Raw genomic sequence first — 121,573 nt, 5'->3', positions numbered from 1 at the left:
CTAGTTCAAGTTGATGCAACCAGGATCTCTTAGTGCCATTTGCTGGAGCGGATTTGATCATTGGTTGGCTACTTTGGGCCCACATGTGGTTTATAACACTGCAAGCAAGCTCAAAAGGACAATGTGTTTATAAGTGAGGGCAATCCTCACCTCACAAGCCGGTTTTGTAGGGTTGTGTTAGGCCCAACCACAATTTCTAAGAACAACAAGATCATGTCCTTCCCTTATTGGATGAATCCAAAACGGTCAAAGTTCGTCCTCATCGATACCCTCATAGTCAAAAGGAACAAATTGAAAGGATGGTTTTCGACATGCTTAATCAAGGCATTATACAACCTACTATAAGCCCTTTCTCATCCCCTATCATTTTGGTTAAGAAGAAAGATGGAACTTAGCGTTTTTGTACCGATTGTAGGGCTATGAATGTGTTGACGGTAAAGGACAGCTTTCCCATTCCAACTGTGGATGAGTTGTTGGATGAATTGCATGGCGCTCAATATTTCTCTAAGCTTGATTTGCGTTCATGTTATCTTCAAATCCTTATGAAAGCTCAAGACCGTCACAAGACAGCTTTTCGTACCCATCATGGACACTACGAATGGCTTGTTATGCCATTCAGCCTTTCCAATGCGCCCACAAACATTTCAATGCTTGATGAATCGGGTATTTCACTCTGCTCTTTGAAAGTTCATGCTTGTTTTTTTTGATGATATATTGGTATATAGCCCTACGTGGACAAGTCATCTTGATCACTTGGAAACTGTTATACAAACATTACAAGAAGAAACTCTTTTTGCTAAACTCTCTAAATGCTCTTTTGGGATGTTGGAAGTTTAGTATCTTGGGCACACAGTTTCAGGTTGGGATGTATCTATGGATAAATATAAAATCAAAGCGGTCTTGGAGTGGCCTACTCCGTCAAATGTCAAACAATTGCGGGGTTTTCTTGGGCTCACGGGATACTACCGGCGTTTCATTAAATACTACGCTTCAATTGCCGCGCCACTCACCAATTTACTCAAGAAGGACAATTTCTCGTGGACTGCTGACCTGCACAAGCATTTAATCAATTAAAGCAATCAATCACGACTGTCCCAGTCCTTGCTTTACCCAATTTTCAGCTACCATTCCTCTTGGAAACCGATGCATCTGGTTTGGGTATCGGAGCGGTGTTAAGCCAAGCTGGCCATCCAATCGTTTTCTTCTCCCAAAAACTTTCAACTACAGCCCAACACAAATCTACTTATGTGAGGGAATTCATGCCCATTACTGCCGCCTTGGCCAAGTTTCGCCATTATTTACTTGGTCACAAGCTTATCATTCGCACCGCCCAACAAAGTTTGAAAGCTCTACTGGATCAGACCTTGCAGACCCCAGAACAGCAGGCGTGGCTTCATAAATTTATTGGATTTGATTTTTCAATTGAATACAGACCCGGAAAAGATAATAAGGATGCTGATGCTCTCTCTAGGCTGTGCTACATGGCATGGCCAGATACACAATCACAGACACAGTTTTTACTTGAGTTGCAACTGGAAATTTAACAACATCCCGACTTAGTTCTCCTTCTACAGCTATGTACTGATCCGCACAACCAGATTGCAAATTTCACAGCACGAAATGGCTTACTTTTCTGGAAAGGCCGCTTATTTATCCCCAAAGAGTCCCTTAATTGCCAAAGTTTTGACAGAATACCATTCATCTCCAATAGATGGTCACGCAGGCATAACAAGGACATTGGCCCGTATTTCTTCTCAGTTTCATTGACACAATATGAAGACTGATATTGTTCAATTTATCCTACATTGTGCTGTGTGTCAACATGCTAAAACATCACACCAACTTCCTGCAGGTTTGCTCCAGCCTTTGCCTATTCCCACTCAAGTTTGGGATGACATTGCTATGGATTTTATCACAGGTTTGCCTTTGCTTTTGGTTTCACTGTTATCATGGTTGTGGCAGACCGTCTTACGAAATATGGTCATTTTTTTGCTCTTAAATCTGACTATGATATCAAGTCAGTTGCGGACATGTTCATGAACAATGTGGTTAAACTAGATGGCATGCCAAAGTCTATTGATAGAGATAAAGTGTTTACAAGTAGATTTTGGCAACATCTATTTCACTTTTATGGGACTACTTTGGCTATGAGTACAGCTTACCATCCTCAAACCGATGGACAATCAGAAGCGCTTAATAAATGCTTGGAAATGTATCTGCGATGTTTCACCTTCCACAATCCTAAGAAGTGGTTTAAAGCTTTGTCGTGGGAGGAGTTTTGGTATAATAGATCCTATCAAATTAGTGCAGGCATGACACCATTCAAGGCTCTTTATGACCGAGACTCACCCACATAACGCGGTATGTGATCAATGCCATATGCCCACTTGATTTACAAGCTCAGTTACAGAAGCGGGATGAGTTGTTACACACCAGCTCAGACACAATCTGATGAGGGCTCAACAAGTCATGAAACATAATGCAGGCAAGAAGCGCCGACAAGTTTATTTTGCAATTGGTGACAATGTTCTTGTCAAATTACAGCTGTACCAGCAATCATCGGTGGCACTTCGAAAGCATCAGAAGTTGGGTCTTAAGTATTTTGGACCATTTCCTGTCATTGCTAAAATAGGGGTCGTAGCTTACAAGCTTCAACTTCCTTCCATTGCCAAAATTCATCCTGTTTTTCATGTATCACAACTGAAATTATTTAAGGGGTCGGTCACAACACCTTATCTACTGTTGTCATTCACTACTTCAGAGGTTGGTCCTGTTTTGCAACTTGAGGAGGTGCTCATTAACAGAACCATTCCGCAGAATTCTGTCTGTGTACCTCAAGTGTTGATTAAATGGGCAGAGTTAGATTCCACTGATGCAACTTGGGAAGACAAAGCTGATTTTGAGTTGAGTTATCCTAACTTCAACCTTGAGGACAAGGCTTTTGTTGAAGGGGAGGGTAATGTTACAATGACAATCAATATGAGGGTCCCACACTATGGTGATTCAGCCGCAAAGGATTCGGTTACGAATACGGGAAGCCAAGGAATAAGAACGAGTGAGAGAAAGAAAATAATAAACTCTAGGTTGAGCAATTATGTGACGTGAGAATATAAGAGAATTGGAGAAGAATTGGGAAAGTGTGGAATATGAAATGTGTTTCTTCTTCTAGTGGTTTCTTTTCTGTTCATCTTCCTACCTTCCTTAGTCATTCCCATCTATTCTCTGTTATTCCAGTTTGTTGAAATTGTAAGGCTATTTTCCTCCGAAGACTTGAGCACTGGGAGTTGATTTCATTACCATCAATAAAACACTAGCCTATTATAACTTTTCATTGCAGTACATTACAGGATGCTCCATTCAACTAACATTCCATCTCTCACAATATCACCACTACAATAAGTTCCTGTGTTTTCCTCTTTCTTCTTTCACTTTCTCCTTCCTGCAACAAGAACACCATCATCATCATCATCATCATCATCATCATCATCATCATATATTGTAACTGTAAGAGAACCATCGCATTTCTTTTTCAATCTTATCAACATTGTTAGTTGGTGTTTATGATTGTTGTCACTGTCAATGTATATTACCCTCTCCGTCTCACAATATTAGTCGTTTAAGGTTTGTGCACGATTATTAAGGAAATGATTAATTGTGTTGATTTCAATGGTAAAATTAGTCGCATTTACTAAAACACCCTTATTAATTGTAGTTGGTGGAGTAATTAAGTTGGATGAAATTCATTAAATAAGGGTATAATAGTGGAAAAAACTAATAAATGTTGCATTGGTATTGTAAAGTGACAATTATTTTGAGAAATAGAGAAAATGCTAAAGAGACAATAATTGTGAGACGGAGGGAGTATTATTGATTAATGGTTGCTGTTTTGTGGTTAGATGTCTATTTCATCTTGGTCTTATCATTTGAGTTTGTTTCTGAAATTTCCTAAACAAAGCTTCTGTTTTTTTTTTTTTTTTTAAACAGGATTTTATAGTTGAAAAATGGCTTTTAAGGGTTCTGATACATGGAATTTAGAAGTGAGGAATCCAGTTTCTTAAGATGAATCTGATTATGCTGATGATAATGTCCCTCTGTCAGAAAGGATAGTCCAGATGTTGAATTCCAGAAAATGGATTAGAAACCCTGATGTTCCTGTTAAGAATAGGTGTGTGTAATACTACAATGTCATCAAGTTAAAAGAGACTCAGCTCGAAGGTCGAGTGAAGGAGTTCAAATCAGGGGTTGAGAAATTTCGTTGCCAAATGAAGGAGCTTGAATATGAAAAGAAGCATTTCAATAGCCAGGTGAAGGAGTTTAATTCAAAAGAGGAGCAATTCAAAGGCTAAGTGAAGGACATTCAGTCAAAAGAAAACCAACTTGATGTCCGGGTGAAGGAGCTCAAATTAGAAAAGAAGCAATTTGAAGGAGTTCCTATCAAAAGAAAAGTTGCTTGAAGACCAAATGAAGGAGATTAAATCAATAAAGGATGAATTTGAAGACCGTGTAAAGGAACTTGAATCCAAAGAGGAGGATTTCAAAGCTCCAACGCAGGAGTTCAAGCGTTTTGTAATCAAAATGGAGGGTATCAATTCAGAATAGAATCAATTTGAAGGACGAGGGAAAGGTTCGAATTTTAATATCCTTAAAAACTATAAAGAGAGGTTTTTGACTCTTTCATTTTATATAATTATAGATATAAAGTGTATATTGTCACCTGGATTTAAACCTTCAATAAATAAATACTGAGGAAGCTTAAATATGTGCTAGCTAATTATGCAATTCCATCGTACACAGGTAATCAATTTATGGATTGGTTCCATCTTTCGATGAAGATGAAGTTGTAAAGCTTTTTGAACTTGTTTCTCAGCATAACATAGTTAGAGCTGTTTGTGGCCATGGGTTTTGCAGATAAAATATCTGGCAAGATATCTTAAACTTTCCTTGTTTTTCTTTAATATGGTGTTAAGGATAACCAAATTTATACACATGAAAATAATTAGTTGAAAATATTTTTCCATCTGTGTTTCTCCCATCAACGAGAAGTTAGGACAATTCTGGTTTAAATGTGATAAAGTCAAATACGTTTACACTATGAGGAAAAACTATGCATGATATATAATACAGGTATAATAAGATTAAGATATTAATTGTAGGTAGGAAATTGAACTGATATGTAGTTGGCTTCATACATTTGATGCAAAAGTTCCATTTTGTTTCCCAACAGTTCTCTTTCATGTGTTATGAAAAAACTGACATGTTGGTTAATGCTTAGAAAATAAAAGACTTCAAATTTATCTCTTTTTATATGTCTCTCTTTTATTTTTTAAATGGTTTAAGAACTTTTGAACTATTCAGTCCAATTCGCTAAGTTTTTTTGTTAACTAGAACTTATTTTATATATGTTCTGGTCAGTTTTGATGATTTGAAATTTTCTTGCACCTTGCAGATTTTGTAGATAATCTGAGCAAGAGAGAACAATATGTTGAAGCTGATACATTCAGTTGTGCATTTAACCCGAGCAACAACAATCAATTAGTTAATCTCTTGCGAAAACGTGTGCAGAAAGCAAAATTGATTTCTGAGACCACTTGCATGAAAACCAACTCCATCGAAATTAAATTTTATTTTTTCTCGTTAGATTTTCATTATATGAAACGTTACATCTTTGTACTCCTTCATGATAGTTATAAATACTTAGAACTTTAAATCAGGACAAGGTTAGAGATCAAGAAGTTGCTAGTCTCGAAGCTGTTATACAATGCCATTCCGATAACAACTTAGAATCTGAGGATCTACTTGAGCTAAAGAGACAAATGTGTAAATTATAGTGTTTTTATTGGAACCAGTGAGTGAGAAAACCTTTTAACATGTTCCCTTGTAAATGAATTAACAAGATTTTTTTTTCTGTTTCTTACTCCATGTGAAATGTTTAACTGGAAAAAATGGAAACTCATGATCAATTAATAGGGTCATCTCTATCTTTGGCTCATTATTCTTTCTTTCTATTTTATATAGTTCTTTAAATTTCTCAAAGTTATAAATTTGATATGTTGAATCGTTTTCACATACAAACCAGCTATTTGGAGTACATGCCATGCTTCACAATGTTTATGCAGGTTAGCTTCATACGCTTCATGCAAAATTTCTCCGAGAGTTCTTCGCTAATGCTTCATAGCTTCATTTTATGTCATGGTGTTATAAGAGTCTTTGCTGATGCTTAGAAAGTGGTGTTATAAGATGAATCATAGCTTCATTTGTTATAAGATTCTTAGCATCATATGCTTAGAAAATGATTATAAGTTATAATCGTGTTATAACATCCTTTGCTAATTCCTCATAGCTTCTTTTTTATAAAATATGTGGTTATAATGGTGTTATAAGTTCTCCTTTTGAATTTATTTTGGTATAATGGTGTTATTTATAAGATTCTGGTTCATGTTTCTGTCTTTTTCTCATGCGGTGATTTTATTTTTATTTTTTTAACTTTCAAGTGATATTTTGTTTGTTTCATATCTATATATCTACTGTTTTTTTCCCTGCCATTCTTAACTGCAGCCAGGATGAGATCGTTAACTTATGTTAACTTACAAAGATGATATGATTAAGATATTACTTGTTGGTTCAAAAAAAGAAAAAGATATAAACTATTAGTACGCAATTGAACTCATGTGTAAATTGGCTTAACGCTTGGAAAATGAAATAAACATGAAATTTATTCTATATGTAAACCAGATTATTCTCCAATTAATTTTAATTTTAAAAATTGATTAAATGATATCTATATTCTTTGAATTAAGTTATTTAAACTACTTCTCAAAATGCAAATCTATCAGATATTTTTAAATTGAGTTTAGTCGATGTTTATATGATGAAAAATGGGTGGGGTTGTTAAACTTTATAAATTTTTAGAAAACATTTCACTTAAAATAAATTTAAATTTTTAGTTAAAGGAGGGTGATGCTAATTCCAAATATTTTCATTCAGTTATTGCAAGCCGAAGACGTCGAAATGCAATTGTTTCTCTCATGGTGAACGGTAATTTGGTGGAAGGTGTGCAGCCTATCAGGGACGCAGTTCTTAATCATTTCAAAGATCATTTTGCGACTCAAAATGTTACTAGGCCGGGGGCAGAGAATTTGTCTTTCAAGAGTCTATCTTTTGCGGAAGGAGGTAGTTTAATTAAGCTGTTCTCTGAACATGAGGTTAAAGCTGCAGTTTGGGACTGTGACGGTTATAAAAGTCCCGGGCCGGATGGGGTCAATTTTGGTTTCATAAAGGATTTTTGGGATGTCATGAAAGGTGATGTGATGCGTTTTTTATCTGATTTTCATCGTAATGGTAAATTGACTCGCGGTATCAATTCTACTTTTATAGCTCTTATTCCTAAAATTGATAGTCCGCAGAGATTGACTGATTTCAGACCGATTGCTCTAGTGGGGTGTCTGTATAAAATCTTATCCAAGGTGTTAGCGAATCGGTTGCGTAAGGTTATTGGAGGATTGATATCAGAGACTCAGTCAACTTTTGTGAAGGATAGACAGATACTTGATGGTGTTTTAATTGCTAATGAGGTGGTAGATGAGGCACGTAAGTCAAAGAAGGAGTTGATGTTATTTAAGGTTGATTTTGAAAAAGCATATGACTCGGTTGACTGGGGGTACTTGGATGTGGTAATGAACAAAATGGCGTTCCCGGTGCTATGGAGGAAATGGATAAAAGAATGTGTGACAACTGCAACTGCTTCCATTCTGGTAAATGGCAGCCCTACTGATGAATTTCAGCTGAAAAGGGGGCTCAGACCAATCCTCTTTCTCCTTTTCTTTTTCTGCTTGCAGCTGAAGGTTTGAACATTATGATGAAGGCGGTGGTGGAGAATAATTTGTATACGGGTTATGAGGTTGGTGCTTCAAACTCGGTGATGGTGTCACACTTGCAGTTTGCCGATGATACGTTACTTTTGGGTTCTAAGAGTTGGGATAATGTTCGTGCATTAAGGGCGGTGTTGAATTTGTTTGCAGACATGTCAGGTTTGAAAGTGAATTTTCATAAGAGTTTACTGGTTGGTATTAATATTGGGAACTCGTGGTTGACTGAGGCGGCGTCTATATTAAATTGTAAAGTGGGTAAAATTCCGTTTATGTATCTTGGTCTCTCTATTGGTGGTGATCCTCGAAGGTTATTATTTTGGGAACCTATGCTGTCTACTATTAAGTCTAGACTGTCGAAGTGCAGAGTCGCTTTCTTTCTTTCGGGGGCCGTTTAACTCTACTCAAGTCTGTCCTGACCTTGCTTCCTGTCTACGCTCTTTCCTTCTTCAAAGCTCCGTCAGGTATAATCTCTTCCATTGAAACTTTATTTAAAAAAAAATTTTGGGGAGGGAGTGAGGATAACAGGAAAATTTCCTGGATTGCTTGGAGCTCTATTTGTTTAGGTAAGGAGTATGGAGGGCTAGGGGTCAGACAGTTGAGGGAGTTTAATATAGCTTTGTTAGGTAAATGGTGCTGGCGGATGTTGGTGGATAGAGGTGGGTTTTGGTATAGGGTGTTGGTGGCGAGATATGGTGAGGTGGCTGGGCGGTTGGAGGTTGGGGGCCGGAGTGCTTCTTCTTGGTGGAGGGAATTAGTGAAGATTAGGGATGGGGTGGATGGTGGTTGGTTTGGCGAGAGGGTGTCGAAGGTGTTAGGTGATGGAACCAACACGTTTTTTTGGTTTGATAAATGGTTAGGAGATGTTCCGTTGTGTAGAAGGTTTGGCCGTCTGTTTGATTTAGCAACAAATAAATTTAGTACCGTGGCTGACATGTGTGCTCGTGGTTGGGAGGTTGGGGGAGAGGCGTGGAGTTGGAGGAGAAGATTATGGATGTGGGAGGAAGAAATGCTAGAAGAGTGTAGGACATTACTTGATGTATTTATGTGCAGGCTACTTATATTGACAGGTGGCAGTGGGATCCAGACATCCATGATGGATATACTGTTCGAGGTGCTTATCACATTCTGACAAATCCAGTTTTGTCCACTTTGGACGAAACTAGTAATCTCATTTGGCATAAGCAGGTACCCTTAAAGGTTTCTATTGTTGCCTGGCGTTTGCTAAAGGACAGGCTCCCAACCAGAATCAACCTTGCTAGGCGCGGCATAGTGCAAGCGGAGGGGGCTGTTTGTGTTGCAGGGTGCGGAATTGAGGAATCAGCAGCTCATGTGTTCATTCACTGTAACGTGCTCGGTTCATTGTGGCAGCATATTAGGGCATGGATTGGAGTGGAGGGAGTCGATCCATCTAGCATCACAGACCATTGTATTCAATTTATTCACTATACAGGTCCCTCTAAAGCACGCCGTTCGTTTCTTCAATTGTTGTGGCTACTTGGTATTTGGATCATATGGAGTGAACGTAATAATAGAGTATTTAAAAATGTCGAAACTCCTATAGTCCAGCTTTTAGATAAAGTAAAATTCCACTCATTATGGTGGATGAAGGCTAATAATGCCAAGTTTGTTTATGGTTTGCAGAGATGGTGGTCGGACCCTTTAATCTGTTTGGGTATCGACTGACATGTAGTTCATGTATATACTTTGTATGACACTTTGTTGTTTGGGATGCTCTTTTCGGTACACCTTGTACTGAGATGTTCGCATTGCCGGTGTTAATACATTCCATTTTTATGTCTTCAAAAAAAAAAATTTAGAAAAAAAATTTACTTCATGATCTCATATTTCCACTTTACTATCTTGTAGACATCGAAACAGAGATGCTAGTCTTTGATTTCTTCTCACTTGTCTCTTTTCTTTCTTTTAAAACCGCACACGCTATAAAAGACATATGTTTGAAACAATTTTAATATACGTTGATTGCAAAAGTTAAAAACATTTTTAAGCAATAAATTTCCATAATTTTTAATCATAAGTATGCATACATTGCTCGATTTTAATAATTATTTATAATTAACAAGTAATTAAAATACCCATTAAATAAAAATATATTAATATTCAGATAATTTATTTTTACTAAATTTTCAGATCATTATATATTTTGGTGTTAATATTTCGATCATTATATTAGCTTTTTTAAGGAATATATGACCTCCATTTAATAATTAATATGTTATGTCGTCGTGAGCATAGCTCAGTTGGTTTGGACAATGCATAATATATGTAAGGTCCGGGGTTCAAACCCCGGTCACCACAATATGTTATTAGCTTTTTGAACTCACAAGTCTATGATACTTCTCTGGTTTTTGATTCCAAGTTTCAGCTAAAAGAAAAAACCCTTAATTTGGTTTTGTAAAGTTAGATTTCTACTTCTGAATTCTCATTTTACCATTCAGTGTCGTACCTCTATATCTTCCATCATCAACTCTATTATTATCATTCGCTGGTACTTGAACTCGTGAGATGCCCAAAAAGTTAATTAACTAAATGATTAATATTTATAAATTTGCAGTATCATATATATAAATAAAGACACTAATTAATTATATCTTTGAATCAATTTTGGCATAAATTAATTATTAATAAAAAATAAAATTCGCACGCACGCACGCACCCACGCATCCACTCACCTCTTTGCAAGGGACACTTGTTAAAGGGGCCATGCTATGTGAAGGCTCCTTACCCAATTGGAGTAATTCTTAGTGACCACATGGTCACAACCAACCAATAACTGACACTTCATCACATTTAAAGAGAGGAGAGAGAGGAAATGGAAAGTGTGAAAGAAGAAGAAAAACATAAGAGAGAGTGACCAAATCCAATTTCTTGGACCTGACCACCCAAGAATATCTCACCCAATTGAAGAGCAACCGGACCATTCAAATTAAAAAAATAAAAATAAAAACAAAGACATTTCAGAATATATTTTCAATTTCATTTGCATAATAATAGAACATAATAGAACCCTTACCTCCATTCAACCATAATACCAATGGTTTTGAATTTGGATCAATCACGGATTCAACAAAATTTTAGAAAAGTTTTCTTTGTTGGTTTTCATCCACAATGATGTAATTTGCACACCGATCAAAATCCACCCCTTTTGGCTGATCAGGTAAAGTCACCTTATCAGCCTATCAAGATTTGATTATTAACAGATAGAAATGAATTAGAACAAAAAGTATTACGAGGGAAAAATATGAGGAAAATGAATGAATGCAGAAAGAATGAAATTTCTTGAAAAGTTTGAACAGTTGGTAATGGTAGGTAATCACGGAACAACAAATGTTGAACAACTATTAAACCACATATTAGTGACAATAACTATAAAAAATTCTTTAATTATAAAACACTCATATTTTTATGAAAATCATAAAGAGTACATTTGTAGATATTCTTTAACAAGCATGTAAAAAAAGTACAATCATCAAATATAAATCTCTCCAAACTCTAGCTGCAACAACACATACCCTTGCCTGATACACAATACCCACCATTAGGTTTTCCCAATGTTATAATACAATATTGATTGCAAAATACCAATGAACCGCAACAACATCTTTCGTAGCGAAAGCAAAGTGAGAACTTTGGGAGTTCAACTAATCCTCATACAGTAAATGATAATCCATTAGAAATATTATATAATATCGAATATTTTAGAATATTATCTAAATTCGGTTTTAAATATCCGAGTTGATTCAGTTTTGATGATTTATTTTATTTATCTATGTTTACAGATTTCAAATGGGAGCTAAGAAAAAATCACTTAAATTATAGTACCAAAATTGTTACTAAAATTTAAATAGATCAAAGTAAATAAAAGAGATAATGAATTAAATTGATGGAAGGCCTTTCAATATCTCTAATTTAAATTGATTATTTTTGTTTATAACGTGAACTATATATGTGTGGGTGGGTGCGTGCGTGCGCGCGAATTTTAAGTGACAAGTGAATTGAATAAATCTAATTGATTGATGTATAAAAGTGAAGAAGTAAGTTTCGGTTCTTTTTACAAAATTATATTGAAACTAAGTTGTATATTTATCGCAAATCAATTCAATTTACCTATAGAGAAAGTGAACGAGATGTGGGTGTGGGGTTCTCCTTGGTGTTTTGAAAATTTAAATTTAGTTACAAGGATAATCTAGTCATTTTATTATGTTTAAAATGTGTTTTTGGGTGTAACTAGATAAAAAAAATAACTATAAAAATTCTTTAATTATAAAACACTCATATTTTTTGGTCTATAATAATTAGAAAACACTTATGTGTGCACTGACCACAATACCCTTCAACTTAATGTTTGGTTGGGTTTCAAGAATTAGTTGTGCCAATTGGGGAGCATAATGACCTGAAAACAAGTATGGTAACATTAATCAACAATGATTCAACATAACATCCCAAATAACAAAAATACTAATAGTTTAGTTAACAAAGATATACTACTTCCCAGCGTAACTTTCTCCAATAACATCCCAAATAACAAAAATACTAATAGTTTATTTAACAAAGATATACTACTTCCTAGTGTAACTTTCTCCAATGATAAAGAAATCATTGTTTTGGTACTTTGGAAATTTAGAAAACCAGCCTATAAGAAACATATGATTGTCCCTTGTTGTATTATATATAGAAAGGAATTATAATCATGAGATATAAAACGGTTGATTGAATAAAAATAAGTAAAAAAATAAAAATAATTTGTCATCTCATCATTCACAAGATAGTAATTAGATGTGTTGGCTGAATAGGAAAAGCCAACACCGGCATGAGAATCAAGATAGAGCATATTGGCCACTACAATAAGTAAAAATAGACAAATTTTAAGTATATGAAAAAAAAAGGTATAAAAAATGAAGAGAAACACAAGAATTCCTCATGAGTTACCTATATTCCAACTGTTAGGGTTCTCCATAAGACCTAGACCTATTGAAGTCGGTTTAAACGGACCATGCTCTGTGAAGGCCCCTTGCCTGATTGAAGAGCAACTAGGCCCATCAAATTAAATAATAAAAAAACATGTCAGAATATATTTTCACTTTCGTTTGCATGATAATAGGAACATAACAGAACACTTAATTCAACAAATTCAACCATAATATCAATGGTTTTGAATCGAGATCAGTCACAAAGTCAACAAAATAATAGAAAAGTTTTCTTTGTTGATTTTCATCTACAATGATGTAATTTGCATACTGCTCCAAAGTGCTTGTGTGACTCATAATAATAGTTTTGACCTTGAATCTATAAGAGAAGTGTATTGTGTGGATGTAATTTTAAGTTGGAGAATTAATTACTAATCCCTCTATCTCATATATTATTCGACTTTAAATATTTTCTTCACAATCTTTTTATTTTCCAACTCTGTTATTGGAACACATGATTTCCAAAGAGAGGGTAGCATTCTCAAAATTAGTTTATGTATATTTGTGTGTGAGTGCGTGCGTGCGTGCGCACGCGTGAATTTTATTTCATTTTTTATTAATGATTAGTATATGTCAAAATCGATTCATAGATATAATTAGTTAGTGTCTTTATATATATATGTGTGTGTGTGTGTGTGTGTGTGTGTGTGTGTGTGTGTGTGTGTGTGTGTGTGTGTGTGTATTCTGTAAAAAAAAATGTATATGTATGTATACGCTCTAAAAAAATGTATGTGTACATATACATACATACATACATACATACATACATACATACATACATACATACATACACATATATATATATATAGAGAGAGAGAGAGAGAGATAAATTCTAACTAATTATATAAGGATATGATTGAGATGATCAGAACAAAAACTAAGTTAAGTGGTTACCTGCGTTGTGATTGTCTCAACTCACTGCTACTGTCACAGATGGAATGGAATAATAATAATCACGAAATTAAGTTATGGGTTCTTCAAGAGGAAGAATAGAGAAGTGGTAGTGGTGAGTTGAGTTGAGTTGAGGTAGTCTGTGTCAGTGTGTCCTGGTTTATGAAGTTAAGTTTTGATTCATAGTGTGTGTCAGTCTGTGAAAGAGAAAGTTTATTCTCTAATTTTATCTTTTTGTTCAATAACAATTCAAGAAATGGAAAGTAAATGTTGTGGTTAATGAAATTATGAGCCTTAGAATGAACCAACTCTATTAGAGATAAAGAAGAGAATAAGTGCCGGTTTACACACATAGGTCGAATGAGTATAGTTCAAATGGCACAACATATATTGTGTTTATTCCTAAAGGAACGATCTATTGTTATATTATAATATTATTTTAAACATTATAAATTGATTTAACAATCTGTGCTAGTATTTAAATTACATCATAACTTGTTTTATTTTACAAGTTTTCATTTTTTTTAGTTCTGTATTTTCAAAAAATTAAACATGCAAACCAAGAAATATTTGAAAACTAAAGTATTGTTTTGAATGGAAAAACTAAAACAAAATAAATTAAAAATCTGATTCAACTTTCTCTACCTAAAGTCATTTTTTACTCACAACTTTAAATTTAATTTGGACCACACTTAATCATGCAGTCCTAAAGAAGTAAGCTTCCTTAAGATGCTAGTATAAAGAAAAACATTAAAGTAAACATGTGACTTCCTATCCCTACCATCCTATAAAACAAGAAACAACATAGGCATACATTTTTTCCCATGAGTGTGCAAATAAGGATACATGGAAAAGATGTGATGGCTAGGCATCATGAATCTGAGTCACTCCTCACTAACTATATTCGGTAAAGGTTAACTATATAACAACATAGGCATACATTTTTTTTCATGAGTGTGCAAATAAGAAAACATGGAAAAGATGTGATGGCTAGGCATCATGAATCCGAGTCACTCCTCACTAACTATATTCGGTATAGGTTAACAATATGTTGGTCATGTGCTGTTGTAACTTGTAAGTTTTGATTATGGGGGTGTTTTTTTTTTTATGATGTGGTTCTAGAGCATATGTATGGGTGGTTGTATTATGTGTAAGTAACAAGAGTTTTGTTTTTTTCCTTTTGTCAGAGTAAAAGACATATGCACAAAGTGCTGATATTGATTTCTAATAATTTTGTTTTAATATAATTTTGATTATTAAAAATATGGAAATGATTGTTTGAAATTCAATTAATTGTGAAATTTTGGCCATAAATCTCCATACGATCTGATAACAATTCTGTGTATTGTGCATTTCAACAAACGCTCCTTTGACTCAAATACTATATTTGATAAAAGGATTAACTTTTTTCGTATCAAAAGAATAACTTAGAAAATGAGGAAATAGTTGCTTAAAAGTTTTGGCACAAGTGAATGAAAAATGCTAACAAAGATTATTAGAATAAGTTATATTACTATTATTTTCATAGAGATGGTATCATTCTCAAAATTAGTTTATGTATATTTGTGTGTGGGTGTGTGCGCACGCGTGAATTTTATTTCATTTTTTATTAATGATTAGTATATGTCAAAATTGATTCATAGATATAATTAGTTAGTCTCTTTATATATATATATATATATATATATATATATATATGTATGTATGTATGTATGTATGTATGTATGTATGTATGTATGTATGTATGTATGTATGTATGTTCTGTAAAAAGAAAAGTATATGTATGTATACGCTATAGATAAATACTAACTAATTATATACGGATATGATTGAGATGATAATGATAATAGTGTAATGGTTACATTTTGGGTTGTCAATTATTATTATCATCATCATCATCATCATCATCATCATCATCATCATTTTGGAATTTATGGCTAGTATATTTTTTTTAGTATTTGTTAATTAGCGAATCCATGGATTTCATTGTTATTATAATGTAAAATTAGCGGTTTTATATCCCATAAATATAATTTGGATGGTAAAAAATTGGAGATACATGTTGCAACTTCAATTTAAAATTTACAGTTCTCAATTTGTCAATATTTTGTGAGTGAGTTTTGCTGTTAATTTAAAAATAAAAATAAAAATTCAAAATCAAATTAGTGACTATCTTTTTACTTTTAAACTCTTTCAACAAGTAATTTTGTTAAGTGGAATGTTGAGTGTTTAGTTCATTTCAGTCACTTCTTATAAAATTCAACTGTGTCATATAATATAGGACGAAGTGAGTATTATTAAAGAGAAACATTAAAGAAGTAAACATCTGACTTCCAATCCCTGACATCCACCTATATAATCATCTATTAATGCCACCTTATAAAAGAAGAAACAACATAGACATACATTTTCTTCTCATCAATGTGCAAATAAAGAAACATAGAAAATATGAGATGGCTAGGCATCAAGAATCATATGAGTCACTCACTCATGACAACAATTTTGAGCTATAGCTATACAATATGCTTGATCATGAAACTTTAATAAAGATTTTTTGAATTTCTAATACTGCTAGCTAAATTAAGTTCATTGATGACATATTTTTTTTTTAAAAAAAGAAGCTAAATTAAGTTCATTCACTTTTCACTTTCAAAATTTTGAGTATTGCATTTTGGGATTATGAGATGGTCCCAAATATGTGTTGTGATGTGTTCATGCTATAATCTCATATAAATTAAAATTATAGTTCAAATAGTGTGAGGTGCATATTTAGTTACAAGGACTAGTTTGAAATGCATAGAAGAAATCAATACATTCCATAAAATCATAAATGTTTTGTATAATTATATGTTGAACTGCACAGAAGAAATCAATACATTCCATAAAATCATAAAGGTTTTGTATAATTATATGTTGGACTGTCATGAGCTGTTGTAAGTTTTAATTATCGGCATTTTTGTATTTTGATGTGGCTCTAAATCATATGTATGGGTGGTTGTATTATGTGTAAGTGACACGAGTTTTTTCCCTTTCTTTTGACAGAGTAAGAGACATATGCACGGGGTAATGGTAGTGATGAATAATAGTAACATAACTTATTCTAATAATTTTGTTGTTTAATATAATTTTGCTTATTAAAAATATGGAAATGATTGTTTGAAATTCAATTAATTGTGAAATTTTGGGCATAAATCTCCATACTCTGATAACAATTCCGTGTATTGTGCATTTCAACCAACGCTCCTTTGACTCAAATACTATTTTTAATATAAGGATTAAAAAATTTCGGATCAAAAGAATAACTTAGAAAAGGATGAAATAGTTGCTTAAAAGTTTGAGTTTTACTTTACCCACCCTATGTCTTTCCTCGCGCGCCCTATTTTTTTTTTCCAAAATTACCCTCGGTACATTCCGGATTATATATATAATCCGAACACGTCCGGATATATTATATAATCCGGATTTCACCAGTACACAGAAACAAATTTGCATGTCATTTTTTTCAAACTTGGAGTAAAAATCTTTATTGGTGGCATCATTGTAAGTTCTCAGTGTATCGAAGGCCATAGAGATGGCACAACAGACTCTGGTTACGAACGAAGTCTTTATCGTATCTTCTCCCAAATCCAGAATAGGATTAACAAGCCTGCTTATGTTGTTTAGAATAATTTCAGAAATACGAAAAGGACCTACATCAATAAAAAAAAATACAGGAGATTAAATAAATATAAGATAATTCAATGTCATACTCTAAACATCAAAGACTAACAATCAACAGCTCAAAATTCACCAATCAAAATCACAAGCACACTAATTTAATTACAACTAATTTACCAAACTAATAAAAAAAAACTAATTAACACAACTTAATGATAGCATGCATATACCCATGTATTAAAATAGGGATACATGAGAAATCAAACAAATATTCAATAATTTTGTATATATTCTTATGTTGATGCCACTTCTATCATGTATTCTCTACAGGTATGTTAAAGTGATTACTATAGTGGAAGCATTGCTCTGCCAAGACAAACATGAAAATGATATAAGTGATTATTATATCAAAATACATGTTCTTTGCATGCATGCTTTTCAAGCTCGGACGATCTACCAGTCTTGGTAGTGTTTCCTTCAAAATCAAAGTTTAAAATTGATTTCACAAAATGCTTGAAATGATAGAATTATGAATACACCATGCTAGATTATTATTATTATTCATCGATTTCCTCTATATCCTAAACCTTAACTGGTTCTATATACCAAACCAAACTAAATTAATGGTGCCTAGAGGAGGCACTTTAAATATTGGGGATATGACTATCTTTTAGTTTCTTTGGTGTTCTGCCCATGGCTATTATCATTTTTCAATACAAAATTCACAGAAACTGGATGCCCTGCTGAATTTTTAGTTTCCTACAATCCTTGTGTATTTTAATGAATCTGAGGATACCTCTTCCTGAGCTTCAGTGTATTGTTCTTTTCTCCCAAAAAAAAAAAAAAAAAACTTCTTCGTAAGAATTTCCTCAATTTTCAGACAAATGAGTCATTATCAAAATAATAGTCAATGACCTAAGCATGTCCTGCTCCACACTTAACTTGTTCATCTTAATATACCAAATGAAGAAATCATAAAACAGCCACAGGGTCCAAGATACTTATCATATCTGGATATTGTAAATCCCCCTGTCATCTAACAAATATAGATATTCGAGGGTTCAAGATAGCAACTTTTTAAAAACCACCTAGCAAACTTATCAACTTACTAACTTTTGCTAGCTAACTAACTCTTAACTACTCTAATTAATCCTATATTCTATATCTAACATAATATCATAACAACACAAGCTAACAAATCAATATTGTTGTGTTTTATTTCAAAATAAAATGTATGCATAGGGCCTCTCAGTATAGCTTTTTTAACTTTTTGATGATAGAAATCAAGTATGATTTAAAATATAACCACCATCTACTAGACCAACCAAAAACTCCACTTTTTTTGGACTCTAGATTGCTTGGTCTATATGTATTCAAGCACAAACTGCAAAGCCACTGTCTTAAAATCAAATAGAGAAGTCGATATGGACATTTTTAATTATAAAATAAAAAGATAAAAAGGGAAGAATTCATGTTTTAATATGCTTAATTGTTCTTTAGTCCTTTGATGTTGTTGAATTGTGTGCTCGACATGACCCTACGTAACAGGAAAAGGCTTTAGCTATTGTTTTCTATGAAGCACAAATACTTCAGGTTGAGAATGTGTTGGTACGACACCAACACAAAACATGCAATTAAATTCAATTACATGCATTTTTTGGATTTATTATCAGTGTCAATTTGATTGTTATGAAGAAACACAAGGCTGGACCATTTCGCAGAAACAAGAACATCAAAGGCATAAAGGCAAACACTTGACAAAAGACACAACTCAAAGCTTAACAGCTTAACCTAAACGAATACATTTAACATAAGGAAGAGGTACCAAAGTTAAACCATGAGGAAAGAAGGTAAAAATGAGCCTCGATCAATCAAGAGTCAAGACAAAAGCAAAAATATCAAAACTTAACCATTAAGAAGTGGCTATAAGCATATACATATAACCGAAGGCTTTACCACTTAAAAAAAGCAAGTATGCTTAACCAGCACATAAGGAACAAGCTACCAAAGAGTGGAAGTTCAAATGGATTCATTGGTAGTTATTCGGAATTTGCAACATTGGAACAATGAGAGTGTTATGGGAAGAAATGTTATGAAAAAAAATCAAAGAGTTGATGGCATTAAACTAGGAGGTTAGGATCACGCATGTGCATCGAGGAGCTAACAGGTGTGCGGATGTTCTTGCTAACATGGGTAGTGAAGGTGATATGGGAATTACTTATTTAGAACATCCCTCACCAAGGATGTCCCACGTTTTATCTGATGATTGTAGGGGTGTGTCTCTCCCCTGTTTTGTTTTGCTGTAGCTGTTTTTTCTTTTCGGGCTTAGGCCCAGTATATAATACCAAAAAAAGAAAAGCTTAACTATCGAGCAAAATGTAAAACATGAGGCTTAACCATTTAAGGAAACAAATAATAATAATATGAAAACTTATCCCAAGATACACCAAGATAAAAACTAACCCTAGGAGATACACTAAGATACCCTAACATAATATATACTATAAGATTTTATTATTATATTTTAACAATATCAAATTGGATGATGATATGTCTTCATTCACACAATCTACTTTTAATTTTTTTTACAATTTGAAAAGTCTTCTGTAAGTAAATTATGCATATCTATAACTGTTAGATATTTTATCAAGTAAAATACTTATCTTTCTTTCAATATTAATGTTTTACAATATGGATATTTGCTAGCATCTAAAAAAAAGGGGTACCTGAACATCTTCAACTACAATTCGATTTACACCATGTTCCATAGGACACGTGTCCCTTTCTAAGGAAAAACCAACGCTCCTCAAAATCTCTGCATCGTTGACGAGGAATATTCACATTTAAAGATGAATCAATAGGTGGTCTGAGTGTTCCTTGTAAACCTATTGGATGAAGCATGTCTAGACCACCGTTGGGTACTGCTGGAAGTAAACTGAATGTATTGCAAGACGCATTTTGTGCATTTGATATATTTGGTAACCCCACGTACAGGATAAAGGGCTGGATGATTGGGTCCCTGCTAAACCATTTGTGAAGCAACATCAATTGAGCTGAACCTGGATTCACGTTGATTCCAAAAACCGGATTCCCTGCCTCTTCCCCCACCAGCGCCAGGATCTCCAGCAAATGATTGGTTTGGTCGTATTCTTTGATTCATACCAATAGGCATTTGAGGAACTGAAGTTATCCCAGGGCGCCTTCATTGTAAGGTCTCTAGTGTATCAAAGGCCATAGATTAATTGTCTCTGAACGGACGACACGACGATTCCTAAAAAATTTGAGACACTTTTTGAATGGCCTGTTAATTACAGGATCTGAAACATCTCTCTCCAACGGTTGAGAATGATCATCCTTCTTCCGATGCTTATGAGAAAACAGTCGTAGTCATCGCTCATTACCATTTCTTCAGGATCACCGACACAATCCAATCAGATGGCACATGAGTCTGCTAAAAAATAAATAAATACAAGTATAAGATAATTGGATGTCATACTCTAAACATAAAAGACTAACAATCAACAGCTCAAAATTCACCAATCAAAATCACTAAGCACATTAATTTAATTACAATTAATTTACCAAATTAATAAAAAAAAAACCTAATTAACACAACTTAATATCTCTCACTATTGTGAATCCTGAAAAAAAAGCTTCAGTTAGAAACTTTCATGTGTTGATTCGTAACTTCAGTTCAATTTTGTCATCTTTCACAAAATCATCAAACAACCACTACCGTGTGAATGAAAATGAAGGAAATCGCAAATTGATTTCAGAATATAGAAATGAACTGAAAACGAAAGTGAAAGCAATTTTAATTCATTGAATTTGAATTAGGATAAGAGAAAATTCGGAAAATCTATGAAAATTGGTTCGAACCTGAGGAGGAGGAGGAAGAATAAGGAGTGGAAAGCGGCGCTGAGAGTAGACGGCGGCTGACGTCGATTGAACGGAGAAGTAGAGAAATGGGTTGGAAGAAAGGAAAGAAACAACACATTCCTATACTTATACTTTTTAGTGGTAGTTTTGTAATAGTTAGAAAAGGAGTGGCACTTTGGTAAATTGAATAGAACAGCATAGGACAAAAAGTGAGGTTCTCCCTCTCTCTCTCTCTCTCTCTCTCTCTCTCTCTGATGAGAAACCAATGCAAATCAGTTCCTAAATTCCATGAGAAACCAATGCAAATCAGGTAACATTGATCAAGCTTTCAACTTTCTTTTTTCATGTTATGGCTAAAATGAACCCTTTCCTTTTGTTATAGACTTTACTTTGATACAAGGGTTTATTGTAAACATGAAGCATTACACAACTGCTATATCTTTAGTTAAACAAATGCATTCTTGTTTAGGTATAAAGCCTCGTACTTTTATTCTTAATGTTGTTATCAATTCACTTTGCCATTTAAACTTGGTTGCTTTTGGGTTTTCTGTGTTGGGGACTGTTTAAACTTGGTTTTTGACCGAAGTGACTTTTACCATTCTTATTAATGGGCTTTGTGTGAAAGTTGATTGGTGTTGGTTGATCATATCGAAAAGATGGGGTATTGGTCCGATGTTAAGACTTATGGGGTGTTGATTAATGGGTTGTGTAAGTTGGGGGAAACTTTTGAAGCTGTTGGGTGGTTAAGGAAAATGGAGGAAAGAAATTGGAACCCTAATGTGGTGGTTTATAGTACAATTATGCATGGTTTGGGCAAGGATGGATTGGTATCTGAAGCGTTAGGTTGGTGTTTGGAAATGGCTAGCAAGGGTATTTGGCCTGATCTTGTTACTTACACTTGTTTGATTCAAGGTCTTTGTAATTTCGGACGTTGCAAAGAGGGTGGTTTGCTGTTAGATGAGATGATGAAGATGGGAGTGATGCCGGATTTGCAAACACTTAACATTTTGGTGGAAATTTATGCTGGCAAAAAGTGTAATTGGTTTTATGATTTTGATAGGAGAAGTGCCAGATGTAATTACCTATAATTCTTTGATTGATAAATATTGTTTACAAAAGCAAATGAATGAGGCAACAAGAGTATTTGAACTAATGGTTAGTAGGGGCTGTTTACCAGACATTGTAGCTTATACTTCACTCATCCATGTATGGTGTAAGATTAAAAACATTAATAAGGCTATGCACCTCTTAGATGAAATGATTAATGTTGGTTTCACCCCTGATGTTGTCACATGCACCACTCTCATAGGTGGTTTTGTCAAGTTGGTACACCCTTGGCTGCAAAAGAACTGTTTTTAAATATGCACAAATACGGCCAAGTTCCCAATCTTCAAACCTGCGCCATTATATTGGATGGACTGTGTAAATGCCAACTTCTTTCTGAGGCATTATTGTTGTTTCACGCAATGGAGAAGAGTAATCTTGATCTTAATATTGTGATTTATAGTATATTATGATTAACGATTTTGCTAAACAAGGATTGTTGGATAAAGCTGAAGACTTACTGAGGAATATGGAAGAGAGTGGGTGCATGCCTGATAGCTGCACTTACAATGTCTTTGTCCAAGGATTGGTAGCAAAAAGAGAGATTGCAAGGTCAATAAAATACCTTACAATGATGAGAGACAAAGGTTTTTATGTAGATGCTACTTGTCCACTAACCAAGGAGACAACGAATTACGAGAATTTTTATTTCCAAAATAATGTACGTTTTTGAAGAGTTTCACTAGATGTGTTTATTTTGAAGAGTTTCAAAATATTGGTTAGGCTATCAATTCCTTCTCTAATTTTACTAGATGGGCTGGCTGATATTACTTACTAGTTAAGAAATAATAATGTATGAGAAAAAGAAAGACCACCACTTTTTAGAATTTAACATTGACCAATATCTTGAAGTTTTAGAGTAACTAACATGAAGCTAAACTAAGGCCCCGTTGTCATGTTTCAATAGCTGATCACAAAACTGTCACGATCTTGACTGCCATGGTTCTAAGAAGTGTCTATAGACACAGTGCTATCCCGTATAAGCACTGAATCAGTACTGCATTGCTATGTTTTGTTATTTTGTGAAATTAACATTGAATTCCCTATTGCTATGTTACATAATGCTGGTATTGATGATCCATTAAAGTATTTTTTGAAGATTATGAAATATACTGCATTCCTTGCAGATATAATGATATGATAACTGGAATCTTTAGATTTATATGTTTAGTAGTTCTTCGCAACGCAAAAATGTCAATCCCATTCACCATCGAACCAAGAACCCATCTCCGCTACGCAACCATCCGAATTTCCTGATAAATTAAATAACATTGGATACAACTCTTTCAGCAGACAGTTACCAAACCACTTATCCTTCCCAAACGATATATTCTTAGCATCTCCGAATTTGATAGATGTGTTTTTTGCAAACCATCCCAGTTCCTCATCAACGTATTCCCAATCATTAAAAAATCTCGCCACCGCAATGAAACGTTGGATCTAATAACCGGAGCATCTCTATTTAGAATTTTGAATTCAAAGAACCATACATGTGGACTAGTAATTTGAACCAAATAGCACTATGCTCGTGGAGAATTCACCATTTCCATTTTCAACATAGATGCTGGTCTTTTAATTACCTCTTTCCCCACATTGTTTTATAGGTTATTTACCTCTTGATCAGCTTAGCCCCCTAGTCTATTGTTGCATACAGACCAATTTTTACAATTTGTTTTTTTTTCCTCCTTCATATCCTTATTCTAAAGATACACAAATTCAGAAAATGAAGTTCAAATATATTTCTTTTGGATAGAAAATCAGTTTCAATAGCAAGAGTGCAGAAGAGATGTCCTTTTTGATAAAGGGACTAAATAAGCCACAGAAAAGGCAGGCAAGATTACTAAACTACTCTATAGAAGGAACTCCATTCAAAAAGCATTTATAGGACACCAACAAGTAACGTGGAAACAGGCAACTTATTTAAGGATGTAGATTTTTTCTCGTGTATGTTAGCATTCACTTTCAACTAAAATTCAGTGTAAATAGCACAACACCATAGTATTTTAACTTTCTTATTTGTGCCAAACTTTTGAATTTTGAAACTACTTGCAAGAAAGTAGCTAACAGGCAGTGAAAAATTAAAACGACTTTCTGTTTCCATACAATGGCCACAAATTTCACAGTTCTTTCCCTTCAGAAGTATCCTATGTTATTTGGTTATTTTTCAAGACATTTATTTTCAAATTTACAGAGGAAATATGATACTGAATCTTCATTTAAAATAAAGAGTTTTTTTATGTGAAAAAAAAAAGCTTTAGTACTGCGTAATATTTGTGTATTTACCCTGCATGGAGGATGTGTGTGTTTGAATGGAGGGTTTAGGAGGAGAAGGGAGGGGAGGGTTTAGATTTCATTTTTAAATTACGGACACTATAAAATATTTTTTGAAGAGTTAACATATTAATTAACATGATAAATGATCGTATAATACTTCAATCACACTTAATTTATTTTAGAGAAACATGTTATATAGTCCGTAATTTAAAAAAGAAAAACAAACCCTCCCCTCCCTTCCCCTCCTAAACCGTCAATCCAAACACACATTAGTGTTTTTACTTTTTAATGAAACAACCATTGCCCATCATTTTGTTTTAAGATTTTGAAGATGTTTGTTATATTCTATAAAAACCTAATTGCTTTCACTTTGTACTTTCCAGGTCATGACTAAGGGAGGCATTGCATTTGCAAGTCCTTAGAAACTTTTGGTGGGGGGCATAATGACCTCATCAGTGTGGCTTTTGGAAGTATGCCTTTTTTACAACATCATACTTAAGATGGTTGATGAACGAATGATTTTATATTCCTCCACTTGGATGAACTTTTTCTGTTACTATGCATGGTTGATATTACTTCATCTTTAATTTACTATTGTTTATCTGGTCAAAGAAAAGGAATACAGTTTCAATCCTTGTTGAGAGAATTTGTTTGCAATTTTTCCCTATAATTAGTGACTATATTTATTACTTACTATCTGACTCTATGATCTGATTTTAATAATGTTATGACCACATGCACTATACACGGAAATCCTTCAATCGAAGGTAAGAATATTGTGTTTCAATTTCAAGTGCTTTTTCAATTTTCATAGTTTGTAATGACTCCCAAAGCATAAAACTGTCAAAACAGTGTCAACGAAACGTTAAAGTCAAACTATATATCAAAGCATAAAACTTGGAAGTCAAGTCACATTATAGTTTTTAGCAGTTAACTATTGGAACTAGTAGCATTAGCATGACATCCATCATTATGGGAATGACTCAAGGGATGTTTATACAGTATTTTGCAGAGATAAATTGCATACTTCATTGCCATGATCAAATACAAACATTACTTTTCATGTTGTACAATCACATTAAATGTGGTCCAGAAATAGACAATTCATATATCTACCAAATCCTTTCTTTCTTGCTTTGCTTTTCCTGAAGAAGTGGACCCGAGGAACCCTTGCTGAAACCATATTGGTGAGGAAAAATTGGTTGCTGACATGTGAGCCCATTTGTCATTTGATTAATCTAGGAAAAGGAAACAACAAGAAATGAAATTTTTGTGGTAATGTGTACATTGTCCAATAGAAATGCGATATCATCTCAATTTTCAACCTCATAAACTATTTTACTCCAATAGTGTATTTCCATTAATAGCTTTCTACAAAATCATAATTTTAATTTGTGGGTACTTTTGAATTAGATTTCTTATGTCACAGATTGGGTGTTTGTTTCAGCTTAAAAAAATAGTTTTTGGGTTAAAAGATTCTAGAGGTTTTTTATAATAAATCTGAAACTATTTATGTTTGTTTACCATCATAAAAATAATTTTTTCTTTTATGATTTGAAGCTCTTACACTTGAGTTTTTTGTTTAAAAAAAATATATTTTAGTAAAGCTAAGAATAGCTTTCCATTTTGAGACTAAAAATGATTTTTTTTTTTTACAAAATATATTTTTTAAAAATCTGAAACAAACACTACAAAAATAAAAAAAAAATGATTTTTTAGTTAAAAAAATAGATTTATTTTAAAAACAATCCCAAACAAACGGACCCAATTAATTCCTTGACGCATGAGATAAATGAAATCCATTTATGAGAAACTTGAATTGAATCAATATTATCAAAATAGACCGCATGATATGTCTACTATCAGTTCATACACAACACTACATTTTGTTATTCTATAAATATTTTCTAATGCTTGCATTCACCTTTTGTATTCTTGCAGATATGTTATCATACACACCGAAACTGTATTTGTATTGTTTTAAGAAAATCATTGTAGCTCACATTTATATTTGAATGCGGAAGAGTTATAGAAACATGATGTGAGTGGCACCATGTATGCTGAGGAAAATCAGTGTAGGATGGATGTGAACGGTAAAGTGTCAAACGGAGCATGGGTGAACTATGACAAGTCATAGATCGACGATGTTAGAGTCGAATGTAGTTTCTTTGATAAACCACGTGCGGTCCACGGGTAACACGCTAGTATAAATACAATTATCACTTTGATTATGTATTGATCTTGTTTGAACTTTCCAAAATTTGGTATAAAAATCAGTGTGTAGAAAACCTAACTCAATGGTTGGATTTAGTATTCATTTAAGCACATAAGTTTTTCTTTGCTGCATGATCTTCTCATCATGTTTCTTTTAGTGCATGGTAACTATGGAGAATACCTAGCTAGTTAAAACCAAACTGAAAATAACTATAACTTCAAAGATTTGACTCTTTAGCGTCCTATAATTTCATAAGCTAATTGGAAGATTCACTCAATTATATACTCTATCAACAGAATAATTCGTTGATCAAACATTTCAAGATCAGGGCCATTAGTTACTCATGACCATAAGACATCTTTAGTGTGTTTACAATATGGAACCAAGCTTTCAAACATTAATAGCAATGACCAATTGACCATGACATTAGATTGAAAATAGTCTTATTTTCAATTCCTTATTATATCCGTTGTGAAATCAGAATCATCTATCTCAATAGGATTTAAACATCTCTTTTACAAATAATAAATAATTCAAGATTAATAAATCATAAATACAACATCAAAATAGTATACTGAATAGAAGCTATGCAGCAACATGTACTTTTTCCTTCACAATAACCACCACCAGAAAATCCCATAGTTACTATACAAAAGTGGTTACAGAACTCTGAACCACCAGCACATCTTTCATAACTAAAGCAACGTTTTCCTGATACAATCAATTCCACAGATGATGCATATCAACTAGCAAGTCAAAGGAAGTCTAACGAAACGCTTTATTATAAAAATAGAGTTCCTAAAACATAAATGGAAAAAAAATATACATATATCTTGACGTTTGTAAAGTTAGTTTTTAAACAGCAAAAAGTTTATTTTAGAGCTAATTAAATGAGTTTAGGAAAATAACAAAGTGAATACCTTGAACAAAGATTGAACAGAAGATGATGAGTGCCACCAAGAGTGTAAGAATCATCTTAGGTACCATAACCGAAGCCATTTTTCAAACACCGGCGAGCCTGATCACAAAGAAGAGCTGAAAACGATAAACATGCATGAATAAGTATAAATGTTGATCAAAATATGAATGAAAATTAGGACAAAAAAATGAATTGTTTGATTTTCTTACAGTTAAGGTAGATCTAGAATGGTTTGTGATGGATAAAATGGCAGTGGGTAGTGGTGATATTTGTATTGGTAGTGGCATCCATCCATGCATGCAGAAATAGCAATTTCACTTTACAAAGTGTTTTTCCTCAAACTGCAATTTGTATTGGTGGGTGAGTCATTGAATGGAATGATGTCAATTTACTTAAATGTTGGATTCTCTCTCACAAACACAATTTGGAATCTGTCTATTTACCCTCACACAAAGAGTAACCGGTGGCACATGTTGGACTCTCTCTATAACAATTTTTTATTATAAAGTGTCTCCCACATATAAGGTAATAACTTCAATCAATGTTACTTTGTTTTCTAATTGCAATCAAGGTTACATTGTTTTCGAATTTATTTTATTTTGTTGGGTAATGATATCCAGTGCCCTCCGAGGGCACTGGTTAAGGGGACAAGAAATTAAAAACAGGCCCACCCATTTCACATTGACATAAGAAAGAGATAAATTTAGTAATTACCAATTATAAAAACTTAAAAAACAAAACAAAAAAAGAGACATATCTACACGGCTGTTTTTGCACGCGCTAGTTAAATTGGCTTTTAACATTCTACCACTCCATAAAGTTTTCTCTTCCCACCTATTCTAAAACTCAGTATGCAGAGCTTCCATTATATTCTTCTATGCTGATTCACGTAAACTGGATTTAATGGATTGAATCTACATGAGTACCTCTGAAGCCCCGATACTCCAAAAATAGTGAAGTATCGTATCCGACACGTATCCGATACCGATACGCCCCGATACTTCCCGATACGCGTATCGGAAAAGTATCGGGCAATTAATATTTACTTTTTTGAAAAACAATGACCGATACGTGTCGGATACGTCCCGATACGCGTATCGGAGAAGTATCGGGCAGTTAATATTTATTTTTTGAAGGAAAAAAAATGACCGATATATGTCGGATACGACTAATTTGTACTCTGACACAGCTTACTTATACTCCGACACCTATACTTTTGTCTTACATATTTCCTTTAAAAAAAAAAAATAAGAAATAAAACTACAAGTCTGGCAGCGCTATCAAAATCATATTGTCTCTTCTAACCTAAAAAAATAGGGTTTCTCGTCACCACATAGCAATAGCTATTCTCTCTTCTAACCATTACCACTGATTGAATTCTACTCTGTTTCTCTTCTCTATAATGTTATGTTTCTTCTGCTGTTTATTTTCGATATAAATTAGTGTTAACTGTTAAGTAGTCAACATTAGACAAAGATGTTCTTTTTTTTTTTATAGTACTTATGATGTTCTCTTTGGATGGTACTAATGATGTTTAGCTATATTCTATCTAATTTGTGCGGAAAAAATATGTAATTGTCACTTGATTTGATCATTTTTATTAATGTGAATGTTTGTTTATTACCATTTTTAGTTATGTTTATACATTGTGCACTTATACTATTAATTTTAAATTTAATTTTTTAATAACGTATCGAGGCCGTATCGTATCGGAAATTTTGAAAATTTTCCCGTATCGCCGTATCAGTATCGTATCGTATCGGTATCGTGTCAGATATCGGGGCTTCATAGATGAGTACTCATTACCCATAAATCAAATATTTTTCAGGTACCGCATTAAAGTTTTTTTTTTAACGTTCTTATATCATGTATTTTTTTATGTTCTTATGGCTTGTATGTTTTTACGTTTTTATGTTCTTATGGCTTGTATATATATGCTGAACCTTCTTTTTTTATTGAAAACATATGTTGAATCTTCTTGTTTTTAAAAGTTCTTGCTTTTACGTTATTTTTTTCTTGTAGATGATAAAGAACATAATGGATGATGTTAGTGCTATAGAGACCAACAATAAAATAAGTTTTGATTTGAATGAAAGTCTAATAGAAGATATTGCTTTAGAAAATGGTTGTTCAGAAATAATGGTTGAGCATGATTTAGTGAAGGACTTGTTAGTGGTTGATAACATAGGAAGTTCTGAGAAAGAAAGCTTTGTTTCAAGTTTAAATATTGTAACAAATGAAGAAGGTGATAAAGATGGGTCTGGTAATGAGACAAATTGTGTTCCCTTTATTGGTCAAATTTTTCTTAGTGAAGAAGAAGCATTTGTCTTTTATAAGAGATATGCTTATCAACAAGGGTTCTCAATAAAAAAAGGTAGATTCACAAACAAGAATGGGTTATGAGCAGGCGTGATTTTTTTTGCCATCGTGAAGGTAGAGCCTCCTTGAAATTCATGGAACCATCAAAAGAGCAGAGAAATAGAGAATCGGCAAAGTGTGATTGCAAAGCTCATTTACGAATTAAATTACAAAAATCTCATGATATATTTCCAACTGAGTGGCGAGTTACAACGTTTGTTGTTGAACATAACCATGGTTTGCTAAACCAATCAGAGGTGCGTTTTTTACCGGCTTATCGAACTATCTCTGAAGATGATCGTGAGCGTATTTTTTTATTAAAAAAAGGTGGTCTTTCGGTTAGACAAATAATGCGTGTTATTGAACTAGAGAAAAATGTGAAGCATGGTAACCTTCCATTTATTGAAAGGGACATTCGCAATCTTTTTATGAAAGCTAACAAAAAATTTGAGAGAAGTGATGTTATGGATCTTCTGAAGTATTGCGAGGATGCAAAAGAAGCTTGCTCTAAATTTCAATATGCATATACACTTGATGAGGAAAGAAGGTTGGAGCATATTTTTTGGTCATCGGCTTCTTGTTTTGATTGGTACCAAAAATATGGCGATGTTGTTGTATTTGATACTACATACAAGGTCAATTCTTATGAAATGCCATTTGGAATTTTTGTGGGTATGAATAATCATGGAAAGACCGTACTTTTTGGATGTGCACTCTTACGGAACGAAACTGTGTCTGCATTTCGTTGGCTAATGAAGGTAACTATTTCTTACGTATTTTTTTATTTAATTTTATCATTTGATTATATGATCCTTTTTTATATACATATGCGTTTTTAATTAATAACAAAAATCTGAATGCTTTTAAATTTTCTGTAGACTTTTATAACTTTGATGAAGAAACCACCAAAGACTATATTAACCGATCAAGATCTATGGATGAAAAAAGCAATCTCAAAAGAGTTGTCATCAACAAAACACAGTTTCTGCATATGGCACATAACTTTCAAGTTTAGTTCTTGGTTTAATGCCATACTTCGAGACAAATATGCAAAATGGTGTTCTGATTTTTATGAGTTGTATAAGTTGGAAACCATCATCCTTAAGAAACTCTCCCCATGAAACTTTGTACATGTCCCATTTCTCATTTTCTTCCTCCAGCATTTTCAAGAATACACTAGAATACTATTTCTGTAGACAATTTTTTCGGTGTACATCTTCCCATGAAACAAAATTATTTTAATTTTAATTTTAAAAGTTAATCCGGTGTTACTATTTCTGTAGACAATTTTTTCGATGTTATTAAGAATTATTTTTCATTAATTTTAGGTTGATGTAGCAATTGATGATATTAAGCAAAAAGAAGAGCATGATATAATGTTAGAGAAGTGCAAAGGATCAAATGTGAAGTTGATGTCGCCTCTACAAGAGCAAGCTCATAGTGTTCTCACTCGTTTTTCTTTTCAAAAGTTTCAAGAGGAGTTTGAAAGGTCCGCTCAATATTCAATTGATCATGAAAATGGTAATGTGTTTGTGCTTCGGTATTATAAAGAGGTTAACGGCAGAAAACATGCAGTGTTTTGGGATGGTAAGGTAGCTACATGTAGTTGTAAGCTCTTTGAATTTTGGGGGATATTGTGTCGTCACATTCTTAGTATTTTTCTTCATAAAGATTGTCATGAAATCCCTTCTAACTACTTGCCATCACGGTGGTTGCTTCAAGCATCATTTGATGATAACGAAGTTGAGTCACAAGTTAATGTTGTCATTGATGAGCAAGTAATAGATTGTAACAATGAAGCTCATTCACAAAATGTTGTTCATTGTCCTCCAAAATCCAAACCTAAAGGTCATCCTAAACGACGGCGACTTAAAGGTGGAAAAGAGCTATCACATAACATGAACACTTGTGGATTATGCAAAGGTGAAGGACATAACATTGTCACATGTCCGCTAAAGGGAAAGAAGGCAAACAAGAAAAAGAAAATTTGTGAAGATGAAAATTTAAATCCAATTCTTCTTCCAAAAGTTTAGGTACACATTTATTATTCTTTAGATTTCTAATTTATGTATAATTATGTGTATTTGTTACTAATTAAAACTAATTTATTTGATTTGATTTTTTCTTCATTAAATAGGAATATGATGGTAATATAACATGAAGTGGTGTTTCTAAGAGTTTTGATGAGGAAGCTACTGACACAAGCATGGAGATTCTTTTTTTGGTTACAGACAAGCATGGAGATTCAATCCAATTTTGTTTTGAAAAAGATCTAGTTATACATTTGATTATTTTGTATTTGATCTATTAACTGGATATGTTTTATCTTTGTTATTGATAATTTATTTTGGACTTTATATTGTCTGAGTTGAATTTATTTTGAAAAAGAGTGAGACAATCAGGGGAGTGAGACAATCAGGCTTTCTACTGGGAAAAAAATTCATGGGAAGCAAAATTAACGTTTGTACTCACGTGTTAACAGGAAAAAAAAAATCACAGGAAAATAAGTGGGACCCAATTTAAAACAAAGAAAGAGAAAAAAACAATCGTAGGAAGAGAGGGACAAGCGCGTGGGTGAAAACAAAGAAAGAGAAACATGCAGTTTTCTTTAATAACTCTGACTAATTTTGCACTTCTATCAATATAAAATAGGTGGGCCTATTTTTAATTTCTTGTCCCCTTAACCAGTGCCTGGGGCACTGGATAACAGCACCCTTGTTGGCCAATTTTTTTGTTATTCCAGGACCATATCTACATGAGGATTTTGTACTATTTTCATGAGTCTCTCTCTAATTGCAATCAATGCACATAAGTTTTTCTTTGCTGCATCATCTTCTCATCATGTTTCTTTTACGGCATGGTAACTATGGAGAATACCTAGCTAGTTAAAACCAAACTAAAAATAACTATAACTTCAAAGATTTGACTCTTTAGCGTCCTATAATTTCATAAGCTAATCTCAAGATTCACTCAATTATATACTCTATCAACAGAATAATTCGTTGACCAATTTTTTTATCAATTGGTTCATTTCAAGTATTTTGATATTCATGTTTTATTTAAGGAATCTTGATATTGTTTGTTGGTAATTCATTTCAAGTTTGTTGGTTCACTTTGCTACATTTCTCGATAGTTTTATTTAGGGTTAAATAAGTTTTTCGTCACTATAAATATATCAAAATTTAATTTTAGTCCCTAAAAAATAAAATGAGATTTTTCCTCACAAAAAAATTTGTTTTATTTTTGGTCCCTAATGGACATATTTTTGAACATAATATGAATATATGAAGGCTGAACATAATAAACGATTTGAACATAAAAGTGTTATAATCTTGACATTCACATAAACAAAAAGTGGTCATTAAGGACCAAAAACAAAATAATTTTTTTTCCTGATGATGAAAACATTCAGTTTAATTTTTTAGGGACTAAAATCAAAATTCGTTATATTTATAGGGATGAAAAACTTATTTAACCCTTTTATTTATATATTATAAAAAACATATAGTTTAGAGGATTTATAATCAGTTTTATAGTATAAATTGTTCTTATAATCATACAATTTTTCACATAGGTAGTAAATGGAAGTTACTTGTGCTGACAATAGCAAGATGCAGAATGTCGAAAATAGTACTCCAATTAAGTTATGTGAATGACATACTTCAATTAAGTTACTTGGTAAAAACAATGACACTTATTGAGCATTGGAGAAGTGCCTCACTACACCAACACCATAGAGAGACGTTGATCTACCCTCCATTTTTTTTTTCTCTGTTCATTATTACTCAAAATTTGATTATTGTTTTCTTATATATTTTTATTGCTTAGTTGTTTTTTTTTTTTAATAAACCAAAAATTATATTATCAACCACATGTTCAAAACACATAAAGATAGAGATGATACGTAAAGAGTTCACATTCAAATTAATTCCCAAACACACAAAAAGTGGTTGAGACCACCAGTCATTTAACACTCTAATCACTATAATTTTTTAGCCACCACAACCAAGCTAAGTGAATAATGCATAACGAAGCCTATCTGCAACAACACTAGCTCTTCTCCGGTTTGCAGTATCCTCTCCGTAGTCATTCCCCAATGCGACTCGACAAAGATGGTCACAAAACATCGATGTATTTGCACATCGTAAATAAACAAAGCAGCGTTCCTACTGTGGTCAATGAAACCACATTGGAAATATTAAATAAATTGCATTTCAAACATAAGATATACTATATATATATATATATATATATATATATATATATATATATATACACACACACACACACAATTTTATTATAAAATAGAGTTCTTAATCAGACATAAATGAAAAAAAAAATACATATATCAAGACATTTGTCACTTATTACTCTTCCTCTTTAATTAATGTGTTCCTGCTTGAAGCATCTAACCAAAAAGCTTCCACTCAACTTGAGTTGAGTGTATGTGTCAGTGTTAGATTAGAGTTACTTGTGTTTCTTTCTTTGCAGTACAGGTAAAATAATGATATTAGTACTTTGTGTTAAAAAAAATTAGAGGGAAAATTAGTAAAAGTACTCCACAAAGTGAGATGAGTCAGCAATTTTCTTAACTAGACCATCGACCCGTGCTCCGCACGGGTTCCACCGACTAAAATATGTACGAATAAGTTATATCATAATAATAAAAAAAATATGAAATATTCACATGATAAAAATGTATTACATTAATCATATCATCTTGACATTAATATATAGTTTGAAAACCATACATTTTACATTAGATATCATACATTACGAAATACTATAAAAATGACATTTGAAGTGACATTAGTATTTTCACATTCATCATTGGTTATCATCAACCTTTTTTTTTTTTACGTATTCAACTCATCTCTTAAAGTAACTCTTGTTAATAGTCATTACAAATAAAACAAACAAAAATTGACTCCTTTGAAACTTGATCCAAACCTTACACCAATTCCATATTAAGTTTGTGCTTGTGTGGCAAAAGTTTGTAATTCCCCTCATTAAATCCTATCATGACATTCTATAGCTTATATGTTCCTCCTTCTTCAACCATTCCTTGAATCGTTGGCACCAGGAACTTATGAACAGTGGCATGGATCCGTGTTGGCTAAACAAAAAATAACATGCCATTAACATAAACCATAGTATATGTTATCGTAGTGACAACTTGAAAAGAGGATCATTTATTTATACAATCGATTTATATAATATACCTTCTCATCAACCAATATCATGTTCATGAAGATGATATCGTCTGAATTTTCCTTATCACGGATCAGCCATATATGGGCCACACAGACAATCAAATTCAAATCCTTCTTTCCACCTGTCACAGCTGAAATGGGGGTGAAAATGTTTGCCATATTAGCAAGTGCAAGAAAGAGTTATATTTGCTTAATTTTGCTTAAAGTCGAGAATGGCTGTATTAGCACAACTAAGTGGTATTTAAATAGGTAATTGGCAATTCTCTTCGTTAGTTTTAAATGTGATTATTAATCATAGTTTTCTATTGGTAATAATTACTATTCAAAAGTTTTTAATTGTCATTAACTACGTTCTTGATTGCCATTAACACTACGTCATAATTACTATTCAAAATCGAATCAAGCTTGATACATGTTATTTTTTGAAATAAGTACGTCATAATTGCTTTTAATAGGTAGTAATTGGTAGAGTGGTTAGTGCATAATGCATAAAAGCAATTAAAAGTGATTCCTATACGAAAATATTCGACTTTCAAGTTTTTAATTGTCATTAACGATGTTTTCAAGCCATTAACTGCATTCTTAATTGCCTTTAACAGTACGTAATAATTACTATTCAAAATCGAATCAACCTTGATACGTGTTAATTTTTGAAATAAGTACGTAGTTAATTGCTTTTAATAGGTAGTAATTGGTAGAGTGATTGGTGCATAATGCATAAAAGCAATTAAAAGTAATTCCTATACGAAAATATTCGACTTTCAAGTTTTTAATTGTCATTAACGACATTTTCAATCTATTAACTACGTTCTTAATTGCCATTAACAATACGTAATAATTACTATTCAAAATCGAATCAACCTTGATACGTGTTAATTTTTGAAATAAGTACGTAGTTAATTGCTTTTAATAGGTAGTAATTGGTAGAGTGATTGATGCATAATGCATAAAAGCAATTAAAAGTAATTCCTATACAAAAATATGCGACTTAAAAGTTTTTAATTGTCATTAACGACGTTTTCAAGCCATTAACTACGTTCTTAATTGCCATTAACAATACGTAATAATTCATATTCAAAATCGAATCAACCTTGATATGTGTTAATATTTGAAATAAGTAGGTCATAATTGCTTTTAATAGGTAGTAATTGGTAGAGTGATTAGTGCATACTTTAGTGGTAAAATTCGAGGGAAATTTCACCTTGAAACGCATATCTTCCTATCACTCTATATCGGATAACACATTATAGTGTAAAAAATGCATGCGTGAAACATTGAAATGTCAGTAGAATAATGTGATAGGAATTAGTGTATGCGTGAAACAGTAAAAAATGTATGCGTGAAACATTTTTAATTGCCGCTTTCTAAGGGATGTTTATATTATTTCTGATTAGCAATTAGTGTAGGGGAATTAGTTATTTCTGATTAGCAATTAGTGTATGGGAATGTTGACCGACTTGATTAGGCTTTAATACGTATTCAATTGCATTAACGAAGTGAGATAACTTTTTTCAAGTTTGAATAAACGGATGTGATCAAGTGCTTGAACAGATGAGATTACTCGAGCAAGTAGTACATGTTTAGGAGGGGAAAAAGCTAGGAAATTAAGGCAAAGTAGGGAGGATTAGGACAAACATGATAGCCAAGCAAGTCTAACTTTTATAATAAAGGATTGATCATGTGGACATCTCAATGTATTGAAGCGTTGAATGTGAATAATAATAAAATAAAGACCTAACACCTTTACTTAAATGTTTTGGTTTTGGTAGTTTGGCCAAAAAGGGAAAAGTGGACTTTTCTTAACCACGTCATCACTGATTTTGATCCTTTACTAAATGTGTGCTTGAATCACTTAAAAGATGTGTTTTCAAAGAAATCCAAAAGCAACATCCGAAGAAAATGTAACTCCAATAAGCCTTGTTTTTCCTTTCTTCCAACCATCTTGTCATACACAAAGGAAAAAATTAATGCATTGAGTTGAGAAAAGAAAAATAATAATAAAGAAATTAGCTTCAATGTTGATTCATACAAGCCACTCTCATCTGCATATATATATATATATATATATAAATCTATAGATTATAAATTTGTCCATGTCAAAAGATGTGTGTCACCAACCCTTTCACACGTTTCTGGCTTTAACCTTTCACCCTTCTACTTTTCAAGATTTTTTTTCCTTGCATTTCAATTTTTAAATAACATAGTATCCTCCCATATTGGGGACTATTTCATGCTTTAGTTCTGTATAAAATGTGCAAGACCAACCAAAACAAAACAAACTCTTATATCTCGTCTACTATTACGAAATGACTAGGATTATAAAACAACATACATCAACTAAAATAAATTCGAACAAGTAAATTTATAACTAATGAATTATCAATATTAGCATTGAGTTTCTCATGCACATATTGTCCAAAGAGATTGATAAGTTTCTCCTTGTAAAAGGCATTCGCCTCTGCTTTTCCTCCACCAATGTTGATTTTACGGTTGCTTCAACCTAGGAGGTCTTCCTCTTCACCAATCGTGTTGTTGCAACTTGCAAGCCCTTGCAGACCCAACCATCGTTTCTACCTGAAGTATTTGATATAACTCTTGTCAAACCAACAATGGATTGGTAATTGGTTGTGACTTGGGAGGTTCTCTCTACCTAACAAATTCCTCGACATAGATTAATTATTGCTAACAACGGTGTAAATTGCGAATCTATAATATGTTAATTAAATAATCAACTCTTGTAAAAAATTAATATATTATTACGTGTTTTTAACGAAATGACAATAGCTATTGGAAACTTCAGTCTAATAATTTTCCTCTAGTTGTTTTTACTTTCTTTTGATTATACAATGATTGAGATGGAATCTTGTGGTCCAAATATGGTATTGGAGTCATTTTGCATTGTCAAGTTTCAACCTTGTTTTCATTGTGGATTGGAGTAGTGTTTAAGTTGTGCCACATATTAACCAACCCATGATGTTGTCACTCACAAATCTCATATCTATGTGATATTTTTTTGCAGAACCCGCTTATAACTATAGTTATCTTAATTAACACTTTGTTCACATATAGAGTAAGGAATTCATCAAACAAGGGACAAAAAATTCAATCCAAGTAGTACAATACTCTTGTGAGTAAAGAAAAAAATTATCCAAGTCAAATTGATGAATACCCGCTATAGTAATCTCCTGATATATTTGTCATTTAATATTATGATCATTAGATGCAATACAACAACTGCAATTAAAATAATGTTAAAGATATATATATATATATATATATATATATATATATATATATATATATATTTTGATGTCATCATCTTTTTAATTTATTAAAAAAAAAAAGAATAATTTTCATTTTCACAATTTTTTCAAGTGTGATTTTCAGTTTTTTTTAAAAGTCTCCAAAAAAGATCTGGAATTATTTGTATCAAAAGATCTGGAATTATTTGTATGAAATATGAGTTTTAGAGTATATAAAACAAACTAACCCATAATTCTCTAGTTTACAATCAAGCTTTTTGAAACCAGTTTGATTGGGCTAGTCCATTTTTATAAGCTACGCGTTAAAGTTGTCAACACTATAAACTTCTTTTTACCGGTTAAACACACTTTTAATTTCTACTACAGCATTCAACAATTAAATAATGTTTGTGAGTATTTTATCATTATATTATATTAATGTTAGCTAGTTTTCTCGAACTTAATTCGGTAGACACACTGCATTATAATATGTAGATGATGGGGTTCGAACTAAGACACTATATTTATAGTGATTGGTGATATCCGTAGAAGGAAACATACCACACCACACCGCATATTATCATATATCACCATGGATGTAACAATTGAGTATCTATACACAATAGTTGCTGGAGTCATATGCATAGTATTAATTTCAAACTCGAAGTTCTTTAGGGGTGATGCAAGAGCACAACCCAAGCTTCCACCTTTAGCTTCTGGTGGATGGCCTTTGATCGGTCATCTTCACCTCTTAGGAAGTTCAAATCAGCCTCCATACATAACCTTAGGAGACTTAGCCGATAAATACGGACCAATCTTCACCCTTCGAGTCGGCGTACACAACGCCGTTGTGGTAAGCACTTGGGAGTTAGCCAAGGAGATTTTCACCACTCACGATGTCATAATCTCGTCTCGTCCCAAATTCACAGCTGCTAAAATATTAGGACACGACTACGCTAATTTCGGGTTCTCTCCTTATGGAGATTACTGGCAAATGATGCGTAAGGTTACTGCTTCAGAGTTACTATCAACTCGAAGATTCGAAACCCTTCGAGATATTAGGGATTCTGAGGTGAAGAAATCATTGATGGAGCTATGTAACAGTGGGTTTGATGGTGATTTAAAAGTGGAGATGAAACGTTTTTTAGGGGATATGAATTTGAACGTGATTATGAGGATGATTGCTGGGAAAAGATACTCAAATAATGAAAGTGGTGATGAGAGAGAAGTGAGAAAAGTGAGATGGGTTTTTAGAGAGTTTTTTCGTTTGACAGGTTTGTTTGTGGTTGGTGATGCAATTCCATTTCTTGGATGGCTTGATTTGGGAGGACATGTGAAGGAGATGAAAAAAAGCAGCTAGAGAAATGGATAGTGTTGTTTGTGGTTGGTTGGAAGATCATCGTCACAAAAATGTTATTGGTGAGACCAAGATGGAGCAGGATTTCATTGATGTATTGTTGTCTGTTCTTCATGGTGTTCATCTTGATGGTTATGATGTTGACACTGTCATCAAAGCTACATGCTTGGTAAGATCAATTACTATTATCAATTCCATGTTTTCTAGTCTCTGTGTTTTATTTTTCATTTTGTGTTTTCTAGTATTATCAATTCCATTAACAATGATACAAAAGATAGATAAAAAAAAGTAGGGATTGTAATTAAAAGCATAGTTGAATTTTTCATTTCGAATGGAAAGCAAAGTTGATTTTTTTTTGGTTGTTTTCTGAGAGAAGCAAAATAATATCGTAAAAACGACAATAAATTATTCTAAAGTTAGTGTGAAATGTGGACTAGCAAGTTTTACTTGAACAATTCAAATTTTCTTTTGAAAGAGAGGATATTTGAACTTTGAAAATTGATGTTTTTTATTTCAAGGCTGAAAATTGATGTCTTAACTAGCTACATCCAAAATAGTGGTCATAATGAGTAGGAATCACTTCACATGGGCATCCAATTTAAATTATTTTTTTTAAGGCTAATGTTAACTTGTGCCCTCAAGGCACATGTTAAGATACTCATTATAGAAATACACATATCAAAAGACGTGCATTCAACTTCTTAAAAGTTGTCATATTGTGTTTTCCAATGCAAAATTGCTCTATTTAGGTTGCTTAACATGTGCCCTAAGGGCACAAGTTAACATGACCCTTTTTTTAATAATTCATAAAGGATTACTCTCTTTTTAATATCCTTCTTAACACTTATTTTTTATTGGATAAAACTTATATGGGTTTCCCCACTTTATGTGATATTCATTTTCAATTTATCATATCTATATAAATTTCTTTCAATAAAAAAAATGATCCAATAAAAGAGTGAGTGTTAACAAAATGCTTCTTCAAAAAAAAAATGTTAAAAAGAGAGTGTCCCCTATCCATAATTTCTCCCTCCCAAAACTACTCACCAACCCACTTGACTAATTTCCCTAAAAACCCACTTTACTTTACTAATCCTCTAAATTATCATTATCCCATATATTGTTTTTCACTTAAAAATCTACCCTTATAATATATTGATCATATAGGGTCTGCCGACTTATTTTCACTTAAAAATATAAAATAGTAACTTAACAAATCTACCATGGTTTGTTTTTACCAAAATACTCATATTTTACTATTTGGAATTGGTATTGATAAAAATTAATTTTATAAATTTGTTTTGCATCACACTAACATATATCTTTAAGACACATGTTAAAGTTTCTACAAAAACAAATATTCATTGAAAAAAAAAATTAAATTTTAATCTCTTAAAATAAATTCGCACAAATCTACCATGGTTTGTTTTTACCAAAATACTCATATTTTACTATTTGGAATTGGTATTGATAAAAATTAATTTTATAAATTTGTTTTGCATCACACTAACATATATCTTTAAGACACATGTTAAAGTTTCTACAAAAACAAATATTCATTGAAAAAAAAATTAAATTTTAATCTCTTAAAATAAATTCGCACATCTCTTAAAAAATAAATTCGCACAATTTCAATGTACTCTTATGGGTACATGTTACCGTTTTCCTTCTTATGTTCCTTCTTATGGGTGTTACCGTTTTCATTCGCACATCTCTTAAAAAATAAATTCGCACAATTTCAATGTACTCTTATGGGTACATGTTACCGTTTTCCTTCTTATGTTCCTTCTTATGGGTGTTACCGTTTTCCTTCTTATGGGTTTATGGGTACATGTTACCGTTTTTTTTTTTTTTTTTTTGTGGTGGTCGGGATTTGAACCCCGGACCTTGCATATATAATGCATTGTCCTTACCAGTTGAGCTAAGCTCACGAGGATTGTTACCGTTTTCCATTAGTTTTATAACAAAATATCGAAAACTTCCCTAAAAAAAAAACAAAATATCGAAAACTGTTTTTGATGGATCCAACCACAATATAAGCCGTTTAACTAAAAGTCATTAAACCATTGCAATTGTAGTAAAATAAACAAAATACACTTAATAATTCACACAGGACAAGACAATTTTTTTATTAAAAATAAATACCAAACTAAAATCATATTTTTTGACTCACCAAAAGTTCAATCGTAAGTGTTTAGGATTTATCATTCACTAATACTAGTAGGAAAAAGTAAAATAAATAACACAAGCTAATAGACTTACCTGTCTCCCCTCAAAAACAATAAAAAAATCGAACTTTCAGTTTGATTGAACTTTCATGTAACTGCTACATATATTCTGGACTGTATTAGGATTACGATACTACTAGTTTTGTAGAACCTGTTTCTTCAAAATGAAATTTGCTCTTAAAAACACAAGTTAATAACGTGTTATCTCATATGTTATTCAAAAGAAAACGTGTTATCTCATATGAACGATGGTAAAAATATCTCATCAAACGGAAACGTGAGTAGAAACACTAATCCAAAATTTTTTTTTTTGAGGGAAGAAACACTAATCCATGTAAATCATAAGAATCGTAAGCCATATTTAATTAATTAATACTCTTTGTATCACTCCTAATTTCAGTCAACGCACAAGTCAACATAAAAAATACTCCCTCCGGTCCTTATTATAAGAAAAAGTTGACTTTTTAGATTCATAGAATAATTAATGTATCTTAGTGTAAATATAGACTAGATACATCACTTACACAATGAACCAAAAAAGTTAATTGTTTCTTATAATAAGGACCGGAGGGAGTACCAAATTTTAGATGAATGTAGAGGTAAGGACTAATGTATCTTTGATCTTATTATTATTTTTTTTAAAATATATATATATATATATATATATATATATATATATATATATATATTCAAGAAAAATTCTATTTCTCCCGACAGTTTCCTTCCCGAGTGTCCCGAATGACATGTTTAATACTCCCTCCGGTCATATTTACAAGAGACAATTGATTTTTTTAGTTACATTAAATAATTTATGTATTTGGTTTAGATTCTTGACTAGATACATAAGTTATTCAATGTATCTAAAATGTCAACTTTCTCTTGTAAATAAGACCGGAGTGAGTAGTAAAATTCAAAGAGCTAGCCTAGCGGCAAAACTTAGAGAAGTAAAGAGTTGCGGCTTTGAATCCACGCTGCAACATTTGTACCAACTTATAACTCATTAAATTGTCCTAAAGTAACAAGGCATATAAATTTTCAATAATTTGATAGAGATATAATGATAGTTGTGTTTGATCCGCTATAAACTGAATGACATGCCTAAACAATTTCTGAGTTTAATTTGTAAAATTGTTTCAAGAATACGATAAACTAGAGGCAAGAGACATGATAAAACTAAAATTCTTGACCCTCACTAAACCACATCACAACTTTTTATCTCATGTAAATAAGTTGTCTAAAATACCAAAATTGTTATTTGCCCACAAAAAATTGTATATAAGACAAAAATCATTCGATACCAATTTTTTTTATCTTATTCTGCTCTGCCTAATGTTGTATTGTTATGTCAAATACTTATTGTTTAACAGATTAAACACGCCCTATAATGTAAAACTAGTCATGCATATTTGTCTTTTTAAGGAATGTATATAGCTGGTGGAGGACATTCAATTTAGGCTTATTACTAGCTTCATTATTTTCATTACTAACGTAGCTAGTTTTTATTATAGTCCAATTTGATTACGGTTAAGATCTAAAAAACAGAAAAATCTACGTATCCAATTCATTGTAATCTCAAAAGATAATAGACAGGTGTATTTAGAAAGGATGATAAAAAATAAAATAAAAATAGAAAGGTGTATTATATTAGAATCTTGAAACTGTTTGATGGTATTGTTGCTAGCAATTTTTTTTGCAGACTTTAATTGCCGGGGCAACGGACACAACAACAGTAACAATAACTTGGGCACTCTCATTACTGCTGAACAATCGCCACACTTTGAAGAAAGTTCAAGATGAATTGGACGAAAAAGTTGGAAAAGATCGGCTAGTGAATGAATCGGACATAAACAACTTAGTTTACCTTCAAGCCGTGGTCAAAGAGACGCTACGATTATATCCTGCTGGACCACTCTCAGGTGCGCGTCAATTCACTGAAAATTGTACCGTAGGCGGGTACAATATCCGAGCAGGTACTCGATTAATTTTAAACCTATGGAAGATGCATAGAGATCCACGCGTGTGGTCGGAGCCATTAGAATTTCAACCAGAAAGGTTCTTAAATACTCATAAAGATGTGGATGTTAAAGGACAACATTATGAGCTACTTCCATTTGGAGGTGGAAGAAGGTCTTGTCCTGGCATAACATTTGGTCTTCAAATGACAAATTTAGCATTAGCTTCTTTCTTGCAAGCATTTGAAGTCACAACCCCATCAAATGCTCAAGTTGATATGAGTGCAACATTTGGTCTCACAAACATAAAAACCACTCCTCTTGAGGTTATAGCCAAACCTCGTTTACCATACCACCTTCTCTTTGTCAAGGAACATTAGCCTATCAAGCATTAACCTTGAATTAGTATATGTTCATAATAAAGTGCAAATTGTTTTCGAGTATACGGTGTGTTTAGCAATAAACATTGTTTAAATCATATATATTTGAGTCCATAATTTTCTTCAAGTACAACACTACTACTCAAAGTCAAAACTCAAGTTCTATTGCAGTGGTTAATTAACTATCTTACTAATTTGAATTTGAATATAGACGTTGTTTTCATATATTTTTTTTCTTAAAAATTTCCAAAATTAATTAATGATGATGATGATGTGTGATATATCTCGCCTAGTTTAATGTTGATTGATTTTTGGGTTAAATATGTTTTTGGTCCTTATAAATATGTCAACTTTTCGTTTTAGTCCCTCTAAAATTTTCCTTCAACTTTTAGTCCCTATAAAATTTTCAATCACTACTTTTGGTCCCTATTTTTAATTTAATTTTTGTATTTTTTAATGAAATTGTGCAGAAATGTGTAAAATATTCTAAAAAAAATTCCTAAAAAAAATTAGAATTTTTTAACAAAACACAAATTAAATATGAATTTTTAACCTTAAAACATATAAAAATTCATATTAAATTCATGTTTTGTTAAAAAATTCTGAATTTTTTTTGGAGTGATTCTTATAATATTTTGAATTTTTCTGGAAAATTTTATTAAATAATATGAATTCTACATATGAGTTTACTTTAAAAGAGGGACCAAAAGTGAATATTGAAAAATTTATAGGGACTAAAAGTTGAAGGAAAATTTTAGAGGGACTAAAACGAAAAGTTAATATATTTATAGGGACCAAAAACATATTTAAACCTTGATTTTTTGGTGTACAATTTAATGTTGATCGATGAAAGAAGTTAAATTTTTAATATAAAAAATTAAGAGAATTCAGAAATAAATAAACTATAGTTTGGTAAAAAAAAAATTGGTGGTCGGGTTTGAACCCCTGACCTTACAGCATTGTCCATATCAACTGACTTAAACTCACGAGGACCTGTCCTCGTGAGCTTAACTCAGTTTGTATGAGCAATGCATAAAATATGCAAGGTTCGGAGTTCGAACTCTGGCCACCACAAAAAAAAAAAAAAAACTCACGAGGACCTATAGTTTGGTATGTAACATTGACGACTAGTGATTTTATAAACTTTTTATAATTCGAAACCAAAATCACCTTGTGATAGGTTTTTTTTTTCAGCAGGCTTTCGTTTATAAAGTGTTAATGAGACGGATGTCCCATTTTATAAAAAAAGAAAAAAAATTGATCAAAGTAGATTAAAGAATTTGGATCCCTTAAACAAAAGGTTAGAAGTTTGATTCAAGCCACCATTAATAATGGTGGCAATTTCACACCTGTAACACACTAAAATAAAAAAACAAAAAGATTAATCAGCATATTGCAAGAGTACCTTTGGGCCAATGGAAACTTTTAATGTATCTATTTTTTCCACGTATAACCTTTTCACGTGCTCTATTTTTTTTTCTACAAAAATGTCTTGGGAGATTTTGGGATTATATAATTCGAAATGAATTTTCCCCTATTTTTGGATGGAAAATGGGTTTTTCACTTATTCAGATTATACAATCCGAACAGAATATACAATAAATAGTTCGGATTTTATAATCAGAACACCCCGAATTGTAGGGTTTTGTTCCTTATTTTTTCAAACTGTAATAAAATCATAACACCTCATATACCCCATCTTGTGTCAAGAATTCAACTCCCTTTTAGGTAAACATTTTGGTCACGTCTTCTCCTTCTGCGAGAGAGATCATTAACTCATTCTATGTGGGCATTGTTAGTGAATATGTCCAAGGGATGGTTGACTGTGAGATTTTGGTCTTAGTTTTCCTCCTACTTGGTTGGGGTTGGGGTGATTCTGTTTAGGAGGTTATTTTGAATCTTCTGCAGTTTTTATCTCTCATATTTTATTTTATTTCAATTTTTACATCTCAATCTTTAACAAATACTATCCTATTTTATGCTAATTAAAATTAGACTCCTAATTGACAGTTGGGCTTTTGGGCCTCTTTCGAATAGAAAAGTTAAATCTTAATTACAGTCACACTATATACTCACACATAAACTAAACGGACTCCACTTGTGTGACATAGTGAGTTTTAATGTTATATAACATCACCCAATCAGTGTGTGACACGTGGATTTTGTACTCTTAACCTTTTAAATCGGTTAATCAAAAAAGCAATTTTAAAAGATTTTTGTCTTTTTTGAAAAAATAATATTTTTATTTTTAGTTTCATTTTTATCCCCTAGGATCATATTACTGGCTCTGATACCAGGTTTGGGGCAGAGTCGCCAGCGGAAGTTTCTCGAACTTGTTTTAACATTTGTTCGATTTTATTTAAACCTTGAAATGGTTTTAAGAGTGTTTTAACTCTTTCTTGTTGTATATTTGTAAGATTTTCTAAATCTTCTGTTTCCTTTAGAAAATCATCAACATATTCTATATGATAGAGTACTAATTCTTGAGCATGAAAAAGAATTTGTTTTAACATAATTCTTTTATTATAAAATTCTATCTCAAAAATTATGTTTTCTAGTCTCTTTTTAAAGAGTTTTAACTCTGTCTTAAGGCTTAATCCGGGCATTATTGATCAGATACGGAGTTATTGGTGGACTTTTCTTCAGCCTTTTTTTAAAAGGTTTTCTAAGTAAACTAATTTTTGAGCAGGCCATAGTAAGGTCTCAGCTTTTTCTCTTTGTTGGACAGAAATATTTGCTGTTTCTTCTAATTCTCTTAATATTTCTTCCACATATGAAATATGTAGAATTATTAAGTCACGAATTCCCCAAAGAGTATTTTTCATTTCTATACTTAGAAAATTTTCTTCTATTTTGTCAACTAAAGTTTTTAGCTTTATTTTAAATAAACTTAATTCGTTTTTTATTGTTATTCCTGGCATTATAGTTTTTTATTAATATTTAAAAGTTCAGTTTTTATTTATGATAAAGTTTTGTCAAACTTTTTATTATCCAATGAAGCTTTGTCAAACTTTTTACTATCTAGTGAAGTTCTTGGTGGTAAGAATCTTAATTTACTAGTGTCTTCCTCTTGCTCCAAAAGAGGTGTCCTTTCTATTGTCATAATAGATCTCGATCTTTTTAATGGTTTTAGAATTGGTGATTCTAATTTTATTAATGATGCAAATAGGTCATCTATTTGTATCTTTTCTTTTCCACTAAATTCTATGCTATAATGAGAGTTACTTAATGCATAGTTCATCTTGTAACTTATACTAAAAGGATGATTTCCTGGTCTCATAAGATTTTGATCTTTGAGTTTATAATGAATTACTAAAGATCTATTCAGATCTATATCATTTAGGCTTAAGCCTATTTGTAAATTTATGTCGAATTTTATTTTTCCATATTTTAAATTTCCTTCACCTTTGGCTATTTGTGAATGCTTTTTATTCATCCTAGCATCTTCTATAAGAAGTTCTAGTTCTGAATCTATTCCTTTCATAAAAGTGCTCTTTATGATTATTTGAATAGTTGATATATGAATATATCCTATTTTTTTTCTTTTTTCTAGCGATAAGTGTTTTAATCTTTCGCTTATTTGTTGATTATCAATTATGGATATTACCACAGATCCATCTGTTGATTCCATCGGTATGGCAACCTCTCCTACCATCATTCCATATTTTAGAATGTTTTCTCTGGATAATTTTTCTTTTATTAAAGAAAAAATGCTTTTTTGTTTGAAGTTTTCTTCAGGTTTTAAGGTAAAATCTACCTTTTCTATATGGTCTACTAGTACATCGGCTATAAAACCAGATGAATCTTCTTTTATCATACTAAATTCCATCATAAAATTCTAAGAATTGTGAAATATACAATCATACCTGACTTTGACTAGAAACTGATGCTTCTGATCTTTCGATCTTTTGAACTTTGAAATAATCTTTCGATTATTAATATTAGAAAACTTTAAAATCTTTCGATTTGGTGGTGACAACCTCAAATCCTGCAAAGTTCTTTCCCAACAATGTTTTTCATAAACTAAATGGTACTTACTTCATTGATCTAAGTTGTATCTACAAATGAGCATCAAGGCTCTTATTTATAGGAGGAAGAGACTACATGGTAGCTTACATGTCTCTTTCCATCCAGCTCAAAAGTAAAGACACTAAAACACGTAAAGAGAAAAAAAAAATGCATTATCACCTAATGTTATAAGATTTTCTATCTTTAGTGGATCCCATCTGACTCAGATGATAAGATTCCACTATTACAACTTTATTTCTACGGTCATTTACATGACACGTGTTTAGGCCTTATCTTCAAATGCTGAAACTGTCGGTACTTCGTCTTTTTCTACCGACACTTTGTTTTTTGCACACCATTTACAGATACGCCCTTTGTATTTTGAGAAGTATTGACAACACTCCTGTTGTACTTCTTCTGGAATTCGGTAAAGACCATTTTCGAATCCTGAGAATAAGTCTTCAAAATGAAGGGTTTGTTTAAGGTGTTCTTCTGAAACCTTCTTCTTTGAATTACAGATCATTAAACAAAAATCTGAGACATATAAAACCTTATAATTAATAATGGATGACCCATATTTAATTAGGTAATCATAAAAATACTGCATTTGTTGAATAAATGAAATTAATGTCCATCCAACACTTGTTGCATTTGGTTCTAGATAGGTTTTGTTTGAGATGCCTATATTTATGATTGTTCTTGGCCTTACAGCCATCTGATTGTTTTCTTTTTCGAACCATGGGTATGTTTGTTTGAATTGAAGATATATTTCTCTTCCTTTAGCAAGAAAATCATTAAACCTTTTTGCTGTATCGCCAATCTCTTTTGGAAGATCAGCCAATTCTTGAAATCTACGACCTTCTCCTTCTTCAAGATATATAGTCTTGAGCATTCCATAGTCATAGAATTCTTTGAGCAATTCCTTGGATATACCTGGAACTGTATTAGCTTTTACCCCATACTTGGTGTTGACCGGGTAAAAACATTCAAGTGCTAGCTCTTCTTTGAAGTTTGCTAACCACTGTTACCGTAAATCCGCAAGTGCACGGGTTTACCGTAGTAGTAATAAAGAGAGAGTATCGATCCACAGGGAGTTATTTAAATTCCAATCAAAAGTAGTAAAGGTTAGGGAGAAATCGATAATTAGGGTTTCAAGGTAATCTAAACGACGGTTGAAAACAATAGCTAAAGGCAACCTAGGGATTATTGGTTCATCCTATGGTTGACCTAACATCCTAATCCTAATCCTTGTTTATGTAAATCCTAGTTTCTAAGGACGAATCTCTCTAAAGCCTATCCCCTTCTTCGTTCGATATCCGGGGAGTGTGTCTCTCAAGGTGTTAGACCTATTCTCATGGCTAACTCCTATATTAAGATCCTTGATTGTACGAGATTCTATAAGTCCCAAGGTTCACTAGGCTATTCTCATGCTTCGCAATCCTTGTCTAAATTCACTTGCTCGGTTATTAAGACTTCTTCGTTCGATTCATCACCTTAATAACTAGGGTAACGAATTAACAAGTACTAACCCTCCGCGTTCGCATCCAAAGTTTGGTACTTGTTAATATCGTTGTGAAGAACGGTGAATTTAGATAGGAAAAGTAGGGTTACATAAACTAGGGTTTCGGATTAGGATTGTTGGATCAAGCCATAGGACTCTCCCAACAATCCCAAGGTCTAAGGGAATTACTCACTCATGGTTGGTGTTGCCATGAATGAATAAGAAGAAAACAATAAGAACAATTGAATAAAAACGAGAACTTTTATTGAGAAATAGTATTCTGTCACAATACAATATTCAGAATTCAAGATGATAAAACAAGGAGAACAAGCTCTCTATTTATAGCCTACTAATGACTTAAGCCCTAAGAAATAACTGAAGGAATATTCTCTGAAGATCCTTGGGCTTTATCGTCAAAGCAGGCTGCGTAGAAAACCGCTGTTCGGAGCAAAAAGCAGCTAAAAGGGATGCTGGCAATCGCGCACGGCCGTGCGCCTTGCAGGCGTGGGCCGTGCGCCCTTCACTGACTTGGGGGAGCGAATTCTGATTTCTTCAAGTGCATATTTCGGTCCCAAATCTTGGAAATCTCCTATTTTTGTGCTCCAAATCCCTTTTCTTTAGCTCTAAGCCTTGCAAATCATATATTTGATCCTGAAATATAATATTGGATTCTTTGAAGTAAAAAGCTCTTAAATATAAATAAAAACACATAGAATCTAATTAAATCTAAATAGAATTAAACTAAATAACTTAATTAAAATACGTAATAAATCTACTTATCAAACTCCCCCACACTTGAATCTTTGCTTGTCCTCAAGCAAAAGGCATAGACATAGCAGCATAGAAAACATTTAAGAAAAAAACCCAAGTCCCACATCGGATAGACAAGACTCTAGAGAATAGTATATAAAGAGGAGGTAATCCTCACCTTGCAAGCCGGTTTTGTAAAGATGAGTTAGGCCTCAAATTTCAACATGGTATCAGAGCTTGTCGAATTCAAGGGCCGCCTAAACCTAATCACGCACCAAGCCCAAAGAGTGCTGGGCGTGAGGGGGGTGTATTGGGAAAAACCCAAGTCCCACATCGGATAGACAAGACTCTAGAGAAGAGTATATAAAGAGGAGGTAATCCTCACCTTGCAAGCCGGTTTTGTAAAGATGAGTTAGGCCTCAAATTTCAACATAAGTATATGACAAAATTAAAACACATGTTCCCTCCAAGGCCTTGTCCTAAGCATACACTAATCACAACCTCAAGAGCCCCTTATGATTCCTATTCAACCCAACAAGAGAAACTAAGTGAGTGTGTGTGTGTAGTGCATCCCCTTTGCTCCTGTATAAACAGGTATTATGAGGAAACAGGTTCTAACCCCAACAGTACATCAACCGAGAAAAACCTCATTTTCATTCCATATAAGCAAGGTGGGAATTAAGTTTAAGTTGGTTCAATTTTAAATTGTGGACCATATTTTTCTTTTCTTTTGGTCTCTTTTGGGGCTACAGATGCCTAGGGGATATCACCTTTTCATAGGAAGTCGGAGAGGGACTCACTCCTTCCTCCACTACTCCGGCAATCACCCTAAGTAGTGCTGTAGTTTGTAACTTCTTTCATAATTTTTTTTTTCTTTTTCTTTTCTTTCTATTTTTTTTTTCCAGAAGTTTGTAGAAGCTATACAATCACTAAGGAGGTACCATCCTTCGCGTAGGAGTTGTTCGAGTACACTATCCTTCCCTCCATGCTCCGGCGGTGTTCTCAACTTAGTGAAAAAGTGAAAATCATGCTTCCCCCCATATTATTTCAACGTTAAATAAAGTTAATTAAATTTCCCCACACAAGCTTATACTACTTTTACTCCTAGAGACTTTAAAGGGTCCATGTACCATTAAACTTAGAACGTGGTCCTTAAAATACCTATTCATACACTTACTCAAAGGATGCACTGTGAATTTTCTCATTGGAGAAGTTTTGTTCACCTAGAATCAATGTGGGTCTATTGGAAAAACTTAAGGCAACAAGAAGCTATTTTCATGTACACAACAAGAACATTATCTAGCCTATATTGGAAGAGAACTTAACAAAAGATTATGTCATATTTAACAATTAAAACAAGAAAACTATCTAGCCGCTTACATGCCTTTCGCAATAAAACAAAACAAAAGATAAAAATTCAAGGGAGTTTGAAACACTACGACTCTTACTATGACTCTTACTACCTAGACACTTTATTGGCTCCCCCCCATACTTGGGAGAAGCATTGTCCTCAATGCTTAAAGAAAACAAGAAATTAAAAGGAAGAAAGGAAGAGAAGAGAAGAGAAAGGAAGAGGAAAGCTCACATTTTTAATTGGTTTTTAGAAGTGAAAAACAGCTCTTCCTATGTGCATAATCGCGCACGGCCGTGCGCCTTCCAGGCGTGGGCCGTGCGCACCTTTCTGCCTTCCTGTGGTCAGATTTTTTTTTTCTTCGAGTTTCCTCAGTATTTTGGACGTACACCTACAAAGCAAGCTTAAAACAAAACAATTAAATGCGTGGGTTGCCTCCCACGAAGCGCTCTTTTAATGTCAATAGCTTGACAACCAAAACCTAAGCAAGGTCTTTGAAAATTAAGGTTTCCACCTCGACTTCTTCACTAGCCCTATAGATTTTTAGCCTTTGGCCATTGACCTTAAATGTTCCGGTCTTTTCCGACCAGATTTCAACTGCCCCAAAAGGATAAACCTTGCGGACATGAAATGGGCCGGACCATCTTGACTTTAGCTTACCTGGAAAAAGTCTCAACCTAGAGTTGTATAGCAGCACAAGATCACCGCTCTTAAAATCTTTTCGAATAATACGCTTATCATGCCATTTCTTTGTTCTTTCTTTGTAAATACGGGCATTCTCATAAGCGTCCATTCGAAGTTCCTCTAACTCAGTTAGTTGAAGTTTTCTTTTTAGACCTGCTAGCTTTGGGTCCAAGTTTAGGTTCTTGATTGCCCAATAAGCTCGGTGCTCTAGCTCGACCGGTAAATGACAAGATTTCCCATAAATGAGTTTAAAGGGTGTCATACCAATGGGGGTCTTGTAGGCTGTTCGATAAGCCCAAAGAGCATCATCAAGCTTAGTTGACCAATCTTTTCTAGATGCAGAAACAGTTCTTTCAAGGATGGCCTTGATTTCCCTATTTGAGACCTCAACTTGGCCACTTGTTTGGGGGTGATAAGGTGTTGCAACTTTGTGTCTCACTCCAAATTTTTGTAGCAATTTTTCAAAATGTTTGGATATGAAGTGAGACCCTCCATCGCTTATGACAATCCTTGGCACCCCAAACCTCGGGAATATGATCTTTTTGAACAATTTTATAACAACTTGTGCATCATTGGTAGGAGAAGCAATGGCCTCAATCCATTTAGATACATAATCCACCGCAACCAGTATATATTGATTTCCAAAGGAGGAAGGAAATGGTCCCATGAAGTCAACACCCCAAACATCAAAAATTTCTACTTCTTGGATGTTGTTCAAGGGCATTTCGTTTCTCCTGGTAATATTACCGGTGCGTTGGCATTGGTCACAACGCGAGACAAAGGAATTGACATCTCTAAACAGGGTTGGCCACCAGAAACCGGCTTGTAAGATTTTAAAAGAAGTTTTCTGAGTGCCGGCGTGGCCACCATAAGAAGAAGAATGACAATGTTTAATAACATCACGTACCTCATTTTCCGGGATGCATCTTCTAAAGACACCATCTGAGCCTTTTCTGAAGAGAAAGGGATCATCCCAGTAGTAATGCTTGAGGTCATTGAAAAATTTATTCTTCTGGTGATAGCTTTGACCTGGAGGTAGTACTTTTGCTACAAGATAATTCACAAAGTCTGCGTACCATGGTGCAACAGCTGTTGCTAACGAGAATAGTTGATCATCCGGGAAGGAGTCATCTAGTGGTAGTTCATTCTCATCGGGCTCTCTGAGACGGGACAGGTGGTCAGCTACAACATTTTCAGTACCCTTTTTGTCTTTTATCTCAAGATCAAACTCTTGTAGGAGTAGGATCCATCGGATCAATCTTGGTTTGGCATCTTTCTTGCTCAACAAAAACTTTATTGCCGAGTGATCGGTGTAAACAATGATTTTTGACCCCACCAAGTATTGTCTGAATTTATTGATAGCATAGACCACCGCTAAGAGCTCCTTTTCTGTTGTTGCATAGTTCATCTGAGCTTCGTCCAAGGTCTTACTTGCATAGTATATGGCATGGAACTTTTTCTCCTTTCGTTGCCCAAGTACCGCCCCAACTGCATAGTCACTAGCATCACACATTATCTCAAATGGGAGGTTCCAATCTGGTGGTTGTATTATAGGGGCACTAGTTAGAGCTTCCTTCAACCTGCAAAATGCCTTTAGGCACGAATCATCAAAGACAAACTCTGCATCCTTAAGGAGCAGACTGGTCAGTGGTTTAGTAATTGAAGAAAAATCTTTAATGAAACGGCGATAAAAACCAGCATGTCCTAGGAAACTTCTTACTTCTTTGACCGATTTAGGCGGTAGCATGTTTTCAATGATTTCAATTTTTGCTTTGTCAACCTCTATTCCTCGTTCAGAGACTAAGTGCCCTAGGACTATACCTTCTTGGACCATGAAATGACATTTTTCCCAATTTAAGACTAAATTCACCTTTTCACATCTTTCTAAGACCCTTTCTAGGTTAGCCAAACAGTTATTAAAGATGGATCCATGTACAGAAAAATCGTCCATAAAAACTTCCATGATGTTTTCAACAAAATCAGAAAATATAGACATCATGCAACGTTGAAAGGTGGCTGGGGCATTACAAAGACCAAAAGGCATCCTCCTATAGGCAAAAGTACCAAAGGGGCATGTAAAAGTAGTTTTCTCTTGGTCATCAGGATGGATAGGTATTTGGAAGAAACCAGAATAACCATCTAAGTAACAAAAATGTGAATGCTTAGCCAACCTTTCCAACATTTGATCAATAAAAGGGAGTGGGAAGTGATCCTTACGGGTTGCTTTGTTAAGCTTCCTATAATCAATGCACATTCTCCACCCCGTGACAGTTCTTGTAGCAATGGATTCATTTTTATCATTTTTAATAACTGTGAGACCACCTTTCTTAGGTACTACTTGAACAGGACTAACCCACTTAGAATCAGAAATTGGATAAATAACACCTGCATCAAGGAGTTTCAAAACTTCTTTTTTCACAACTTCTTTCATGTTTGGGTTTAGCCTCCTTTGAGGTTCAATGGAGGGTTTGTAGTCATCTTCAAGTAGTATCCTATGCATGCACAATGAGGGATTTATGTCTTTGATGTCCTCAATAGTGTACCCTATTGCCTTAGGGTATCTTTTGAGGACTTTGATCAATTTTTCAGTTTCATCCTCATTTAGGCTTGCATTTACTATGACAGGGTAAGTGGAATCAGGGCCTAGAAATTCATACCTTAGATTTTTCGGGAGCGGTTTGAGCTCCACCTTTTGTGCTTCCTTTGCGCGAGGTTCATCCTTCTCCTCACTTAGTTTTTCCACCTCCAATGATTTCACTTGGGGACTTTCATCTAGGAGCCTCTCATAGGACTTAGCATCCCCTTCAAGTTGTGTACCTGCATCACCAATCAAACATATTTCCAGACCGTCTTGTGTAGGTGATGCTAGTGAGCATTCTTTCACGCAACGGTCAATCATATCTATCATGAAACACGAGTCCTTAGAGGAAGGACCTTTCAGTAGCTTAGCAAGTTCAAATTCAACTTTTTCTTTGCCAACATTAAAGGCCAACTTACCATTTTTGACATCAATTATGGCTCCTGCGGTAGCAAGGAAAGGTCTCCCTAAAAGGATGGGTACGTGAACGTCTTCTTCCATTTCCATCACAACAAAATCAGCCGGGATGTATACTCCTCCTACATTGACTGGAACATCCTCAACAATTCCGGCTGGGTACTTAACGGAACGGTCTGCTAGCTGAAGGGTCATCCTAGTGGGTTTGAGCTCTCCTATTCCTATTCTCTCATAAAGAGATAAGGGCATTAGGCTGACACTTGCTCTTAAGTCGCACATAGCCTTTTTTATAGTCTCGGTTCCTATGACACAAGGTATGGAAAAACTTCCTGGGTCCTTAAGCTTGGGTGGCAACTTATTTTGGATGATGGCACTACACTCTACAGTGAGGTTTATTGTTTCTCCTTCATCAATCTTATGCTTATTAGTGATAATTTCTTTCAAGAATTTAGCGTAAGTTGGCATTTGGGTTAATACCTCGGTAAAGGGGACATTAATGTAGAGCTTGTCCATCATTTCAATGAACTTTTTGAATTGTGCATCAAGCTTGGACTTGGCTAATCTTTGTGGGAAAGGGGCCTTAGGCTTGTAGGTGGAAGGTTCGACCGAAGGGGGTGTGATAGGAGGAGGTGTGACCAGTTCTTCAACTTCTACCCTAGTTTCCTCGTTCCTCTCATTATTGCTCTCCTTCACATTTTTGTCGGCTTGTGGTTTGATTGTAGGACCAGGCAGTTACTTACCACTCTTAAGAGTGATGGCATTCATTCGCTTGGTATTAGCCTGACTAATGTGGAGGACTACAAGAGAGAGTTGTTCTTCTATGAGTTTGTTATGGATAGCGATGGAATCAACTTTTGATGCAAGCAAGGCAAGGGAGTCACTCAAGAGTCTATTTTGGGTTTTTAATTCCTGATTTTGTTCAGCTTGGTTTTGAATAAAACTCTCCAAGAGGAGCTCCAATTTAGACCCTTGGGTGACTTTATTGCTCTCTATAGGATTATGGTCAAATACCCCATAAACCCCTAAGGGTGAAGAAGCGGGGTCATTGTCTATCCTATCAATTTCAAGTGATAAAGTGTCAATTTTGGCAGATAAATCATCAATAGAGGAGATTTCTTTCATACCTGCTTTCTCAATGGAGGAGGTGGTTGAATCGGTTGTGGTGATCTCATCTCCTGACCATTGGTAGTGATTTTGTGCCATGTCTTCAATCAGCACATAAGCCTCCCTGAAGTTTTTATTCATCAAGGTCCCACCTGCAGCTGCATCAATGAAAATTTTTGTATTATATAGCAAAGCATTGTAGAAGGTGTGGATAACAAGCCAGTCTTCCAACCCATGGTGGGGACAAAGCCTAATTATTTCCTTAAAGCGTTCCCACACTTCATATAAGGATTCTCCTTCTTTTTGGGCGAATCGATAAAGTTTACCCCTTAGATAAACGGTTCTAGAGGGAGGAAAGAATTTTTGAAAGAAAGCTAGCCTCATTTGCTCCCAAGTGGTGATAGAACCGTGTCTTAGAGAATAGAACCAAGTAAGAGCCCTTTCTTTCAAGGAAAACGGGAAAAGATGAAGCCTAACGGCCTCTTGGTCCGCTTTCATGGTCACACTAAATCTCCAAAAATTTGACATATGGAGGTAAGGGTCCTCTGAGGGACATCCGGAGAATTGGCTTTGTTGCACTAGAGAGAGGAGTGCAGGTCTTACTTTAAAATCAACTCCCTCAACCATCGGGTACACGATAGGAGAAGGTGGTTCATCTGCAGAAGGGTTAGTAAAATCCTTAAGGATACGCTTTTCAGCCATGACTGCAAGTAGAAAAAGGTTAGAAATAACAAGAAGAAATCGATTAGAAGAATTAAAAGACAAGAGGGAAGTAAATACAGAAAGAAAACCTAACCGTCACCAAAGTTAATCGGAATTTGGTCAACTTCCCGGCAATGGCGCCAAAAACTTGTTACCGTAAATCCGCAAGTGCACGGGTTTACCGTAGTAGTAATAAAGAGAGAGTATCGATCCACAGGGAGTTATTTAAATTCCAATCAAAAGTAGTAAAGGTTAGGGAGAAATCGATAATTAGGGTTTCAAGGTAATCTAAACGACGGTTGAAAACAATAGCTAAAGGCAACCTAGGGATTATTGGTTCATCCTATGGTTGACCTAACATCCTAATCCTAATCCTTGTTTATGTAAATCCTAGTTTCTAAGGACGAATCTCTCTAAAGCTTATCCCCTTCTTCGTTCGATATCCGGGGAGTGTGTCTCTCAAGGTGTTAGATGTAACGCCCTCCTTTTTATTTAATTATTTTAAATGAGTTTTAGAATATATTTATATGATTAGTGTGATTTATAAGATTTATGTGATTTATATGATTTTAGGGAAATTTATGAGACGTTGTAACTTATTTTATTGTTTAATAAAATAAGATTCGAAAATAAAATAAATATTAAGTTGTGGGGTTATTTTGTGTAGAAATATATTTGTTATTTGATGAAGAGATATATTTGTTATTTTGTGTAGAAATATATATATTATTTGGTGTGGAAATATATTTGTTATTTTGTGTAGAAATATATATGTTATTTGGTGTAGAAATATATTTGTTATTTTGTGTGAAAATATATATGTTATTTAATGTAGAAATATATTTGTTATTTGTTAGAGATATATTTGTTATTGGTGTATTATTATTATTAAGTGGGGGAGAGATATATTTAATTTAGAAATAAATAAGATTATGAGGAATAGAGTAGTTTTGAGGTGTAAGAGAAATAAGAAGGGGGTTAGAATAGAAAGAAGAATAAGTTGTTGGGACTAAATAGATTTGGGAAGAATATTTTAGTATTATAAATAGAGAAGCTTAGGTTAGAAAGAGTTTACCGGAAACCGCTTTTTGGAAAAGAGGAGAACAAGAAAGAAGAGAAGAGGAGAGAAAAGTCAAGAGAAGATGAGAAGACCTTAGGAAAGAAGAACGCTGCCGCTGATTCAGGAATTAATCTAAGGTGAGGGTGAGACTATCTTGCATTAATATTAAGTTGTTAAATCATTAGATTACATCTAACAAGTTGGGGAGAGTTTGTGAGAATTTGAGAATTATGATTTTGAGAGAGTTTTGATGATTAGATGATGAAAACTTGTTGAATTGATGTAGAAATTGTATACAGTCCTTAGATAACCCATAGGATGATTATTGGATGTAGTTTTGAGGTTAAAACCATGGAATTGGATGAGATGTTGGTGAGTTTAAGAATTAGGGTTTAATAATTGTAATAGGTTGTTAATAGATTTGAGAACCCTTTGAATTTGCATACAGTAAGTTGATGAATAATTAGTGTTCTAATGATAGGGCAATCATAGGGTAATGATTAGGGTCAAGTTTGGAGAGTATTGGATCGAATAAGAAGTGGAAAAGATTTCCCCAAAGCGAAATCGCAGCTGAACTGCGATTTTGCTGTCAATGTGCAAAACGCGTTTTTATTGTCTCAGTTTGACAAGTTTAAGTTCCGAACTGGGTTTAGGTGTAAACACGAAAGTTGTAGGTATGGATATTAGCTTTCTAATGCCGTTGGTCTCACGTCAATAGGATTTATAGAACTTGAGTTATGGTCAAATTACTGCACGTAGGTCACAGTGAATTTTTATGGACTTTCAGCACAACTTTTCCGAATTGGTCGGTACAGAATTGGTCTTAGGAGTAAACATGAAAGTTTTAGATAATTTTGTTAGCTTTCTAGTGGCTTTGGTTTGACGTGAAAATGATGTTTGGTCTGTGAGTTATGATGAAAATACTACAGGGAGGTCTTAGCAAAATTGTACAGTTGCAGCATTCTCTGTTTCATGTTTTTGTGTTTTGTTCATATGTTTCTGTTTTGAATTGATCTTTGTTGTAAACATTAAATTTGTTGATATTTGTGATATCTTTCCAATAGTTTTGGTTTGACATGAATATATGTTGTGGATAATTTATTATGTTTTACAAAGATACATAGTGAATTATTGTTGATGTTTAAATACGATGTTATATGAAGTTGTTTATGATTGATGAATATGATGTTTTAAGATGTTGTTTATTATCATTTGATATTGTTATATTATGATATGACATGAATTATTTATGTGATCCATATGTTGTCATGATGCTAAGATGTTAAGACGTTAAGATGATATGAAGTTGTTAAGTCGTCGAGTCGTTATGAAGTCATCAAGTTGTTAAGATGTTATGTTGTCAAGATGTTAAGATGTCATAGATGTTCATGAAGTTTCTGAGACGTAAGATGTTGAGTCCATGCATACTCATTTAAAGATGAGGGCTCATGCCCTGGAGCTTTTGCTCAACCACGACGATGGAGCTTTTGCTCAACCACGACGATGGAGCCTTTGCTCAACTACGACGATGAGGGCTTATGCCCTAGGAGTATATTTATGCTCAACCACGACGATGAGGGCTTATGCCCTAGATTGGTACCACATGCATTTGCATTTTCATGATGACTCAAGATGCTTTAAGATGATAAGAGTTGCATAGTCGAGTTGAGTCGCATTGTCAAGTCAAGAGTCGAGTCGATCATGAAGTTGTTTATGACTATGATTATGAAGTCGATTATGAGTTTGATTAAGAAGCTGTTATGATGATTATAAGATGCTAAATGATTATTGTTGTTGATGTTCATGATTGTTTTGATGATGATGTTTGTTTATGAGTTGATGATTATGATTTGATGATTATGGTTATGATTAGTACTTGATGTTATATGATGATGTTTATGTCTATGATTAAGATGCTATGATTAAAAGGATATATGATAATGCTTATGACTAATATTTGTAGATATGTGATGATATTTATATGATGATATAATATGAAGTATATGACTAATGTAGGAAGAATAATGATACTAGTTAAGGAAGTTTAAGTTGCTAGATATGATTAATGAATTATAGGATGTTTAAGTTGTTGAATGTACTTTACATGATTTATATGTTTTATATTATTGTTTGAGAAATCTCACCCCTCTGCTTGGAAATGTTGCTCTTCGTATGGGTAACTTGCAGGTAATCAAGATTAGAGGCGTCGTGAGTGGACTCCTCACATGTGTGTCTAGGTGCTCTGATACGTAACGGGATGGGACTTGACTTTACTTCTATTCCTTACGTATTGTTTATGAACTTTTATGAATAAATATTGAACTAAGACTTATGAGATTTTCTGATGAGGCCTGCGTGGCAAAGACTTTTTATGTTGAATGAACTAATTCCGCTGCGAAGTTTTGAATTACTTATGTTAAATGATTTTGAAGAATAAATTGTTATTTATTCAGTTTATGAATTTTTAAGAAGTGTAGCATTCCGTTTAAAGTGGAATTACTCTGATTTTTAATTATGAAATTTTTACGTTGGGAAAACGGGGTGTTACATTAGACCTATTCTCATGGCTAACTCCTATATTAAGATTCTTGATTGTACGAGATTCTATAAGTCCCAAGGTTCACTAGGCTATTCTCATGCTTCGCAATCCTTGTCTAAATTCACTTGCTCGGTTATTAAGACTTCTTCGTTCGATTCATCACCTTAATAACTAGGGTAACGAATTAACAAGTACTAACCCTCCGCGTTCGCATCCAAAGTTTGGTACTTGTTAATATCGTTGCGAAGAACGGTGAATTTAGATAGGAAAAGTAGGGTTACATAAACTAGGGTTTCGGATTAGGATTGTTGGATCAAGCCATAGGACTCTCCCAACAATCCCAAGGTCTAAGGGAATTACTCACTCATGGTTGGTGTTGCCATGAATGAATAAGAAGAAAACAATAAGAACAATTGAATAAAAACGAGAACTTTTATTGAGAAATAGTATTCTGTCACAATACAGTATTCAGAATTCAAGATGATAAAACAAGGAGAACAAGCTCTCTATTTATAGCCTACTAATGACTTAAGCCCTAAGAAATAACTGAAGGAATATTCTCTGAAGATCCATGGGCTTTATCGTCAAAGCAGGCTGCGTAGAAAACCGCTGTTCGGAGCAAAAAGCAGCTAAAAGGGATGCTGGCAATCGCGCACGGCCGTGCGCCTTGCAGGCGTGGGCCGTGCGCCCTTCACTGACTTGGGGGAGCGAATTCTGATTTCTTCAAGTGCATATTTCGGTCCCAAATCTTGGAAATCTCCTATTTTTGTGCTCCAAATCCCTTTTCTTTAGCTCTAAGCCTTGCAAATCATATATTTGATCCTGAAATATAATATTGGATTCTTTGAAGTAAAAAGCTCTTAAATATAAATAAAAACACATAGAATCTAATTAAATCTAAATAGAATTAAACTAAATAACTTAATTAAAATACGTAATAAATCTACTTATCAACCACCTCCATTTTCCCATGAAGTCATCAAGGGTTTTTGGCTTATTTTTCTCTTTTTGGAGATTTATAATAGATCCCACTGAGATCTTCTTATTTGATTCCATTTTTTATGGTTGACCAATATCTTTGGCAATGGCCATTTCTTTGTAGGAAGCTTTGTAAGCTTCTTTTGCTTCTTCCATGTTTGGGTAAGCTTTGTGCCTGACGTTCTTGCCATTGATATGAAGGCTTGCAATTGCCCAATTGCTGTAGATGCCCTTCATTGGACCGTCAAAGATGACATACACCTTTTTCCCTAGTTGTTCATTGATTGGATCGACGACATCGTTTAGCTAGTTTGGACCATTTTTTGTTTCTTCATTTTCTTCTTCGGCCTTGTCAGCCCATGACTTTTTTGTATCTTCTTCTAGCATGGATCTTGCTGAAGACGTTGATGAAAAACTCTGTTGTTCATTCATGGTCTTTTTTGTATTTTCTTCTGCTGGAAGTTCAACCTTTATGATCTTAGTTAAAATTTCGATCATTTTAATCATTTCCCCCCTTTCTGAAGAGAGTTGTTTCAGCTTTTGGCTATGGATTTCAATCTGTTCATCTTTTTGTTTTAAGCTGTTTTGGAGAACCTTTAAAGCTTGCTCCATTCTCTTGTCAATGTATCTGCAAAACAATTATTTTCTGATTTTATTATTTGAATATAAGGATAGAATTGTTGGATGCGCATTTTCCATCGAACAAGTCTTCCCTGTTTATGATCAACTTTTAAATTGTAGCGCCAAAATCCGCTAACATAAGTTGAATCAGTTCTTAATAAAAATCTTGATGGGATTAAATCCATTCTCCATTTTTCTAAAACTTTTAAACAAGAAAGGGTTTCTTTCTCATTAATATGATATCTTGTTTCAGCATCTTTAAAAGAACCTGAAACATACTTGCATAAGACAAGTTCATTATCCTTAATTCGGATGTTATTACTTGAATAATCAAGTTTTGTATCAGTCGAAACTGACTTTATATCTGATCGCCCATCAGGGTTATCTGATTTTAACTGTGGGGTTGCGCCCACAATGGTATAGGATTGTTGTGGGGTTTCATCCTCAACTTATCCACTGAGATTTAGTCCCAGTTTTTGTTTACCATTAGGTAAAGCTCTCATAACTCCAGCCCAAGTAAACTGATTTGCATCAACATTTACAACCAAAAAATCATTTTCCGTTGGGTTGTATAGTTGAGGTAAAACTTTTAGTTTTTCCTTTAAAGACTTTACAGCCTCAGTATCTTTTTGTGTCCATGACCATGACACTTTTTCAGATATTTTCTTCTGTAAAAAATTTCTATCATTTGCCAAATCTTGGAGAAATCCTTCATTAGCAATGTAGTTTAGACATCCCAAAAATCTTTGGATTTGTTTTCTATCTGCTGATTGATCAGGAAAAAGTAAAAAAATTTCTTGAACATGTGGTGACAAATCGACTTTTCCTCCTTCTCTTATAATAAGACCAAGGAATTCGATTTCTTGTTTCAAAAGTATTGACTTTGTTCTGGATAGAACAATACCTCTATCTTTTATTCTGTTTAAAACAGTCATAACATCTTTGACATGTTGCTCTTTACTTCCTTTAGTAAAAATTAAAATATCATCGATATATACAAAACAAATATGATCAAGCCTTTAAGAGTATTGTCCATAAATCTTTGATATATTGATGGTGCTTGTTTTAAACCAAATGGTAAAACATTCCATTCAAAATGTCCTTCTAGACAGAAAGCTGTTAAAGGTTTTGTTTCTTCTGATAACCTCAACTGCCAATATCCAGATTTTGCATCTAAAGATGAAAACCAATTACATCCTCTTATTTTTTCAAAAATGTAATCTTTTCTTGGTAACTTATAAGAATCACTTATAGTTGCATCATTAAGTTTTTTATAGTTGATTACCATTCGAGCCTTACCTCTTTTTATCTCATTGTGTTTTCTGACATAAAAAGCTGGCGCTGAATGTGGACTGACAGAAGCTCTTATTAGACCTTTCTCTAATAATTCTGCTATCTCTTTTTTAAATTCTTTCTTATCATCAGATGAATAAGGGATTTTGTATAAAACCTTAACTTCTTTTTTAGGGTCTTTAGGTTTTATGACAACTAAATCTTGTATCTTATTTACTACAGAATCTAATGGATTTTTAGAACACACTTGATGTAAATGATGTTCTAAATTTTGTTCAGTTGTTAAGTAAAACTTTCTTTTATCCCACATACATCTAAGTACGTTAAGATTTTCTTTTATTGCCTTTAAGATTTCATTTTTTGTTACAATGTTTGTTGTAACAAATTCACTTTCTTCTGGATTATTGACATTAAACCATTTTAATGTTATAGTGTCAAGTTCTTGAATAAAATGATTATATAACTTTAAGAAGTTATTTCCTATTATCAAATCTATTCCAGAATCATGTTCATAAATTGATTTTACATAAAAATATCTATGCTCGATTTTTATGAAGGTATTTTTTAAAATAAACCATATCTTATGTTTTGTTTTATCTGCGATTATTATTTCTTTTGGTTTTTTTAATCTAATCCATTCTTTGGATATAGATTTTCTTCCAAAACATAGAGTTGCACCAGTGTCAATGTAACCCATGATTTTCTTTTTATTCAAACTAACTTGAATAAATGTTGAATTAGGATTTCCATTTTTTAAAATTTTCCTACTCATTCTTCAAATTCCTCTTCAGTAGTATATTCAAAGATACTACTTTCATCGGAATCTATATCTGATTCTATTGGTTCGAAACCTACTTGCCAAATTAATTTTAAGGTTTCTTTTTTAGAATCTTTCTTCTTAGGACACTCATTTGCATAATGTCCTTCTTCATGACACAACCAACATGTGCATGTTTTCTTGCCTTTAGGACATGAATTCTTTTTAGGATATTTTTTCTTTCTCCTAAAATATTTTTGTTTGTTAAATTTCTTAGGAAATTTCTTTTTCCTTCTGTATTCTGATCGATCAATTTTTCTAAAGATCTTTCTTTTTCTTTTTCTTCTAGATTTATTACAACCGTAGTTACCTACTCTATCTTGAAGTTTGTCGCAACAAAGTTTTATTTTTGCTTCTCTTCTAGCGATTTTGTTCATGCATTGTTCATACACCCACCTTCGCAAAGCAGTTATCCTAGTTCATAGAGTATCTTCTAGCCCTACAATTACCTCTAGGTGTTCTTGGATTATTTTATCCATTTTTGCTCCTACCGCAGATGGTAGTTTATTATAAAATAGACCTAAAAGATTATATTGTAATCTTTTTTGTGGTGATACTGCATAGTAATATTTCCTGAATTCACATATAAATGGTTCGATTTGACACATATCACATATTCTTAGGTTAAAGATTCTATGAATATTAATGTTTTCTAAGTCTGTTTGTGCCTCAGGCTCATCAAAACCTATAAATTCCTTTTTTAGAATTGAATATACGTGATTTATTACTTCTTCAGTTGTTGATGGGAGTTCTGAGTCTGATTTTTCAGACATGAATCTCCAAGCATTTTCTGTAGTTTTTGTCTTTAGATAGTTAAAAATATTTTTTGGATTTAGACTTCTTAGTGAAGAGTCTAATTGGATTGTTACCATACTACCATGGTACCAATTTCTTAACTCTTTTTTAGTATCATCACTACAATCGATGTCTAAAACATCATCTTCTTTGTGGCGATTTATGGTAGGTATATACTTAGGTGGTATATTTTTAAATTTTCTATCATTCATTTTGTCTTGAATAATTTGCTGGTCGATAGATTCTTCTTTACCTTCACGGCGTCCTCTTTTACGAACTTGATCTGACGACTCTGGGTTATCAGTTTTAACAAGTCCTACTTGTGGTTCTTCTTCCTCAAAACTACCAAGTGAACTTTCCGAATCGAAATCATAGATGAACTTACTTTCATCTTCTGGTTCTTCGATGTTTTTACCCTTTTCACTAATGTCTAAAGTAGCCATTAGGGTTTGTAATTCTTGTAGCTGGTTAGTTATTTCTTCTTCTGTTTCGTCCATTATGGTTTTGGGGCGAAAAATTGAAATTCTTGTTTTGATTCCTCAGGTTTTTCTGAAGTTTCTATCATATCTCCCCCCTCTTTTTTGACAAAAGTTTGTAATTCTTCTAGGGTTAGACATTTATCTCTTATAGGTAAGAGTTTTAATAGATCGATTAAATCGTCTATTTTTAGGCAAAGTTTTTCATCTAATAGCTTTTGATTTTCTTCTAGATTAGATAATTTTTCATCGAGTTTTTCTTTGAACTCTTTTTTAGTACTTCTACTATTTTATCTAATCGTTCTTGAAGCGCTATTAGATTTTCAAAAATATCTTGTATTTTTTCACTTACACCTTTATTAGCCATGTGTAAACTTTTGTATTCTGTGACTTAAAAGGTTTGCTAAATTCTCATATTCCCAGTATGTAAAATAATCATCTTCAATTATTAGAAACCAAAATGATATTTCTCTACACCAATTAATCTGGTTTTTTATTCTAGTTATTTCATTATAACTAGGATTTAATACGAATGGTTGTGGTATTATTTTTCCAAATGGGTTTATTAACCAATCCATGATTTATCTGGCTAATCTTTTGAGTTCTTTCTTTAAAGCCTCAGACATTTCTACGTATTCTTTAAAAAGAAAATAAACAAAATCATCTTTTAGATAATACCAAGCTGTTTCTACACACCATCTAATTTGTGCTTTTACTATTGGGATATCTTGATAGTTTGGAACTAAATACCAAGGTTGAAGGATAATTTTTCCTTTTGGATTTTTAAGATACCAATGTTTCATCATTTATTTTATTTTATTTTATTTTATTTTATTTTATTTTATTTTGGACCCTTTTAAGCCGGTTTTTATAAGAACTGGTTTTAAAAGATTTTTGACATGTGTCAAAATTTGATTGGCCAATGGTACCCAACTGCTATGGTACGCAAGTATTTTCCTAAACTACATATAGTGACATACCGCTTTGTCCTATCACCATCAAAAGACCAATTACAATTTACAAGTTTACAATTCCTTCAAAAAAAAATTTACAAGTTTACAATCGTGAGTGAGGAAAAGTCATAGAATCGTCAAGTGCCATTTGTTCGTTACTCAGAAATCTTCGTCTTTTTCTTTCTTTCTTTCTTTCTTTCTTTCTTTCCAGGTTTTCTCTCTTCTTCAATTATTAGCTATGAATTGATGTGTAATTTGAACTAACGAATTCTTTGTATTCCAACATTTACAGATCTAATAAAACTATCTAGTTTTGGTTTGTTGTGACAAAATTGATATATGTTAATATGCTTTTTACAATAAAAACATATCTTATATATGATTTTTAAGTTTCCAACCCTAACTGATAAATCTCCATGATCAGTCATTATATATATAATATAAACTCTGTTATCAGTCCCATTGCAATTGAAAATATAAACATAGCAACTGATGATAAAGGTATGAGTTTAACTTTTACTTTAATAGGCGATCGTTATCAGATGAAGCGGTTTGAGAGTTAGTTGAGTGGTGGGAAATATAATTCCCTCCATAGAAAGGATTGTGTTCCTACAAACACTCAAAGATCAAATAACCAAGAGTTGTGTGATATTTTTAGGGTTAGAAATATTACGGGTTATGTTTTATAGGATCAAATAACCAAGAGTTGTGTGATATTTTTAAAGTTAGAAATATCACGGGTTATGTTTTATAGATCATCAAATAACCAAGAGTTGTGTGAGGTTTTTAGGGTTAGAAATTTCACGGGTTATTCTTTGTAGAAGAATGATTAGGGTTTTATGACTTGATTGAACATGTCTTAAAAAAATCACTAACTCTGTCGGATCAGCCGTGTTTGAACAAAAAGTAATATTAGTTTGATAATTGCAAATTACATGAAAAATATTGGTAATTGTATTTCGAAAAAAGGTAGTATTTTTTTTTTTTGAGTAAAAAAAAGGTAGTAATTGTATATGTAATTTTATTAGAATATAAATTAGTGCTAATTAATTACTCAATAGGGAAATAATATAATAAAAGAGCATATCCCAAAGGAATAAATCTGTTAGTATTAATCTTTTAGTAAAGAAAAATCTGGTACTCCCTCCGTTTCAAAATGAGTGTCACTTTAGCCAAAAAAATTGTTTCAAAATGAATGTCACTTTACATTTTCAATACAACTTTAATTTTTTTCTCCTAACTTTACCCTCAATAAATACTCAAACTTTTCTCTCGCACAATTTTCAATGCAACTTTAAGTTTGTCTTTTTTTGGGCAGTTTAGTAAAAATGCTATGTCTAATGATTATTTCATTTTATTCCTTAATTTGTGTACAATTGATTAAAACGGTACTCATTTTGAATCGGACGGGATTACTATTAAAGAACTTTCTTTTCCATCTATTTGTGGGTCAAGGCATTAACTTGCAATTGAGCAGACAATCCCATTACACACCCCATCTTAGCTGACAAACGCAAATAATTAATTGAAAGACGAAAAAAAAAAGTCTTGTATTAATTGACATTAGGAAACCGAGAAAGAAAAAAAAAGGTGTCTAAAATCACGGGATTCAAGATAACCATATTGTTAAGGAAATTATTTTGTTAGAAAGTTTTTGACATTCCATCCATTCCATATATACGAAATTTAAATATGATAAATAATCGAGATTCTTCCCGGGATTTTTTAATCATGAACATGATATAGTTTCCTTTCCTTGGTTGATCAAATTATTAATTTTTGTTTGAATAAAAAGGTAGTAGTACATTCATTCAATTTCATAGTAGGCATGATTGAAATCATTTGATAAAATCATGTCATGGTTAGTGGGGCATAGCTCAGCAGGAACAGTCATCAGTTAGGCACATGTGCACTATTGTTAGAATAGACTTTAGGGATATAGATTCATTCATAGATTTATGTTTATATATAATATTAGTATTAATTTCATGAATTTTTCTTTAGAAATATTATTTCATCGATTAAAATATAAAATAAAATCAAATCAAATCTAAGATTTATCTAATTTATTTTGGTACTAAGTTTATAATCTAATCTAATATAAGACTGAAAAATAATCTAATCTAATATAAAATATTAAAAATCTCAATTGATTTTATTTATTTAATGATATTGTTTCTAAAAATTCTTCAAATAATAAGTTTTATTTTCTAACAATATCTTGTAATTTTCATAAACAAGATTCGCTGAAAAAATATGATATAAAAAAGTTAGACATGGTTATTATTTTCCTATTCGAAATCGGAAATAATATATACCCCTCCTAAGAAAGCTGCATTATTATTATTTATTTGCATCATCGATTAAACAAATAATTAAAGTCAAAGGGTTTTGTCACTGTTCTTTTGGTCTAGAAAAAGTGAAGGACAACAAATAACAGAGCAAAACACAACAGAACATAGAGTAAGAGGCTTCTCACTAGTAAAAGATTTCTATTTTGTTTTGTTTTATTGGTTTCAAATTCAATTTTGTGTTTTACAAGTTTTTTTATTTTGAAGATGGGTGTGGAGAATCAAAGGAGAGATGAAGATGGGGTCATTGACCGTTTTCCTGTTGGCATGCGTGTTCTTGCTGTTGATGACAACCCAACTTGTCTCAAAGTCTTGGCTAAACTGCTTGCGGAATGCAAATATCATGGTTAGTTACTTACTCATAATTCTTATGTTTGTTCAATTTAACCTTAATTTTATGTTTTAGTTGAATTGTAACTACATGCTGTGTTTTCAACCTTAATACTTTGCTACATGGGTCAAAGTTGAAGCCTATGAAGTATGGACATAGACACGGACACCTACATGCCGACACAGAAAATAATTTGAGAAGTGATAGTGTAATAATAGGTGTCGTGTCGGACACAGACACCGAACACGACACAGACACCTACATGCCGACACGTATAATTTGAGAAAATGACATAATTTAGTGTTATGATAGGTGTCGTGTCGGTGTCAGACGGCATCTGGACACACCTAATCCGAGGAGTGTCCGTGCTTCATAGCTTTTGATCGCACCAAAAGCTATCAAGCACGGACACGACACCTATGATTACACTAAATTATGTCATTTTTTTCAAATTATTATACGTATTGGCGTGTAGGTGTTTGTATCGTGTCCATGATGTGTTTTCAACCTTATTACTTTAGAACTTAGTATTTTGCTACATGTGTCAAAGTTGATGACTTTTGCCCTGTGAAGCACGGACACAGACACGACACGGACACCTACACGCCAATACGTATAATAATTTGAAAAAATTACATAATTTAGTGTAATCATAGGTGTTGTGTCCGTGCTTGATAGCTTTTGGCTCAAAATTGTTTTTTTTATGTTATTATATATTATTTTTTTAGAGGGGTAACCTTGGCGCAACTATTAAAGTTGTTGTCAGGTGACTGTAAGGTCACGGGTTCAAGTCCTGGAAACAGCCTCTTGTGTAAAAACAGGGTAAGGCTGCGTACAATACACCAAATGGTGGGACCCCTTCTCGGACCCTGTGTATGCGGGAGCTTCAGTGCATCGGGTTGCCCTTTTTTTATTATATATTATTTTTTTAGGTTTTTGGCTTGTTACATTGCTATTAGAATTTAGGTTTGATTTGTGGTTGTTGTTGTTGCAGTTACTACAGCTACTAATGGATTTGATGCACTGAAAATGTTGAGGGAAAACAGAAAGAACTATGACCTGGTTATCAGTGATGTGGCTATGCCTGACATGGATGGATTTAAGTTGCTTGAGTTGGTAGGGCTTGAAATGGACTTACCTGTCATTAGTAAGTTCATACATATGCTTTTATTTTGTTGTTGAGCATTCTTCTATTTACAATAATGGGTTGAATTGAATCGGTTTATTGACTCGGAACTATTTTCTTCGCTTTTATCTTGTTCTAGTGTTGTCGGGATACAGTGATACAAGTATGGTATTCAAGGGTGTTACCCATGGTGCATGTGACTATCTGGTGAAACCTGTTCGACTTGAAGAGCTTAGAAACATATGGCAACATGTAATCCGAAAGAAAAAAACTAATTCCAAGGATGATAACAAGGCTTCCAATGAGGATAAGGTCCCTAATATTTCTGGGGGAAGCAATCGAAACATATTGGAGAACAGTGCTGATCAGAATAAAAGGCTCGGTAAAAGAAGGAAGGAGCAAGATGAGGAGGAGAAAGAAGAAGAAGATGAAGATGAAGAGAGTGAAGGGAGTGCAGATGGAGATGAGGATGACCCGTCATCACAGAAGAAACCTCGTGTGGTTTGGTCTCCTGATTTGCATAAGAAATTTGTTTGTGCTGTTAATCAACTTGGTGCAGACAGTAAGTTTTTGATAGTGATGATATAACTTAATCGTTTTGCTTGAGTTCAGTGCTTAACAACTTCATATGTAGACATGGTTACAATAATTTTCAATACAAGATTTATTCTCATGTTTGTTGTTGCAGGGGCTGTTCCGAAGAAAATACTTGAGCTGATGAATATTGAAGGGATTACCAGAGAAAATGTGGCAAGCCATTTGCAGGTCTTTATTCTTGCCTTTGTAGTCACCATAATCGTTCTGCTTAGCCTTTACCAAATCATGAAATGATTTTTATTTTAGATTTTATGATTCTTGAAATCTTGTTTAATAGAAGTTTCATGAAAAAATAAAGTCTAAATGATGAATTAACATTTATCAAAGTGTTGAAAACATTACATCCTCTTGACGCTTTTGAGACTTGAAACACATGTTTTCAAGTCCTACTGACTAGACAAGTTTATTCAAGCATAGATGTATAACTCTGTACAGTGAAACCTCTTCATTTTTATGACGAAATATACTTTTTTAGTATTGAGGTGATCACAGATGAAGCTCATTTTCGATTTGTATTGCAGAAATATAGACTCTATCTGAAAAAGGCAACTCCCCATCATACTAGCATGGTTGCTGGACTGGGCGGTGGTAATGATTCTTACCTTCGGATGAGTGGAATAGATGGATATGCAGACTTTGGCACCTCAACCAGATCTGGAAGGATCGCAAGCACCACATTGCCGTCATATCCATCGAGCGGAGTTTTCAGTAGGCTGAATTCTCCAGCCGGCTTGAACATGAGAGGAATTAATTCTTCAACACTGATTCAGCCTGTTCAGTCTCAAAACATCAACAACTCCTGGATTTCTGCAAATCAAAGCTCAAGCTTATTACATGGTGTTCCAACTGAGCTTAACCAATCTAAGCTAAACAATAGTGCAACTGGTATATCGCAGTTAAATCAAATTGATTCCACTGGATTTGCAGCTGCTTCAGACTTTCACGATAGGGCTATTAACAGTTCTAATCAAGTCTCAAACCATCATCTGTTGTTGCAAGGAAATTCACAACAGACGCACAATGCAGGGTCAGTCAGAAATCAGTCTTCTGTTGGATCTGCTTCCTTGGGAAACAGAAACATTACTATTGGCGGTTCTTCTAATTTTTTGGATTATAATCGGTGTAGTGAAAACTGGCAAAGTCAAGCTCAGTTACCTGAATTTCCTGCTAGTGCTTTGCCGGTATGCAAGTCTTTCAATAACGACCAACTGCCTCTCACTAGCGGTACTGCTTATAACCAAAGCCCTCTTATCGCTAACAGTCCAGTTGACTTTTCGTCTGGAAACACAATCACTGTTGCTTTGGAGGAGGCCAGAAATGTGCCGAGATGCCAAGAAGATGGCTTAATTGGGAATTTTATACAGCCTTCAAGTTATGCTCCAAGACAAAGCTGGGCAGAAAATAAATTGGATTACAGCCAAAACACGAGTCGTCACTTCAATCCTTTGAACTCACAGGTTTGTTCCAGTAGGGCATTGACAAATTCTGCGTCTCACAATATCAACCAAAGTAAAACAGTCTGCAGCAATAGAGTTGATGCATCTTTTGTTGATCATGTATATGGCGCTTCCACGTCAGTTGCCCGGTATCCCGAAGTTGAGAAATTCTCGTCAGACGTACAAGTCAACTCGAATGATGCCTACAAGTTGGAGAAGATGAGGTCCCAAGTTGGATATGTTGAGGGTTTTGGAACCTTAGAAGACATAATGGGTGCAATAGTCAAAAGGGTATGATTAAATTGGCTGCTTCTGTTGCACAAATTTTAAAAAGAAACTAACAAATTTTTTCTTCTCTACACTCCTTTTTTCTTGCTCTAGTCTCCTATATTATTTTTTTGGATTGAAAGTTTAGTCTGCGGTACTATGACATAACTTAGTCTCGTTATCATTTTATTTAGTTTAGTTTAGTCGACGGCATTTTAAAACTACTTAGCCGCGTTATCATTTTATTTATTTTGGTATAACGGTTTTATGAATTTTGAATACTTCTTTTGGATGCTTGTGTATCTAGTATTATCTCTTTGGTTTATAACTTCTATCTCAACCATAGTTTGCATAATTTCAATATCAGATATCTACCTTTTAGAAATAATACAAAAGAAGTTATGGACAAATTCAGCAATTACAAAAAATGCAACAAAATTGTAGACAAATTTGGCAGTTATTGACAGCAATTTATATCATTCCTTCGCATTTTTCTAAATCATTATCATCTGCTCTTATGTTTAATATCATGTTAAGATCATATCTCTCAAGTATTGAGAGTTTAATATCTACACCCTAACATACAACATGTTTTAAATCACATTTTTTGAAACTGTTTACATTAACAACATGATTATACGTCAATGTACACGAGTGTTATTGTTTATTAAACTCGAAAAGTTATCCATTATATTGTTGTGGGGGTATATATTTGATCATAAATAACTTATTTTGTGCTTAATGATGTGGTTTTAACTTGGTCTATAATGTTAGATACTATAGATGTTAGTGCACTGGTGAGGGTGACCATATAGCTTTTTGTAATTTTAAGGGATATATTTGAATTCTCACCTTGGATTTGAATGTATGTCCTTGTCATCCATCCCTCTAAGACATTGTAAGAAGATACTGTGCGTTGTTTTATTTCATTATTTCATGATAGACTTTGTAATGCAGGAGCAAATTGAGATGACATTGATGGATGGAGAAATGTGTTATGATGCATACCCTGTTGGATCATGTATTTGATTGCTTCTGATTCAGCAAGAATCCAGGAGCAATAAAATCTTGAAACTTACTCCTATCTCTGGAGTTTATTTCATTGAGTAGTTTTACATTTGATGTACTTATTTCACTTTTATGTTGTTATTATGATACAAATAGATTGTTCTCTTTGCAAACATTTTCTTATTTCATTAATGGGATGGGATGTGTGTATCTTCCGTCTCTTTTTCCTTCTTCTTGCTTTGCAGCAAAAATGTAGTTTCTGCCTTTCTCTAGATACAATAATAATTGTAATATGAATGTATATTTGTTAGTTCCTGTGTTCATTCTCTCTAAGGGGATGATATAAAATAAGAGAAATGATATTTGAACATCCATTTAGTGACAACTTTTGCAATAACTTTCTCTCTCATACTCACATTATTTTTTACTTTATTTCTCTATTGCTATGGTTTCCGTGCCAATATCACTTTTTCCTTTGTAAAGTATGGTTGTCAAACAAGTTGTCACCAAATTGGTTGTTCAAATAACACTCCTCATAAAATAATGTTGTTCATCAAAAAAGATGATGTAACAAGATTCCCGTTTCTCCCTTCACAAAAAGATGATATGTAATAATTTGGAGTAAACAATAACATAAGGTTCAAATCGCATTGGACCATTTTCACATATGTTATAGATGAGCTTATTAAGATCTAGGGAACTCAAGTCTATTACTTGATTAGGACGCTAGTATATAAAACATTGTTTGGATAATAGAAAAACATTTCTCTATTATTCAAACGTGCAGTCCCTCTTGTCAATACAAGATTTAAGATTAATGCTTCTATTTTAGATGGAATCTAATAACAGTTATTTGGTTTCATACCAAGGTCAAATTTAAGTCTAATCATAAGCTCATATAGCCAATGAAACAATTTGTTCCATTATAGACATATGTGGACTTAACTTATAGTCAATGTCCTACTTCACTAAAAACTTTACATATTTTAACAGATATTAGATTAACATATGGAATCATATACATATGATGTAGAAGTAGAAAATTTATCTTCCTATAACTAAATGTGTGAAGAGGAAGTCTTACTTTTCCAAACCTTCCCTTATCTGTTTGGGATACAGTTAATTTTGACAAGGACTCACCTAGCGGTTTTAACTGATTTTCCAAACCTTCCCTAGTGGTTGTCACAAATCTCAGCTTTTGAGTAAGCATTTAATAATATGACCTTGTAATTTTAGGTCTGAGATTTTTCATGGATGTAGAAGATCTTATGAACATAACTTTTCTCCAATTTTCTTTATTAGAATTAACGTGGGATTTGTTCACAAATATTTCATGATACAATGTCACAAAAGAAAAAGAAAGAAACTTTAGATACAAACTTCTTATTAGTAAAATGAAAAAATAAAATAAGAAATGAAAATACAGATCATAATTAAATAAAATACAAAGTAATAACAAAAAAAATTAAGAACATGAGAGCTTGTTACAACTTACAAGACAGAAAAGCTAACTAATATTTAATCTCATTGTATGGTTTCTTCAATACTGCAGTTGGTGGATTTGTTGTCACAATATGCATTATTTCCACCTTCACATACCAAATCTCCAAAACATTTTTTTTTTCATCCTCTAGTCTTTTATAGATTTCTTTTGTTACATTTCAAGCGCTTGAAACGAGTTGAAAATGTTCCAATTTCAAGCATTTAAACTCAATTCAACTCAGTAAGCTGTGCTCTTCTTTCTGCAGCTTTTTTTCTGATAAATATTCCCCACCTTAAAGCTGCTTTAAGCTTAAGCCACCCAACAACAGCCTTGCCTGAGCACTTGACATTATCCTCGCTGAACGAATGATACATCTGAGGCTCATACTGAAGTCTGTAAGTGTAACAACTCTCATTAGAATGACCAAAATTAGCTCCTTCATTAATAGTCTTAAGTAACCTCTGCATATCATCACCCTCCAACATTTGCGAACTCCTAAGCCGAAGTTCTTCTGCGACAATGTCTTCTAACCCTTGTCCGTTTCTCTGCCTAGACCAGTCTCCATGATAATAATTACCTCCAATTTCAGGATTATTATCTCCTGACATATTGTAATTCATGGTCCCTGGTAATGCTATTTGTGATGTCCCTACCATCTGATAATCCGAACTGGATGAGTAGTTATTCGTTATTTGCAAATGTTGATTTTGTTCGGATGACACGTACGACGCCCTTCCCTTTGCAGATGCATACTGCTGCTCTTGGAAATTGTTCTGATGCATTGTATGAGCTGCTACTGATTTCGATCCCCTTTTGGAATTAGTCAAAGAATTTAAAACTTCTCCATCATATTCTATGACTTGGTCCCAATTATCATATGCCTTTTTCACCAAGGAATCTACAGACATCTGCAATTCAAATTAATTATTATTTTTGTTGATCACATATCGAAGCTAAGCATGATTTCAAATTTATATACATATATACAAAATTGACCTTTTGATTTGAAGTGAGTGATTCTAAAGAAAAGAACTGGCCATCAGCAATGAGACCTCTTAGCTCATATATGTTGTTGAACATAATGCCAGTGCTATGAGTTTCATCAGTGTAGTAAACAAAAAGCTTAGTACCCAACACACATGTCTTAGCATGCTCCACAGTGTTCTCCCACATTCTGTTTGACATTCCACTACCAAGTACCTGTATTGAAAAGGTGGCAAACAAGCTTCTAAAAAATTAGTCCTTCGAAAAAATATGATTAGAGAAGAGTGATGTGGATGGTTGATGTCTACATAAAAGTGAATTCTTACACTTCTTAATTTCTGTGGCTCGCGGACAAGAAGACGCAGGAAATCTTCTACGGTTACTATTCTTGATTGAATCAACTTTTTGTGAAGTGCACCATCCTTCGCTATCCGATCCAATCTCCAAACTTCATCATGCAAAGCAGGTGGATAGTGTTTCTTGTATACTGCAAGTTGCAGAAAATACACAAAATTTGCCTCAATATAGCCTTCATATTGAAAAAATTGTTGCCTTCGTTCTTACTCTACTATATCAAACACAATTTACTTATTCATAAGCAAAATGTTCACTATTAAACTTACATTCTCCTCTATGATCTTTAACAGCAAAGGCTTCAGTCTTTCCCTCACGCACTCGAATCCCGTCACAATATCCAGGAGCCACCTTAACACCAAGTCTAAACTTTCGGCTTCTTATCCAGCTAGAATTATCGGTGAAAGAAAGATCACCTAATGTTCCTACTCCTTCCTTTAGACTAACTTGCAAATCTCCAGTTAGAAGTGGCCTTTTCCCCTCACGTTCCTTTACTTCGTGGCTTTCAAAGTGCTCTTTTATCCAATCATCATCAATTTCCTCATTAAAATCACCTTCCAGCACAACAACATTCAACTTCGCAACTGATTCTGGTCCAACTTGAACAACATTTCCCGTGTTTGGATCCAACAAGACAACATGGATGACTGCTCCTTGCTCTCCCTCAACCTTCCCTCCTGTGAATAAGTGAGGTGGCATTCTTGTTCTAAAATGGAGCTGCAGATTCTTTTCTCCTGGTGCTTCTATTCTTGGCGGTGAAGACCTGGCACAACTAAAATGTATCAGAGACGGATCCTGAAATTTTAGGTTGTTGAGATAATACTCATGTATATAAACTCACAGGGACAATACTTGTATAATAGTATAATATTTAATATTTTAGATTCTTTCCCTTACATTCTTCAGTGTAACATGTGGTAAAAAATAATGATATGTGAAAAATCACATTAGCACTGTCACGTTTGTGTTGAAAACCTGACAGAAGGACTAACGTATCTCGGTTTATTTCTGTCAAAGACTAAAAATTGTTTGTTTTTCATAGGGGCTAAACTGGAATCTGTAGTTTTTTTTAGGTACAAGAATAAGACTTTACTCTACATATAATGCGTACATTCATCCACGAGTGTCATCATGCCTAACAGATATCAATTACTATTTATTTTCGATAGGATGTTCACAATTTTATACAATTTTGCACCATCCTAATTTACATCATACCGTTAAGGGCTACATGTGATCAAGTACTGTTTTGTTAGTTTGTTAAATCTATTATCAGCTATCAGTGTTATAGTGATCAAGAAATTTTAACTAGTAATGAAGATTTTCAGAATTCTAATCTGACTAGGGAACACACCTGTCACCCAGTTTAGCATGGTCTAATTTCGCCAAAGCACGCTCCACTTCTTCACTGACCTGTAAGCCACGGAATTAGAACGATTAAATGAAGAACTAGTTAATAATACATTTTACACAATGAAAGCACTGCTAATTTTACTCCATGTTCTTTGATTTGATAACCTTTTTGTGAAATATTCAAGCAAAGGGTCTATTATTGCATAGAACCGTGATTAAACGCTCAAAAAAAATTAAACTGCTAACACAATATAGGATTTAATATCACTCACAATTTTTCTGAGAAGAGGTTCCAAAGATGAGCAGAGTCTTTGCAGACTATCCACCTTCAAAGCTTCCACAATTACACTGTACATTTGCAGTAATCATTGATGTAAGTTTGCATTAAAACATAGAAAAATGAATCTAAAACTAACATGTTTAGAATGCATATATCCAATGCTACCTTGACTTATATACAAGATTCCATTATATGAGATTCTATTAAATTCAACTTAGATGGACTTTTCTTAAAGTGAAAAATTTCAAGTTCCACATTACATTAGTAGAAAGAATGAAGTTGACTTATAAATTAAAATACTATAGGATATGATGATCAAAGAATGAACAAGTTCTATTGAAATACCTAGCTAAACCAGGTAGTTTTGGCTTCTTTGACTGAGTAAGATGGTTTTGTGCATCATCATCCTCATTAGCTACATCATCATAACTTCTTTTCTCAACTTTATTGTTCTTGGAACTTTCCATTTCTAGAACCTTATCCAATCCCAATAAATATCTAAATTTAGAAACTTGGTCTATTCATAAGATAGGTTAGTTGTTTGTTGCACCCCAAGAAGCTTCCCACAGAAGCAGAAAAAAAATCTTGGAACAAAAGAAACCTTAAAAGTTTGAGTTGATAAACAGAAACAAAGTAAGAAAGGTTGTATGTTTGTTTTGTTTGATATATTAGTTTGTAGGATGATGACAAAATAATATGGACATTTGTTTATTTAGTATAGATCTATAAGCATATGATACTATACAAGTTGATTTGATTATTATTAAAAATAATAGAAAAGGGTGTTTTTGTTGGAATATATAATTGATATTATTGATGTTCACAGCTGGATTGGATGTGTTCATGAACGTTGGAAATTGAAACCGCGTTTTTTGGTGTCTCATTTGTCTTTTGACTTTGTTAGTGTCGGTGAGAAGACAGAATCATCCCTGCATATTTATGAGAATCAGTCATTGTTATTCAGTCACAAGGATTCAAGGATTACCAGGAAATCATTTTCTTTGGGAGATTAGTCACTTTAGTCCCTGAATAGGAAATGAGTCGTCAGTTTAGTCCCTGAATGCAGTAAATTGCAAAATAGTCTCTGAATGTAAACTATGTTAGTCAATTTAGTCCCTGAATGCAAACTCCGTTAATCAATTTAGTCCCTGAATGTAGACTCCGTTAGTCACTTTAGTCTTTGAAATTGACCAACAAAGTCTACATTCAGAGACTGTTTTGCAATTTCTCTGCAGGGACTAAAGTGACTAATCCATTTTCTTTCTTTAATATACTATTAAATGCATTAGGAGATAAAATAAAAATCAGAATTTAACACATTTTTATACAAACGAATAATTTTGGAACATATAAAAGACACATTAAATACATTAGTATTTTTTCTTTTCTTAATAGGAGTTTAGTTTATGAGAAATTGTAAAGGGAGATTAAGTATGTACAAAACCCGGTTCAGTTAAACATGCCGTCCTAACTTGCAAGCTTTAGGTCGAGTTTGATTCTAACCCATAAAATAAAAGTTGGCAAAATCGTGTCTAAAGTTTGAACCTAGAAGAGGTAATAAGGATCGTGCTTAGTTTGACATATCGATCATCAGTCCCATGTTTGTAAATTAACTCAATAACATATCAATTATACACTTCAATTACATATACCGACTTTAACGCACTTATTTGCTCTCTCAAGGGTTAAAATCACAATTGTGTCCTCTTCACCTGTGTAGCTAGGCTTTCGTCACTCTCACCAATTCGTTGTTCGCATTACGTACGCCTTTATCACTAGCTAGCCGATCGTTTCTTCTTTTGTGTCTTCATCTTCTTACTCATAGAAGAGTGTGTAGAGCCCTAGACTGTACTCGCAAAAGAATGCATCGTCATCTTCTCGCACCTTTGTTGCTCACACCAGATTATTCACATAATAGCTTTTTAGTGTATGGCGCCTTTTCCCCCTAAAGTATGGAATTTAAAATCATTTTTAAAATATTTGTAAAATATAACATTCATATAACTTTAAATTAAAATGTCAATGGATTTGTTTGACCATAACTTGAGCTACAAGACACGTTCTATATGTGGCGTTGGAAAGCTAAGAGAAAATCTATAATATCGTAGTTGAACAATTAAGAAAACTCAAACTATGGAATATTCAGACTGAGGTCAAACAAAGTCCAATTTGACAAAGATACACAACTACAACTCTCGTAATAGAACCTCACTGCAATTTATTTCTTAGAGACATATATTAAAATGAGGTGTTATGACTACGTTATTTCTTAGAGACATATATTAAAATGAGGTGTTATGACTACGTTAGTGTGTCTATATATAATTACTTTAAAGATACCCCATGCTAACTCAACATACAGTTAGTACTTATCGAAAACCTTCTTTTGAGTATGGAAGCCAATTGTTTTAAACATAATCTAATAGGCTTAATTGCATGTTTGGTCCCTTATGTTTATTTTAGTTTTCAAGTTGGTTCCTTACGTTTTGAAAGTTTCAAGTTGGTCCCTTACGTTTTAAAAGTTTTCAAGTTGGTCCCTTACGTTTTGAAAGTTTCAAGTTGGTCCCTTATGTTTATTTTAGTTTTCAAGTTGGTCCCTTATGTTTATTTTAGTTTTCAAGTCGGTCCAAAACATAAGGGACCAACTTGAAAACTAAAATAAACATAAGGGACCAACTTGAAAACTAAAATAAACATAAGGGACTAACTTGAAACTTTCAAAACGTAAGGGACCAACTTGAAAACTAAACTAAACGTATGGGACCAACTTGAAACTTTCAAAACATAAGGGACCAACTTGAAAACTAAAATAAACATAAGGGACCAAACATGCAATTAAGCCTAATCTAATATTATATATTTGTTTTGTGGATTGTAAGTATTTGTAATGAACATTAGTTCAAAAAAGAGTATTTCAAATGAACAAAACAAATCAAAAGAAATGGTAGCCAAGCACAGGTACGTCAAAGAGGCGAAGAAGAAAAATTATGCAAAGGCCGGGAGAAGAAGTACAATGAAAATGAGGTTATACTTGTAACAAATTGGAGGGGGATCGAAATGCATGTAACTAATGGAATGTGATGGAATGCATACCATTAGGTTTCATCCCTTTTTTTTTTTTTAATGAATATCAAAACAATGAAACATTAACTTATCACATTCTATTCCATCACATTCCATCTCATTCCATCAATCTAAACATAGCCTTAAACTAAAACGTGCCTTGATGACCTCTCGTTTCCTCCAAAACTTTAGTTTAGCTGGCCTTTTTTTTTTTTTTGATTTTGAAAAGGCTAAAATGGAATATATTACTGAATCAAAAAGTTCTTCCTAGCACAAGGCGTACCAGGAAGAGAACAAGAGTCACAACATAATTTACAGATAAAGGGAAATAAAAAAAAAACAGCAACCGAACAACAGAGAAAGAAATAACATTATCCTATGCCCAACATAGTGAACGGACTAAGCCACCATCCATGGTAGTTGAAAGAGAGATTATGGAGTTTCGTCTTCAACCACAAATTAGAAAGAGACTTAATCTTGTCAGCAATCTGAGATGTTGAACATTCTTTACCATTGAATAACCTGTTATTTCTTTCTTTCCATATTTCCCACGCAGTAGCATACCAAATCAGATGTAAAATAGAAAGCCGCACCTTAGAGCAATTGCCGCCAACAGAACCAAACTGGTTGAGATAATCCACATGCACATTTGGGAGCACCGAACAGACACCCAACCAGCGGTGAATAAAGTGTCAAACTTCCCCAAAAACATTACAATGTAAAAATAAATGAGAAGATTCTTCCGTACCACAGCCACCAACACACAGATTATCATTAAGAACTATAACTCCACGACGACACAAATTATCCTTAGTTGGCAACCTATCACGGAACAGCCGCCACGCGAAAAGAACAATCTTCAAAGGAATATCCTTGTGCCAAAGAGCCTTAAATTTATAACAAAACTTTAATTCGACTAAAGAAACCCGTTGACATTTTTCATCTAAATATATACTCTCTATATCCCAAATTATAAGCAAAAATAATATTTCACACTTAGTAGGAAAGCTAAAACATACTAATAATAATTTAGAGTATAAATATGGACCATATCACTGTAAGGAGGAGACAAATACTCTAAATTAATAAATAAAAAATCTTGCTCGAAATCAGTTAAAAAATATTAAACGTATTTGTAACTATAAACTTATTTTAACTTGGTTCAAAGCTGAATTGAAAGCGGTTTGTAACTTAGATAGACTAGAACCTACATCACAAACCCTTGTTTGTATACTAGTATGCTCATTTTGTATATTGTTAGGGGTGTTTTGGATATTATAATCATGCTACATTTATTTGGATTATATAATTCAAAATGCCCCAATACTAACAGAACAAAATTCATATTCTTGTTTTTACCATGATCTTAACATATAATTATATACAACATGCTCGATTTAAAGTCATATCAAAGAGTAGTTTTGAGTACCTTTATGCGTCCACCTCCCAAAAATGGTTAACACAAAAGGTGAACCAAAGAAGGTGGTTTGTTTCGTAAAATCAACTAAGTGATCACCTTCTTTATTTAAGCATGTTGACACTCGTCGCCCAGATAATCAGGTTTCACAATCAAAGTCATCATGCTCAAGTAAAAAAGTGTGTGTGCTAGTAATAAGTCTTCTAAACCTCATCTGGTTCTAGTTGACTTCCCACACAAGGATCAAATCATGTCGTTCATGCATCAATTTATTGAAAATGTGGGGGATGTGGAAGGTGATGGCATTGTGGATTCCTTGTTCTTGTAGACCTACATGGTACGTTTGTTGATGATCATCACATTATCCATCTTGATCTTTCATGAGAGTTAACCGGCGACTGTTATCTTCAACTAATTTGGGCAAATAAGCAATTCAACGAGGTCAAACATGCTATGACCACCGATTGAATTGGCTTTGCACTTAGGGATAAAAGTGTAAGTATGCCATACATTAGCTTTCTTATTGTACAAAAATATAAGTATGTGGTAGTTTACCTGTCCGTAAAAAAATGACAGTCGAAATTTTTTTTCTTTACACGGTGCACCATCGGAAAGAGACCGAATCATGTGTCTTGTACATGTGAATATCAACCATTTTATGTTGATAAACTTTTTTTGTTTTGTTTTTAGTTTATATTTAATATTATCGTTGTTTATGTGTAATAGTCATAACTTTTATTATAGGTATATCTGAAGGATGGATGTAAAAATTCATCCCACGTATGTATTATGGAATCACGGTTGTAGAGATGACGCAAGGACATGGGAGCCTAAATATACTTATAGGATGGTCAGTTATAATGAACTCACCCATGTTGCGGATAATGAAATAATTGGACATGATGATGTTATGATAGTTGAAAACCTTGAGAAAGATGAAGATGATAAGATGGTTTGTTGACAATTGATATTGCTTTACAAGTTTATCCTTTAAGAGATAGATAGTTAATGTTTTCATAAAGTATTTACTACATATTATAGAAAAATGTGCATCATAAATAGGGATATATTTGTAAAGAAATCATTAATGCGTTTTAAAATTTGATTGCAATCTTATAAATTGGGACCATGAAAAATCTCAAAAGAGTCAAATAATTAAGGATAGATATATCATTTTTTCGCCAAGTATTTTTTTTTTTTTGTGGTGTCCGGGTTTCGAACCCCCGGACCTTGCATATATTATGCATTGTTCTTATCAACTGAGCTAAGCTCACGGGGACTTTGCCAAGTATTGACTTTCACCTCTTAAAATAATAAGTGGAAAATCTTGGATTTTAGAACTTTCTTTTCTTGACAAAAATAAACGATATTTATTTATTCAAATTGATATAGTACATCGATACAATACAAATTCGCTAAAAACAAAAAGGATGATTTTGCCAACAAACTCACAACATCCATGTTAATAGCATAAAACCATATAGTACATGTTGGAACATTAGTGTGATGTTGGAAAATAAATTGGAAGATTAAACACCAAGTAATCATACTTTGATCTAATGTTGTGTGAATTGAAAAAATAGAGTGTGGGGGTCCCACATAAAATAGAACACACACATTAGTAGTGTTTAAATTGCGGTATTTAATTTTAAATACTTGATAATGATAAAAATAATAGTAATTATTATTTTTATTCGAGAATATCACTTCCCATAAATTTAGCTTATGGTGGTTGTGATAAGAATAAGAATTTAATTAAATCTCTTATATTTCCTTCATTCAAATCCAATAATTTGTTTCCTCCACTTTTGTGGATTTGTTTCTTTTGATCCTATCCACAAGTGTTGTTGAACTGATTAATGGATAAACTTCATTTTAACTTTATCCATTAAGAGTAACTGTTGTCGCAATTTGTGCTAAAACAGTTACAGAATCTCTATATAAATAGAGGACACCACTCAGTTCAAAAAATACACCGAATCGCATAGTTGATGCTTCCTGTGCGGTTTCTCTCTTCTCCCTCCGACTTGTGTTAACAAGTTTCTTCTGCTTCTACTCCTTTCTGTCCCTTCAGAATTAAGAGTGTTCTTAAGACCATAGTCCCTTTTCGGTTTAATGTCCCTTCGGAATTAAGAGTGGTCTAAAGTTCATAGTCCCTTCAATAATCTAAGTCCCTTCGGAATAAAGAGTACTATTAAGATCATAGTCCCTTTCGTAATAATAATGTCCCGTCGGAATTATGAATGATCTTAACAGTATATAAATTATTTAAATATTTTTCTATTTGAGGAGAAATGGTGGTATCACCATATTTGAGTGGTCGTAGTACCATATTGAAAGTTTGGAGAACTTAAAGGTTAGAATGGTGGAAACACCATATTTGAGAGGTCTTAGCACCATATAGAATGGTAATAATATCATATTAAAGTGGTTTCAGTATTAAAGAGTGGTCTTAGTACCATATTCGAAGGTGTAATTCTCGAACGATTTTCTACAGCGCAGTAGTTAATCGAACAGTTGTAGCTGGTCTTGTTTTATCCTGGAGGCGGCGTGGTTGATAGTCTACCTTGCAAAATTTTGGGTAGTGCCACGAAACTTCTTAAAGAGAGCGACCTGATCGTGACTCAACCTAGTAACAACTTCGGTAGATAATTGAATTTGGAAATCCAAATACAACAGTTTGGAAATCTAAAAACAACAATTTTAAGACGTTTCGATCTACTATGTTTACCGAAGAAGTTACTTATTAAGGTTAAGTTGTCTCTAAATATATTAAGGGTAAATCAAGCTATAGAAATACATCTTTTGACTGAAACGATGAAGTGATTGTTGTATTTAAATAACAACACTAAAAATTCAAATACGTTGAATTTGTTTGAAATATGGCTTCGAAATCAGAGCCATATAGTGAAACAATAATTTGTTACAAAACAAATTATTTGTTACAGAACCAAACAAGTTTAGTTTGTTACGAAACATAAGAAATGTTTGGAGTTGAAAAGAAAATAATTTGGTTCTGTTTGTTACAAAACAGTAACCAAAATTGATAATGATAAAATTGATAAATTTGTTACAAAACATTAAAAGAAAAAGGGATTGCGCCGTAAAAGAAAAAACGTGAGGTTGTTATTTCGTTTTGATGATCTCATAAATTTTCGGATGAAAACTCACTTACGTGTTACCTGTACCATGATAAGAAACAAATGGTCATTACTATTTGTATGAGAACATTGATAAATCAAAGAAGGGATCAATTTTCTTTTGAAACAAATTATTTGAGAAATTTTTTCAAATATTTTGTATAAAAATAAGAAAGAATCTGAATTTCAGATTTCTATTGAATAAGACTGAGTTGACTCAGACTTAAGAGAGACTTGTGTACCATGCATTCTTGTGAGAAAAGACTGCTCCTTTGATGGTATGTTAAAAATTAAATTCTCCTTCTATTTTGTTAGTTGTGTGATTTTAATATTTGACATATCAAAATTGATCACGAACAAGTGTTTAATTTTAAACTTGAGTAACTTGGAATTAATTCTAAAGTTATATGATTGAACAATTTTATTTATTGCAGTCAAGATATATGAACCAAAAGATCATATAAATTAGAATTTAGAGAATATGAATCTCTAAACATAATAAATTATGATATGTGTGAATTTGATGACACATAAATTAGAAATGATAAAATGATGTTTTTATCATATTTATTGATGACTGTGAATTTTGGAAAATAAAATTGATATGCTTGAATGTTCAATTTTTATAACGAAAATTGAAATTTATGTTGGCTAGAGTACCAAAGTCTAAGAACAAAAATTCTAATTAAGAAATTTTTGAAGAAAAGACAATCCAACTTGTCTTATTTTTGAACTTGGGATTGTCTGGACTATATTTGGATTCTGGACTCCAAGAGAGATAAACTCACTAGTAGAGCCTATTAATGTGTATTCATCGGGTATGCGATAAATAACAAAACATATAGGTTTTATGACCTAAATGTTAAAGTGATCATAGAATTTAAAAGATGTCGATTTCTATGCAAATGTTTACCCCTTTAACTAAAGAATAGTGGGGGCACTAGTGGGGGCTCTAATGGGAGCACGACATTAGTGGGGGCAAAATAAATTCCCTTCTAAAAATTAAGAACTAGTGGGGGCACTATATCTAATCACATTCATGTAATTAGAAATAGTTATGAAAACATCATATGAGATGTTATAGAACCTCAAGGAGGTAGGAAAGCTAAAATTGCTAAAGAGTATGAACTTGGTTTATACATTGGAAGAGATTCATTAAGCCTTAAAGAAGTTATATCCTCATTGGATGCTGAATTATGACAAAAAGATATACACGATGAAATGAATTTTCTAGAGTCTAACAAAACATGACATTTGGTTGACTTGTCTCATAGTTGCAAAACTAATCGGTTATATTTGGATTTTGAAAAAAAGGAACTAAAACCTGATGGTACGATTGATGAATACAAGGCTCTCCTTGTAGTCAAAGGTTTTAGACAGAGAAAAATATAGACTTCTTCGAAGCAAGTTTCTTCCTCCTTTGCTCCGAGGGTAGGCCATCTAGATTGAACCATGGTCCACTATGAATCTTTGGTTTGTCAGATGTAGATCCTTCCTCAATTGGTTCTTCAAAGAAATATTCTTCATTTTTGAAATTAACCATGAAGGCTTCTGAAAAATCATTCATGTGTTGTTCGAGAGACTCCTGTTGAGATGAGTCTGAGGCAGAGTCTTCAGAAGAGGTGTCTGGTGCTCCTTCCTCTTGTCTAGTTGTTATGGCTAAGGACTGAAAAGGCTGACTAGGAGGCTGTGATTCTGGATCTGGCAGATCTGCCTTTCTTTGTCTTGATGGAGGTGGTTCAATGATTTCTTGGGAATCTGAAGAGAAGTCTTGTTTGTAAAATGGTTCTTTTCCCCTAGAAGTCGAAGTTGTCACCTTGGGTTTTCTTGTCTCATGAATAACGGGTTCTTGACGGTTATAGTCTGGTAGAGCAAAGTTGGCATAATAATGAGAAGGTCTTTTGGCCTGAGTGAAACTAGGAGAGAAAGCTGGGACGTTGGAGAATGCCAGGGTGCTGGAAAAGCGACTTCTTGCTGGTTCTGCCTTGTGTTCTTTGGATGCTTGTATGAAGTCATCCATCTCCTTTAGTTGTTTCTGCAGAGTCCTGGTCTCTCTTTCTTTTTGGTCAAAAACATTGCCAGACATTCTTTCATCCAGCATGGTCTTTAGATCATGATCTAATTTGGCTACTTCTTCTTTGAGTTCCTTATAATGCCTTTGCATTTTTTGAGACAGAATTATAAGATCTTGATCTGCTCCGTCCATCTTTTCTGTGACTTTCTCTAACTTTTCTCCCATGGTTTGGAGACTTTCATTCTGGGCAATTATGTTTTCTGATTGCCAGTTGAGAACTTCCTCTGCCTGAGACAAAGGCTTGAATTTTCCATCGGGATGGACTTCATTGGGTTGTATGAAAGGTTTGGAAGCTCTATTTGTCACATGATCAATTTTCCTTTCTAAAGCAGGAAATTGTTGTTCATATTGAGATGATGAAGTTGTATACATGAAACAAGGGATAAGTTCAAGGTTCTCTGTGGTTTTGCAAGGCTTACAACGGTCCTGAGGAGACCAAGTGACTAGATCTAGATCATCAGGTGGTATTAAATTTTCTTCCCTAAGGATTCTAAGGGCTTCTTCATAAATTGGAAGAGGTGGAGCCTTCTTATGAATTCCTACCCAGGGACCATTGTCTGGGTCAGATCTCCTTTGAGGAGTAGTTGGTGGTTTACATCTACCTTTCCTTGTGTTCTTCTTTGGGGTAATGATGTATTGGTCCATATCATCATCGTGCATCCAACAGTCACATTCTAGATCGCACATGTCAGGGTTGACATCCCAAATGAAGTGTCCATCTATTTTGTCTGTATAGATGGGATCTCCCTTGGCTGTTACTGCATAGATAGGACACCAGTCTTCTTTGAGAATTGGTTCAATCATCATGGATTGGAAAATGGAAGATGATGAACTTGGTTTTTCTTCTACGGGTTTGAAGATGGTCTTGACTGACTTGTCAACAGATGACCTTCTGAAACTGGCTTCCTGTGTTTGTATCGGCCTCCTGTCTTCTTGCATCTTCTCATAATTTGTGATCCATTCTAATGGAATTAGCTGGATCAATTCTTCTCTAGAGACTTTTCTAGGGATCTGGACTATGGAGGGAATTTCATCTTCTCTGCTAGCAAGAACTAACAGGGAGTCTGATCCGCATCCTGTTAGAGGCAGATCTATGGAGCGATTCTGAAGACGGTAGATTATCTGGTGGTGCAGAGTGGCTGCCAAGGCTTCTGGTACCTGGTCAGATCCGGTGATCTGGATCTGTACTTTTAGCCTGGTGGATAACGTGGTATCGTTGAGACTCACGTTATAATTAGGAAAGATAGTAAGGACGACGCTACCAGCATGTAGCGAGGTCAGAACAGTTCCTATGACAGCATTTTCATAGTGAAGGTAACTTGAATCAAGCAGGGCTATCTTACAAAAGATTGGTTGGTTTTTTCTTCCATGGAGGGAAAGAATTAACCTCACGGCCCCAAAGTGGAGAGCCGTGTATCCTTCTGTTTTCCAGTGATTTATCAGATCCTGAGGGATCTCCAAATCAACATACTGTTCTTGGTTTGTAGCTTTAAGAGTGCATTGATCCAACCTAGAAGATTGGATATATTCCTTCATGTTTGGGCGATTTGTAGAGATAAGATTTCTGATGGTTCTAGTTAGAGATTTTTGTCTCTTAAAGATATTGTATGGGCTAAGAAGAGGAGGTATAGTTTCGGCTACTTGAACATCCTCAGGAACATAAGAATATTCAATTAGATTTTCTATTTTATGAGAGTTGGTTTTCTTAAAGGTTTTTGGCTAGCAGTGGTATCAGAGCCTGCTTGCCAACAGCGGGGGTACATTGTGGTATGAATATAGTAGAAAAGGTGAGTAGGAAGGAAACCCTCTTCATCATGAACACTGATAACAGCTCAACTAAGCCCATCACTCAATCTTCCGCCATAACTCTCCCAAAAACCTTTAAGAAAACCAACTCTCATAAAATAGAAAATCTAATTGAATATTCTTATGTTCCCGAGGATGTTCAAGTAGCCGAAACTATACCTCCTCTTCTTAGCCCATACAATATCTTTAAGAGACAAAAATCCCTAACTAGAACCATCAGAAATCTTATCTCTACAAACCGCCCAAACATGAAGGAATATATCCAATCTTCTAGGTTGGATCAATGCACTCTTAAAGCTACAAACCAAGAACAGTATGTTGATTTGGAGATCCCTCAGGATCTGATAAATCACTGGAAAACAGAAGGATACACAGCTCTCCACTTTGGGGCCGTGAGGTTAATTCTTTCCATCCATGGAAGAAAAAACCAACCAATCTTTTGTAAGATAGCCCTGCTTGATTCAAGTTACCTTCACTATGAAAATGCTGTCATAGGAACTGTTCTGACCTCGCTACATGCTGGTAGCGTCGTCCTTACTATCTTTCCTAATTATAACGTGAGTCTCAACGATACCACGTTATCCACCAGGCTAAAAGTACAGATCCAGATCACCGGATCTGACCAGGTACCAGAAGCCTTGGCAGCCACTCTGCACCACCAGATAATCTACCGTCTTCAGAATCACTCCATAGATCTGCCTCTAACAGGATGAGGATCAGACTCCCTGTTAGTTCTTGCTAGCAGAGAAGATGAAATTCCCTCCATAGTCCAGATCCCTAGAAAAGTCTCTAGAGAAGAATTGATTCAGCTAATTCCATTAGAATGGATCACAAATTATGAGAAGATGCAAGAAGACAGGAGGCCGATACAAACACAGGAAGCCAGTTTCAGAAGGTCATCTGTTGACAAGTCAGTCAAGACCATCTTCAAACCCGTAGAAGAAAAACCAAGTTCATCATCTTCCATTTTCCAATCCATGATGATTGAACCAATTCTCAAAGAAGACTGGTGTCCTATCTATGCAGTAACAGCCAAGGGAGATCCCATCTATACAGACAAAATAGATGGACACTTCATTTGGGATGTCAACCCTGACATGTGCGATCCAGAATGTGACTGTTGGATGCACGATGATGATATGGACCAATACATCATTACCCCAAAGAAGAACACAAGGAAAGGTAGATGTAAACCACCAACTACTCCTCAAAGGATATCTGACCCAGACAATGGTCCCTGGGTAGGAATTCATAAGAAGGCTCCACCTCTTCCAATTTATGAAGAAGCCCTTAGAATCCTTAGGGAAGAAAATTTAATACCACCTGATGATCCAGATCTAGTCACTTGGTCTCCTCAGGACCGTTGTAAGCCTTGCAAAACCACAGAGAACCTTGAACCTATCCCTTGTTTCATGTATACAACTTCATCCTCTCAATATGAACAATAATTTCCTGCTTTAGAAAGGAAAATTGATCCTGTGACAAATAGAGCTTCCAAACCTTTCATACAACCCAATGAAGTCCATCCCGATGGAAAATTCAAGCCTTTGTCTCAGGCAGAGGAAGTTCTTAACTGGCAATCAGAAAACATAATTGCCCAGAATGAAAGTCTCCAAACCATGGGAGAAAAGTTAGAGAAAGTCACAGAAAAGATGGACGGAGCAGATCAAGATCTTAAAATTCTGTCTCAAAAAATGCAAAGGCATTATAAGGAACTCAAAGAAGAAGTAGCCAAATTAGATCATGATCTAAAGACCATGCTGGATGAAAGAATGTTTGGCAAAGTTTTTGACCAAAAAGAAAGAAAGATCAGGACTCTGCAGAAACAACTAAAGGAGATGGATGACGTCATACAAGCATCCAAAGAACACAAGGCAGAACCAGCAAGAAGTCGCTTTTCCAGCACCCTGGCAATCTCCAACGTCCCAACTTTCTCTCCTAGTTTCACTCAGCCCAAAAGACCTTCTCATTATTATGCCAACTTTGCTCTACCAGACTACAACCGTCAAGAACCCGTTATTCATGAGACAAGAAAACCCAAGGTGACAACTTCGACTTCTAGGGGAAAAGAACCATTTTACAAACAAGACTTCTCTTCAGATTCCCAAGAAATCACTGAACCACCTCCATCAAGACAAAGAAAGGCAGATCTGCCAGATCCAGAATCACAGCCTCCTAGTCAGCCTTTTCAGTCCTTAGCCATAACAACTAGACAAGAGGAAGGAGCACCAGACACCTCTTCTGAAGACTCTGCCTCAGACTCATCTCAACATGAGTCTCTCGAACAACACATGAATGATTTTTCAGAAGCCTTCATGGTTAATTTCAAAAATGAAGAATATTTCTTTGAAGAACCAATTGAGGAAGGATCTACATCTGACAAACCAAAGATTCATAGTGGACCATGGTTCAATCTAGATGGCCTACCCTCGGAGCAAAGGAGGAAGAAACTTTTGGAGTTCGGAGCTTGGCTAGACACTCAACTCATGAAACCGGGATCAGACTCTTACAAAGTAATAGAGGAATTTTGTTGTCGAATGACAGGAACTTTGAAGGATTGGTATCTTTATCTAAGTCCTCTCAGGCAGGATGAGCTCCACAGGCTTGAAAGCACAAAGAATGTTCTTGGTGTATTGCATCAAGAGTTCATTGGAGACATAGATATTCTTGCTAGAAAAAATAGACAGGAATATTATGAAATGAGATGCTGTTCATTAAAGATCAAGGACTTAGAGAAACATTTTCAAAGAATGTCCCAAAGATTCTATCAGCTCAATGGCTTCAATGATCCTAGCCTCAAACATACATATGTTTCCTCTCTACCTCAAGAGCTTCAACCCAAAATTCACAGGATAATAGGGACAGCTGGCAGGGACATTGATTCTATGACCTTCGGCCAAATTCATCAAACGACTCTAGAAGCCTTAGAAGAATTATGCAACTTACACCAACACTTTTTAGAAATGATGGAGCAAAAGTCCAAATTTGGGAAAGCCTGCAAGAAAAACTATCTAGAGATTGGATGCAAGAAAGAAAAATGCCATTGCCCGCCAAAGCGAAAAAAAGACCATAAATCAAAATCTTCAAACCACTCCAAAACGAAAAAGAAGACAAAGTTTTTCAAGCCAAAACAAGCCAGAGGAAAGAAGATGGGTCAGAGATGTTTTGTTTGTGGAAAGAAGGGACACTATTCAAAAAACTGTCCCAATAAACCAGAAAAAGCTGCAAAGATGATAGACTCTCTCAACCCTGAAGAAGCAGACCTTGAGTCATTATACTCAGAACAGAGCTCCGCAAATGAAGAAACCGCCTTTGCCCTCAGAGAAGATTCTGGAGAAGAAAGCAACTCAGACTCAGAAGAAAAGAATGAAGTACCAGTCTACTTCCTCAAACAAGTAGCCAGCTCCTTACCTACTCCTCCACTCCCTTGTGTTGAGATTCAAATACTTGCTTCCAAGTTTGCCCATCCAAAAAAGGCTATCGCCTACATGGACACAGGTGCCCAAGTTACCATGATGAACCCCAGTGTTCTTCCTCCAGAAGCATGGACTACCCATGCTGCATTTTTTATGGCTGCTGATGGAAAAATCTTCAGAACAGACTTGATAACAAAAGAAAAAATAGGTATCAAGTTTTTCCAAGAATGTGTAGTCTGGACTAAAGTAATTGGAAGCAGGCTTCCTAACAAAGACATTGTCATCGGGTTCGATGTTTATTCTGCGGCTGACAGACTTCAGATACTTCCCAGGGGAGTAAAATTCAAAAGGGAATTCAAGCCATACTCCACTACAGTGAAGATGTACTCTCTCTCCAAAGCTCCTGCTGAATATGAAGAAGTGAAGGCCAAGTTACTCAGATTGTGTGCAGACTCTCATGAAGAGTTTAGGCATCCCAATCCTTTATGGAAAAACAAAGACTTCTTTGTAGAACTTCCATTCAAACTCAATGAAGATATAAATCCGACCAAAGCCACTCACCCAGGGATGAGTCCTTCTGACTATACCCTTGCCTGAGAAGAATGTAATCAACTACTTCGACAAGGCCTTATAGAACCAACCAAGTCTGAATGGGCTTGTCAAGCTTTTTATGTGGAAAAAAGATCTGAAAAAACCAGAGGGAAAAAGAGATTGGTTATAGATTATAAACCTCTTAACCATTTTCTCAAAGATGACAAATTCCCCATTCCAAAGATTGCCACCCTGAATTCCTTCATAAAAGATGCCCAGATCTTTTCCAAGTTTGACCTTAAGTCAGGCTTTTGGCAACTAGGAATTGATCCAAAAGACCGCTACAAAACAACGTTCTGCATCCTAAATGCCCAATACCAATGGAAAGTTGTGCCTTTTGGACTCAAAATAGCTCCATCCCTATTTCAAAAGGCCATGACCCGAATTTTTGAGCCCATCCTTGATAGTGCACTCATCTATATTGATGATATCCTTCTATTCTCAAAAGATGAAAAAGCCCATAAAACCTTATTGGCCCAATTCTATCAGATAGCCCAGACCCATGGCATCATGCTCTCAGAAAAGAAAAGTCAAATAGCCCAAACCGAGGTAGACTTCCTAGGAATGCATTTTTCACAAGGAAAATACCAACCTCAGCCTCACATCGTTCAAGAACTCTTAAACTTTCCAGATGAAAACCTCACCATCAAGCAAATCCAGCAGTTTCTGGGAATAATCAATTATATCAGAGATTTCATACCCAAACTTGCCAAATACACCAGTCAACTTTCCTTGCTGCTCAAGAAAAATCCCCCGTCCTGGGGAGTTAAACAAACTGAAGCAGTCAAAGCCCTAAAAAGAGTAGCACAGAACCCTCCTGCTTTAAAAATACCCGGCAATGGCAAACGAATTCTTCAAACAGATGCCAGTGAACATTACTGGGGAGCTGTTTTGATAGAAGAAACTAACAACACCAAGTATTACTGTGGCCATGCCAGTGGACAATTCAAAGAAGCAAAAAAACACTACCATACCACCTACAAGGAAGCTTTGGCAGTAAAGCTTGGGATACAAAAGTTTGATTTTCATCTCAAAGGCCATCATTTTGAAGTTCATATGGACAACTCCTCTTTTCCTAAGATCCTAGAGTTCAAAAACAAGATGCCACCAGATCCTCAAACCCTTCGCTTCAAAGATTGGTTTTCCAGATATGACTTTACAGTAAAACACATCAAAGGAAAACAAAACATTATTCCAGATCTTCTATCCAGACCCAACAAACCAATTCAACTTTTCACCCATAACCATTCCTTCCCTCTGATTATGATGATCAGGTCTTTACCATCTGGAGCCACCACCTTCAAAGACTTTCCACCAGGATTAAATCCATCATGTCCACTTTCTGCAATCCAAGATTATGCCAGAAGGAATGTTTTTTATTACATGGCAAAAATCATGATGACCATTAAAACTATACCAGACATCTCTCCTGTTCATCCTGATACCCCATTTTATTTACCTTTTTTAATAAATCCAAAGGTCCAATTCACTGAAGATCACTTGTGGTACTTATGGTGCACTACTTGTTTGTATGTTATGCCAGTCCTCATTCCTACTGAAGCAATGTACCATTATCTTATGGAACCTAACAATCATGGATCATTAATCTGGACAGCCCTTCAATGGTATTCTCCCCTTGAAAAATGGAGAAAAGAACTTGAAAGAGCCTTGCATGATTTATACAAATTCAAATTCAAAGGAGATATGTTCAAATTCAAAACAGTTTTCATCTTGCACAAACCACATGAAACAGATCTAAGAACAAATTTCTTGATCAGCAAACCTCAATGTACATTATGGGAAATTGTTAATGATTGTCCATTAGATCCAAGGATAAGTCAGGAATTAAGAAGTTTCATGGGACTTATGAATTTTCATAATCCTAAGAAAACCACAATTGGTACTACTTGCATTAGCCATGGTAATCTCCCTCCACAATTCCAACCAGTAGAATTAGGAGAAAGTTCTACCCAAACGGGAGATGATCAGATGATAATTGATGAATATGAAGCCCAGTGGATTAAAGATCATCCACAAGCTAGTTCAAGCAAACCAACGGTAGGAGATCGAGAATATGAAGCACTATTCCCTTATCAAGAAGATGATTCTCTAGACCAAAACATGTCACCAAGTCACGAGCCCATCATAAAGCACTACTAACGTGGCAAGAAGATTAGAAAGCCTACAATTTCGTTCAAGATTTCATCCGGATTTTTAGGCTTTCTTTATTGTTAATTATTTATGTCGGCCATTTGTATAAATGTGTGGGCCACTCTTTTGTTTGTTTCTGTTTGTTTGCTTGTGTCGGCAACCGTTCTTTAGTTGCCATTTTAGATAAGAAGGAATCTCTCTTTTTGAATAGTGTCGATGGGGCCCAATGTGCACCCGACTATCAAATTATTGAGACAAAAATAAAAAAGATTGGAGTTCAAACCATAATTACAATATCTTACTTCACTATTTTTATATTTTATTTTATTAGCCGAACTAAAACTTGTAGACACTTGTTTTACGGGTAAAAAAACAAAAGAAAATGTGCGAAAGAAACGAACCAATGGGAGGTCAACCGACACAGTTTGTTGGATGAGAAATATTTAAATTTAAACGAGGTCATAAGTGCTAGATCTGCCAAGATTCTTTATTGACGTTTTTCCCATGTGAGTGGGGTGTTCATGATTCTTTAGCATCATCGTCATCCTCCATGTGTGGAATGATACTGATCTCTTCTGATTATTATTAGGCACCCACCCACCCACTTAAATACCAAAACCAACTCTCCATAAGCTTAAGCTTAAAATAAAACTCGTCATTGCTCAATAATACCTGATTTTAACTGCTTTAAGTAAAAAATGCCACATTCATGTAAGATGAGTAAATCACAAACACCCAAACCTAACATCATATATTTAAATATTTGGATTAGATGATTTTTTGTTGTAACTCTCTTGCTGTGAGCACCCCTGAGCACGGTATCTAGACCAATCTAATTTTTGTATATTATATCATTCATTTTTTTAAAAGAAAGATTATTGTAAAAAATAACCATATGACTATTTTCGGAAGCTACTTTGATAACAACTTAAAAAAAATTAAAAATAATTTATATTTTTCATCTAAAATATTAAACCCAATCCTTCATATAAAAGTCGATAAACTAACCCCGGCCACCACCAAAAAAAAAAAAAAGTCGATAAACAAATACCTTAGTTCTTTCCCAGGTTAATTTGCGCACTTTTTTTTAGAAGCTAAACTAGCCCACTAAAATTGATACCAAGACCATAAGACGAGCACTCAAAAGTCCCAAACCAACCCAAGTGGATTAGTTTTTTTTTTTTTACCCAATTGAATTAGTTAATTTACCAACTATTTTGATTCTTAAGTAAATATTACAAGATGCATAGATTAAAAAATATATATTGCAAGGTACACTAAAAACTAGTTTTTTTTTTTGAACTGAATATATGCTAGGTTTTGTAAATGGAGAAAAAAAAATCATCTAATCAAATACGATAAGGCAACTCAACTGGTTAAACCAGTAGATTCTAATCTCCAGCTTCCTGGTAGTAGAACTTGCAACCAACAGCAAAATAAAAGACAAAAGGGGTCTTGGAAACAGCTAAATATATTGTATACTATAATCAGATTCGTGATCATAATTGATGAGTTTTTAGCTTCCATGGGATAGTATCGTGGTAATAGTGCACTTATATGCATTGGTATCATCTGTGAGGTAAAAATTATTGATACTAGCACATATGCAGTCACAAACAAACACAGTAGAAGGAGAATAATTTGACAACTCAAGCATTTTGCTTGTATGCTTGTATATAAAATAATGATTATGACCATATCAAAAATTAATATAAGATAATAATAAACATGATGCAGTTATTCTCCTTCCCAGCCCATTTGACGTGCCCGTTTTTCCCACACCAAAGTTATCTTTCTCTCCTTGGTTAGCATGGCTTCGGCCTGTTCTCTTGCCTGCTCGCACGTTTCAGTTGCAGAGACACATTTGCCTGCTTCTCTCTGGTATTGAGATCCCACTCGTTTTGCTTCAGCCAAAGTTATGTTCATGTGCCGTGTGTGCGCTTCAGAAACTGACTCTTGTAGCTTTAGCTCCTCGGTTAGCAGGTCCACAAACTGCTTCTCCATCTCCTCCCTTAGTTCCGGGTCGTTACCCCCACAATCTGTTGATCAGCACAACTGATGTCATTCATATGCAGTTATTAGCAACAAACCTAGCAAGTATATGCATGGTGAACATTTCAAAATCTTGATCAATAGCTGGTATAATCTATTATTCAATGGAGCCAATTGACCAAGAAATACCTACTGGGTTAACCAACCGACGGTATATAATGCAAACTGATGGAGCATGCTATTTTAAGCACATTAAGTGCAAGGATTGATATAAACAGGAAAAAGCTTTACAACAACAAAAAGCCTTTTCTAGCTAAGTAGGATTGGCTCTATGAATGAAATGATACCATAATGTATTATCGTAAATCACGTGCGAAGAAAATTTATTCAGATCTAAATTCTTCTTAATGGTACTACCTACAGGTTTTCTAGGTCTCACTCTACATCCAATTATTGGACTACCCACAATCTAATGTAGTCTCTTACAAAGTTTTCTCTATATATACCACCCAAGGTGATATTCTGCCATCTTTTCAGACAAAAGTGCTACCTCACTTCATCACTAATGCATTTTTTTATTTTTTTTTATAAATCCTATCTAAATATTATTCATCCATCAAAACATTTTCATCTCTACAATATAGAACTAAATATGCAATGTTATGTGGTGCTGTGCAGAGTCCTGGTATTAAGAAAGACAGGTTTTGGGAGCAGAATTTGCAAACACTGTTGTGTGACAGAAACAGCGTTGGTTTTCCTGAACTTAATCTTCTATTGGCCTTCCACCATCCAAAAATCAGTCTCATATAACATCACAGGTCTTAGAGCTATGTTGGGAAATTTCTCCTTAAACTTGGGTAATACTTTTTTCTTTATCACATATATAACACAAACCTTCCTCCGTTTCAGCTTCTTTTCTTGAATCATATTATATATATCTTACAGATTTCCTCATCATTTTATTCGATATAACCAAGATATTTTAACTCTTGTGAATTGAGGTATAGATGGTCTCTGGTTTACAGCTCTAAAATTGTGTATAATACGGTCTTTGTTTTTCTCATCTGAGCTAGAATTAGTTTAACTCAGACAAACTTACATGTCATATACTCTTCTGTAATTCTACTTGAACGAAAATCATGTACTTTCAAGAGGATTTCTCCATGTCTCAAACTTCCCACTTATTTCTTCTCCAGACTCTTTAACCAAGACTAATACCATATGGAAAAGGGAAAAAAGAAGTAGTATATCATCGTCCTGGTTTCTAGTAAAGAAATCAGGCCCTTGATATCATTCTATACTAATAGGAAACTCTTATATGGCATTGGCTAGTGTTAGGAAGACTCTATCATAACACTGAAAATGATCCAACACCTCTTTGAGTACACTCTATTACACACCTTTTCCTAGAGCCTTTACCATTCCACACTACCTTATTTCTTGTATATCGACACCACGAACTCATTTATTTTATTCCCTAGATCCATCGACAATACCTCTTTGAGTACACTCTACTACGCATGTTTTCCTAAATCAATGAAAATCATGTGTTCCTTTACCATTCAACACATCAATTACCACTCCAATCATTTTAACTGACAGGGAACAAATTAGCAAAGGCATAACAACAGAACAGTTGTGTGAAATCACACAGCATAAAAGGCTACTCTAAAATCCATGAAAAGAAAGTCTAACCTGAGACAGAGAGATTGGCTAGTCCTGTGGAAGAAAGAAATGAATGAATGAGTAAATCTGGGACATACATAAATCTTGTAAGTAATATTAACAGAAGAGCAAGATTGATCGAAGATAATTAATTACCAGGAGCGAGTTGAAAGAGGGAAAGAGGAGGAGGACAGTGACAGATACAAGGAGGACAAGAAGAGAGTTTGGAATTAAGATTGATACCATTCTTGAATCTCCAGTAAAGAGCAGGACCACACACCATTAAAGCTGATATCATTGCAAACAATACCAAACACCATCTTAACCATGATGATGATGATGATGATGATGATGAATCAGATCTCCCTCTTGACATTCTTTCTTTATCAGATCTATTTCTTCTTCTTCTTCTTCTATTTTCTCAATTCAGAAACAAAGAAAGAAAGATAGATAGAATCCTGGTTATATGTTGTTGTTTGCCGATTTGATTTGAACAAGTCGTAGTAACAGTGTTGTGTCTGTGTGTTCCCACTTCCTTCCCATGTCCTGTCCTTTACAATTGTTTTTAATTTCTTAACAGAAATTATTAAAATTAACATTTTTATATATGCTTCAAAAAAAAAAAAAAGATTAAATATCCTCATTTTTTAATATACCAAGAATTAATTTAATATTATTTTTGTCCAAATTAAATTGAATCATGACTATAAGACCAAAAAAAAAAAATTTGAATCATGACTCTAGTATTTATTTCTAAAGTTTTTTTTTTTTTTTTACCACACACTTTTCTCAACTCAATGGTGATATATATAAGCCTGAATTTGGTTAAGAAAGCATAATCTCCGCCTTACCATCTAATAAGCGTCTTTATATCCTTTTATGTTTTGTTTGCGGGTTTGGAAGGGGACGGAAGGAGAGGGTTTGAAAAAGTAAAAAATTAATGGAAGAAATATAAGATATTTGAAGGAGATGGCTTTGAAGAGTTTATTATTCTGCATAATATAAAACTCTCCTCATTTGGGGACTAAAAAATGGTATTGGATGAGGGTTTTAGAGATTTTGAAAAGGTTTATATGAATTCTTCAAATTTAATTTATATTATTATAATATTTTTAAAATTAAAAATATATTAATCATAAGCATTAATTTATCACTCTCTAAAATAAAATACTCTTTCAAACTCTCAAACACCACCTTAAAAAAAATTGATCAATAAAATATAATGATTTTGGTTCAATATTGCATGTTTTTATTTATACCTTGAATTATAAAAGTGAGGGGGAGATTTTTAAACTTCTAAAAACTCACTGTCATAAATTATAAAAATGAGGGAAAACATAAAAATAAATTTTCATCTCTATAACCTCTTATATTAATAATCAAAATCCATAATCCTAAATCATAGGTTTGTCATCATCAAAAAGGGGGAGATTGTTGAGGCAAAATCCCTAATTAATTTTAAAGATAACAAACCTTGATGATTAAATGATTGATGGACTTTGTTTAGTTTCTTAGTATTTAATTTGTGTTCTTAAGTGTTTAGCTAAGACATGAACAAAGTATAAGTCATACCAAGATTCAAGTAATGAAAGGACAAAAGCCTATGAACCAAGTCAGAGTTCAGAAGGTTGGACATAATTAATAAGGTTCAGGATAGTTCATAAGCTTGTTCTTATGGTTATCAAGAACAAGCTCATAAATACATAAACATTATCAAGAACATTCAAGGGTCACGTGCCATAAATAAATGTCCAGAAAAGTATTATGACTTAGATCAATCAAGGATTAAAGACATTTATTTGGATAAAAGTCAAAAGACATATTCATTGTTCATTAAAGACTTATGAACAATTGAAGTACAAAATATTAGGAATATTCTTCTAAGAATATCATCCTAGATGTTATACACACTGCACTTCATTGATGGTTTACTATCAGGATTTGATTACATCAAATATAAGTCTTACAAATCATATTAAGTGAAACAAATGAACATTCTAAAGTTCAAAAAATTCGTTCTTAGCACATGCTTTGACTGACAACACAGTACAATTGGTACAAAAGCAAAAACAAAAGCAAAAAGCTAACTCAAGTCTCATTCAATCAGAATTAGACACCTATGAGAGTTCGTACAGTAAAAGACTAGAAAAATCCCCTGAAACATAGGGCATGAAGTGACAGATTCACTTTCCTTTCTCCTGCACAAGTTCCAAGGCAGATCTGCAAAGGCATGGGTCCTGGAACTTTTTGAAGTTCACACGAAAAACAAGCCTCATGAATAAACTCATAAATTCATCTAGCATTCAAACATGATGAACCCATAAACATTCTGAAGTTCATATTGATGAACATATGAACATTCTGAAGTTCAACTGATGAACCCAGAAACATTCTGACGTTCAGAATGTTGATTAAGATTTTTAATCAAAAGTTGCTAAGTATCAGGACATGTGGCACAAGACTATTGGACATGTCCTAACAACTACACGAGGTCAAGAAACTCTATAAAAGGGGTTGAAGACTAACTTTGAAGATACACAACTTACAAGCATACTTAAACAACTTATTAAAAGTGTTTAAAGCTTCATAGCATATCTGATTACACAAATCAACTCTAAAGATTCCTATAATCTTAGAGTGTGTAACAGTCTTCTCTTACCCTCCAAAAGATAATCTTCTCCTTTTCTTCTTCTTGTCCAAATTCATTCAAGCTTCCAAATCAATTGTTAGAGAAAATCTCATCTAGCTTTAAGGATATTAAAGTGTTAGTTTAGTAGAAAAGTGTAAAGTCTTGTGTGACTTAACAAATAAAGTTTTGAGCATGCTGATGCTTAGAGAATACAGGTTGTAAGGTGCAGGAGTTGAGAAGGTTGTTTTAAGCATCATAGTGGAAAATTCTCACAGTTGAGAGGAGTGGACTAGCCCACATTGGGTGAACCACTATAATTAATTGTGTGTTCTATTCTTCTATCCATATACTCTTTACTTAAAGTATACACATCACATACAAATTATTTATCTTTGATATTATGTTTTTAACTAACAATTCAAAACGTTCTGAAGTCTGTTTTAACTTTACTCTTTCAAGTTTCAACTTGAGTAGTATTTTTGAGTACAAGATTAAAATTTAAAAAGGGTCACAATCCCCCCTCCCCCAACCCTTTCTTGTGACTATTATATATACTTCAATAGTAACAAAGCACTGCCTTTAAGGGTTTGAACACTTAAACAAGTGTTAGAGAAAATATTCGAGAAGAAATATGTCAAAACTCAATTATATCACAGAAGGAGAATCATCAAACAGACCACCATTATTTAAGGCACAAACTACTACTTTTGGAAAGGTAAGGTGGAACTCTTTCTCAGATATCAAGACACATATGTGTGGGCTATAATTACATATGGGGACTTCGCTCTAAAGAACAAAGAAGGAGTCATAAAAGAGAAAAGTGCATGGACAAATGACAAACCTAAGGTATTGCTAAACTCTAAAGCTAGACTATTCTTATCATGTGCACTAACCATGGAAGAAAGTGAAAGAGTTGATGAATGCACTAATGCAAAAGAGGTGTGAGAAACTTTAAAAATGCACCATGAAGGCATCTTTCATTTCAAAGAAACTAGAATTGACATTGGAGTCAGATAATTTGAAATCTTTGAAATGAGTGAAAATGAAACTATTGATGAAATGTATGCTAGATTTACAACAATAGTAAATGAAACGAGATCTCTTGAAAAAGTATATTCCACTCATGTAGAATCAAGAAAATACTGAGATGTCTTCCAAGCATGTGGAGACCTATGGTCACAACCATCACTCAGGCCAAAGATCTAAACACTTTGACCTTGGGAGAACTCATTGGTTCACTTATAGCTCATGAAGTTATACTTCAAGGAAACAAACTGGTGAAAAAGGTAAAATCACTTGCCTCAAAAGCTTCCCAAGAAACCTCATCAGCAACTCAAGATGATGTGCACGAACTAGAAGAAATAAAAGGAGTTCAAGAAGAAGAAGTTGAGGATGAACTTGCACTTATCACCAAAAAGATACAAAGAATGATGATGAGAAGAAATCAGAGCAGAAAGAAGTTTCCTAACACCAACACCAAAACTGAAACTGACAAAAGTTAGGTTACCTGTTTTGGATGCAACAAGCTTGGACATTACAAAAATGAATGTTCTGAGCTTAAGAAGTTGTAAGGGAAACCTCCTTTTAAAAAGAAGATCATGATCACTTGGGATGATCTAGAAGAAGCAGAACCACAAGATGAGGAAGCCAACATGTGTTTGATGGCTCAATCAGAAGATGAGGCAGAGATAATTGTCTATAAATCTCACCTTTTATATAAAGACTTTGAAAATAAATTTTACAGTCCTTTATATGATTCAAATTTTTAACTAATAAATGTCACTCATTAATTAAGGAACTTGCTGAACTAAAAGAAGAAAAAGATAAACTTCAAATCAAATATGATGAATCTAGAAAAATCATACAAAATTTGGAAGACTCTCATTTTAAAATCTGTGAACAATAAAGAGAGTTGAATAAAAAGCAAAAGGACATTTTATCTAAACCTTCTGAAGTACAAAAAGAAAATATCCTTTTGAAAACAAAAGTTAAAGAACTGAAAAAATGATCTTACATATTTTATTTTATAAAATCCATAGAAACTTTTAAAAACATTATGGGATCACAAGTTGGAGCTATTGAAAAATAAGGTTTAGGATTTAAAGATCCAAAGAAGAATCTTCTTAAAAACTTTTTTGTAGCAGAAGGAGCTGAAGTAAAAATGAAGATAAAATGATCATATTGTAACAAGATAGGACATCTCAATTCAACATGTTATCATAAGAAATTTTTTGAGAGAAATAATCAGATTAATCTTACTATAACAAATCTGGTCAGATGGAGACAAAATGTTACGATAAGAAGAGATCTTTTAGAAGAACTAACCATCAAGGACCCAACATTACATGAGAACCTAAGATTTTGTTCATGTCAAGTGTAGGTTTTCTCTCAAGATGCAAAAACAAAGTCATGGTATTTGGACAGTGGTTGTTCAAGACACATGACAAGTGATAGGAAGTGCTTTATGACCTTTGGAAAGAAAGATGGAGGACTAGTCACATTTGGGAACAATGACAATGGTAGAATCAGAGGTAAAGGTACAATAGGTAAACTTTACTAAAATAGAAAATATTCAGTATGTAGAAGATTTAAAACACAACCTACTTAGCATAAGTCAATTGTGTGATAGTTGTTTTGAAGTTGTTTTTAAACCTAACATATGTGAAATAAGACAAACCTCCTCTAGAAAATTAATTTTATCTGGGTCAAGGAAAAAGAACTTATATGTTTTACATTTAGATGAAATACCAATTGAATCGTGTTTTATGTCTCTTGAAAAGATAAATGGGTTTGGCATAAAAGAGTTGGTCATATAAGTATGAAAACAATTGCTAAAATTTCTCAACTTGATCTAGTTAGAGGTTTGCCTAAGATTAGTTTCTATAAGGATAAGATCTGTGAAGCTTGTGTCAAAGGAAAACAAGTTAAAAGTAGTTTTGAAACAATTGAATATATTTCAACTCAAAAATCCTTAAAGCTTCTTCACATTGATCTTTTTGGTCTTGTTCAAATTTCAAGTCTTAATGGCAAAAGATATGGTTTTGTTATTGTTGATGACTTTTCCAGATTTACATGGATGCTCTTTTTAAAAAACAAAGATGAATCCTTTGAAGCATTTCAAAACTTTTGTAAAAGGGTTCAACAAGAGAAAAGTTCTAATATCGTATCTGTAAAGAGTGATCATTTTTCTGACCAAAAAAAAAAGAGTGATCATTTAGGTGAATTTGAAAATGCATCCTTCAAGACTTTCTTTGATAAATGTGGTATTTCACATAATTTTTCTTGTGCAAGAACTCCACAACAAAATGAACTAATTGAAAGAAAAAATAGAACTTTGCAAGAAATGACTAGAACAATGTTAAATGAATCAAATGTTGAAGATTACTTTTGGTCAGAAGCAATTAATACATCTTATTATATTTTGAATAGCGTTTCAATAAGAAAAGTACTAAATAAAACCTCATATGAACTCTGGAAAACTATCAAACCTATCATATTGTATTTTCACATATTTGGTTGTTATTGCTACATCCTGAACAATAAAGAAAAACTGGGTAAGTTTGATCTTAAATAAGATAAAACTATCTTTTACGGATACTCTACAACTTCCAAAGGTTATAGAGTGTACAATCTAAAAACCCAAACAGTTGAAATCAGTATGCATGTCAGATTTGATGAGTATGATGAACCTTCTCAACTCAAAGAAAATGAAGACACTGAAGTACCAACACTTCAGAATGTGGACAACTAAAACATTGTAAGTACAGTAGAAAAAGAGGATGATCATAATGTTCAATATCAATCCCTACAAAGCCCTCCAAGAAGATGGATAATGGTGGGAGATCATCCTGCATATCAAATAATTGGAAGCACAACAGATGGTGTAAGAACCATAATGTCCTTTAAAGGAAATAACATGGCAATGATCTTACAAATAGAGTCCAAGACAATCAATGAAGCTATAGTTGATGACTCATGGATTAAGGCCATGAAAGATGAATTTTCTCACTTTGAAAGAAACAAGGTGTGGAATCTAGTACCAAATAATCAAGGTAAGACCATCATTGGAATAAGATGGGTGTTTAGAAATAAGCTTGATGAAGATGGCAAAATTTTCAGAAACAAGGCAAGATTGGTTGCTCAAGGGTACAACCAACACAAATGTATTGACTATGATGAGACTTTTGCATCAGTAGCAAGGTTAGAAGCAATTAGAATTCTCCTTGCATATGATGCACATAAAAACATTAAACTTTTTTCAAATGGATGTCAAAATTGATTTTTTAAATGGCTTTTTAAATGAAAATGTCTATGTGAGTTAACTGATAGGCCAAACCGCAAGTGCACGGTCTATCGAAGTAATAGTAGTAAGAGAGTATCGTTCCACTAGGGAGTTGTTCAATCTAATTAACTTTAAAAGAATGATTAGAGGAGAAGAAAGTTTATAAAGAGGAGGTTTTGTTGCTGAAGGTAAATAACAATAATATAAAAGAGTCTTGCCCTTTGAACATCGTTCCTTAGTCCGGAGATTTCAACATCTTGCCTTTGTTGCTTGGTGCTTATCCTCTCAATTTCAGTTTGTATCCATGGCCATCTTTCATTGCCATTGAGCTCACCGGTTCTTGGTCATGGTGTTCTCCCTCATGGTGCAAGTTAGCACCTTCTCCCACATCATGGTGCAAGTTAGCACCGTCTCCCTCATCTAGATTTTGCTCCTCATGTACTTGGACATCATCAACATACAACAAATTTTCTTCCACCACGGTGTTAGTCCGAGATGGGTTAGGAAGTAGTATCAAAATAGGCACATTGAGCTTGAGTGAATATTGAATGGGCGGTTGATGTTTTATGAAGTTCATAGCAATGAGGGTGCCTATTGTTTCCCTCAATTGGTTTTATCCCCTCATCTTTACCCACTCCAAATTGCCTAGCTATGTATGTGATGATTCCCCCCCCACCACTATCTCTCCCTTATCGGCAGGCCTATTACCTACATCGGTAAGATAATCAAGCAAATATAAACAAGTGTTTACGGGGTGGTTATAGAGCATAGTCCAAAGCATGAAAAGTTCATCGGTTCTAGTGTTCCCTAACTCGGTTCTACCCCAAATGGAAAATTTCCCACTTCTTCTTGAAGCCATTGTCCTTGACCTTGGTTGGACTTTGTGTTTTGATGAAGGTTAGGGTCTAGATAGATTTTTGGTGGAAAAGATTGGTTTAGGTTTGGGGTTTATGTTTGAGTAAGGTTTATGAGTTTAGGTATGGAGATTGGTTAAGAATTTGTGGTTTTTAGGGTTAGGTTTAGGGAGGTAAGGGTTTGGTGAATTATGGGTTTGGGTGGATGAAAGTTGTTTTTGATGGAAGGGGTTTGTGTAGAATGAAGTTTAGAATTGATTTGGTGAAGAATTGATGGAGATGTGAAGGTTTGAAGGTTGTTGGTTATGGAGGTTTTAGAGAGAAGTTTGAAGGTAGAGAGATGTTTGTGTGTGAGAATGAGGGAAGACGAAGAAAAATTTTGAGGTTATACTTACCTAGAGATGTGGCACGACCGTGCCACATATTGGCACGGGCCATGCCAAGCTACTGGAATGTTGGCTTGTGTTTGGCTTCAAAATCTGGCACGGCCGTGCCAACCTTCTGGTCAGGGGGCCTCAAAATTTTTTCACTTTTCTTGAATCTACTCGGACAATTACCTACAAAACAACTTAAAACAAACAAAACTAAAACAAATAAATGTGTGGGTTGCCTCCCACGAAGCGCTCGTTTAGAGTCATTAGCTTGACGGTTGAAAAGTGGTTTAATTATCCTATACCCAATCTTTCAGAAAGGGACAATGGCATCAAACTAACATTCTCTCCCAAATCACACATGGCTTTCTCAAAGGTTTTAGATCCTATGACACAAGGTATGGAAAATCTTTCTACATTCTCAAGTTTAAGTGGCAATTTGTTTGGAAGTATTTCAATAAAATTCCTAAACTGGTCATCTAACTTGGATTTAACAAAACCTTGTGTTAAAGGAATTTTAGGCTCATGAGATGGTGAAACAAATGACTTATCACTCTCTCCTATGGCTTTCTCACCTTGAGGCTCATCACTCCCTATCTCTCCTTTGTTGTTCTTAACTTTCACAATGGGGTCCTCTAATTGTTTACCATCCCTAAGGGTAATAACACTTATATGGTTTTTGGGGTTGGTTTCGGTTTGGTCTAAGAGGACTTCGGAGGATTGAGATGAAGTAGCCACCTGTTGGGGCACTTGAGAAGTCTGAGTCTCATGCATCTGACTGTGAGTAACTATGGAGTCTTCCTTTGATGTAAGTTTGGCAAGAGAGTCCTTCAAAAATTCAGTTTGATTTTTAAGCTCTTGGAGCTGCTCGGATTGATTTATACAATAATTTTCTAAAAAAAGTTCCAAGCTGGATTTTTGAGGGATTCTTTGGTTGTTTGCATAACTAGGTGTTGTTGTTTGTTGTCCAAAAAGATTTTGAGGGGTTTGAAAAAAAAATTGGTTGTTTCTAAACCCTTGATTATATTGAGCATAGTTTACTTGCTCAGGACTTCTAACAACACTACCTAGTTGGCAATTAATGCCAATATGGCCAAATACACCACAAATTTCACAAGATTGAGATGCAGAAGAAGAAGAAGAAGAAGAAGAGATGGCACTAACATTTATTTTTTCAAATTTTTGGGTTTAATGCATCAATCTTAACGGCAAGGTGATCATAGTTAGAGACTTCATACATACCTGCCTCCTTTTTGGAGGGTGAAGAATTAGTGATGGCTCTCTCGTCGATCCACTTGTAATGATTTTGAGCCATGTCTTCAATCAAGGCGTATGCTTCTGTGTAATTCTTGTTCATTAAAGCTCCACCTGCAGCTGCATCAACATAAATTTTTGTGGTATACAAAAGACCATTATAAAAATGTGAATAATAAGCCAATTCTCTAAACCATGATGGGGGCAAAGTCTAAGCATTTCTTTGAAACGCTCCCACGCATCGTAAAGAGATTCTCCATCTTTTTGAGTGAATTGTGTGATTTGATTCCTTAATTGGACGGTTTTAAAATAGGGAAGGAATCGGGCAAGAAAAGCTTGCTTCATTTGATGCCATGAAGTGATAGAACCAAGTTTCAATAAATGAAATCAAGTACTAGCTCTTCCCCCTAAGGAGAAAGGAAAGTAGTGCAGCCTTACGACCTCTTGGTTTGCATTCACGGTTCCACTGAGTCTTAAAAAGGTTGAAATATGAAAATTCGGATCCTTAGTGGGTGATCCGAAAAATTGATTTTGCTGCACTAAGTGAACAAGTGCAGGTTCTATTTCAAAATTGTCCTCAACCGTTGGGTACACAATAGCATCGTATGACTCATTTGAAGATGTGATTGCATACTCTTTGAGAGAGCGTTCCTTAGCCATATCCTTATTATCTTCCCAAGAAGTTAAAGGAAAAAGAAGAAATAGAAAAAGAAAGAAATAAAATAAAATAAAGGAAAAGATATTTTTTTTTTAGAAAGAAAAATAAAAAGAAAAAAATATAAAATAAAATAAAATAAAGCAAAAGATTTTTTTTTTTTTAAAGTCTAATCGTTAAAAAAAAAACATTAACCAAATTGTAATAACTCCCCGGCAACGGCGCCAAAAACTTGATAGGCCAAACCGCAAGTGCACGGTCTATTGAAGTAAGAGCAGTAAGAGAGTATCGTTCCGCTAGGGAGTTGTTCAATCTAATTAACTTTAAAAGAATGATTAGAGGAGAAGAAAGTTTATAAAGAGGAGGTTTTGTTGCTGAAGGTAAATAACAATAATATAAAAGAGCCTTGAGATTATTGGTTTGTTATAATAACAAATCTTTCACTAGACAAGACTTTAACTTCTAATTTCATGGTTTACACCTTAATTTCTAAAGACCGGTTTCCCTTTAGCCCCTCGCCTTTCCTATTTCGCTGACTTGATTACTAGAAGATGCTTATAAGGATTGAAACTACTTGTGTCTCAATAATTGCAAAGACTATTTCGCTGCCTTTGCAATTATTGTCTAGATTCACTTGTTCCAACATCAAAGCTCCGCTTTCGCATTATGAATTGATGTTTGGGATAATGGATTAACAATTATCAAACTCTCCACTTTCGCTTCTACAGTTTGATAATTGTTAATTCATGTTAAAACAGTGAATCTAAATTAGAAATTACGGTTACATAAAATTAGGGTTAAAGCTTGGTTCGTTAGGATTATGTCATTAGACTTTCCCAACAATCCCAAGACAGAGAAGTCTACTCACTCATGTTCATTGTAGACATGGGGGAAGAAGAGAGAAGAAAATAAATTGCGAGAAAGTAAAGAAAGGAAAAGAATCTTTATTAAAATAATTGTATTGAAATATTCTAAAAAGAGGTGAATGTTTATGATGGAGAGCTACTCTATTTATAGCTTTACAATTGACTTAAAAACTAAGCAACTATAAGGGCAAATCGGTAAAGCTGCAACAAGGTAACTTGGGCTTGAAGAAAAGCAGCAAAAGAGTATCCTGGAGGGTGGCACGGCCATGCCACATGTTGGCACGGGTCGTGCCAAGCTTCTGACTTGGTAGAGACATATTTTTGTCTCCGTATCTTCGTATTTTTGTACTGTATTTGCTCCAGTCCTCTTTCTTTTGCTCCAAGACACCTTCCACCATATATTCGTTCCTGAAATAAAATAAAATGCAATTTGAAGTAAAAGATTCAAAAAGGAAATAATATTAAAATAAAATAAAACTAAATCTAGATAAAACGATACTAAATAATGCATAAAAATAGACTAAATATAGACTCATCAAACTCCCCCACACTTGAACCTTTGCTTGTCCTCAAGCAAAAGACAATGGACATAACAGCAACAAAAAGATTAATTATGGCAATGCAATTGAAAACAACATGTCTCTTTGAAGGTTTTGTTTCAAGTACACTAATCATAATTTCAAACATTCCTTGTGAACCTATTCAACCCAACATCAAGCCTTAAGTGAGTGTGTGTGTGCAGTCCAACCCTTTTCTTGCTCTTGTATAAGACAGATATTATGAGGAACAGGTTCTATCTTTAATGCTAAAGTAACCGAGAAAAGTCCTTTCTTCATTTCATATAAGAGTGATGGGAATTTAGTTAAAATTAAATTAAATTAACAATTTAAGCACAAAGGGGCTGCAGGTGCTTAGGGGCTATCTATCCTCGCAGGAAGTCTATCTGGATGTAATTGTCCTTTCCCCTTAGATTCAAAATCACCCTAAGCAGTGCTGCAAATTTTGATGTGAATCTGATTGTGGATCTGAATTGTGTTTTCATCTCTCGTGTTTCGATGGAGTTTGAACTAATTTTGATTTTGTTTTCATATAAAATTGAGTTTTACTTTTAATTACTTTCTTAACTGATAGATATCATAAATCTAATCATCAACTTTTGCTTAATATACCAATGTCGACGACAGTGATGAACCTGGAAACGTAAACGGTTGTGGGTGGGATAGATGAAAAGCAAGGTGTTTGGTGGTTAGTTGAACACAGATTGGCTACAGTTAAACATGCCAATTAATTAATAGGATTTTAAATCTCAACCATTTATTTGTAATCTAATGGTTGATAATTATTCTCACCATTCTCATATAAAATAAACATTCTCATATGATATGTTATATATATATATATATATATATATATATATATATATATAGACACACACACACATATACATATACAATTCCCACCTCATTACTATTACCAAAATAATTATCATCAAATAGATTCACCAATTGTATAAGCACAAGCAAGTAAGACATGCAATTAGAGCATGGTTCAATTATTCACAACCATTAACAAAATCCACCAATATACATATACACAAATCCACACAATCACAACATTCACCAAATTTCACCAATGCACAAATTCAACAAGTCACATATTCAATTATGACACGACTCATCAATTATTCAAATACATGCAATGTTCTAGACTCTGCTAGATGCATATGGTACCAAAGTTTGGGCATCGGAGGTAATATAACCGAATAATCGACCCATCATCGTGATTCCCATCCTCGTGATTAATTTGGATACAATCGGATATACCGATTCATTCCCCCATCTTCGTGATTACATACTCAATGAATGCATGGACTTCAAGTAATGACTCGACAATGCATAACTAAAGTCTCATCAACATTATATAACTTACACCATTATATAATATATACCCCATTTTCATGATTAACACCTCATTGCATCGTCAAGTAATTACAATCCATACATAACAAATCATCAACATAATTATCAACAAACATCAACATCGCCATCAATTAACATATATGCGTTCACCAACATTGTAACACCCCGTTTTCCCAACATATAAAAATTTCAATAATAAATCAGAGTATTCAACTTAAAACAGGATATCACACTTCTTTCAAAATTCAAATAGATTAAAATTACTATTTATTCAAACAACACCTTCAATATTTCAATTACTTTGCAGCGGAAAATAAAACATCTTAATTAATTCATCATAATGGCACTATGACCTCAACATCATTCAACTTATTGAAATCCAAATCAAAGGTTATTCAACATAATTCATGATCAAACATAGTTCTTTACAAATAACATAGTTCATAATAAAATAACATCTACGTAACACATGGAAACAAGCAATATCCCCATCCTGTTACGTATCAGAGCAACCTAAGACGACACGGCGGAGACTACTCTAGACTGCAACTATTCTTAGTCACCTGCAAGTTACCCATGTAAGGCAACAATTTCCAAGCATAAGGGGTGAGATTTTACATTCAATAATAATAAGCATATAATTCATCAGCAGAATTTAACAACATACATAACACTTATTTAACTATGTTACTTCATCATAATACTTCTTAATTCAACTCCTTCATTTATTGATAACTTGGCAACAACGACAATAGATCAACTACGACATCCACAACTTCTACTAGACATCAAGGACGATGCAACAACAACTCTTTAACTTCGACAATGCAACAACAACTAAGACATCATGCATGTGGTACCATCCAGGGCATAAGCCCTCGTCTCTATTGAGCATAAAAGGCTCCCAGGGCTTGAGCCCTCGTCACTTTTGAGCACAAGGCTCCAGGGCTTGAGCCCTCGTCACTATTGAGCAAAATGCTCCAGGGTTAAGCCCTCATCGTTTGAATGAATAGACTCAACAACTTGACATCTTAACATCCTAACATCTTAACAACTCAACAACTTAACATCTTAACAACTCAACAACCTGGCATCTTAACAACTCAACAACTTGGCATCTTAACATCTTAACATCTTAACAACTCAACAACTATGACATTATATAACATCATATTCAAACATCAACAATTCGTCATGCATTTTTGTAAAAACATAATAAATTATACATAATATATTTTCATGTCAAACCAAGGCTACTGAAAAGATATCGCAATTATCAACAACTTTCATGTTTATACCAGAGACCAATTTAAAACAGAAACATATGAACAAAACGCAAAAGCATGAAACAGAGAATGCTGTCACTGTGCAATTTCGTTGTGACCTACGTGCAGTAATTTGACCATAACTCAAGTTCTATAAATTGTTTTGACGTCAGACCAACGACAATAGAAAGCTATCATCCATACCTACAACTTTTGTGTTTACCCCTAAGACCAATTTCGCAACGATCAATACCAGTTTTCATATCAAAATTCGGGAAAAGTTGTGCTGAAATTCATAAAAATTCACTGTGACCTACGTGCAGTAATTTGACCATAACTCAAGTTCTATAAATCGTTTTGACGTCAGACCAACGACATTAGAAAGCTAACATCCATACCTACAACTTTCGTGTTTACACCTAAGACCAATTTTGCACCGATCAATACCAGTTTTCATATCAATATTCGGGGCAGAGATGAAAATAATCAGAAAAATCAACTTATATTATTCAAACTTCACATTCATTCAAAATATCACAATCAACAACAACAACTCAACATAATTCATACCCAATTCATAATATGACATTAACAACAACAATCATCAACAACCACAACTCATAATCATGAATCCAACCACAAATCAACAACAACATAACATAAATCATCAACTGAGCATAATTCATCAATTAAATTGCAATTCAAAACCCTATCTTCTTTTAAAACCCTAACTTCTCTAATCATCAAAATAAAACAACAACAAACATGTTAAACCCTATTTCAGAACCATATACTTATGATTAAAGAAGGTTAGTCCCACCCTTACCTTAGATTGATTAGCATCAAGGTCTACAGACTTCTCCTTCTCTGACTCTTCTCTTCTCTTCTCTTCTCTCTAAACCTTGTTTTTGCATATATTAATCTTTCAACCTAATCTCTCCTCTATTTATATTATTAATTACTCTTCTTAAATCTGATTAGGCCCAATAACTCTCTTCTTTCTATTTCAGCCCCCAAATCTACTTATTATAATAATTATATTTCTCCACTAAATATATTCTTCCACTAATTATATTCTCCCACTAAATATATTCTTCCACTAATTATATTCTCCCACTAAATATATTCTAATAAATAATAAAATAAAGTCACTCAATAAAATATCAACATATCACATAATTAAATAAATCATATAATTCGACTCTATCTCAAGAAAAATAATTAAATAACAAGGAGGGCGTTACAAACATCAACTAAATCATATAATTCAACAACCTTTATACCATTTCTCATAATCAAAGTAAGGAGAAAATACATCACATTATGATAAACATCATATTCAACACCTAGCAATCTTTCACCTATCTTCATATAATCTTATCAAACTATCCACAAAAGATTTACCAAGTATTTGGTCTTAAAGATTATTTTTGACAAAGTTCGTCTCTCATTTTACAACTTTAAAATAATTGAAACAAATAAATCAAAACCAAGTAAACAAGATCCAATGCCTCAACTATGTATACACATAGACCACATATGAGTGCAGTAGAGTATACATGTGCGTTTCACCGGCTAACTACGACAAAATCAACAAAATACAAGTTCGTATCGATTTACCATTTTCCAAGTTATCCGACAAAACAAAGCAAACACATTTGGAAACCTCAACTAAGTATATACACAAATCACATATGAGTGCAGTAGTGTATACATCAATGTTTCATAGGCTAACTCACTTAAATTTCAAAGTTTTGTAAAGTTCGTATCGTTTCTCTCATATTGCAAAATCAATTTATTTTCAAAACAAAACCAAGTTAGATCCATCATATCATAAATACTCTTTAAACACCTTAATTGAACTCCTAACATTCAAGTTTTGAAGTTTGGAAAAAACTATAAGTTTTGGGTTGACTTAGAAATAGTTATGCGGAATTTTCATAAAATTTCACCAAGACCTCCTTGGAGTGTTTTCATCATAATTTAAAATGTAAAACTCATTTTCAAGTCAAACCAAAGCTACTGGAAAACTAACACAATTATGTAAAACTTTTATGTTTACACCAAAATCCAATTCAAAACAGAAATGTGCGAAAAAGACGCGAGAACGCGAAACAGGGCATGCTGTCAGAGAGCAACTCGCCCCGACGAGTAAATTCACTCGCCATGGCGAGTTATGACAGGTAGTTCTCGGGAAAACTCCATTTTTCACCCCAAAATCCCAATTTTGAATCCCCTGAGCTTAAATTTGATCCCAAAGTTTGTCTAAACATTAATACACATCAAAAAAGACTCAAAACCATATAAAACTTGAACCAAAACATCATTTCAACAAAAATCACCATTTGACCCATTTTTCATAAAAGTTCTCAAGAACAACACAAGTTCACTTCAAGCTCTATGGTTAAGATTACCCAAGGTTTCAATCATAAACAACAACAACAATCAGAAGTGAATTCATCAACAATTCATCAACAACAACATTATACTTCACCAATTTTGAGCAAAAACACAAGTATACATATATACATAACTTGAGCTTGTAAATTCATCATCAAAAACTTAATTAACATCAAATTCACATACCTAAACATTGCATCAAAACATAAGCACGAATTTCACCAATTAAATCCACAATAATCACTTTATACAAATAAGCACTTATGGGTAGAAGTAGAAAAAGAGATTATACAAAAGATTATGAATGAAAACTAGCCCCATTACCTCAAATCTTCACAATTCTAATCTAAGGCTTCACTTTAGCTCCAATCCCTTGAATCTCTACCCTCCTCTAGCTCTTCTCTATTCAAAATCCTTTTCTTCTCTTCTAGCACCTTCTCTCTCTACCTCTCTCAAAAACTTATGAAATGATTGTGTAACCCTATTTTCTCTAAAGACTAGAGTTTATATAGGTTCTACACAATTGGGCTTAATCCTTAATGTCTTAATGGGCTCAACACACTCATTAACCAATTCAAAATGTTTCTATTCACTTACGGGTAAAAACATTGATAGTTACCAGCTCTAAAATAATTACCACAATCACCCTAGTAACTTAGTAAAATAATGGTTCTCACTTGAAACACTAAAAATAATCTTCACCATGAAATTACTAATTTACCCTTACTCGCAAAACGACCGAAATACCACTTTTGCACTAAAACTCATTAAAATACACACAGAGGAAATTAATCACATATAAGCACATACAAACACACATAAAAACAATTAAACAGAATCTAGCGAAAATCGGGCTGTTACATTGATTATGCTTGAGACAAAGTTGAGAGAAAGAGTACAAATTGATCTTCTCAATTCTTAGGACAAGCCTTGATTAGATGGTCTTGTAGAAAACACAATACCATTGCACTCTCCACAATAGAAGCTGAGTATGTGTCTGCAGCAAGCTGTTGTTCTCAAGTTTTGAGGATCAGAAATCATTTGGAGGATTACTCATTAAGGTAGTCTAATGTTCCTTTTATGTGTGATAACACAAGTGCAAACAATCTTTCAAAAAATCCAATTCAACAATCTAGATCTAAACATATTGAAATCAAACATCATTTCATTCGTGATCATGTTCAGAAAAAGGACATTGAATTAAGCTTTATTGATACTAATAATCAGTTAGCTGACATTTTCACAAAACCAATAGTTAAGGATAGATACAATTTTACTAAAGAAAAATTGTTTATACTGAAAAATCCCAACAATGATTGATTTCCGAATCATTAAGGTCCTAAGATAAACCCCCTTGATGCATTTTGATTCTTCAGAATGTTCAACAAAGTTCAGAACGTTCATCAGAGTTAAGAACGTTTACCCAATTCATAATGTTCATAAGAGTTCAGAACGTTCAAAACAATTTTTTTCCTGGATTAAATAATTCACTCTTAAAGTGATTATTGTCTTCCTCCAAAGAATCTTCCATATCTACAAGCAGTAAATGCTTATCTAGGAGTTGTTTTTTTAGCCATTAATCCATTAGACAAAAGCTTAACCATCAAAACAACCACTCCCCTTCTTTCCCTTCAAACGACTACTCTCTCTCTCTCTCTCTCTCCCCCACTACTTTTTTAATTTCCTCTTTTCCCATAAAAATTGTCATCATCAGTTCCATTCTCTCACCACACTCACACATTTTCTTCTATAAACAAACCAACTCCATCTGAAAATTTTCATCCCACTCAATCTTCATCAGTCTCTCTCCAAAACACAAAAAAAACCCAATCTCCATTTTTCTGAAGCAAAAATGGCTCGCACCAAAACTACTTTAAAAATCATTGAAGAATAAAGTATTATTGATGTGTGAAATCCGCAAGTGCACAGTTTTATCAAAGTAGTAAAAATATCGTTCCACAGGAAGTTTATTTTAATTATTGATTTTCTTTTCAATTGTGATTAGCTGAAAAGTTAAGTTTTAGAAGTTTTAGTACAATTGGTTGAAATAAAACAATAAAAAGCACCTTGGGATTATTGGTTCATCATAATGACAAATCACTCACAATCCAAACCTATATCTAAATCTTATGTTAAATCCGTTTCTAAAGACAAGTCTCTCTAAGGCGTTTAGAGGTTCCTCTCGGATGAGTGTATTTCAATAACAATCACGCCTATTCTCATGGTTGATTGTTATTGAAACCCATTAAGAACGAAACTTTTAAGGTCTCAAGGTTCACTAGACTATTCTCATGTTTTGTAAACCTTGTCTAATTTCACTTGTTCCAATACTAACCTTCTTCTTTCGATACTTCAATTAGTATTTGAAATATAAATTAAGAACGGTGAGATTAAATTAGAAATTATTAACATAAAATTAGGGTTCTAGACTTGGTTTGATAGGATTAGGTCATTAGACTCATCCAACAATCTCAAGACAAAGAAATCTACTCACTCATGTTCATCGTAGACAAAGAGATTAAAGAGGTGGAGAAGAAAGACATAAAAGTAAACGCTGGAAGTAAAAGTGCAGAATTGTAAAGAGCAAGAAGTATAAAGAACAAGAAAAATAAAGAACTTTGATTCCAAAGAAAATAATTGTCACAGAATTCTCAAGGTTCAAAGATGAATAAACAAGTTTGATGGCTCCTCAATTTATAGCAAGAGGAACAACATAAATTTGCACTAAATCGGAACATAAATTCGCACTAAATCGGCACATAAATATGCACCAAATCATAACATAAATATGCACCAAATTGGAATATAAAATTGCACTAAATCTGTCCATAAATATGCACCAAATCAGCACATAAATATGGCAGAATTTCCCTCTTTTTAGCTTTCTTCTCAAACAAGCTTTAATCATGCATCTTAATCCATTCTTTTGCTCAAAGACTCGATCTTTCATCATATTTGATCCTGAAATAAAAACAAACAAATTTGCAGTAAAATAGTTCTAAAAAGAAACTTAAACAAACAGAATTCTATTAAAATAAACACTTAAAAACCATTTAAATTACCACTTATCAACTATGTATCTCGTCATAATCCACCACCACAAACCGCTGCCACCTCTGAATAGCCCCAATCACCACCACTGAACCTCTTCACACTATTATCCTTGATGAAATCATCCCCATTTCTGAACCTTCTAAACGCAAGCCCAAAAAACCTACCTCTGCTCCTCAATCCCCTAGAAGGTCTCAAAGAATCATCTCAGGAGTTGGAATGTTTAAGAAATATTCCTCATCTACAGTCTATCTCTTAGACATAGATGAAGAATCTGAAAAAACCATATCTCGGTACATGAGAACTACAAAAACTGCTTCCAAACACCCCTCTCAACCTGAACCAGTAAAACCCTGTGAATCATAAGAGAAAACTCAATATCAAACTAAATCTGAAGAGAAGTCATTACCATCTAAACCCAAAGAAAACACACCTCAAAAGCGCTATGGAAAAGGGAAGGACATTGGAAAAATTACTTCCATTCTCAGGGCTAGGAATAGGAAGAAAGAAAATCTTGTCTCTCTCAGACCTATAAGCAGGGAAAATCATTTTGATTTCCTGATCTCAAGAAGAAAGGTTGGAACCTTTGTGAGTACATAGATGTTCAAGGTGTGTTAGGTTTCGTCTCTCTTCAGGAACTCACCTATCCAGAGATTGTGAGAAACTTCTACACTGCTATGAGGATCAAGGAGAAAGTTGGAAAGAAATATTTGGTCTCAACTGTCAAGAAAGTCAAGATAAAGATCACTCAAGACACCCTCTCCAAAGCCCTGATAATTCATAATGAAGGTAATGAACTAATTTTTCCATCTTGGTTTCATGAAACTTAAACTAGTCGTGCTAGACTTATCCTTGAATACACCAAACTAACTCTAGCTTTCAACTCCACAAACCTCAAAGATCTTCCAAAAAAAATTCTCAACATGGTTCGTCACACCTTACTTCCTAGGTTTGGAACTTATGATGCAGTCTCTGACACTGATTTATGCATCATTTACCACCTCATCAACAAAAAGAAACTAAACATATGCCATAAAAATGGCCCCATTGTCGGGGGCTATGTCTAATTACTTTAATTTCAATTTTTAGAAACAAAGTTTATGTTCAGTTTTGTCCTTTGAATTTATCTAAGCACACCATTATGCTTAGTGAACTAGACATAACCTGTATATATAATTTTCTTTTCCGACTGATTCGCTAAGCATAGTTATTCTAATAAGTGAATTAATCAGAGTTTGTAAATATTTTTTTTTTCTTAGTTGGTATAGTTGTTTTGAGTATTGTTTATGCGAGGTAAAACACCAGAAAGTCAGCAATTTTGCGATCCTGAAATCAAAAGGATTGGAAAGAATAACCGACACATAGCTAAAATCGAAGAAAGTCATTACAACATACAACAATTATGGCCAATATTGAAGAAACATCAACAACTGTAATGAACAACAACAGTCTGAGAAGATATGCCTGATCAACCAAACTGGGAAACAACTACAGACAAATGGAGGTCAAGACGAGAGTTATCCAACTTCTGCATGCAAATCCGTTCACTGGAATGGATAATGAAGATCCCATCAACCATCTAATAAAGTTTTACAAGATTGTTGAAAGCTCAGAAGCATTGGACAATAAAGAGGAAAACCTTTACCTAAGGTTATTTCCTCATTCCCTTATCGAACAAGCCAAAGATGGGTACCTAGACCAACCATCCAATACTCTAATGAATTGGAAAACTTTGGAGGACAAGTTCATCAAACAATTCTTTCCTCAAAGTAGTGTTGAACCAAAATGGGTTTAAAACAATTATCTATAGTTTTGATGATAATAATATGTTAAATAACAATTGGATGTTATAATGTGTCTTCAAGTGTGCATGACCATATAATTAAAATATGACTTTGAGAGTCAAGTCTGGTTGTGTTTCATCAAGCTATAAGCATAAAAAGAGCATTCTAATGGAAAATATAAGCTATGATGGCTACTAGGATGATCCTCT

General features: G+C 33.8%; 6 protein-coding genes, 4 long non-coding RNA genes, 2 other non-coding genes and 2 pseudogenes across 14 annotated transcripts; 10 read left to right on the top strand and 4 right to left on the bottom strand.

Annotated features, from left to right (window-relative positions):
• Window positions 1-2,469: 2,469 nt before the first annotated feature.
• LOC146946705 (uncharacterized) lies at window positions 2,470-3,105 on the top strand. The gene has a single exon (XM_085748287.1). It carries the CDS (start codon window positions 2,470-2,472, stop codon window positions 3,103-3,105), a length of 636 nt encoding a protein of 211 aa, XP_085604413.1.
• Window positions 3,106-4,098: 993 nt separating this feature from the next.
• On the top strand, window positions 4,099-5,886 carry LOC146946704 (uncharacterized). Its single transcript, XR_015026797.1, has 3 exons — window positions 4,099-4,624; window positions 4,795-4,920; window positions 5,447-5,886. It is a non-coding gene; the product is annotated as an uncharacterized LOC146946704 (long non-coding RNA).
• A 1,139-nt stretch (window positions 5,887-7,025) lies between these two features.
• LOC146946703 (uncharacterized) lies at window positions 7,026-9,551 on the top strand. The gene is made up of 4 exons (XM_085748286.1): window positions 7,026-7,751; window positions 7,862-8,027; window positions 8,432-8,820; window positions 8,919-9,551. Exons 1-4 carry the CDS (start codon window positions 7,026-7,028, stop codon window positions 9,549-9,551), a joined length of 1,914 nt encoding a protein of 637 aa, XP_085604412.1.
• Window positions 9,552-16,889: 7,338 nt separating this feature from the next.
• On the bottom strand, window positions 16,890-21,405 carry LOC146946702 (uncharacterized). 2 transcript variants are annotated; one of them, XR_015026795.1, is made up of 3 exons: window positions 21,281-21,405; window positions 20,128-20,849; window positions 16,890-17,433 (listed from the first exon to the last, which is right to left on the bottom strand). It is a non-coding gene; the product is annotated as an uncharacterized LOC146946702 (long non-coding RNA). The 2 variants fall into 2 exon arrangements; XR_015026796.1 differs by having other exon boundaries at window positions 20,128-20,852; window positions 21,281-21,398.
• Window positions 21,406-21,694: 289 nt separating this feature from the next.
• LOC146946701 (uncharacterized) lies at window positions 21,695-23,474 on the top strand (annotated as a pseudogene).
• A 3,675-nt stretch (window positions 23,475-27,149) lies between these two features.
• LOC146946700 (uncharacterized) lies at window positions 27,150-28,184 on the bottom strand. Its single transcript, XR_015028266.1, has 3 exons — window positions 28,002-28,184; window positions 27,794-27,908; window positions 27,150-27,584 (listed from the first exon to the last, which is right to left on the bottom strand). It is a non-coding gene; the product is annotated as an uncharacterized LOC146946700 (long non-coding RNA).
• A 1,783-nt stretch (window positions 28,185-29,967) lies between these two features.
• On the top strand, window positions 29,968-32,504 carry LOC146946699 (uncharacterized). Its single transcript, XR_015028265.1, has 3 exons — window positions 29,968-30,908; window positions 31,029-32,183; window positions 32,288-32,504. It is a non-coding gene; the product is annotated as an uncharacterized LOC146946699 (long non-coding RNA).
• A 6,654-nt stretch (window positions 32,505-39,158) lies between these two features.
• Window positions 39,159-44,649, top strand: LOC146946697 (flavonoid-6-hydroxylase-like). The gene is made up of 2 exons (XM_085744627.1): window positions 39,159-40,131; window positions 43,887-44,649. The coding sequence occupies exons 1-2, from the start codon at window positions 39,970-39,972 to the stop codon at window positions 44,520-44,522; spliced, it is 798 nt and encodes a 265-aa protein (XP_085600753.1). The 5' UTR covers window positions 39,159-39,969; the 3' UTR covers window positions 44,523-44,649.
• On the top strand, window positions 39,198-39,965 carry LOC146946698 (strychnine-10-hydroxylase pseudogene; annotated as a pseudogene).
• Window positions 44,650-57,144: 12,495 nt separating the features above from the next.
• On the top strand, window positions 57,145-57,250 carry LOC146946696 (small nucleolar RNA R71). Its single transcript, XR_015029502.1, has one exon. It is a non-coding gene; the product is annotated as a small nucleolar RNA R71 (small nucleolar RNA).
• A 12,276-nt stretch (window positions 57,251-69,526) lies between these two features.
• LOC146946695 (two-component response regulator ORR24-like) lies at window positions 69,527-74,575 on the top strand. The gene is made up of 7 exons (XM_085744626.1): window positions 69,527-69,612; window positions 69,708-69,846; window positions 70,826-70,978; window positions 71,097-71,519; window positions 71,646-71,722; window positions 72,076-73,281; window positions 74,215-74,575. The coding sequence occupies exons 2-7, from the start codon at window positions 69,708-69,710 to the stop codon at window positions 74,284-74,286; spliced, it is 2,070 nt and encodes a 689-aa protein (XP_085600752.1). The 5' UTR covers window positions 69,527-69,612; the 3' UTR covers window positions 74,287-74,575.
• A 969-nt stretch (window positions 74,576-75,544) lies between these two features.
• Window positions 75,545-79,354, bottom strand: LOC146946694 (calmodulin-binding protein 60 E-like). Of its 2 annotated transcripts, none has more exons than XM_085744625.1 (7): window positions 78,885-79,354; window positions 78,712-78,787; window positions 78,441-78,499; window positions 77,356-77,849; window positions 77,059-77,219; window positions 76,745-76,948; window positions 75,545-76,656 (listed from the first exon to the last, which is right to left on the bottom strand). In XM_085744625.1, exons 4-7 carry the CDS (start codon window positions 77,783-77,785, stop codon window positions 75,976-75,978), a joined length of 1,476 nt encoding a protein of 491 aa, XP_085600751.1. In that variant the 5' UTR covers window positions 77,786-77,849; window positions 78,441-78,499; window positions 78,712-78,787; window positions 78,885-79,354; the 3' UTR covers window positions 75,545-75,975. The 2 variants fall into 2 exon arrangements, with proteins under 2 accessions (XP_085600751.1, XP_085600750.1); XM_085744624.1 differs by having other exon boundaries at window positions 79,065-79,354.
• Window positions 79,355-97,830: 18,476 nt separating this feature from the next.
• Window positions 97,831-100,485, bottom strand: NKS1 (ubiquitin-associated protein (DUF1068)). The gene is made up of 3 exons (XM_085744623.1): window positions 100,191-100,485; window positions 100,065-100,088; window positions 97,831-98,416 (listed from the first exon to the last, which is right to left on the bottom strand). Exons 1-3 carry the CDS (start codon window positions 100,408-100,410, stop codon window positions 98,115-98,117), a joined length of 546 nt encoding a protein of 181 aa, XP_085600749.1. The 5' UTR covers window positions 100,411-100,485; the 3' UTR covers window positions 97,831-98,114.
• Window positions 100,486-109,614: 9,129 nt separating this feature from the next.
• Window positions 109,615-109,721, top strand: LOC146946692 (small nucleolar RNA R71). The gene has a single exon (XR_015029458.1). It is a non-coding gene; the product is annotated as a small nucleolar RNA R71 (small nucleolar RNA).
• Window positions 109,722-121,573: the final 11,852 nt, after the last annotated feature.

The sequence above is a fragment of the Medicago sativa genome, chromosome 2, assembly GCF_051527215.1.
Source record: "Medicago sativa cultivar Bolivia chromosome 2, Bolivia_mono, whole genome shotgun sequence".
Classification (NCBI taxonomy): Eukaryota; Viridiplantae; Streptophyta; class Magnoliopsida; order Fabales; family Fabaceae; genus Medicago; species Medicago sativa.
The sequence above is the reverse complement of the archived record's forward strand: the minus strand, read 5'-3'. Positions and strand labels throughout refer to the sequence as shown.

Coding starts and splice junctions, on each gene's coding strand:
- LOC146946695 (XM_085744626.1), top strand. CDS start 69,708: ATGGGTGTGGAGAATCAAAGGAGAGATGAAGATGGGGTCATTGACCGT. Junction 71,520..71,645: donor TAATCAACTTGGTGCAGACA/GTAAGTTTTTGA, acceptor TTGTTGTTGCAG/GGGCTGTTCCGAAGAAAATA. Junction 71,723..72,075: donor ATGTGGCAAGCCATTTGCAG/GTCTTTATTCTT, acceptor TTTGTATTGCAG/AAATATAGACTCTATCTGAA.
- LOC146946705 (XM_085748287.1), top strand. CDS start 2,470: ATGAAACATAATGCAGGCAAGAAGCGCCGACAAGTTTATTTTGCAATT.
- LOC146946697 (XM_085744627.1), top strand. CDS start 39,970: ATGGATAGTGTTGTTTGTGGTTGGTTGGAAGATCATCGTCACAAAAAT. Junction 40,132..43,886: donor TCATCAAAGCTACATGCTTG/GTAAGATCAATT, acceptor TTTTTTTTGCAG/ACTTTAATTGCCGGGGCAAC.
- NKS1 (XM_085744623.1), bottom strand. CDS start 100,410: ATGTCAAGAGGGAGATCTGATTCATCATCATCATCATCATCATCATCA. Junction 100,089..100,190: donor CCTCTTTCAACTCGCTCCTG/GTAATTAATTAT, acceptor TTTCTTCCACAG/GACTAGCCAATCTCTCTGTC. Junction 98,417..100,064: donor AGCCAATCTCTCTGTCTCAG/GTTAGACTTTCT, acceptor GCTGATCAACAG/ATTGTGGGGGTAACGACCCG.
- LOC146946694 (XM_085744624.1), bottom strand. CDS start 79,186: ATGGAAAGTTCCAAGAACAATAAAGTTGAGAAAAGAAGTTATGATGAT. Junction 78,788..79,064: donor AAACTACCTGGTTTAGCTAG/GTATTTCAATAG, acceptor GCAAATGTACAG/TGTAATTGTGGAAGCTTTGA. Junction 77,850..78,440: donor CATGCTAAACTGGGTGACAG/GTGTGTTCCCTA, acceptor TAGTTGTGCCAG/GTCTTCACCGCCAAGAATAG.
- LOC146946703 (XM_085748286.1), top strand. CDS start 7,026: ATGGTGAACGGTAATTTGGTGGAAGGTGTGCAGCCTATCAGGGACGCA. Junction 7,752..7,861: donor CTGCAACTGCTTCCATTCTG/GTAAATGGCAGC, acceptor ATTATGATGAAG/GCGGTGGTGGAGAATAATTT. Junction 8,028..8,431: donor TTTGTTTGCAGACATGTCAG/GTTTGAAAGTGA, acceptor CTATTTGTTTAG/GTAAGGAGTATGGAGGGCTA.